This window comes from Sphaerodactylus townsendi, linkage group LG01, assembly GCF_021028975.2.
Source record: "Sphaerodactylus townsendi isolate TG3544 linkage group LG01, MPM_Stown_v2.3, whole genome shotgun sequence".
NCBI lineage: Eukaryota > Metazoa > Chordata > Lepidosauria > Squamata > Sphaerodactylidae > Sphaerodactylus > Sphaerodactylus townsendi.
Genome location: NC_059425.1, coordinates 102,683,851 through 102,828,029, shown reverse-complemented (window position 1 = coordinate 102,828,029; position 144,179 = coordinate 102,683,851). Strand labels below are relative to the sequence as shown.

The 144,179-nt window shown below is 41.2% G+C and overlaps 3 protein-coding genes across 5 annotated transcripts; all 3 read right to left on the bottom strand.

Moving 5' to 3' along the window:
• Positions 1 to 46,855: 46,855 nt before the first annotated feature.
• On the bottom strand, positions 46,856 to 92,703 carry EPM2A (EPM2A glucan phosphatase, laforin). 2 transcript variants are annotated; one of them, XM_048489233.1, is made up of 4 exons: positions 92,378 to 92,703; positions 70,017 to 70,191; positions 55,001 to 55,242; positions 46,856 to 47,765 (listed from the first exon to the last, which is right to left on the bottom strand). In XM_048489233.1, the coding sequence occupies exons 1-4, from the start codon at positions 92,640 to 92,642 to the stop codon at positions 47,491 to 47,493; spliced, it is 957 nt and encodes a 318-aa protein (XP_048345190.1). In that variant the 5' UTR covers positions 92,643 to 92,703; the 3' UTR covers positions 46,856 to 47,490. The 2 variants fall into 2 exon arrangements, with proteins under 2 accessions (XP_048345190.1, XP_048345199.1); XM_048489242.1 differs by lacking the exon at positions 92,378 to 92,703 and adding an exon at positions 92,222 to 92,285.
• Positions 92,704 to 95,016: 2,313 nt separating this feature from the next.
• On the bottom strand, positions 95,017 to 117,972 carry FBXO30 (F-box protein 30). Its single transcript, XM_048489219.1, is given in 8 exon segments — positions 95,017 to 97,699; positions 98,713 to 99,582; positions 99,585 to 99,866; positions 99,868 to 100,772; positions 102,858 to 102,970; positions 103,669 to 103,773; positions 109,907 to 110,008; positions 117,746 to 117,972. Coding segments are annotated over 4 exon segments (2,244 nt in total). The 5' UTR covers positions 100,756 to 100,772; positions 102,858 to 102,970; positions 103,669 to 103,773; positions 109,907 to 110,008; positions 117,746 to 117,972; the 3' UTR covers positions 95,017 to 97,495.
• Positions 117,973 to 121,226: 3,254 nt separating this feature from the next.
• On the bottom strand, positions 121,227 to 142,625 carry LOC125438885 (pancreatic secretory granule membrane major glycoprotein GP2-like). Of its 2 annotated transcripts, XM_048507537.1 has the most exons (10): positions 142,530 to 142,625; positions 142,059 to 142,222; positions 134,434 to 134,522; positions 133,138 to 133,242; positions 131,638 to 131,798; positions 129,971 to 130,106; positions 127,303 to 127,397; positions 125,598 to 125,766; positions 122,814 to 122,934; positions 121,227 to 121,891 (listed from the first exon to the last, which is right to left on the bottom strand). In XM_048507537.1, exons 2-10 carry the CDS (start codon positions 142,138 to 142,140, stop codon positions 121,719 to 121,721), a joined length of 1,131 nt encoding a protein of 376 aa, XP_048363494.1. In that variant the 5' UTR covers positions 142,141 to 142,222; positions 142,530 to 142,625; the 3' UTR covers positions 121,227 to 121,718. The 2 variants fall into 2 exon arrangements, with proteins under 2 accessions (XP_048363494.1, XP_048363502.1); XM_048507545.1 differs by lacking the exons at positions 122,814 to 122,934; positions 142,530 to 142,625 and having other exon boundaries at positions 121,734 to 121,891; positions 142,059 to 142,331.
• Positions 142,626 to 144,179: the final 1,554 nt, after the last annotated feature.

Genomic DNA, 144,179 nt, shown 5'->3' with positions numbered 1-144,179 from the left:
AAGGCAGAAGGGTGCATTCCAGCAGAAAAACAGTCAGATTTTCCACAACATTCCTTGACTCCCCAGTATTTGTAGATTTCACCATTCACAGTGATCCTGGGAACAGAGAAGAAACAAGAATTCTTGCTGAAGCAAACAAGCAGATCTGTGTAAGAGACTACAATGAAAGCACATACATGCAAAGGAAGATATAAAATGTTACTCCAGACATAAATCCACTCTGAAAAGACAAATGGGAATAATCTGAAGAGTTCATCTGAGAATAGTAGGGGACTGTTCAGGAATTTTTTGTGGAGAATAGTGTAGGGGAACACCTTTGAAAGTCAGGAAGCATATTTCTACAAGTACTGCACTATTTCTTACTGTTTTCCTTGTTGTTGTTGTTGTTGTTGTTGTTGTTATTTATATTTATAAACCGCCCTCCCCCGAAGGGCTCAGGGCGGCGAACAAATAGATAGAGCACAAATAAAATCAAATTTTTAAATAGTTATTAAATATGGCTCTATATGTTAAAATCGACCCCCATTAAAATGCAGCATTCCTTTTCCCCATTCTCCCCTCGTTTCCTGATATATTTTTTTGTCTGCGATTTTCCATTCTCTGTGATAACTGTGTCTTCTGCTACATAAATATTTGCTAACTTCCCCCCTTAGTTGATGACACCATTATGGAATTAGCGCACATGCAGCATATAGTGTACCAGTGCAGCCTGATACTAAGGACTATTATGCACATGCTTCTGACTGATAGTTTCCCAGTACTAAGCCTTTAATATAAGAAACAATATTGACAATCATTTTACCTGCAGAAATGTAATATAGACTTAACAACATGAAACAAATACTTTAATTTTTAAAATACAAACATTCAGGAGTGTAGGGGGAGAAAATGGTGCCCAAGGCAAAATGGCACCTGGGCACTGCCCCCCTTACCTTTTTTGTTGGCTGAAAGCAGCTTTCTGCCGACTGAAAACAGGCCTGGCTGGTGGAGAGGGGCCAGGCCTGTCAGGGTGGGGTGAGGGGGGAAAGGGGCGGGAGATGATTTTCTGCACCCCCCCGTCCCCTTACAGCTACGCCTCTGCAAACATTGTATTGATGTATCTGGACAAAGGCCATGACAGACAAGCAGATCTTTTCACAAACCTGAAAAAGTCACAGATTGCTGAAAAACAAATGAAATATCTTTTTTTTTAAAAAAAAACCCAAACACATCTCAAATAATGAAAGCCTACTGCATTAAGAAGCAAATGTCTTTGGAGGCTATTGCTAGGAAACTACAAAAGTATTGCCATTGTTTAAGCCTGGGTTTCTGTCAGTAAAAGGCATGGTCCTTTCCAGAGCTGTTTTAGCCTTTGAGAGAAAACTCATTGAGGCCAGGCCTGCCAGCAACCACCGGACTACTTATTACCACCCAACTTGCATGAAATCCAGGCTTAGCTGCCTGCTACTGCTCAACATCAGTCACCAAGCAAAAGCCTGTGGTGTAGTGGTTAAAGTTAATGTCCTAGATCTGGAAGACCCAGATTTAAATTCCCATTGTGCCATGGTGTTCACTCTGTGACCTTGAGAAAGTTACACTGTCAGCATACCTCTCTCAGGATTATAGCAAGGATAAAGTGGAGAAGAGGAGAATGTGAGCTGCTTTGGGTGCTCTGAAGGAAGTAGGCTATAAATGAAGTAAATAAATAATAAATATAGATGATGGGGGACACATAAAAGATTGTTTGGTGTATGAGAAAGATAAAAGGATGCAGGGGAAAGTGAAAATATGGGGGCTGACAGGAGGAGAAAAAAGAGGAAATAGTGTACAGAGGGAAAGTGAGCTACCTCCTCACAAGTCCTTGTGAATTTCCCACTGTACAACTTTGCCTGACTTGGCGGCCAGTGCCACACAACAGTGCCTTCCTCAGCCCAGCAATTAGACACATAAAACATTCCCAGGGAGAATTAGCCAGAGGAAGTAAAAAAGAGAAAACTGAATACAGAAGAGTACTTAAAGGTAGGTTGGCTGTTGGGTGGGAAGGAGAGAAGGAAGGAGGAAGAGAAGAAAGATTATACAGCCTTCCAGAAAAGGAAAAAAGGATGTTGTAGGGGAGGGGAAATGAGATGTCCTCCATATCTCCTTGTGGATCCTTCATTTGTATTTACATATTTTGGTTGTCAAGACTAGAGCATCTTTTCAAGGTGCATACAAGTGGAACACGAGGACAAATTCATGTTCTTCATGGTAATTTCTGAACATGAGTTCATTTCAGCCATAATAATTGGGCTGCTTTGCTTCTGCAGATAGCAGATGCCCTTTACATATTGTCCTCTAGAACACTGGATTATGCACCTAATCTTGATTCCTTCATAATTTATTAAACACAATTTATTTCACCTCTGAATATTCAAACGTTATTTCAAGGTTATTTTTTACTTCTGTCTAATTTGTCTGCCCTTTTCACTCCACTTACAGCAATATTTCCTAGAAACCTCGGTATCAACTTGACAAACTCAACAATTCTAATACCCCACCAATTGATTTAGTAGGGTGCCATGTCATGTTTCAGTACATTGTGGCAGTCACATCATGTGAAATTACTCTGAGTGTGTAGTGCTTTGGTCATTAAACTTGTTTGCATCCATATTACATTGTAACTCACTTTTTTAAAGTCAGGATTTCAAAACCACCATAGGATGACAACTAGATTGCTGGCTGAAGGGGAAAAGGCCTTCCTGTCTAAAGGCCATTTTTAGATCGTGGTTTACTGAGTATCATGTCAGAGTCACTTCATCAACTGCATCTTTACATTTTCTAAGTGGGCTATTCCCATGGCTTTAATGTGTTTGCACAGATCCATGTGATTCTCAGTACCTGTTCTTTTACCCCCATTTTTTTGCTCCTACATGATTTCAATATACACTGGTGCTAAAACCAGACTATTCCAATGCAAGCTTCATCTCCAGAGAGTCCCCATGTCTGAAACTTTCTGACTCTTTTTGTCCTTTTCCAATGCAGCTTGAAAAGGACTGAGCCTACATATATACATTGTCAACCCCGGAGCTAAAAGTGAGATTTTGAAGTTAAATTCTAAGCATAATGCACTGAGAAACATACCAGAGCCAGAGCAGAGTGTCATTGGCCTCTAATATTCTCAGACCCTTGGAGCAAACTGGTGAGATCATATTTACTGAGGTGTTCAAAAATGGTCATGATGACTACAACAGAGTAGTTGTAGAAAATAGTAATTGTTACAGCAATATATATCATTGTCCCTACAAAAAAGGATATGGAGCAAGGGCAGCATAGTACAGCCTGATTTCATCAGACCTTGGATGCTAAGCAGTACTTGGAAGAGAAACCACCAAGGAAGACTCAGCAGAGAAGGCAATGGCAAACCACCTCTGAACGTCTCTTGCCTTGAAACCCCTTGATGGAGTCGCAGTAAGTCAGCTGCAACTTGGTAGCATTTCAAACACACACACACACAAACACATACACGAGGAGAGAACGGACAATTCTTACTAACTCTAAATTACGTTCTAAATTCTTTTTCCTTCCTTTAAAAAATAGATGTAGTAATAACATAATGAAGAAAAACAGACATAGAGTTAGGCTTATATTTGGCACTCAGAATAAGTCTCATTCAGATGTTTTATTCTGAGGATACTCCAGAATTTCTATAGTAGAACATTTTAGCTGATAGTGCTACAGTATGTGCCTGATCTTGCCTAACTACATTTTCTAAGTATGAGAGGTTCCATTTTACTTTCCTAGTTTCTCTATTCATAACTTTCTGAAGCAGAAATTTGCATTCTTACTTGGGATAATGATTTTTTTCCTTTTACATTTTGAGTAAGAGTTCCAGACATTCTGTGTAAGATAGAAAATACATTTTCCACACTAGATATTCTTCATTCAGTGATCTGGCTAGATTTAGAAAAATAGCTGGCCCCTTCCGCACACGCAAAATAATGCGTTTTCAAACCACTTTCACAACTGTTTGCAAGTGGATTTTGCCATTCCACACAGCTTCAAAGAGCACTGAAAGCAATTTGAAAGTGCATTATTCTGCATGTGCGGAATGAGCCGCTGTGAAGAAGATACTCAGTGGTTGGACATTTACTTTGCATGTACAAGGCTGCAGTTGTAGCTTCAATTCTTGATATTTCTTTTAAAGAATAATGGGCTAAGAAAGGTTAGAAAAAGGGCTCTGAAGAGCCACAGCTAGTCAAAGTAGAAATTACTGGGCCACTGTATTAGTCCAATTCACCATAACAGAGTTCCTTATATCTTTACTATACCCTATACCTTACTATGATAGATGGATAGCCTCCAAAAAGTATATTTCAGCCTGTTGATAGCAGATTGTCCAAGGTACATAGCATTAGTTCCTGCATATACCATGGCACCCAAAGGTTTATTTCCACAATAATTTGGAAGATAACAGATGGACATCCAACTTCAAGAGCTACAAATGCTGGCAGGTTCAGCTTGTGCTCACCCCATCACTGTCTATCAGAAAGGTAGTATTCTCTGCACAGCAGAAATGACTTTTCTAGCTTGTGAGAGGCACATACATTTTGTCAAGGAACATGATTTATTTCAGTGCTAATGCCTTTAGTGTAGACCAAAATCTTTAGCTAAGAATGCTGGCAGCTGCTGTGTGGACACAACTTTAATCTGCACTGTGAAGAAATCTCTTTTGTGTGTTTCTCAGTGTCTCTGTCTCATTCAAAACTAGATCTGCTCACTCATTGTGATTCCATGGTATTAAAGCTGAGAAATTCATTATTCTCAGCATACATTCGGTGACTGTTTTATTTATACAGCATGCACCTCCTCATAATCCATCCTGGCTCTCCTTGAAGTATAAGAGTCAAATGGAAGGCTTCAAAATAAATATCAAAAGTCAGTAGCACATAACATTGATGAGGAATGCAAATAGCATACTGCAAACAAGTCAAGCTTGACTCTGTCCTCGTTCATACTTTCCTTGAGCTCTTCAACTTTTTGCTGAGATTTTACATGAAAGCAACTCATGTTTGCTCAGGGTCCACACAATGGCACTGAAAACAAACCACAGTGCCCCAGATTAAATGCTAGAAGTAGAAAGGGAAAATTATGGTCCCAAGCAGATGCCAGAGCTGACTTTTACTAGCATCACGGGGCTTCATCTGAAGATACCTTTCTTGCTCTTTCTTTTTACTGTCTGTCAGTGGTCTTGACTGGATGCCATCTTAGCAGCCAAAATAAATAGAAAACTGTTGGAGCAAAATGCTTTCTCAAGGGGGAAATGACATCATCCAAATGTTCCTTATATCACACTCTAGTATAAAGTAGCATTACGGCAACAATCCAGCACACAGTGAACTCTATTTATGTCCCATTAATCACTGTGAAAATTAATCTCACTTTACAATGCACTGGATTTTCCCCAATATCCTCTTCTTTTTTTGCTGATTTTTTCCATTCTTCTTAGTGAGTTGAAAATGTTAAAAAGCAGCAGCAGCACTAGTAGTAGAATAACTTCACCTTTTGTGCTTTTTGATCATGTACTTATGGTCAATTTGATCATGTACAATGGTCAATTAATAGCTTTCTGTTCAAAAGATAGCTAACAATCAATCATTCATAAAATAATAATAATACAATAGCCAAAGCAGACTTATTGTTAAAGGGCAAGCAATTCCATTCAGAAGTCTCTTGAAATACAGTAATTCTCCAATAAACACCAGAAGCCCTGCCAGTTATATCTTCCAAGAGGTGCAGCATCATGGTTTAGGGTACTGTTTTTTGGACTTCTGCCACCAAGCTTCCTTCACCTGGAACAGTTTCCTTGTTGCTTTGATTTGCCAGTTTGCCTCTTTCAAAAACCTCCTGAACCCCACCTAACGATCTGATTTTCCTTTGTTTATCATTGTTTATTTATCACATAAAATGCATAGTGTACAATCAAGCTCTATGTTACAGTCACATTTGCTTTGATCCCTCAGATAAGGACTTTCACATTGTCACTTGAACTGGACCCAGGTGTGGGGGGCGGGAATTCACTTTTTTCTGGATTCCCAGATGGATAAATAAGGGAACATTCCACAAGGCCAGGCCCAAGAGCGAAGTCAGTATACTTGAAGTCAGTCAGATATTTTTTGGGCAGGGGAGCGTTAAAAGGTTCCCCTCCAATGAACGGAGGGGTCTTTTAGGGCAATATGGAGAGATGCAGACTTGGAGATATGCAGGTCCAGTACCGCTTAAGGCCTCCAAGGTTAATACCAATACTTTGAAAATAATCCAGAACTTGATCTGCAACCAGTGCAGCTCTATTAAGATCGGTGTTATGTGGTTTCGACTGGCTGCCCCAGCAAGCAGCCTAGTAGCTGCATTCTAAACAAGTTTAAGTATCCAGATCAGAAACAAAAATAGGCCAGTGTAAAGCGACTTACCGTCGTCATTCTCAAAGTGACCATTGCATGGTCACTTATAGCAGTGTGATTGATTGCTAGAGAATGAATACTTCATTTAGTTTGAATTAGTTGACTTACAGTGACTTACACAGAAATTTTATCTGGATTAAAACCCCTCTATAAATTTCTAATAACCTGAATAGATTGTTCTTAAAGTGTTGCATCATTTGTGTGTAAAGTATAGCCACATCACAGCTGACTTATGGAAACCCCAAAGGGTTTTCAAGGTAAATGATTGTTTGCCATTGCCTTCCTCTGCAAAGTCTTCCTTGGTAGTCTCCTGCTTAGCTGCCAAATTCTGATGAGATCAGGCTATACTATACCTTTCTATACTATACCAAGATCTGTCAGGTCTGGCTCCCGCCTTGCCTAGCATTGGCTGGCCAGCGCCAAGGTCACACCTGACCTTGCACCTCTTTCCTACCCATCCCATCCTTAATTGCGTTGTTATGTTGTGTTCTGTTGTTCTGTTCACTTGTTTTGTCACAGGCTGTTTCCGCACGGGCAATTAATGGCGGCCTGGAGACGGTAAAAACGCCGTCTCCAGGCCGCCATTCGCACAGGGGGCGCAGCTGCATCGCAGCTGGGCTCCCTCAAGGCCACTTCGCCTGTCGTGAGGTCTGGCGTTTCCCAGAGCTTGGAAGCGCTTTGGGGAACGCCGGGCCGCTGCTGAGCTAACGGCACGCTTCGCAACGCCTCTCCACCCGGTATTTGTTTCTCTGTCTCCGGTTTCGGCCGCCGAGGCCTGGGGACATTGCTCCCATGCCCTGCGCCGCTGGAGCAGGCCGTTAGGGCCAGGGCTGGGGCATGTCCCCAGGCCTTTACGCCACGCCGGAGGCCCGGGACATGCTCGTTGAGTTGGCCGGGCGCCTGCGCTCTGCCGCGCCAGCTGCCCAGTTAGCGTTTCCAGGGACCGCCTGTGCGGACGGGGTCTCTAGCGTCAGCCGGGTCGGGCGTCAGAAACGCCGACCTTCGCCACGCTTCCGCCTTCATGCGGAAACGGCCACAATGTTTTGGCTGTGTCAGCATGGGGCTGGATCCTTTTCATGGAAAATGGGCTTGCACAACCCTTTTTCTCAGCTTTGGAGATCCCCTAAAGGGATTTGGGGATAAAGACTTGGAGGGGACATGCTCAGCTCACGGGCTATCACAATTTCCTCACTGCAAGTGGTATAAGGAACCACATAGTGGCCTACACCCTTATAGAATCCCATACACTGCCATCCCAGAGATCTACTCCAGCAGGGGGCTTAGCAGGGGCGTAACAAGGCAGCCCTGGGCAAACTGTAGCCCTGGGCAAAACCTGAGTTGGATGCCCCCCCCCATGGGTGGCCACTCCACCACGACCAATTTTTTTTGCACCAGGTCATTGGTGCCTGCAGGGGGTGAATTTTAGACATATCAGCACCAAAATTTCAGCATATCATCAGGAGACTGTCCTTATGCTACTCCCCAAGTTTGGTGAGGTTTGGTTCAAGGAGTCCAAAGTTATGGACTCCCAAAGAAGGTGCCCCTATCCCCCATTGTTTCCAATGGGAGCTAATAAGAGAGGGGGGCTACAGTTTTGGCCCCCCTGAACCAAACTGCACCAAACCTGGGGGGTATCATCAGGGCAGTCTCCTGATGAGACCCTGAAAGTTTTGAGACTGTGCCTTCAGAATAATGTCCTACCACTGCTCGTAACTCCTCATGGGATAGCAATACAGTAGGTAACTCAATCAGAACAAAGATTCTTGGGCAAATTCTCTGGGATGTTCCTGCAGGGGGCGCATTTTGATGTACTGGCACCAAAATGTCAGGGTATCATCTGGAACTGTCCCCATGGTACTCTCCAGTTTGTGTGCAGTTTGGTTTAGGGGGTCCAAAGTTATGGGACTCCTAGCAAGTACCCCATCCCACACTTCTTTTAAGCTAAGGCGAGATGGGGCTACCCTTTGAGGGTTGTCCATAACTTTGCACCTCTGAACCAAACTGCACCAAACCCTTGGGGTGCTTACCATGACAGTCTCCAGATGATACCGTGAAATTTTGGTGATGATATCAGCCCAAGAATGCCCTCCCCCGCAAGAACATCCCAGAAATTCTGCCCAAGAATTCCTTTGTTCTGCATTGGAATTCCTTTTCTGCATTGCTGTCAATGGGGGGGTTGTAAGTGGGGGAGCACATTTTTGAAGGCACAGTCTGAAAATCCTTTCAGGGTCTCATCAGAAAGACTGTCCTTATCGATTCCCCCCCCCAAGTTTGGTGCAGTTTGGTTCAGGGGAGCCAAAGTTATGGACCCTCAAAACTGTAGCCCCCATCTCCTATTAGCTCCCATTGGAAACAATGGGGGATAGGGGCACCCCCTTTGGGAGTCCATAACTTTGAACTCCCTGAACCAAACCTCACCAAACTTGGGGGGCAGCATAAGGACAGTCTCCTGATGATACGCTGAAATTTTGGTGCTGCCAGCCTAAAAACTGCACCCCCTGCAGGCCAAAAATGGAAAACCACTAAAAATACCCCAAAACGAACCCAGCATTTTGATGCCCCCCACAAGGTGATGCCCTGGGCAGCTGCCCACCTTGCCCAATGGGTATTACGCCAGTGGGGCTTAGGGTAGCCACTTAGTAGATCAGTTGGCAGGCAAGTCAGTTAATGCCTGGCTCTGTTGCCCTTATGCTGCACCAAGGCTTTGTGACCTGTTTCACTTCATCAATGTATCAACTATCTTTCTGCTTATGGTGTGTGTGTGGGGGGGGGGGGGGGGTTGGGGTTTCAGAATCTTCCTGCTCACCTTCAATGCTGGTTTCACAAAAAACAACAACATTCAGTTAACAAAGGGACACCAATATTCTCAGTGAATTCTATAATTACAGCTGTCCATCTTCTTAAACCTTTAGCCACATTAGTAATACTAGACCAGGAAAGACACAACTCCATAACATGTACCCATCACTGTAAACTCACTGAAACAGGTTGGATTGCAAACAGTCATGAAATTGGTCCATCAGTAACATAAAAACTGAGGAATGCAAATACAGCATGTCAGATCCATGGTGTTTGGACACATGTCTGGGTAATCAGTTTCTTGTTAAAGCTTGACACATCTCTAATGCAGAAGATGGCTTATCTTGTTAAGCAATTAAGGTAGGTTAATTGATTTGATTTGCTAAACTGTTAACTTTGCATAAGATTTGAAATGAGCAGCAGAACTGATTGTCAGTCCAGCTTTTGTGCCTCATCAACTGTTCCACACAATTGGCATCTGTCTAATGAATTTCTTCCCAATATGCAGTGAGGTATATACTAACCTGCTGTCAGTAGTCAGGACCATCCTACTTATTTAAGAGAGCATGCTAACAAAAGAAAAGGTCTAAAGAAGGCATGACCCTATGAAAAGTTGTTTGCTATCTTGATTTCATGTCCAAGGGGAAGTAGCTTTAAAAGGGGCTTGGACAGATTTATGGAGGAGAAGTCGATCTATGGCTACCAATCTTGATCCTCCTTGATCTGAGATTGCAAATGCCTTAACAGACCAGGTGCTCAGGAGCAGCAGCAGCAGAAGGCCAGTGCTGGACTAGATGGATTCTGGTCTGATCCACCAGGCTCTTTCTTATGTTCTTATGTTCTTAAGTATAACAGCAAACTATGAAAGGCAATAAACAGTTATAGGGTGGTAAGGGGAGCTCACCAATATATAAGGTTTGTTACATACAAAAGCCTTTAATTAAGTTCTAATTGAAAATATTTTTTATTGCTACCTACAGATCTTTCATTTCCAACCACTAAACCTTTGTTAGGAAACTGTGACAGACCCCCCCCCCCCCCCTGCAAACACGCCTTCCAATATTACCCAGGCAGGGAAACCACTCACTGATCAGGCTTGTCAGATTTCCCTCCTCCCACCCCCCCACCTTTTCTACTTTAGGACTAAGCTGCTTCTAATATGATAATATTTAGTCATAAGAAGCACTTTCCCTCAGCCCTGTTAAACTTCCCAGAAGGAGTCTCTTATTTTAAAACCTTTCTTGGCAAACCCCTTATAAGGCACAAATAATAATATTGAGACAGATAAGCAGAATAAAAGATTTATTTAACAGAGAGAGGAGATGGGAATGGGAGATAAATAACTTGGATGAAGGAATAGAGGAAAAACAGAAATATATATTTACAACAGAGATCTTGGGCAGAGAATTAGCAGTTTTTGTTTTCAGGGACAGGCTTGAATAAGTTTGTTCAGTTTCAGTAAACTTAGATGGTAAATTCAGATGTTATGAAGAGGTACAGTTTCTTAGTTCTCAGTTTGCTTAGATGGTACTCTGGCTAATGGATATCAACACTGGGTTCTATCAGGCTTGGTACATTTACTTCAGTACCCTCACTCAGCCCTCACAGATACAAACCCAAAATAAACATAAAACACTCTCTTGATGAAAATACAAGCAAAATCCAACACTACCAATCAACTGGTCCTAGGGGTTCTTCTCCTTAGATTCCTCTTACTGGTTATGTACCTGCCCCTCAACCTGGGCCTTCAGTAACCTAACCACTAGTTTTCCTAGTGGGGTAGGCCAAAATCACACTGACTGCCACTACTTTCCTCAGATTTGTTACATTAAGAGCTTAGATAAGGCAGATAGCTTTTCAGGAACTTCACAATCCAAAAAGCCTCTCCAGTTGTTCTCCACAGGGAGATATCCTCCTTTCCCTCTTGGTGACATCAAGATACTTCACTCAATCAGATTGCAGTGTTGCCCCAGCCAATCAGGTGGCTTCCCTGTTCCTAAGCCTCTATAAACAGGTTTTCCAGATAAAATAGGAATCCATTTCCATCAGTTCTGTCAGCATGGCCAATTGGCCATGCTGGTAGAGGCTGATGGGAATTGTAGTTCCTGAACATCTGGAGAGCCGCAGGTTCCCTACCCCTGCTCTATGTCTTACTCAGAGTATAAAAAATAATGGCTCTTGACAGACCTGCATTTCTAAAATACACACTTCTCTCTGCAGTCCATCACAGCAACACCTATATCAAGAAATCTATGGGTCAAAAATGCAGTAAATACTTGCTTTCTAGTTGTCTCCATGCTTTTTTATCACATCTGAAAGGAAATGTTCATATTTTTCCTTGTGGAGAAAGAAGTAAACTGTTCCCTTAATGGAAGATGTGTGTTTCACAATAAGTGATCAGAAAGATGCTCCAAAAAATTCCATTTCGACATAGAAATAAAGATGGCACTTAAGCTTACATGATATTTCCTAGTAAATACTGTCCCCTTGTTCAATGGTATTCAAGTAGATGATTAATAAGTAGAATTTCTTCTTCTGGTGTGTCATTTAACTTAGGCCCCTTCCACACATGCAGAATAATGCACTTTCAATCTACTTTCACAATTGTTTGCATGTGGATTTTGCTATTTCACACAACTGCAAAGTACATTGAAAGTGGATTGAAAGTGCATTATTCTGCATGTGTGGAAGGGGCCTTAGTAGAGAACAAGAACAGAATCGTGGTTAAAGTACTAAATTTAAATTAGGATTTGTTGGGTTCAGATCCCTATTCCATCATGAAAAACAGAGTGGAAAAGCTGTTGTTTCTCAGCCTTACACAGGGCTAATTTGAGGATGAAACTGAAATAAAACATGGCTGCCCTTACCTGTAACTTTTGTTCATCGAGTAGATTCCTGTGCAGTCACATGTAGGTTCCACATGTACATAACTCCAGGTCATTTATGGGAAGTAGACTTTTCCTTTGTTACCAGTTGCCACTATCCCCAACAGTCCAGTACCCCAACCCATTAGTGATGCATTAGTGGAAAGAGTTACCCTAAGAAGGGCAATGTCAAAGATGATGTAAAAGGTACTGGATGTCAGAGAGTGAAACATTCAGAACTTCTTTATTCGCAGGAATTGTTCAAATTTCTCAGATCTAGAATGGGTCTGATCTCCCCTGCCCTCAATTTTGTTGACAAGAAAATATCTGGAATAAAAGCTTATGTTCTTTTTTTTCACAGGCAGTTATTCTGTGGATTTACATTTTTTTAGGAGCCTATTTATTTCTGTCAGCAGCTGGTCTGAAGATGTTGGGGGCTTGGGCACTGGGGAAATATTGCATGGTGGAGTGACTCTCTTTGGCACAGCCTTCTGAAACAATGTAAGGGACCCAAATATCCTGAGTTATATCTTGCCAAATGAGGGGGCACTGTGATTCTGTCTTCATGGGGAAAGACTCTTGACAACAGGTGTGTGACTGTCAAAAATTTACTTGATGATTGGGTAGGTTTTGGTGACTGCACTTAGTTTCCCGCTCTTTGGAATGAAATCTCCTCCTTGACTGAGGGTGAGGGGGACAATATATGATCTGTGGCTGAAAATGCTGGCAATCCCTGCCCAGTGGGAGATTTGGTAATGTCTAAAGGGTGGTCTTTATGCATGTTGGCTAGATAGAGTCATATTTAAGGTTTTCACTATAAATTAATTTTTTAATATTTGCAGTAAGGCCTCATCAATCTAAGTACTAAATAGATAGGTTCTCTGTCCAGGCTTCACTGGGCAAGCAGGTTGAGCATAGCCAGAAAAAATGGCTGGAAAAATTGCAGTGGCAATATTCCTAGCAGAATAATCTGCCATCTGCTTGGCAAAAGATATTTGCTGTCTTGAAAGTTTAGTGTCCTCCAGCTAAAAAGGCTTAGCCAACTTATGGTGATCATCTGGAATGAGGCTCAGGTAAAGAACCACTTATTCTCAATGGAAAAGTTGGTATTGGATTGTGATGGCCTGATAATTGATTATCTTCAACCCACAGTAAAAAGCAACATGGATTTTGCACCCTGTACCATCCAGCTTGTGCCCCCCTTTATGAATAGTGGCCAAGTGCTTTATTTTCCCTTGAATGGCCGCAACTATAAGGGTAATAGATGTGAGATAGGTAAACAGAAAGTCTCCCTGCCTTGTTCTATAGAATTTTTTTAATCATTTAACTTGTAAGATGGCACAGAAGCTGGCCTGAGTCAAGGATCTAAGTGCATAACCCCTCCCCTTTCCTCCCCTCCCTTGCATGCCACCCCTCCCTCCCCTTCCCCTCCCTCTGCTAGGGTGGGTGGGCCAGGTCCAGATGCTGGCCCGCTCCCCTTCCCTCCCCTCCCTTGCATGCCACCCCTCCCTCCACTAGGGTGGGTGGGCCAGGTCCAGATGCTGGGCCCCCTCCTGCTCCTCCCTTGCATGCCACCCCTTCCCTCCCCCTCCCTCCACTAGGGTGGGTGGGCCATGTCCAGATGCCTGGCCCCCTCCCCTCCCCTCCCTTCCCTTGCATGCCACCCCTCCCTCCCTCCCCTCCCTTGCATGCCACCCCTCCCTCCCTTCCCCCTCCCTCCGCTGGTGACAATGGCTGGTGACAGAGCACAAGAAACTTCTATCTTTACTGAATAAGCCATTCATAGCAGTTGTTCCTCTTAAAGGCAGAGCACAGAATTCACCCCATCTTGTTGTCTGATGGCGGTTTGAGTGCCCTGTCTAGGTGGGAACATAGTAAGGCTCTTAATTCAGATAAACAGTCCAGTATGGTTTTGTGGCAGGCAGATGATTGGGATCACAACCCAAAAAAAGCAAACAGAGGTTCTTTTGGGGTTCCATGCCACTTGGATCCATTAAAAATGGGACAATGTGAGTGATAGAGGTCACATTGAAAGTGGTCAGGGTAGACTTTGGCCATTACTTAAATATCATAGTGAGGATAGAATTAGTCAGATTGTGAACCAGAATTTTGATAGAATGAGCTCATGGATGAATGGGACTTACAAGGTGAGTCAAAGGTTCACTGCTGGGATGACTTCAAGTTTAGTTTGGAAAATGGCCCTAGAATTGCAGCTATGGTGTCAAACTCAAATTCTCCCTGAGACATGGAGAGAGCAGATCTTGGAGAACACCTAGAAGAAGAAAGTGTCTGTTTTGGACACTATGGTATCCTGACTTTATCCTTGAGATCTCTGGAATCAAGGATAACTAAGCACTCCATTTTGGGACTTTACCTGAATGAGGGCTGGTGAGTCTATGGGAGAGGAACCCAGAAAAGGCTTTTCCCCATAAAGCAGTTTTTAAGCAGGATGCTGTATCAAGTCTCATTTAGGGACATTTTGCTCTTTCCTAAGATACATAAAGGCAGAGGGAGTAGTCATCCAGCTGAATAATTACTGCCTCATAGGCTGTGCAATTTCAAAGTAATGCTTTTGGGGCCACATTAAAGTTAGAAAGGCTACCAGCTGTCTTGCACAGAAAGAGAAAGGTCTTCAAAAGCTGAAAAGAAGGTGGTAAATGAAAACCTGTCTCTCTTTTCCTGACACAAAAAACAACAGAGCTTGCAAAAACACAGCCTCTCTCAACACCATCAAACCAAGAATAGAAGGACAAGCACTCCTCCCCAACCCACGTTGAAAAAGTGCAAGACACTGCCATGCAGACAGGAAGATAGAGCACATAATGGGTTTCTAGAGTTTTCCAAAAAGCTTCTCAATACTCTGAGGCTCGTCTCTGCATGTGTGGAATCCCTGAGGAGCTACACAGCTTCCAAGATGACGCACTTCAGATATGGTATTCTCAGCCCCCACAGTGAAAATGTGTTAAATAAGTAAATGTCCACTTGTTTATTTGCTTCCCCGTTAACTGATCAGAGAACATCACAGCATTTCTTGTCTTGATCAAGTAGCCTCTTTCTTTCTGGAAGTACTCTTTTTTTTCTTTATATCTCTAGAAGGGAAGGGGATGGAGACTTTTTAAAAAATGAAAGCTGGGAATTCAGAGTACCTACTTAACCTATCATTATAACAGTCTATCAATATATCTACATTATATTGCCTTTAAAAATAATAAAAATATGAACCCACTAGTCTTCAGGGTGGAAATGAGGAGGAGTGGTTTGATGATGATGACAGTCAAATCATTGAAAAGTGTATTGTGGAAGGCATTGAAAATTGGGCGGGAAGTGAGTTGGAGTGGGCAGGACAAAGAAAACATACAGAAATATTATGCACGAGGAAAAAGATTACTCAAAATCAGTTTCCAGAAAAAGACTGAATTAAAAATGGTCTCAAAAGAAATGACAAAACCTTGGGGAAAACAGTAATAAAGAACATAAAGTTTAAACTAAAGGCACAAAAATGCATGCAGAAATCAGGAGATAAACCAAAGCAGTACAGGGGTCAGAACCAATGAGGAAAAACCCATATGGAAAAGCCCTCAACTCTGTGCCTGAAACTTGTTAATGTTTCCTGAAAAGGGAAGGGACAAGGAAAAGAGAGGCAGATCCCAGATTAGCAGAACAGGCCTTGGCTAATTATGCTATACAGTGCAGCTGTACAGCTATACAGTCCATGATCCACATTTACTGCTTTGGGTATTATTGTGGAGTTCCCTGCCTGGCCCTTGCTTGGAATGTGCAGTCTAGACTGAACTTCTGCAATGGATCTTCACCTGGACTACAAACTGGTTGATTATTAATACTAGCTACTTTTCTTTTTATCCTGGGTGGAGGTGGGGGTAGTTATGAAGGGGCCACATTTGTGTTTTCCTGGGTGGTGGAAGTGAAAAATGATTGCTGTTGAGTAAGCTGGCTAAATGCAACTTCTTCAGGATGTCATAAAATTCAAGCTCTTTGTCCAATTCACTTGGGGAATTGTTAGCAGGGACTGGGGACAACCAATAAATTTGCCTTTGCAAAACACAGAGGCCGAGTAGGGACATAGGAGGAGAGATGGTATAAGGTATAAGGGCCCGAGGCCACAAAGGGCCTTAAGGATCAAAGCCTAGACCTTGAGGGTGATCCAGTATTCCACTGGGAGACTGCAGTTGGTGCAGCACAGGGGAGATGCGATCCCTAATAGAGCCTCCTGTGAGAAGCCGTGCTGGACCAGTTTTAATTTTTGGGTCAGCCGCAAGGGTAGGCCCACATACAGTGATTTACGATAGTCTAATCTGGAGGTGACTGTGGCATGGATCATCGTGGCCAGATCAGCTTGAGAGAGACAGAGAGCCAGCCGCTAAGCCTTGCAAAGATGGAAGAAAGCCACCTGGGCTGTACAGGCCACCTTTGTCTTCATAGAAAGAGATGAATCCAGGTAGACCCCCAAGCTCAGGGCTAAGGAGGTTGGTGTTAGAGTGACCCCCTCCAGCACCAGCGACTGGAAACCCCCAGCTCCCCCTTCATGACCCAACCACAGAATCTCCATCTTAAATGGATTTAGTTTTAACCTGCTCTGTTTCAACCAACCAGCAGCCACCTCCAAACAGAGCTGCAGAGTGGAAGGAGCAGCAACCGGCCTCCATCAACAGAATGAGCTGAATGTCACCAGCATATTCATGACAGATTAGCCCAAAACTCCGCACCAGCTGAGCAAGGGGTTGCATATAGATGTCAAATAATAATGGGGACAACAGGGCCCCCTGAGGAACACCACAATGTAGTGGGGCCCTCTGGGAAACCCTATCCCCATGCCATACTTGCTAACTCCTATCCTGGAGAAACAAGGCAATCCATCATAAGACTATGCCCCGCACCTCAGAAATGGCCAGGTGGTGGGTCAAAAGATCATGGTCAATCACATCAAATACTGAAGTAAGATCTAATAGTACCAGCAGCGCCAATCCTGCATGTGGAGTGTATCTGTGACAGCAGTGAGGACGGTCTCTGTCCCATGCCCAGCACGGAAGCCGGACTGGAAGGGATCAAGTGCTGATGTGTCTTCCAGAAAGCCCTGAAGCTGCTCCAGCACCACTCCCTCAACTACCTTTCCCAGAAACAAAAAGTGTGAGATGGGGTGGTAATTGGCCAGATCACTAGGATCTAAGGAAGGTCTTTTTCAAGAGTGGGCGGACCACCCCCTCCTTCAATCCACCTGGGAACACTCCTTGCTCAACAGAGCGATTGATGATACTCAACAGGTGGGGGTTGCAGTTCCTCCTGGCAAGTTCAAATTAGCCAGGAGGGGCAGGGTGCAGGGCACACACATGCCCTAGGCACAGTTCCCCCTCACTCCGGCCCTGCTTATCAAGGGTGCCAGTGGGCTCAGGATGCTGTAGAGCACTCAGGAAACCAATAGTCTCAAACCAAACCAATTCAGGAAACCATAAGTCTCTATGGGTGAGCATAAATCAACCCGGCACCTAGACAGGGTTGGCGCAGAAAGTCCATCTGAACTTTTAGGTCATAATGGTTGGACCATGGCAGTCTGTCCACAGAGGATATGACTTGAAGTACTAAGCTTGCTCCATCTTCGTCTAATTCTAATTTTATTTTTAAAACTCAATTTGTTCTAGTTTCTTCTTAAGTACAGCTGATGAAGTAGTTTTTTGCTTGAGGGAATTTTCATCTAATAAACCAATTAGCTTGCAGCATATTTTGTGTTCTAATTGTAACAAGAACTCTGAATGAAAGTAATTTATGTTTACTGCTCCTGACATATCTAAACATGCCTAATTATGTTTTTGATTACATATCTGATGCTTGTGGCTAATAAGGAATAGAGAGAAAGCAATAAAAAAACAGGGTTGGGTAAAAGTATGAAGAATATTTCATTATTTAAAGAGGCATCTGAGTGTTCTTTCCTTGGCAGGTGAACTTGGTCTCTTCTATTTATGAGCCTTACTTCCCCCCCGCCCCTTTTCTCTTCAGATTAACAAAAAAAAGGCATATTTTCTGATTCAAGATATTTAATTTTGAAAAATGCCTGTGGTTGAATTGTTTTTGTTTGCTTGATGTCATGCTTATACATCATGTAACTTACTTTTCAGAACTAGCTAACCTTAGGGATAAGTCTCTGGTTAGCCTTCTGTTGTACTACTGCAACATAATTACTGGTTTAGATACCCTAGAATGATAGAAATGCTGAGTTGGAAGAGACCACAAGGGTGACCCAATCCAACCCCCAGCCATGCAGGAATACACAATCAAAGCACTCCTCACAGATGGCCATTCAGCCTCTGTTTGAAAACCTAATAAAAAAAGGGAGACTCCATCACCCTCTGTGGCTGGTAGACTACAAGGACATCTTGATTTAGGGAACGCCTAAACAAAACACTAACAAATCCTGAGATATTAATCCACAAATCCCAACCCTGGTAGCTGCCACCAGCCCCTTGATCTATCCAATAGCCAGAAGCCAAGATGCAAGCTTCTAACCTTTCTGGGATTACAGTTAAGAAAGTCACCCCTGCAAGGTAGAACACTTGCTGAGTGAGTTTCACAAAACAATTAACCTGGTATGAAGACAAAAATACCACCAAATATGATTAAAGGAATTGTGTAAGAACATAACTGAGAAAACAAAAGCCAGTGAGGATTAAATAATAAAACCTAAACCAGAAAGGGACTAACTACACAGTAAAATAACATTGGTTCAAAAGCAAGATTCAAGAAGTAAGAAGTTTCTATTTCCAGCTGTGCCATTTCTTTGCTAAAGTGATCCTTGCTACAGTGATCCTCCAGACTGGATTACTTAACTCACTCTCTGCAGGGTGGTCCTTGATCCTGATCTGGAAGCTCCAGCTGTTCCAAAATGCAGCCTTGAGGGTCCTAACTGGGACACCATGGGGGGCCCGTATTTGACTGGTGCTCTATGAGCTGCATTGGCTCTAGGTGAAGTACTGGATCTGTTTCAAGATTCTAGTTCTAACATTTAAAGCCCCTAAAAGTCTGGTATCAGCATATCTGTGAGACCGTCTCTCCCAATACATATCCCAGAGACCTTTATGCTCCTTCAATTACAACCTGCAGGTGGTCTCTGGCCCAAAAAGTATCTGGCTGTCCTCAACTACAGCCAGGGCCTTTTTAGTCTGGCTCCAGTTTGGTGGAATGCTCTGTCAAATGAGATCAGGGCCCTGAGGGATTTATCTAATTTCGCGGAGCCTACAAGACAGAGTTATTCCACCAGGCCTATAGTTGAGGGCAGCAACAGGGAGTAATAGATCCATCTTGTCTGGCCTCCCTTTTCCCCCTCCCCTTTTTCCTTCATCATTTATCAAATCAGGAGGGGAGGTTAAGTTCCTAGTGCTTATATATTTTTTCTTACATCATTTATTTTATATTATTATTTTTATCTACATTTCATGTAATTGTGTTATATAACTATGTTGTGAGCTGCTCCGAACCGACTTCAGTGGAAGAGAGTGGGGTATTAAATCAAATTATTATGTAGTTTCTGAAAGGCCACTCTGTCGAGAGCAAAGTCCCAAGACACCATGCTATAAGGCCCTAAGAACATACTTATCAAGGTCCAAAAATTATATTATGGAATCATCACCAAGGTACCAAGATGCACACTTTGCCAGGCTGAAAATCCCAACCTTATGATCAGAGGATTTGAGATGTGGGACCCAGAGGAGCAGAGGACCTACTGACCAACCAAGTCAATGCCTGGTGATCTCAGAGAACCATACATCTTAGTTGCTAACCAGGTGACCTAAAGGATCAGAGTGAGATAGCAAGGTAGCATTTATCTGCAGTCATAAACCTTCCCCTTACCCATGATGATAGCAATAATTTCAGCACCTTAATTAATTGGAATGTGGCATTGCCATTCTGTAGCCTTGGCAACCTAAGGAGTTAAGCTTGAAACTGTGTTTCACTCCCAGCACCTGCTTCCTTATCTCAGTTTCAAAAGGTCACGGCTTTGCTACATTGCAAGCTCACTGCACAGTTAAATTCCACTCTTTATTATTTTTATAGAGTCCTTAAAGCCTTAATCAAAGTTTGAAAGTACCGGAAACTGTATTGTGGAACAGTTACACACACACACACACACACACACACACACACACACACACACACACACACACACACACACACACACACACACACACACACACACACACACGGAATATGATCCTCCCTATTTGTGGTACTACTGATATAACCAGTACTATCATATATCTGGTTTTGACCCAATCTGCAGCATCCTGGATCTTTCATGACCTGTGTTTAAACAACTGAATTTCTAACATAGAAAACTAAGCTCAGTGAATGTTTCAGTGCGTTTTCTGTTTCCCTGTGCTTGGTATAATTACTAATAAGAAAAAGTCTTTATGGACTCCAATGTGCTTGTTCCTCCTGGGAAAGGGTAGTGATAATCAAGAGAGCATGCATTCTATTTGGCCCCTTTGAAAAACCATGTAAGCAGATTTCATTAGATAATTTGCTCTTTTTTTGTGGCAACATTTTGAGAGTTTCAGTATGGTTTTTAAATTTTGTGAGTATATTCCCTCTAAAACTTTCAATTTGTGGAATTTATTCTTTATAACATATAGTCAATTTAACCTCAGCTGTGCAGGCCACCATGCCCACACTCCAGGAAGCAAAACTAGGTTTAAAAATATCATTTTCCATTTCTTTCTTCATATCCGATTTGCTCTCCTATAATTCATAACTCAGCAAGTATTCTTGAAGCTCTCTAATGCCATTCTGTGCTCTCTGCTTTCTTTCACCTTTGCCAGTTGTGTCCATGTGACCTTCCTCACTGTTTGAAGGTGATTAATTCATTTGTTCTACCTCAGTTAGCTGCATGCCTCTTTTCTCCCAGTTTCCCTTATAAAATTGTTCTCCCCTCATTTCTACTTGTCTCTCTTAATTTAGGGTATGACCCTCTTACCAAAAATCACCATTTTTTTTACTGAACTGGTTCTCAATTTTTGAGAAGGTATTAAAATGGAAGGCACAAGAGAATACAATATTCAAAACTGGATGTGTACAATGGTAATCATACGTATTCAGCTGGTGAATAATTGCTGAAAAGCTGACTTTTTTCTTTTTTGTTTCTTTCTTTTTTGCAATTTGAAATATTATTTTAATACATACATAAACAAAAATATATACAAAAATGTACAAAAACAAAAAGCTTGCTTTTGGGACAGGTCTATTCAGAAGTCCATTTATTTAATGGGGCTTACTGTCTGGAAAATATTCTTAGGGCTGCAGCCAGTATGTTAGTACAGTTGCCTATTTTGTTAGTACAGTTAGTACAGCTGCCTATTTGGCATTTGTAGAATCTCTTTGAAAAGTTATATGGAATCAATAAAATTAGGTTCAAATTCTGCACTCAGAATGGTTATGCAATCCTGAAACAGATGTACATTTGAGTATAAGATAATAAATATTTTAAAAATATTTCAATTTTTTAATAGAAAAGAGCACTGAAAATTTAAATCAGTTTCAGTAAGGTGTTTTAATAGAATGCTTATATGTTACAATCCTTATACTTCTATGGGCCCTTGTAGCTCTATTTTACATGGTTGGCACACACTAGAACATTAATTGAGAAAGAATTATAACAATTTCAAAATTTATGGTGAAAATTTCCAATGGAAAAAAATGAATGTTCTTGTCATTGCGTCAGTGTATCTAGTTTTGTATAATTTTGCATAGACAAGATTTACCTCATGCTTGCTGCCCTATGTCCATTGTGCTAGTGTAACCCCTACATAGGAATGGAATGACCCAGGAACAGGTACAGCCTCTAGATATAGAAGGTGCTGAATGTGCAGAAAGCAGAAGAAGCAAGGCTATCTGGCTGGGAGCTTGAAATTTAATTAAAGGTTCTTAACACCTTGTTTAAGTTCTGCGTTTGTTGAGTGGGAGTTCTCTTGGGACCAGTGACATAGGTATAGATTTTTTATGGGGGTTTGGGGGGGCACACACCCACCCACCCCTGTGGGCATGGCCATGCCTTCCCAAGCCCCGTCCCCGGCCTCAGTGCTTATAAAAGCAGCTCTGCGAGGCCAGGGATGGCAGACTCCCCTGCTCCGCCCCACCCCCACTGCCTGGGCTCCCAGCTGGCATCTACCAGTCCCTTGTGCTTTTCCCTCCGGGCAGAGGTGTAGCTACAGAAAATGGAGCCCAGTGTAAAATCTGAGTCCCCCCGCATTGGCGGCTACTGTGATACTGGAATCCACCCCCAAACAGCATCACTTTCAATGGTGTTTAAACTAGGGAGCCCAGATTCTTCTTTTAAATCCACCTTAAAGGGAGAATCTGGGGTCCCCAGTTAAAACAACATTGAAAGTGATGCTGTTTTGAAGTGGATTCTCCCCCACCCTGAAACAGCACCACTTTCAATGCTTAAACTGGGGACCTTAGATTCTCCCTTTAAATCCATGCCGAAGGGTGTAGATTTAAAAGCAGAATCTGGAAAAATTTGGGGGTGCCTGCTGTCAGGGGTGCAATTGTTAAGGTAGTAGCACCAAACTTTCAGGGTATCTTTAGGAGACTCTCCTAATGATACCACCCAGGTTTGGTGAAGTTTGGTTCAGGGGATCCAAAGTTATGGACCCTCAAAGGTTTAGTCCCCATCTCCTATTAGCTCCCATTGGAAACAATGGGGATGGGGCATCCCCTTTGGGAGTCTGTAACTTTGGACCCCCTGAACCAAACCTGGGTGGTATCATTAGGACAGTCTCCCAACAAATCCCTTAAATTTCGGTGCTGCTAGCCTAAAAGCTGCACCCCCTACAGGCCAAAAACCAAAACACCACTAAAAACACAAAAAAAACACAACCTGGGGGTGGCGCTTCGGACATGTAATGGGGGCTCTGAACCCAAGAACCCCCACTTACCTACACCCTTACTTGGGACCTTCATCTTTTGAGGCCAGGGCCCCAAGAGTTCACCTGAAGACTTCTTGAGCTACCTACAAAAGAGAAAAAATGCACTTTGGGTTGGCAAGCTGTAAAAAGTTGAATAAGATTGTAATTTTGCTGTATTACTTCTATGTTAATATGTGTTACAATAAATGAAAAGAAAAAAGAAAGTTTGTTTTAAATTGTTATGCAAGTTCTGCCTCACAGAACCCACAAGCTGGGGTTACACTAGCACAAAAGGTCAGTCAGCTGTGCCCTTTCTTCGGCAGTTTGAGCAATTCCACCATCTCCATGCAACGCTACCCCTCAATCATTAGGTTTTGTGACAACCTACAGCACACCACTGTTAAGGCCCATTGATTTCAATGTCAGTTTTAGGCATGAGGTTCAGTTAATGGACCATCTTCTTATGGATCCAATCTAGAGTCTGCTTGTTTCTCAGCAGTGTTTAGAAGGGGATGATGGTGGTGGAATGGAAAAACCACTGCAAACCTGTAACATTGCAATGTGCTAGACTTAAGACTTCAGTACAGATAACCTGCTACCAGCCTCAGCAACATGCACAAGACACCGCTTATGCCTGTTCAGGTTTCCCATAAGTCTGCACCACTAAATGTTCAGTGTTTCTGCCCCTTTTTAAATTTGCAGTCATTAGTCACAAGCATCCTTTCTGTACCTAAGAGTGCCATCCCAAGCAGAGTCTCACCCTTCAGAATTCATTGAAGCCAATCAGCTCAGAATGGTGTAACTCAAGGACATAGGTAAGGGGGCGGTTCTTGGGTTCAAAAAGCTGCTTTTATAAGCACTGAGGCCGGGGTGGGGTTTGGGGAGGCATGGCCACACCCACAGGGGCGGGTGGGGGTGTGGCCCCCCTGAACCCCCCATAAAAAATCTATACCTATGTAACGACCCAAAGGACCCCAAGAATATTATTTATATATATTTCTGCTTTAAAATCATATTGGCAAAAGCTAGTTGCCAAAAGCACTCCTATGGGTTGTAGGTAGCAGCATGTCAAAAGGTCAAAACTACTTTAACAAAAGCTAAGATCATGAGTTACTCCAGCATAACTTGGAGGTCTCATTTGAGTCACTAGAATGCTTGATTACCTCACCTTGCAAAGATACTGTTAACAAAGAATATGGATCAGATACTGTCATTTCTATCTCTTCTGGTTCAAGTCATGAACAGATAGTTGCTTCTCTGCACCTGCTTTTCCCATTGTTATGAATTCTTCCTAAAGCACCCACCTTTCCCGGTCTAATGTCTCAGCCCAAAATCAGAGTTACTTTGCATAAAGCCATTCTGTGCTTCCTGACTGCATCTAGGGACCACTGACTCCCATTGTCCCAAGGTGTAGAACAATAGAAGAGTCAGACACTCATTCTCAGTACCCCCAAGCTCCAGCATGGGAAATTCCAGAGAATTTAGAAAAAAGGAAAACTCACTAGCTCCCTACTTCTTCCTGGGCAAAAGAGTATAAAAAGATCAGTTCACCCCAACACATGTGCTCTTTTGCCACATGTGCCCTTGCTGTGGTGTTGAGACATGGATTCATTCCCATTGTCTCCTGTGCTGGCATGGGAATCCTGCCTTCTACTTCTACCCTCCTAAGAATCAGGGTAAAGTATTTCCTGAAAACCCTCCATTTCTATCTCCAATCTATATTTTAACACTCATATCTTAGGAACTTGGAATGTATGTGCCCTTGTGTCTTTACCAAGTGTGTGTATCTTTAAACAAATTTATATAAAGTATTTAAATTAATTTGGACTCTTGTTTCTGCAGGAATATCCATTGCTAGAATTCCCTTCCCCGTGAGACACAGTCTAAAAGATCCCTCTCTCGGGCCCCTCTCACAACGTGAGCTGCTCATTCCCTTGCTACTTTTAAAATCCCATGTGTGCTGTTTACACTTTTAGCAGCTGGTGGAGAATCCCTTTAATAAAACCCTCCCCTGTTAAGGCCGTAACAGTTTGGTGGAGAAGTGCTGGGGCAGGACCTGCTTTTCCAGCTTTGCTGGTGGGCAGACGTAGGGAAGTTTCTGGCATTGGAATTCTGCAAGAGCTTGATGAATCCGTGGTGTGCGCCTAGAGATCTGAAAAGGGGAATTTTGGGTGGTTTTTCCCTTCATCTCCTGATCTGCCTCTATCAAGACGCTTCACATTGGCCACTAGCTCCGCAGTGAGCCAGTCTCAGGCTGCAAGTGGGTGAGGTTAAGGTCGAACCTGGCAACTTGCCATGGGAGGAAGAAAATCATACCTTAGTCTAGGGGGATTGCGCGTGGCAGGGACAATCATACTGTTAAGGACCCTCAGTGTTGCTAAAGCTAGCTTGTTCCCTTCCTTGAGATAGGATCCATAGTGCTTGTTTATTCGGTGGTTGCCTGTAATTCCACCAAAGGCTTAAGTACGCATTAGAGAGAGGCAACCTGCAGCCGGCCCTAACTATAGCTCTTGTGCGCTCTAAGTCTGAGAAATACGTTTATTAATCATTGTGGCCTTTAAGAGAAAGGCACCAGCACTGTCTAGTTGTTCTAAGTCCTAGAAATCCGCTTATTTTAATAGATTCGCTTTGTTGTCTTAAAGAGGCCCCAGTGAGTCTCCTTGTCCTTAAAAAAATACTCAGTTTAAAAGTTCCCCTGGTTGTAGCTTGTAAAAGGCAGCCCCAGCATTTGCCCAGTTTCTAGTGTTTTGGCTGTGGTCAGCTAACCAAGGCACCACGTTGTGTTCTGTTCTTTTCAAGGCTGTGGTCTTAGCTAAGACTCCATCCATTTTGTGTTTTAAAGTGTTCTCTGAGCTGTCTGTCCATAAGAGACATACAGGCAGTCCTTTTGTTTTGTGCTGGGCCTGTTCCTCCAGGAAGGAGCATTCTTACCTAGATTTGTGCTCACAGCTGCCCGTCTCGCAAAGACACCCAGCCTGCTTTGCCCATTAAAGTGACATCAGCAATTCCTCCCAGCCCAAGGGAAGCTTTGGAGGACTACTTTGTGGATATTTTATGACGTTCTCTGCAACTTAGTGCCAGCAGTAGCTGCCAGCCCTTGAAAGAGACCCACAATAGGGAAAAAAATCATTCCCATTAGAAAGTTTATTCTTCAAGGTTTCCTTTGCACAAGCATCTACATTTTAGAGCACAGATCCTTGATTGTGTGGCTAAGCATCAAGGGGTGTCACTGATTGCAGTAACTCAGGCAACAGGACATTCTGGTAGTGAATCCCTCTCTACATGAAGAGGCAGTTTTTTCACTTCCTATCTGTGGAGTCCATCTAGAAGGTAACTCTTCTAAAATAAGGGAGGTGGACCTTAAAGCCACCTGTGCTATTGGCCTGCATAAAGGACGCCTTCAAATAAAGAGCAACAGTCCTATTTTCTTTGTTTATACAGGGCTCTCTTAAAATAAAGAGCTAAGCCCTTCCCTGCAGCAGGCATAATATCACAGTTTGTGTAGGGAAGAAAAAGTTACTTGCAGAAAAACAAAACAAAAAAACCTTTCTCTGTCACAATGTCTGCAACCAAAGACCTTCTTAAAGAGGAGCTGCGCTTTGGCACCAAAGCCCATAAATGGATTTCACCTAACAGGGACCTGACCTCATGTGCAGAGATGCATCTGGATTGCCCTGACCACTCAAGAACTTTTCTTGGAGTAATTTGGCACTGGTCTTATGTAAAGCCAAGAAATGGGACGGTCAAACAAGGCAGCCACCGGAGTTTGGGGTTTATTCAATGCTCTTCATGCTGCAAACGACCAATTTAGACAGGCCTGCCACACTATTAAAACAATGCAGGCAGACCATGAAAGAGAGCTCACTGCCCTTAGAGAGGCCCGAGACACTGAGATTAAAACCCTTAATAATACCCATGAGAAAGTGCTCTCCGTCTTCAGGGAGACAAAAGATACAGAGATTCAGATCCTTAATAAAGATCATGACCAGAAAATCAAGGAAAAAGATGGGGAAATTGAAATTCTTAAAAAGGAGCATGGCAAGGAGATTCAAACTCAAGCCCAGGAAATAGCAGGCCTTAACAGAGATAACCTGACCCTCCTTATTACCTCCCGAACCCACCAGACAACTGCAGATGAGTTAAGAGAGACCCGGCAGCTTCTAAACAAACGTGACCAGGAGATCTCCAATCTCACTGGACAATTGAACGACAATTCAACTAAGAGTCTGGGTTTCATGGCTAAGGAAAATAGAACTAAGATACAGGAGGTTGACCATCTTGCCTTGCCTCCAGGAGATTGCCATCTTAAAAGCAACAATTTCATATGCAGAAAGCCACAGGCTTCTATCCACCTCAAGGCTCCTTTAACTCTTTTCTTGATTATGAGTCCCTCACTAGAACCTGAGTTCCTGAGGGATGCCATGGCAACTCCCCGCTCTTAATCCTGAATGGAAGGAAGCAGTTCCTTGAACCCTGTCAGAGTTAGGTGGTGGCAGAAACCACTGGTCCTAGGAATACTGTGGTGCTTAAGGGAAGTTTTTGAGGATCCCTTGTCAGAATCTGAAGTACAAGCTGTTGGCTGGGTGAGGCTAGACCCTCTGAATCAGACCACAGGCATTTCCTGATTCTTCAAGTTTTCCCTGAATTACCCCTCAGCTACTGGCCACTGGATGTCTACCTTGCCAGTTGTAGTCTCGGACTGCATTAAAGGACCTGAGATTCATGCCATTAATGATCAGCCTCTCATTAGTCAGGACCTGGAGAATCTCTCTCCATAGTGCAATGGGCCAGGTTAGTGGCACTCTACATTTGGCATGATCAGCACCCTAGAGTGGTCTCTCTACATTTTGGAAACGCAGGCTCCAGGCTAAAGCCCACTGGCCCATGGTGCCTCGCAAACAATTCCTTTGCTGTAATTGCACAACGGTCCCATCCACTCTGCACCCGTGTGTATGATTATAATCAGGATGATTCTTAAGAGAGCCATATGTTGGCTCTAAATGCTCAAACCAAGATAGCTCTTGGTCCTGGCCGGATCCCACCAGGCTTCCCCTGGTTGGAATTTTTTTATGAACTTCTCTCATAGGCTGGACTGCTGACATCTTAAGGGACCTAGGTTCCCTCCATGCTAAACTCTTCCAAAAGAGCAGCTAATTCGATCCACAGAGTTTCCATTCAGGCAGTCACGCATATAAATAATGGCCCTCATTCCACTTATAGGCAAGGTGATGTGCAACGAATTATAGAGACCCTGAAATTATTGGGACAGAAACCTAGATCGCTGAAACTCCCTTTACTGCTCCTCCTCCACACCCGGCTCCCCGCCAGCTGCAATGCCCCTTTAGAGCTCCAGTGCCCTACCAGTCACTGGTCTAAGCAAGCTCCTGCTCAGTCCGGGCCCCAGAGGCTGGGGTGCTTTCTGAGGTCGGGATTTGGGGTGACCTCAAAGGCCTAGGGTTACTGTTATTGTCTCTAGTTTGACCAGGTCCCCACGGACACCTTTTAGCCACTCTTGTAATGCCATGCTAGTGCCCACCTCAGCACCCTCTCTGTGCCAATGTCTCAAACCCATCTCAGCTGTCACTGTTCCCTGCTAAATCCAAACCCTGATCGCATAGGGATGCCTAGGTTCCAAAAGGCTCCAGCAGGAAACCACCAGTAAGAGAGTCAAAATTAAGGCAGGACAGGAACCCAAAGAGAACACTGCCACTTTAAATCCAAACTCTTCCTATCTGGGATACACCCCACTGCCAAGGCAATAGCCAGCAGAACAAGAGGGTGAACCCAATAAAAAGATTTCTAAGGCAACTCAAACCTCTTAATAAGTTCCCAGACTCCTTTGAGAGAGTATGGGAAAGTTGGCAAAATAGAATTGTGAAACTGGAGTGTCTTGTTAGAAGACGGACCAAAATCCATGATTTGCAAAAGTGCATTAAGAAACAGGATTCAAAACTCAAAAGGCTCAACAAAAGCAATCTGAAGCTTGGAGAAAAATTAGAAGCTTGTCTCAAAGACAAAACGCAAATCCAGAGTGAACTTGCTCAAATGAAAGCTAATTTGCAAAGTGCAGAAATTAAAATACATGTCCTAGAAGAGAGCAACAGGAAAAATAATGAAGCCAGTATAATGAGCCACTCCCAAATCCCTCCTTCCTCACAAGGAGATGAGAGGATGCTTTGCGTTTCAGTTTTCCCACAGCACAGACTGAAAAATGTCTTAACTCTAAACATGTGCAAAGTCTCTGGTCTCAGGACTTCAGATAGCCCTCCCAAACAGAGAACAATTGGCTTCAGTTTCCCAATGTTTAAACCAAAGAGGCCATAGCCTCTGAGAGTGTGCAGAGTTCTGCAGTCAGGACCCAGTTAGGGGAACAATTGGCTGCAGCAGCCCCTGCAGAAACGGACTCCTAGAAATAACAAACGGAGCAGAATAGCTGCTCAAAAGAACCTTCAACTTTTGCTATAAATGATCTAGCACTAAGACAAGCCATTGTAATTCTTTTGTTAATGTTGGAAGCAAGAGAGAGAATCTGGAAATGTGTTTGCATCTTTGAAATTGGTACCCTTGGACTTCTAGGCCTCCCAAAGTGGAGCCTCCAGTTTCAGAAGCAGTCATTCTGAGGAAACCACAGGCAGGTCCTCCAAACTGCCTTGTGAAGAGCCAGCAGAGCCTAACATTAGCAAACAGAAGGTGGACCACACTCAAGTGACAAGAGATTACAAGGCTCACCCACCGATTGACTAAGTTTGTATAAGATAAAGTGATTAACCTTTTTTTCCCCAACTGTAGTAAGATGAGAAGAGCTTCAGCCCCAACTTTGGAAACCAGGGGAGAGAATCTAATTCCAACTTTTCCTTTATTCAGGTGTGTGTATTAAATAAAAATGATCCTGTTTGGTAGCCCCACCCTTCTAGGAACGAGGGGGGGGAAACTCTAACCTACCGTCTTTCCTTTATTTAGGTATGCAGGTTAAGTAAAACATGATCTATGTTGCATGTTTCATATCTTTGCTGTAATGACAGCTCAAAAGATGGAGAAGTTATTTTAGGTGGTGAAAAGTATTGTGGATAGTTTGCACTCAATTGTGGTTGTTTTAAAACCTTTCTTTACATTTATCCCAAATGGTTTGTTTTGGACAATGATGAATAAATTCAGTTGATTCTGTATTGAAGGTGTGTTTGATTCTGCTGAGACTGCAGCTCATAATAAGTTAATTCACAGAAATACAGAGGAAAAAAAAAAATTGATTTGGAAATCGAAACACGGAAAAAATGAAATTTACTGGTGCTTTTGGATCTATGGAATGGCCACCCATAGCCCAAACCCATGGCTGGAATTAAGAATCTGGAAAGTTTTTTGCTTGAAAAGACAGTTGAATGGTGATAGGAATGGAAAAATTGAGTCAAAAACACAAACCAGCAAATGGCAATAGTGCCATGCCTGTTCTATGTTCTGTTGTGTTCTAAAAAAACAAAAAACAAACTCCTAATGTGTTCTTTTTTGTGGAGAGATTTTTCATTTGCCTTTGTGCTATGTTTTTGCCTTTACTCATTTAATTTTAAGCTTTTATTTTCTTTTTTAACCCTCTTAATGGATAGCAAGTGGCCTTTACAGGAAAGCCTACTATTTTAAGAATATTCCTGCAATTTGTTTTCACTTTTGCTTTTGTCTTATATTTTATTGCAGTATTTTGCAATCCAGTCAATGGTGTGCCTAAGTCTGGTCCACTTTGTTTCCAAGTCTTTCTCCTCTCTCTTTTGTGTTTTGAGGAAGGAGAACTCATTTTCCCAATCAGTCTCCTTTGGTTTTATTTGTCTCCTCTCATTTTTTTTTTTTTTTTTAGAATGGAGCCTGCCTCATGACTCTTCAACCCAATGTACCTCTCAGTTTTCAGCCTCTTACAATCATGTGTGTTGTTATAGCTCTGCAGCCCCCCTTGCCCAGTACAGTCCCTGCTCCACTTTATCCCTTTGCCCCCACTCTGCTGGGTGAACCGCTTCTTACCTTTCATTTTCTGTTTCCCGGCTGTGCCATTGTTTTATAGTTACTGGAGAAAAGCCTCCACTTCAGTGCGTTCTCCTTCTCATAAGGACAAGAGATTTAGATCTTGCATCTCCATTTTATATTTTTATATTTTATATAGTTGTTTTTATAATTTTGTCATTCAGCATGCATCAGATATGCAGCATATAATTTTTGCAACCATCTACCTCCTTTCAAAGACCTTTTTTTGAATAATAGTGTGATTAGGATTTATATATTGCTCTAAATATTTTTCATGGTGCCTTCACAAGATGCCTTCATGCTTTTTTTGTTAGTTTCTTTCCGATCTGTCCATATCTTAATTTCAGACAATATTTAAATTTTTATTTAGTCTTCAAAATTAAAGATGCATGCCCACAATTCTTACAAGCCAGCCCATAGATGGTAGGCTCAGACCTCTTGGTGCTCTACTTTCAACACTGACCTGAGAACTGAGATCCTGACACTAGAACTGATGTTGGCTGGAATTTTTACTTAATGTTGCTTTATTAAACACGCCTTGGCACCCTCCACCAAAGTGTTTGTTGTTTGTTCCAGCTGACTGCTATTGCCTTGCTCAGCAGTCCCTATTGCTGCTCTTGGTTTCCAAGATGACTGTCACTACCACAGTCTCATTCACCTGTAGGTGTGCCCTACAAAGAACTTTTTTATTACAAAATTGGTGCTAAAAAGAACTTTCAGTAAACTTTGCCATCCATGACATTGGTTCCTTTGGTGCCTGCTTCTAATAAAATGTGATTCATTTTGTTGATGTATTAAACAACTGTTGCATTGTGCTATAGAATGTATTTTGTATCTGCATATTACCTTTGGTAAGTGTTTATTGTTTACTTGAATTTATGTAAATCCAGTCCAAGAATTTCAATTGCATTCTACAGTTCCAATAAGCTTTCTTCTATATCTCTTTCTCCCCTTTCCCTTCCAAAAAAAAGCCTTTGATCCCTCTTATTTGTTGCTTATTATGCTGTGGTAAGCGCTATAGGAATTTAGTTAAGTTCTCCATTGATTATTTTAGCATACTATATGCTTTGTGCTTATTGCTACTTCATGTTAAAGCAGCGGCAAGGATTCATCCCTGGATTCAATTCCTAGGTCTCTAGGGGATGTGATTCCTGATAGTGTAGGAAGCCCACTGGAGTATTAACCCCCCTACTCCTCCCTTCCTCTTGTTTGTTTGTTTAGAAAAACTCCTTGCACTCCGGGCCTCCACGGTTTTCTTGCTGGGGAATCTGTCAACGCACCCAAAGGGACCCTGCAAGAATATTATTTATATATATTTCTGCTTTAAAATCATATTGGCAAAAAGCTAGTTGCCAAAAAAGCACTTCTAAGTGGGTTGTAGGTAGCATGTCAAAAGGGTCAAAACTACTCTTTAACAAAGTTAAGATCATGAGTTACTCCAGCATAACTCTGAGGCCCCTCATTTGAGTCAACTAGAATGCTTGATTACCTCTACCTTGCAAAAGATACTGTTAACAAAGAATATGGATCAGATACTGTCATTTCCCCCTATCTCTTCTTGGAAACCGCCTAATCAACAGATGGTTGCTTCTCTGCATCTCCTCCTCTCCCATTGTTATGAATTTTCCTAAAGCACTCCACCCTTTCCCTGGTCTAATGTCTCAGCCCAAAAATCAGAGCTACTTTTGCATGACAGCCAATTCTGGTAAGCCTCCTGACTTAATCTAGGACCAATTGACTCCCATTATCCCAAGGTGTAGGTGAACAATAGAAGAGCTGGATTAATTACTCTCAGTGCACCCCTAAGCTTTTTTTCCAGCATGGGAAATTCCAGAGAATTTCTAGAAAAAAAAGGGAAACTCACTCAGTTCCCCGCCTCTCTTCCTGGGCAAAAGAGTATAAAAGATCAGTTCACCCCAACACATGTGCTCTTTGCCACATGTGCTCTTGCTGTGGTGTTGAGACATGGATCTGGCCCTTCATTGGGTTCCTGTGCTGGCATGGAATCCCTGCCTTCTAATTTCTACCCTCCTAAGAATCATAGGGTAAAGTATTTCCCTTGAAACCCTCCATTTCTATCTCCAATCTATATTTCTAACACCTTTCTATATCTTAGAACTTGAAATGTATGTGCCCTTGTGTCTTACTGGGTGTGTGTATCTTTAAACAAATTTATATAAAGCATTTAAATTCAATTTGGACTCTTGCTTCTCTGTGGAATATCCATTGCTAGAATTCCTTCCCCGTAGACACAGTCTAAAAGATCCCCTCTCGGCCCCTCTCTCTGCCAACGTGAGCGTTCATTCCCCTTTGCTACTTTTAAAATCCTATGTGTGCTGTTTACACTTTTAGCAGCTGGTGGAGAATCCCTTTAATAAAATCCTTACCCCTGTTAAGGCCGTAACACCTATGTCACTGGTGTAACTACTTATAGTGGTGCTGCAAATCTCTTACTTAGTTGGGCAGCCCCATCCAAACCTGGAGGCAGCAAGCTTCAATACTGATGCAGTGCCCTCCTGCCATCTCCAGAGGGGCTTTTTGGAAATGCGTGGGGCACAGAAAACCCCTGGATCTCCCTACCTCCAAAAAGCTCATAGGACTGAATGAATGTACACTGCTGAAAGGCAGGTGTATGTTTGAGCGCAGGTGCACCATGCTATATGGGAGCAATCATTCAATTGTTTATTTACAGTCATAGATCAAATGCCAACAATTAATTAAATAAGACTTAAAATTGTGAATTAAAAATTTACACAATCTTTAAACAATAATAGAATCTTCTATATAAATTACCAATTTATTAAAACTATTAACCAAGCAACTGCATATGAGATCTGAATTAAATTATCTTGTTTACGATGTTTAACACTGTAAGCACAAAATAATGCTACTTGCTTGGATATATAATTATCAGTGTCCTCTAACAGTTCTTCTAAATAAGTTTCATGGGAACAAAAATTTATTAATAAGAGGTTGAATAATCTTTGTTCATATTTCATTATGAAAAGGATATTGAAAAAAAATATGACTCATAGTTTCGACCTCTCCCAAAGAGCGTGCACATCATCTTTCAGCTAGGGGTATTCTCCCATATCAACCATTCACCACTGCTGAAGGTAATGCTGCACACCTAACCAAAGTAAAAGCCCTTCTAAAAGGCTGAGCATCTAAATTTACTAAATAAGATGCTAGAGACATAATGTATCTCTTTGTCTCAGGGCTCTGGAAATCCAGGGCTTTAATTAAATCTCTGTTTAATAAGGCTTTTTGCTTGTATCACACTTATTGACCTAAGATTATTAGTTGACAGTCCCATTTTTGTTAGTCCAAGTTGTACTATATTCATCCATCTAGCCTGAAAAGAATTTTGTGCAATTTATCCTAACAGACCCTCAGCATTAGGTTAGATTCTAAGCCATTGGTAGGCTGAAAGTAAAAGAATTTTTCCTCCATTCTCTTTATGCCCGTTTTCAGGCATGGATTGCATTGGAAATCCCGGGCAGCTTCTGAAGGATTGCTCTGAGAAATTTAGACTGAAATCTTTCTAGGAGGGATAAGGATGAATTAGATATACCAGAGTAAGTACCATAAATACCATATAACAATTGTGCCAATATTTTAAAGTTATATAGTTTTAACGCAACAGGTATGTATTGACCCCCTTTAGTGTAAAAGAAATCTTAATGCCACCTGTGACGTCCTTTCAGCACATTCTATTACAGCTGTACAGTGTGCTGTATTTGCTCCAGAAGCCTGGAACACTACCCCTAAATATTGGAATTTGGTAACCTGTTCAATCTTGTTACCATTTACCCTCCACTTTCTGATTTTTGTGTGACTACCAAAAGCCATTATTTTGGTTTTATTAACATTAATTACAAGATGTTCTCTTTTACCCATAGGGTGCCAACTAAATTTGGCTGCACCCCAGAAATGCCCCAGTCCACCCCCACCCATGTTGGTGTCCAAGTGGGACACCAGTGCAGCCCTGCTGCAGCCCAAACTTCCAGGTTCTGTGGTGGTGAGCGACTGGCTGCTGACGTGTCTGGCCCTCTGCCTGGGTAAGTTTCCTGGCAAGGAGAACATGCTGGTGCCAGGGTGTGCTGCTCCTACTAGTCATCCCCCCCACACACATATCTTTGGATGGGGCTGCAAATGAAGTAAAGCTCTGGACTGTTTCTCATCATGTTGAGATCTGTTTACAAAGCTGTGTCCACCTGTGGCTACTAAAACTGCTTTATATGGCTGCCTATGTTTTGAGTGTCACTATGAAAGTTCTGAATAAATAAGTTCTGCCTAGAGTTATGAACAGTGTTATTCTGTTCGACAAATACTCTAATATTAACACAGTTTCGGGTTGGGTTGCCATGTTAGTCTGCAGTAGCAGAATAAATTTGTGTCCGGTAGTATCAACAAATCTTCCAGATATTTTAAAGATATCTAACGAAGTGAGCTTTGATTCAAAAACTTATACACTGGAAAATTTTGTCAGTTTTTAAGGTGCTACTGAACTCAAATTTTGTTATTCTTAAAATAACGTTAAACCAACAATATAAGTTTTTTTTCGTACTGGCTCAACATGCAATGGTAATTATTGCTTTTAGTAATGCCTTTTCGAATGACTCAACTCAGCTCTTACATTGTTTGCCACATGACCTTTGCTCAATTTTGCTAACATTAAAATGGGCTAATGGGCTAATTCACACTTGAGAAGTTTTTGCTACCAAAAAAAGCATTACCACCTTTATGCAAGGTTTTCAAGAGAAGCTATACAGATACATTATTTAAAGAAAATACTTCATTTGTTTATTCCAGTAACACACTGTTTATGCATTATAATGTCTAATAATCCAATTAGTAAAATAACATGTTTCAAATTAGGTTTTTAATAGATGAGTACCAGGTCTGGGTTTAGTGTATAAGTATGAAACAGGAAAAAATTGAACACTTTGAGACCACCTCATTATGTGGCCTAATGGAGGATGCTATTTATTATTGACATTTTCCTTTCTATCTAATTTCATTTGATTGGCAGTCCCCCCCCCCACTCTGCCTCTAGCAGTGCATTAAAATAGTATTTCCATGAGGCTTGTTACATAAAGCAGGAATCTCACGTTAGTTTATTGTCGAAGGCTTTCACGGCTGGATTCAACTGGTTGTGGTGGGTTTTCCGGGCTGTGTGGCCGTGGCCTGGTGGATCTTGTTCACCTGCATCTGTGGCTGGCATCTTCAGAGGTATATCACAGAGGGAAGTCCGTAAGACCACGGCCACACAGCCTGGAAAACCCACCACAACCACTCACATTAGTTTATTATTTATTAGCATTCTCCATTTCCCCCTTTTGAATAGCTCAAGATGGTGTGAAAAATCATAAAAGCGACACCTTAAAGACTAATAACATTTATTTCAACTGCTTTCATGAATCACTGTTCACTTCATATTCACTTCATATTTTTAGCAATAAGTTTTTATTTCAATATTCACAAAATACAATGCATAAATAGATACAGAATATTTACATTATAACTAAAGGCACTTCTAGCTACTGCATTGTTTAAAAATAAACACATGTTAAAACAAGCAATTAAATAAACTAGAAAAAGAAATGATAACAGTAAAAATAAAGAAAATAAAAATAAAGGGAAGATACATAGTAGTAGTAGAAATAATATTAAAAGAAACAAAACAATAAAAATAATAAAAAGAAAAAAAACAAATGCAAAAGTATATACCATATACAGTTACATGATTATATTCAGGTTTTCCTTTTATATAAGTTATTCAGTTTCTCCATTCCTCCCTAAAATCAGAGTCCAATTTATAATCTATATAACTTGAAAGCTTGGCTGTTCTAACAATATTTATAACTATATGTTGCCATTATGTTATTGATGGAGTTTTCTTGACTCTCCAATATTTAGCTCAAAGTATCCCAGCTGTTGTTGACAAATATCTAAACAGTGTAGTCTTATATTCATATTTTTATCAATAATCCCTAAAAGATATATCGCCGTTTTTTCTCAAATCTCCAATTTAGTATTATCAATATTTCTTTATATATGATTTTCCAACATTTCTTAGCTTTAACCCAGCTCCACTATTTATGGGAAAAGGTACCCAGATGTTTCCCACCTTTCCAGCAAAGTCCTGGAGATTTTTTTATTTTTGCAATCTTTTGAAGTGTATAATACCAATGAAAAAATAGTGGTTTTCTCTTATATAAAAACTCTTAGAGTTTTTCAGGTCTTTATTTCATATTCCATAACCCACCCTGAGCCTCACAGGAATAGGGCAGGTTATAAATCCTATATCTATCTATATATACATTTTTCCAAGTTTCCAAATTGATATTATAGCCCACATCCATAGCCCAAGTTATCATATATTCTTTAACATACTCATTTTCAACCTCTAAAGTTAAAGGTAAGTCATACATCTTTTTAATCAAATGGTCCTTTTGTTTCAATAATTTTTCTTCAAGACTATCTAATTCTTTAATTTTTAAAAATTTATTTTTATCAGAGTCCCAACAATCTTTTAGTAGATGAATAAAGCCACCAATTAATATTCCAACTGATCCAATTTAGTTCTTCTTGAGCCTTCAATTTATATTTACGTTTTCCTTCTATTTCCTCCTTAATAACTGTATCCAAATATCTCAACCAGTTCTTACTTGGGTTGTGCCTACTTAATAGAGCTTCACGTTGAGAGACCCATATTTTATCTTAGTGTCATATTTTATTTTTATACCTTGAATGTTCTGATCTCTTGTACTGCTCTCATTTAAAGATTTGAGAGCTGTTATAAACAATAAGGGTAAAATGGGGCAGCCCATTTTATTTTATTAGAAATTTTATTGGAAATTTATTAGATATTAACAATTAACCTGGCCCATTGTTCTGTATATATATGTTTAATCGAAGAGTTAATTTGTCACCAAATTTCCATCCATCCAAATCTCCAAGAGAAAGTCCCAGCTGAGTTTATCAAAAGCTTTTTCCATATTGATAAATAATAATGCTAGCTGTCTATTAGGGGACTGCTCAAATAGTTCTAAAATATCAAATATTATTCTGACATATTTAATCTACCTTCCAGGGAGAAATCCAGACTGGTCCTCATGAATATATTTATTAAGAATTACTTCGAGTCTATTAGTCAAAATTCCTGTGAAAATTTTGAAATCAGAATTCAATAACGAGGTCAGTCTAAAGTTAGAAAACTCCAGAAGCTCTTTGTCTAATTTAGAAATTAAGGTTATCCTTGCATCCTTCTAGGATTCCAGGATTTCTCAAAGATCAATCTCATTAAACAACATTTAAAAAGTTCATAAAATAAATTGGTTACACCATCAGGCCCAGTGCTCTACTATCTTTTAATCCCCTAATTATTCCCTAATTACCTGAGCTATTTCCTCTTTAGTTATTGTTGCATTTAAATCTTTTATATCATGTTCATTTACACTAACAACTGGGTACTTCTCAAATAATTGATTCTAAGCTGAGTGACCTATATTTTTCTCTTCACACAAGTTTGAAAAGAATTTCAGAAATTCAGTTTTAATTTCTTCAGGATAATTAAGGATTTCTTTCTCGGTTTTAATATTAGTTATCCAACTTCATCTTTGTTTTAATCTAGTTTTCTGGGCCAGCCATTATTTTGGCTTATTTTCATACTCAAAAAACTTCTGCTGTGTTCTAATTAATTGTTTGCCTAACTCTTCAGACCATTTAGTTTTATATTGTTGTTTCACAAAATATAACTGCCTTGTTATTAGGTTCTTCCACCAACTTTTTCCCCCAGTGTAACAATTTCACTACTTCTCATCATATTTCTTACAGTTTTCTTTTTTTAATTCTACTACTATGAGAAATAAAATACCTTTGATATGAGCCTTAAATGCATCCCAATTTTCATATTCAAATCCTCAGTCTTATTAATCTCAAAATATTTTATCTTAATATTACAATCATTAATTACTGAATCATTCAATAGAAAAGATTCATTCAGTCTCCATCTGTATTCAGATTGTCCTGTCTTGGTTTTTAGTGCCATCATTATTGGTCTTTGATCAGAGACAAAGCTCAAAAGTATAATTAACACCATTAACATAAAGTACACCACCACATTTTTTACCAACATTTCTTCCTGAAATAAATTCTAATCCAAAATTTCTTTCTTAAAATATTTAACACCTCTTGTGTTCTAATTTCCACATTTGATGATGGAGGAACTTCCGGGTGAGAGGAAAACAGCAAATGTGGTATTTTTCTCCACGTTCTGTTATCATCTTAGCCTGTATTGCCCAGAGCACTAGATGGTTTCTAATTTGAGCTTGACAACTTTGAAACTGTTTCCTCTTCTTCAGAGTGCTATTTCACCCTAGGAAAGATAAAGACTTTAATTTGCTGAGTATTCTGGAATGGCTAATTGGTTGCTATCACCTTACCTGAATTGGGAGTAGCCCTCAGCACAGTAGTAGCAGCCTTAAATTATCCAATTTTTGGAAATTCCTAATCACTCTAAGATTTTATACTTTTAACTTTCTACATGTTTTAAAAACTCTTGAAGTAGTATTATTTTAAACCATTCAGCTGTACTAATTTAATTTTGGCTACATCCGATACGGAATCATTGCCTATATTGGATCACCTTAAGAGTTTTATACTGCAATTGGAAAGCTTCACTTATTATATTTAATAAAGATAATGGGGGCAAAGAAACAATGCCAGTCATTGCCAAACACTTATAATACCTCAAAGCAGAATGATATGTATTTCTTGTAAACAACAAATATGCACCTTCTTTTTTTTTAGATAACGTTTTTCCTTCTTTTATTTTGACCATTTAAACCATTAATAATCCATGACAAACACTAAGGCTCATTCCGCGCATGCAGAATAATGCACTTTCAATTACCGCCCAGTCAGCCTGACATCAACACCAGGGAAGTTTCTGGAGCAGATAATAAAACAGATGGTCTGCCAGGACTTATAAGGGAATACTGCCAGACTAATCTTTTTTTGATAGAGTGAAAAGCTTGGTAGATGAAGGAAATAGCATACCTTGATGTTAGTAAAGCTTTTGACAAGGTGCCTCATAATATTCTCGCAAGTAAGCTAGTGAAATGTGGAATAGACAATGCTACTATTAGATGGATTTCTAATTGGTTGACTGACTGAACTCAAAGGGCTTATCTTCATCCTGGAGGGAAGTGACTAGTGGGGTGCCACAGGATTTTGTCCTGGGCCCAGTGCTATTCAATATTTTTTATCAACGACATGGATGATGGAATAGAAGGCATGCTAATCAAATTTGCAGATGACACCAAAATAGGAGGGGTAGGTAATACCCCAGAGGACAGAGTCAGAATTCAAAATGACCTGGATAGATTAGAGAGCTGGGCCAAAACAAACAAAATGAATTTCAACCGAGATAAATATAAGATACTACACTTAGGCAGAAAAAAATGAAAAGCTCAGATATAAGATGGGTGACACCTGGCTTGAAAACACTACATGCGAAAGGGATCTGGGAGTCTTAGTAGACCACAAACTGAACATGACTCATAAGAACATAAGAAAGAGCCTGCTGGATGAGACCAGAGTCCATCTAGTCCAGCACTCTGCTATTTGCAGTGGCCTTTGGGAGCTCACATGCAGGATGTGAAAGCAATGGCCTTCTGCTGCTGCTGCTGCTCCCAAGCACCTGGTCTGCTAAGGCATTTGCAATCTCAGATCAAGGAGGATTAAGATTGGTAGCCATAGACTGACTTCTCCTCCATAAATCTGTCCTTTTAAAGCTATCCAGGTTAGTGGCCATCACCACCTCCTGTGGCAGCATATTTCAAACACCAATCACACGTTGCGTGAAGAAATGTTACCTTTTATTAGTCCTAATTCTCTCCCCGCCCCCGCCCCCAGCATTTTCAATGTATGCCCCCTGGTTTTAGTATTCTGAGAAAGAGAGAAAAAATTATCTCTGTCGACATTTTCTACCCCATGCATAATTTTATAGACTTCAACCATATTCCCCTTCAGATGTCTCCTTTTCAAACTAAAGAGTTCCAAATGCTGCAGCCTCTCCTCATAAGGAAGGTGCTCCAGTCCCTCAATTATCCTCGTTGCCCTTCTCTGCACTTTTTCTATCTTTTTGATATCCTTTTTGAGATGTGGTGACCAGAACTGAACACAGTACTCCAAGTGCGGTTGCACCACTGCTTTATTTAAGGGCATGACTCTTGATGGTCTCCAGCCTTCCAATGTACATTCCTCTCACATTCCGTGTTTCAATGATATAACGATCTTTGCAGCTCAGGTAACCCTTTTGGTCACGGACCACATCAGCAATTGGGGTCCTATAAGGGTTTCTCCCATTTATGTCATCCTTGTCCTGAGTACTTTGGGTCCTCCTTCACTCTTCCCCAGTTGCATGGTTGATGCTGTTCAACCTGGGGGGGCCTACTGTTGAGCACCATATTTGAAGCATGTTGAATCTGATCCATAGAGTTTCATGGTGAAGGTTTTGTGGGGTAGGTCACCAGGTCTTTCCCCAACCCATAGTTCTTAGCCACATGACCGCCACAGTTGGAATGTCATATGTTGCCACCCACCTGGCACTTTGAGCCAACTATGGGAGGGTGGGTTTTTTTTAAAGTGGTAGACAGTATTACACATCAAGAGACCAATTTAAGAAGAGTTAGATAGAGTAAGATGGGTTAATAAAAGTAATGTAGAGCAGGTATAAATGTCTAAATAATATAAAATGGTTTGTAATACTATAGAGGCACATAACTGTTAGAAGAAAAAATGCATGTAGAAATGTATTGTCGAAGGCTTTCACGGCCGGAATCACTTGGGTGCTGTGTGGTTTCCGGGCTGTATGGCCGTGTTCTAGCAGCATTCTCTCCTGACGTTTCGCCTGCATCTGTGGCTGGCATCTTCAGACGATCCTCTGAAGATGCCAGCCACAGATGCAGGCGAAATGTCAGGAGAGAATGCTGCTAGAACACAGCCATACAGCCCGGAAACCACACAGCACCCATGTAGAAATGGTTAGAATATGGTTAACAATAAAAGCTTTTTTTTTGTTTGATTGGTTCATCCTTAATTTTTATATAAACCAGCATTTCATTATTCAAATACTAAGACTTTTGGAATGTATTTTATTAAATTCCAGATAAATTGGGGCATGATCAGCATATATAAAGTTTCCAATTTGAACAGTATTTGTTCTGTTTATCAGTGGATTTGAGATAAGAAATCAGTTCTAGACTACAATTTATGAGCAGATGAGAAAAATGTATAATCCCTTTCTAAAGGATGATGGTATCTCCATATATCTATCAACTGAAATGGGGGGGGGGGGTTGAGGTAAGAACCGTAAAGCAATATTTTTAATCTTAACTCCTATCCAAAATTGGGTTCATTTCAGCATTAAAATTTCTCACTAACAACAAATCACCTTCTGAGAAAGAGAAGAGACTTCATGTAGATCATCCAAAAAGGTTTCTTTGTTTTTATTTGGTGCGTATATATTCCCAAGGGTGACTTCCCCCCAAGAAACTGTCCTTTAATTAAAATAAATCTACTGTCCTTATCACATAGATTTTGACTAATCTTAACAGTTGAATTTTTAACATAGATAACGACACTTTTTGATTTTTGTTTTGAAGAGGCAACATATAATTTGCCTAAAGTTGATTCCTCAGAATGAGAATGGTTATCTAGAATATGTGTTTCTTGTAAAAAGATCTGATCTGCTTTTTCTTTAGCAAGTTTGTGGAAAAATGTACAACGTTTATAGGGTTCATTAAGTCCATTAACATTTAGTGACATGATCTTACTGGAACCTGCCTTATGATTTCTTATAATGAATGCCACTATTGATGACTTATAGAGTTCTTTTCTAGCTCTTTTTATCTTCAAGAAAGATACAAGAGTTAGTAGAAGTGTATATTAATACATTAGGTTCTAATGGAAGTTTTGGGTCATCTTTTATCAACAACCTGTCTCCTTTCACATTGTTATTTTCTGTGAAGTGCCATGCTTTTTAGTGGGTCTTCAAGATAGACTGTTTTCGATCAGCTTTTCTTTGTTATAAACACATTTTTGGGATTTCAGTGCTGTAGTTTGATCATTTGGGGTTTTTTTCTAACCTTTCTATAACTGCCAATTGTTCAGCATAGAGTAGCTTAGCAAATAAGGGGATGGGTTTTAATAAAATGATTAACAGGGATGCCCATTGGAAACAATAGGAGATGCCAGAAGCTCCGTTGGATACCATGGGAGCCCAGAATGCCAAGTGACTTGCATAGGCTCCATTGAAATACACTACAGCACACAAATGATGGCCTCCATTCATCTGCCCTGTCTACCCATGTTCCGCAGTGGCCAGAATCATTAAGGAAGGGCATGGGGGTGGTGCACAATAGTGAAAATGGCAGAATGTAGTGACACAGCAGACTTCTTCCTGAATACTGAATCAGGGACAACACATTCACAATGGTGCTATAAGAATGACTTCCATGACCTGTCCATGAAACCAGTATCCAGAACCTCAGGTGTGGTTTCTGTCACTGAATGTGAACTACATGATCACTACCAAACACATGATCAGAGGGTCCACCTTGGCAGTAACTACTCAGCTGAATCTAGTCTCTTCCTTCAATTCTTTGGTGAAGACCACAACTTTTCTATGGATACAGCTCACATAGTCAGCTGCAAATCTCTGGGAAGTGACTTAGTGATGAGAACTGTATACACAAATGCTGAGCTAGCCAGAACAAGTGGTTACCTAGACTGAAGAAGTTTCTTGGTTACCACTGTTCAGGATCTCAAATTTAATTTCGGTGAAACACTTTGATGATGATTACACACTGGTGTTCTGCCCCTCAGTGAGGACATGGTTCCTGCAGGGTTGAGATTCTTGTGCAGACACCATTAAGGTTGCCTCCCTGGAGATCCTGGCTGCCCTGTAATTTGCAAGACAAAGGGAAACAGTGAGGTTTCCCTCTTGCTGCGGGGTTTCCCTCCTTCTGAATTACTGCAGTCAAAAGGCAAGGTGAAGGTTTCCTGTTTTGTTTCTTTAAAGGTAATACTGATATTACTTATATTGATATTGTTGAGGCAGCTCTTCATTACTCTTGAATTTTTAGGGAAAAACCTGCCATGGATCCCTGACAGGAATGGGTAACACTGCCCTCCTCCCCAGCAGGGATACATGGCTGGTTTCTTCTTAAAAATGCAAAAGCAATTGATGTTGATGTAAACAACATTGATGCTACCTTTGCAAGGTAATATCTTGTGTTTTGAGTGGGGGCAGGCAGCCACAAGCTTGATCATGGCTGAGCAGCTGACAATGGAGCTCCTCACATTTAAACAGGGAAACACAAGGAGACCCCACCACAAAGGGACCTCAGGGCTAGGAGCACTGTAGAAAGTGCTCCAAACATAATGGGCCGGAGTCAAGAGAATGAGGTTTTAGCTTTCCCAGTTTTAATAAAACAACATGAAACATCACATTAATTACATTTTTAAAGGACACATCCTCAGCATCCCACATCATATGCAATATTGCAAATATGCAATATGATAAATATGCTACAAATATGAAATATTTAGAAACTATTGTCAATATTAAAGTTAATTTATTTTCTTATTTTCTGCCTTTTTCTGTCAGTATCTCTGTCTCAGAATTTGTCTTTCAATTATCTTTTTCTCGTGTCCTTCTACACTCTCTTTGGCCGTTTCCGCATGGGCGGAAAATGACGGCCTGGAGACGTTAAAAACGCCGTCTCCAGGCTGCCATTCGCACGGGCGGCGCAGCTGCAGCGCAGCGGTGCCGCCCCCGCGCCGCCCAGCTGGCCCGCAGCCGGCGTATTCCGAGAACGCTAAGAAGCATTCTTTTCGGAATACGCCGCCGTGAAGCCGCTGCCGAGCCAACGGCAGCGGCTTCACGGTGCCTCCCCGACCCGGCACTCACCTTGTCCCTGGGCCTCCGGTACTGTCGCTGATATTTGGGGAAAGACCCCCTGCCCTGCGCCGCTCGAGCAGGCGCGCAGGGCCAGGGGGGGCGTGTCCCCAGGCCTCGGCGACACGCCGGAGGCCCAGGGACAAGCCGGGTCATGCGGGCGCCGGCGCTTCGTGGCGCTGGCTGCCCGCCTCTTCCCGGGACCGTCCGTGCGGACGGTCCCAGCATCTTCGGGTGGGCGCGAGAAGTGCTGACCCAGCCGTTTCCGCTGCCATGCGGAAACGGCCTTTGTCATTTGGAGCTTCCCGTAGCAATTATCTATATCTCCTTTGGAATATATGCTTCTTGCTTATGGGAACACAGTCATACTTTGATTTAGAAAATGCTATCCATATGAAGAAAGAGGTTTCTACATGTAGACTTACCCTATCAAGAGCACAAAAGATTTCTTGAGAAGAAAGGATTAAGGTGCTGCCTGTCACCCAAATAGAGGCTTGGAGGCTTCTCCTTATCATATGTGTAGCCAAAAGGTGACTCAGCACTCACACAATGCCAATAGGGCAGGCTCAGCAATTAACTGTCTGTTATTGATGTACAACTTCATCCTATAAAGTGAAACAGTTCCCTACCCTAGAGAGTTTACAATTAAAAACTAGCTAATAAAAAATTGAAATTTCAATATACACAACAAGAATCACAACTGAAAATCCCATACTTAAAATACACACATTAAAATCAATTTAGCAGCTAGTTTTAAAATTTATATTTAAAATCTAAATCATTACACATGTTGTAAGATAAGGATTTAGTCATGCATCACAAAAAATGAACCAATGCAATGAGAGTATTACACAACTTTAATGTTTCTTCATTCCACTCCATGAGTCCCCTTTGAAATTACCAAATTGTTCTACCTGTGTGAAAAACCATGAACACTTACTGATGTGTAATAGCTTCCTCTGTGGGTTTTTTTTCTACCTTTCTATCTCTTTTCTCTTACACACCCCATACTTGTCATTTTCAGTATACTACTGTATGAAATTGTTTGGGGTGTCTGTGTGTAGTAAGTTAGGAAGAGTTTCATCCTGATCCAGCAAGAGAATTCATAGGCTGTTTTTGCATGGTCAAAATATTCTGGGGTGAGCATGGAAAATATCCCAGTTCAGCTGGGAATTCTGCACAGCTCCCGGAGCTGCACAGGGTCTGTCCCAGTGTTGCCCCACAATATTTACTTTAAGAACATAAGAACTAGCCTGCTGGATCAGACCAGAGTCCATCTAGTCCAGCACTCTGCTACTCGCAGTGGCCCACCAGGTGCCTTTTGGAGCTCACGTGCAGGATGTGAAAGCAATGGCCTTCTGCTCCTGCTGCTCCTGAGCACCTGGTCTGTTAAGGCATTTGTAATCTGAGATCAACTTTAGCCTGGGATTTTCAAAAATCGCCAGTTTGGAGGTTCTTTTAAAAAATCCTGGTGTGAGCCTGCTTGTGCCTGCTACCTTGCAAAAACCAATCAGGAGCAGGACTGGTTTATTTTTCTTGCCCAACCACCTTATCTCCCCACCTGATGTCTATTCAAGCTGCCACTCAAAAACAGCAGCCAATCAGAACAATCACTTGGTATATTTTCCTCAGTAAAAGCTTTATTTTAAATTAATTAGCAGATCTATTCATTAGTTTCTTTCCCTGACATCAAAATCTTACCTTAAACCATTAAAAACACAGATCAATTTCTTTCATACCCACAGCACATACACAAAAACACCAACCGGGAGCAGACCAAGTGTATTTTTCCTGCCCAGCCGCCTGATCTCTCCGCCTGACATCCATTCAAGCTGCCATTCAAAAACAACAGCCAATCAGAACACGGGACACTGGGCATGCTCAGTCAAGCCTCCAAAGTAAATACAGAAGTCCAGCTCATGCGGAGCAAACTGGAGCATTTCCTACTGGTCCTAACTCTGCACCTGGGCAGAAGTGGGGAGCTGTGCATAGGCAGAAACCAGGATTAAAAGCCCAAGTATATATGATCCAGTTCAACCCCGATGTAATTGTGCCATGCAAAAAAGGCCATAATTCCCTAGGTGGAAGAGGACCAGAGTGTCCACATATGTAGTGTGCTTACTACTGCTGGGGGCTGCGTATGGAAAATGCAGTTTTAAAAAACTGAAATAGTGCTTCAGCAACTGTTTGCGAGGAAAAGGATAGGGTGGATTTAGTTTCCCATGGTTGCCCTCTCTACCATCCTGCTTAGCAATAATTATTGCTTTTCAACAGAACTGCTCACTCACTCATAGCCCTGGCTCTGCCTGCATGCACAGTTGAATTAAAGTCCTTATGCTTAAATTGTTTCAGGAAAACTAAAAATGTAAAGCATGCATTCAGAGGGCGTATCATGCTTCTTATTCTTATGAGTAATAACAATCTATTCTTTTCTTCAGGCACTCATGCCATTTTGAGAGCCATGTCACTGATTTGTCAAATGCTTGGGTTTGACAGCAGCTCTACTGATTTCCTCTTTTTTTCTGTTAAGGCTTGCATGAAGAATGAAGAGATCCAAATTTCTGAAAGAAATCCTCCTCAGCAGACATGAGAGCTTCTTCGTCAATGTAGATGGCTGCTCTTCGGGAAGCCACAAAATACTGCACTTTCCTCAAATTCCATCCCAGCACATATTTTAACCAGCCACAAACTGCAGCTGTGGACCTGCCAACACCTGCATTGCAATGAACGTAGACAGTGTGCCCGTTCTCCAGCAACCCATGGAGGAGACAGACAGCCTGAGGCAACATCTGTACTCTACCTATGAATAAAAACAGAACTGTCAAATACATGCCAAAAAACCCTAGTAAGCTTTGTCAATATTATATCTTTAACTTCACTGAGCTATGTAAACATAGATTCAGATCAAGCTATATATAGTTCACATTTTCATTGGTTTAACACCCCCCCCCCCACACACACACACACATACACTTTTCATCTTGTGACTTGCACTAAGGGACTGCATTATAATGACAAGCCAAGGATTTGCAGAAGAGCCAGTTTCTGGGTTTTCAAACTGCAGCCTTTTCTAGGAATCTTGCCCTAGGCAATATAATAGGCTGAGTCCTAGGATATCAGTGTACAACTTTGTTTGCTAGACTGAGCAACAACTCAACAATTCTTTAAAGTGACACATTATTTTTTTCAAGCAGTTTTGTACCCCCATATTTGTGTTTCTACCTATGACACCCATTTAATATCCTCTTTTTGATGTTCCACTATGACAATTAACATGTGTCCCATCCTGTATATATAAAGGAATGACCCAATGTAGAAACCATGTGTTCAATAACCATTCAAACAAACCAGTCCTAAATGGATTGTACTTTATGGTGACTACAAAGCAAATACATGTTGGAGAGATTAAGAGTTACCTCATTTCTGCATTTTTACCAGCCATTCTTAATCTGAAAGCAGTGGTTTTCAAACACTTCAGGACAATAGGACTTGCTCCAGAAAAATAAAGTGTACCACTGTTAGCATTCTTTCTACTATTGCTCCTTAAAGAGTTCAAGGACTGGAAGAAGAAGAGTTTGGATTTATATCCCCTCTTTCTCTCCTGTAGGAGACTCAAAGGGGCTTACAATCTCCTTGCCCTTCCCCCCTCACAACAAACACCCTGTGAGGTAGGTGGGGCTGAGAGAGCTCCGAGAAGCTGTGACTAGCCCAAGGTCACCTAGCTGGTGTGTGTGGGAGTGTACAGGCTAATCTGAATTCCCCAGATAAGCCTCCACAGCTCAGGTGGCAGAGCTGGGAATCAAACTCGGTTCCTCCAGATTAGATACACGAGCTCTTAACCTCCTACGCCACTGCTGCTCCTTTTTTTGCCATTAAATTTCAGCTGACTTATTGCAACCTCATACAGATTTCAGGGCAAGAGATATTCAGAGGCAGTATGCCCTTGACTGCCTCTGCGTAGCAGCCCTACACTTCCTATGAGATTTCTCATCTGAGTACTAACCAGAGCTGACCCTGCTCAGCAGATGAGATGAGTCTAGCCTGGGCTATTGTACATCATACATATTATATGGAGGGTCTGGAAGGAGCTCATGTATATGAGTACTTCCACACTTGGAGTGAAACATCTACAGCTGTTCACAACATTATTTGCCTCAATAAATTGAATCAAGTGATGAGTGACCTTAGCATATACTGCCCCAGGTATATCAACAGTAGATAGATAGGCAGGTTGGGCCAGATGCCTACACAAACTTTTTCTTTAAAGGTTTGTTATTCTTTTATTCATAGAGGTAAAAACCCTTTCATTTGCAGTTTATATCTGAAGCCACTTAAATGCCTTCCAACTTATTATAATTTTTAAAGACTTGAATAAGATTTCTGCCAACACAAACCCAAAAGTTTCATTTAGTTTAGTATAATTGGTAAAAAAACCAATCTACTGATGTTTTTCAAGACAACTTTTCTTGCAAAGAATGTTAAATATATGCTGATTGGAGACAATTTAGACAAATGTACTAAAAATTCCACTGATGATATAAAAATATAAATCATTGCTTAAAGACCTCCTGCAAATATAGTGCTTGTTACCAGTCCAATTATATATCAGATGCTCTTTTAAGTTTAATATTTTTGCTTACTTCCTACCAAACAAGTCAGCTTCACCATGAAATATGACTGCCTGAAGTAAGCGATTGGCCAAAATTATGGAAGAGAGAAAGAGAAAATGCATAACATTGCAATGCTGTTGTAGCACAGTGTTGAAGTGTAATTTGAATACTGTTTGATATCTAAATGACTTTCACTTCATACACTATGTAGCTGCTTCTATTAAAATGGCTACATTAACTGGGATGTCAAAGGTCACAGACTGTTAATAATTTTTGTTGCATCTTCAAATTTACAAAGTGCTGTGCAGTTCTTATCATATGTATCCTGATAACAACACTGTAAGGAGGGATAGATTCAAATAGTAATTTGGCCAAAGCCTCCTCAAGAACATAGATTTAAAATGAGGTATGGTGACAGACACAACTTTTATAAAGGTGGATTCTGGACAGCATATTTATAACAGGTTGCAGTTGTTATTGTCAGAACCTGCTTTTGATGGGAACTGGGGCAACTATGTAGCCTGCTCTATGTCTGATCTGATTTATGTACCTACTGACTGATATGTAAAAGGGGTCTGTTGCTTGTTTTCCTCTATTTCGCCTTTGATGTTTATTGCTTGATAACAAATGTAGATAACCAGGCGAGTCCCTGAGAAACATCCAACCCTCGGTCAACAGGATATGTCCGTTGTACCACAGGGGGGAGGTTTTGCAGGTGGCATAACTTTCTCCCTTCTGTGTCCTTGAGACGCCTAGGCTCCTAAACAATCCTTTTCACACTTTCGTTGGTTCGGGGATAAAACAGCCTAGGAAAGCCAGGACTCCAGAACTGGCTTTCTCAAGCTAGGAATTACTGCCTTACTGCCTACAATAAATGCTTCTGATCAACCATCAAGAGTCTGTTTATTGGCTTAAGGACTGAGATCTAACAGTTATAAAGGAACCCGTTATCTTTTTTTCCGGTTTGCATGTGTGCCCTTCACCCATTCAGGCAGTGATTTGAGCCCATGGAAACAATTTGGGTTGCTTTTGTGCCTTCACATGGAGACTTTTCTCTCTCTTTTAATTTCTGTAACACATGCATAGCAGCACAGGCATACAGAAATGAATCCTCACAGCTGTGCTAATTGTCCCACAATCTAATCAGCTGCACCTGCGTGGCTGCGCATGTGCAACACAAAAAAGAAAAGAAGAAAAAGGGACCACCCTGCAGTGACTGGGCAATAATGAATGTGTTGCTGTAGATCTATAGGGTGGTTATACTAGCTGCCACGGAGAAAATGTGGTGGAGGGACTTTGTGCACTGTTGGAAACTTTGAGAATCTGCCCACAATGTGCTGAGCAACCTGAGTGCACAGAATGGTGGTGAATGGATGGATTCTCCCTGACATAGTGGATGGCGAGGAACTTAAAGTGAATGGGTGGAAGGGAGGGAAATAAAGATTCTCATGCCTATTGTGTTCGTGCAGGAGCGCCTCCAACCCAGGATTATGCAAAAGGATCACTGGTTTAGCGATTTTTGAAAATCCTGGGTTGAAGAGAATAAACTAGGCCAAACTCATTTTGGGAATGAGACCTGTGCAAAGCCCCCTCCCCCCCACCCCCACCCCCTTTTTTAACATTCTGCAGATGCTATATTTGGCCTGTGTTGAATCCACCAAATTGACGACAACAGCTCAGAAGCAAACTTAACAGCTCAAGCTCAATAAAAATAAAAGCCACTCAAATTTGTTAGAGGAGGAATTTTGAATACCTCAAGGTAGGGCTAGAAGTTTTTCTGGAAATGTAACTAATTTCCAGTCTACAGAATTCACTTCCCATGGAGGAAATGGTTGTTTCAGAAGTTGGTCTAGGTTTATGCTTTCTTTCCCCGCTCCCTCTGGTATGAGAGGGTGAAGGCTCAGGGTTGGAAGAGCCCAGAGAAAGCGCTAAACCCCTTTCCTCCAGTAGGGAGTCCATATCCTCCCTCATAGTGGCCATTTTCTTGCTTCATGCCTCTTTGACGGGCTTAGCTGCAGCGCAGGAAATGGCTGCTGCTGTCTGGCCCACAGAAGCTTGAGCAGCCCCCTCAGGGGATGTGCTGACTTGGGCCATATTTCCATGGCCATTAGGGATGCCCCAGGTTCATCCCCAGAGAGGAAGCATTCCTCAGAGCTGCAATTGGTCATCGTCAGCTTCATGCCTTTTGGAAAGCCTGCCAGCTAGTGCTCCTTGGCTGCAGCCAAGATCGAGCTGAAAAAGTGCCACTAAGGCCAAATTCTAGCCTGGTGTAGATACTAAAGTCTGCTGGTTGAGAGCTAAATAGAGGAAAGTATAGTCAAATAGAAAAAAAGATAAAAGAGAGCAAAGGAAAGTCAATAATCAGGATAGTAGGCAGAAAGAAACAGAGAGGAAGAGGTATGACCCACCAGAAACAAGAAGCTGAAGTTTCACAACCTGTCTCTCTGGGAAGGTGGAATCACTGCTCTGTATTGACACCACATACACCTGCTGAGTTCCCTCCCCTTCTCAAACTCTGTCATCTCCAATCACTACCCCCAGTTCTCTAGGAATTTTCAACCCACAGCTGGCAATGCTAAACTGGAGGCATTAACAGCTGGCATCACCTGGAACAGCTTATTTTACATCTGTTTTTTGTTCTAAAGCTTTCAATGGTAAATCAAACTACTCTATTTTAGTATTTTACTGATAATTATTCACAATTTTTTAATCTTATGGATAATATCATTACAGTTTATCTCATTAATAGTTGCTTTGGAAATTATATCACCTGAAAAACAGAATATAATAAATAAATTCAAATAAATAAATATACTACATGAGATCAGCATTTATTGAGCGAAGTGATATATGGGAATATGTCTTCCAAAGTATGAGATGGAACTTCCTAAGAAAGCAGGCACAGCAGATGAAGTGCTGCCCATAATAAAACAAAGATGTATTAATCAATTATAGTTTTATCTCAAGAGACAGTCACAGACCATGAGGAACTAGACTTCTGTAGGATTCTTTCAAGCATGAGGAAACAAGAAGATCCAGCCTAGCCTATATTGCCAGTTTCTTACAGTAAGGTGGGAGGAGTCAAGAGTGTAATCTCAGAAACAAAGTAAGATGACTCTTGCCTCGTTTAGCAAATACCCAAGCTACTTCAGCCACTGTGGTGAACAGTCCACTCTTAAGAAAATTATCCTGACACTAAGCCTCATCAAATAGGCCTGAGCACAATTCTGAGTAGACCTGCTCAGGATTGCTCTCCAAGGCAGATAAATTGTGCTGCATAAAAATATAAAAAACAAATAATATAAATCAGAAAATGAGATTAAAGTAATAGTGAAAGTTGTTAATTTTTAGAAAAATCTTGCAGTTATGAGTAACAATTAATTTAATGTATATTTTTAAATTTCCTCAACATGCACAAAAACCATATATACTTTCACACTACTATTACATTAATACAAAACAAAAATATGAAATACAAAAGAAAACACTTCAAAAAATCAAAACACAGCTCTTAGAAGCGTGGAAGGCAGGCAGCGGCTATGCCCATTATGGGCGAAGACATTGTGACACCAGCATGGCGTCATGATGTCATCAAGAGGGGCTGGCTGAGAGCCTTTATAAGGCTTCACGCGGCCCTGGGCCCCTTCTTTTCATGTGTGGCGGCAATAAGTTTCCCACCTACCTCTCCCCCTTGGACAATGCTAATGCATGTGTTCGCTGTCATAGCCAGGTCGGCGGGTTGCGCATGGGATCTGATCTGATAGTGAGGGGAGCTGGGGAGCCACCCTCTTTGGTGGTAACTCCTTCAGAGGTTTGGGGTGGACCAAGCCATGAGTCAGGAACACCTAGGTGAGAGCTACTGAGGCTTGTGCCCCTTAGCAGTAAAACAGTTCTTCAGCAAGAGGCCATCCGCCCAACTGAGTTCCACTATTACTGTGCTATGCAAAACAGATCTCCAGCTAGAGGCCTTCTGCCCAGCTGAGTTCCACAAGTGCTGAGCAAGGTTAACAGTTTCACTGGGGGGGACAGCATTTGGGCTGCCCAGTGTACAGATCAGATCCTATGCTGCACCTCATGCTTCTTTTCATCCTTTGTCAATAAAACAGTTTGACTATGGCCAGAATTTTTACCCCACAGACAAGAGCATTGTCTCATTATTGTGGTTTGGGGACTCTGAGTAGTACCGATCTTGCCCTCAAGTGGCAAACAGGGAGTTTTGGTGGCTCTGAGCATCAGTTGGGTTTTTATTAGGCTTTTAGTTAGGGTTTGGAGTAGGCTTGTGGAGGGGAGTTGTTTCAGTTAGCCATATAAACATCCTGATAAGGACCCAATGTTCTTAACTTGCATGTGCAGGTTCTGTAGACAGGAGTTTGTTGTGTGAAAAAAGCAACTTTGAGACTGGAAAGGATCCTGTCTTTTATGGAAATCGGTTCCAGTGAAACCTGTTAAACTGAGGCAGCCTTTCTGGTGTAAGTGGAATCAAACTGCCCTTCAGGTTTATTTACATTAACTGAAGTTCAGATATCAAATGGTTACTTTTTGTTTGGAAAAAACTGTAACCTATGGAAGTGAAGCTGATCTTCTAAGCATTTCCACAAAAAATCCTTAGCATGTTTAATACTTTATTTTCTGTTAAATAAACATTTCTGTTAAATAAACATTCTCTAGTCAAATATTGATGAAAAACTGATTTCTAATTACCTCATAAATAGACTTGGTCTAGCAGGTTTCCAAATAAGAGATCCTTTAATTAAAGCTTGTGTGCCCCTTTTTACCTAATGTGAACTATTGGGATATAAAGAATCCACAGAAGAGATGGAGGATTAAACATTCCCCAGTGCAGTGGACAGTTGCCTCAGTCCCCCCTCCCCCCATACCCATTACTTTTCTCATCTATTTTTTCTTTACTCAAAATTGTCCCAAAGGTGTAACTTTGGTGAGGGTAACACTGTAAGTTAAGTACAGTTAATTATTTAAATTACTTTTGATAAAAGAGATGGAGTAAGACTCATCAGTTTTTATTTCAGGCTTTTAATATATTTTAATTAAGATTAGTAGTAATTGATGGGTTTTACTTTTAGAAAACAAGCCAGGTTCACTATAACCATGTTTGAAAATGAAGAAGTGAATGTTCAAATGTGGTATAACAGGATATGAGGAGAACTAAAAGCAAATGCAAGGAACAAGCAAACAGACTAGCCATGATTCACAGAGATGCAGAGCAAGCCAAAAGGTAATAAATGCAGGATCAAGGCATAGCCAAGGAGCAAAACATCTCGTATATGGCTTATTAATCTCTGAACTATTTGCATGGGGATAACAGTAACATGAATGTTATAGCCAATTATTCACATGATGCAGATATATTCTTGACAGATTTTTGTTTCTCCAGCATATTTTGCTGATAGTACAATCTAAGCATTACCTTCTGTACTCATGTCTGGAGTTGGCATCCAGACATAAGCAAGGCCTTCTTCTTTGTACAACTTCATGAGAACTTCTGGGGTCATAGGTTCTGGATAGCGGTTACACCCCCAAGAATTCTGAACAATATCCCATTCAGTCTGGAAGTTCATTATAGCTGTAATCCCCAACTCATGTTTTAGCTTCACAGTCACATGCTCCACTTGACGAGGGCAACTTCCCAGCCATAGATTTGGCAAAATTCTGTCAGGGATAAATATGTTAAAATACTGCATATAACAAGAAGCATAGCTATGGCTGCAATAGCAGCATACATTACTGAACAGGCTGTACATACTTGTGGTAATCCATTTTTACTTAGTTAATACAGTGCTCTCATCTTGGTAATCTTGTTGTGGCAGTCATGGGGATGATAACCTACTGTTCCAGCAGAAAAAAATGTGAGTAAACACATGCAAAGAGCATAAGGTGACACTGACAGACAACCAAAGGGAACCCGGGGTGGGGGGAGGGATTTGACAGAGGCCTCCTGGTTACACCACGTATACATTGGTTCATTAAAACCAACTGGTCCATTGGTTGTTAAAAGTTATCATAAGCAGCAAGGAAACAACTGTTCAGACTTCCATAGACGTAAATAAGCCTGCTAAAATAATTTGTTCCCTCTCACTATTATCTTGATAGTAACTTGATGTTTTTTACTAGAACACTTCAGAAAATCAACACAGATATGATAAACAACAGTTTTTCATTATATTCTTTATTTTTCTTTCCAAAAAATCAAGAAATCTAGCTGTCAAGAAAATAATATCCCTTTCTGACTACACCCGCTATATTTTGAAGTTAGCTGTTTAGTCACACTGGATATCTCTCTATTCCAGAAAGCACTAATTACAATTGGGGATGTTGTTAAAAAAATGTTAGAAGACTAAACCTTTCCAGACCAGTTAGTTAGGGTCCACCTGGCCCTGCTGCTATGACATTAGTGCCTCAGGTGCACATAAAAACCTGTCAGGAGTGGAGAATGGAAGAGAACTAAAGGTCATAACAGACCAGATGTTGGGAGAACCATGATCAGACCTTTGCATCATCTAATAAATTTCAACCAAGTGGTGCTACAAAGACACAGAGTTTAATTATTTAATGCAGAGAGAACTTAACCAATATATGGTTTCTCCTACTGAATTGAACTCACTCTGGCTGCTATTAAGTTCCAGTATCTCATTTGCTTTGACCCTAACAGGTGCTTTCATCTTCAAAAAAGCAATTGCCTTTGTTGTTTTCCTCTCCTGCATTCTAAGTCAGGTAGCTCTCATATACATTTTTTCCTTATATCTATCAAATGTAGAATCCAACTCTAAATTAGCTCCAAATCTAAAGGGAAATTGAGATGTACAAAATGAAAGCATACCGTGTTTCCCCAAAAAGATGTGTTGGGGCTTATTTTCAGGGGATGTCTTATTTTTTCCATGATTTTGTGCCCCCCTCGTGACCAGATCAGCTGCGTTGGGGAATCTGTAACTAGGGTTTATTTTTGGATTACAGTTTATATTTCAAGCATCCTCCAAAATCCCGAAAAATCATGCTAGGATTTATTTTCGGGCTAGGTCTTATTTTTGGGGAAACAGGGTACATATCATAGCAAGTCTATATGCCATTAAAGGTATTCAAAATCAAATCATAGCAAGTCAAGAAAATAGAGAGCAGTGAACAATACTATTGCTGGACCTCATTCAGCCCTAAAATATTGGCTACCAGTTGTGATCAACATCTTTTTGGCCACTGGTTGAAAACAGGAGCTTGCCAGAAAGGCTGAATAGCAAGGCAGCTCTCAACAGTATCAGTTCAGTCTTGGATACCCATAGGAATTTCTGCAAAAAGATTCCCACTGATGACAGGACATTCTCAAGAAAGTGCCTCAGAACAAATTCTTCCAAATCGGATCAGGCATACTTTCTCTCTCCATGACACTGGATGTGGAACAATTTGTAGAGAAAGGGACATCCTTTTTTCTCAATCATGACTGGAGTTTGGGGAGTTGGTAACATTCTGAAACTGGCGCCAACACAAAATTCTGCTAAATCAAATTCACAATTCACTTTTGCCTGTCCGTAGCCTTTTAATCATTTAATGATGTCAAAGCATGAATGCTTGGATGATTCCCTTCCCAACTTTGCCCACTCTTAATTAAATTCGACAGTTCACTTTGGAAACAGCTGAAGCTACAAATTCTTTTATTTAATCAATACTTATTTGAATCATCATCTTACCCACAGAGATATTGTGGATCCAAAGCTGTAAAAGATCACTGCTGTTGTGACACTCTACAATTGCCACTTTGAAGCCTTAAAAAAATTATCAGGTTCATAAAATTCTTTCTAGTCCCATGAGCAACTCATCTCTATCCAGACGGCTTGTAAAAGCAGCTCTGTGTAAGCAGACTTTAAGTGGTGCATTTAACTTGCTTATCTATAATGAGACACTATTTGGCCAACACCTATGGTCAAGGCTAAATACTTGTCAAAACTAAGCTGCTTTGCAGAAGAAATGGGCAAGAAAGCCATTCACCAGTATTAACTTTGTTTACATTGCTGATTTTGTTTAGATGAAAGCCAATGCACTTTTAGCAGCAATGAATTCTTCCTTTACTATCTACTTAATTAGCCCTAAGTTTTCAGGAACTACAGATCTTTTTCTGCATGGCCAACAAAACATTCTGATTCACTCTCTTGAACTCACTTTGAATTTTACTTGGCAAGCATGCTTCCAGGGTGTCTTAGAAATGTTCACATGGTAAGTACAACTGATCAGGTCTCTTGTAGTTGGGCATGCCTATGTCCATTGATTTCAATACTTACAGGCAATTTTGCCTTCCTGACATTCATAGTTGATTTTTATAGTGTATGGTGCTCAGTGAGAATGCTATCATGCACTGCAAGGCAGAGGCATATCTAGGGAAAATGTAGCCCGGTGCAAAATCTGAGTCCCCCCTCCATATGGGTGGCCACCCTCCCCCCACCAAACAACTTTTTTTGCACCAGGTCTTGAAGTCAGTGTATGGACCCAGGGGGAAGGAGGAGGGGTGTGTGGAGCAATTTTCCGCCCCCAACATGACTAAATGGCTGCAGCCCAGGGACATTTGACCCCATATGTCCCCCTGGGAAGTGCATCCCTGCTCCAAGGGTCCTGTGCAATGTCAGGGCTTCTTGTAGGGTGATAAAAAAGGATTTGGTTGGTCCTTTTGCAATAAAATGGTTGGGTCAACACATCTGTGCAGACCGTGAGGTGTAATGCTTATCTAATTGATGAGGGAAAATGCAGATACTTGCGAGTAGAATGATCTGCTCACTTCAAATTATATTTTAGTCTGCAGATTTTATGCAAACTTTATGCAAAAACAGCAACAAAAAGAACGGGATTGATGAATGAAAAACGTATATGTTACAAAAACAGCACTCCTGAAAAAACTATGAATGCTATTCATGATTTTGATCAAGTTCAGGGTGAATAGAATTCAGTATTCTTACTACTGAAACCACACAGTATAAGACAATTCTACTGCAGGGTTTTTAAATTAGTGGAATTAATTAGGCTACAATACATGCTCATTTCCCCCTCTTTTTACTTGGTGGCACCATGACGGAAAGTAATTAAGCACTGGCAAATTTTCTTCTTAGATGCAATTTAATCTACTTATCTGAAATATTCACATGGGAACTTACCTGGCAACAAAAGCGAGACACCTGTTTTTGTGATCACTGAACAGTGCAAATATTGAACACTATGCAATAATTTTAAAACAGTGCTTTGCAACATGCAAAAGTCCAGTTTAGTCATCCACAATGTGAGAAGTCTATAAAGATTCCTTCTCAATTTGGCAATTTAAGAGAAGAAAATAAAAGACCAAGAATCAAAAGATAATCAAGATATACTGGTATACATATATCAAAATTTAAAAGTATTTGAAGACTCTGTGTTTACTGACTTCAAAGAGACAATGTATTTAAAAATGCCAACTAAAAGTATGACACAGGAAATATTTAATGTATGTATTTATTTGATTTTTATTCCACTGTCCCTGTTGTCACAGTCTCAGAGCAGTTTTGAACACAGGCGTACAATAAATATACACATATATAAAATACTATAAATACTATAAAATACACTATGACCATGGTGCCTAAGAACAATTTTAGCAAGGAATGGGCTAGTCATCTTAGTACAATCATTTGGATCCAATCAATCAGAAAAAAAAGAACAACGGAAAGAAAGGGAGGCCAGCTAAAATGCAATAAGCACTACCCTGTCCTCAACTGTAGGCATAGAGGGACAGTCCCAACTTACTGGCCCTGGTGTGGTAAGTCCCACAGGTCCCTGGACCCATTAGACAGGGTGTTCCACCAGACAGGAGATAGAGCCTAAAAAGCTCTGGCTCTAGTTGAGGACAGACAGGGACCATAAATAAGTTGTTATTGGACAACTGTGATGCTCTTTGGGGGATGGTGTATTGGGAGAGGTGGTCTCATAAAAATGAAGGTCCCAGACTGTTTAGGGCTTTGAAGGTTACAACCAAAATCTTGAACCTGATTCGGTACTACACCTGGAGCCAGTGCAGCTGATAGAGCATGGACAGATGTGGGCTCTCCACTGTGATCCAATCAGGACCCAGGCAGCTGAATTTTGCACCAGATGGAGTTTCTGGAGCAGACTGAAAGTCAGCCCAGCATGGAGCAAATTTACAGTAGTCTAGCCGGAAAGGACTGTTGTATGAATCACTGTAGCTAGTTCAGGGCAGGACAAGTAGGGTATTAATTGTTTAACCTGGCATAGGTGAAACAAAACTCATGTAGACACATTCATGACCTGGGCCTCCATAGAAAGGGAGACATCCAGGATCATGCCCAGACTCCTGATGGAGACCTTAGGTGTCAGTTGCACTCCATCCAGGGCTGGAAGCTGGCACTCTCCCCCTCCCCCTCCCTGAACCAGCAACAAGAACCAGCAACAAAATCTTCACTGGATTTGATTTCCTGACTCTGCTTCATCCATCCCACCATGACCTCCAGATAACTGGCCAATATATCTGGGGTGGCACGTGGCTGGTTATTCACTAACAGATACAGCTGAGTGTCATCAGCATATTAGTGACAGCCCAGCCCAAACTTCTGGACCAGCAGGGCAAGAGGGCACATTTAGATGTTAAATGTCATCAGGGAGAGGACTGTTCCCTGTGGGATCCCACACTTCCGCTCCCCTAATGCTACCCTCTGTCCTTCTACAAGCTCGGGCAGAGCTCCAGGATGGTTTCAGTGCTTCGAGTTGAGCCCAAGGAGCAGACATACACAAATGGAGAACTGTATTCAGAAAGTCTATTTCAGTCCATTTGTCAGGTGTTCCAAAAGCAGTCATCATGCAACCAGGGGCAAGTTGAATAGCAAGATCTCACAGGTCTGGTCTGAGGATCAGGATTTCATGAAGATCAGTCAGAAAAGTACAAGCATGACAATGGGGAATTCACACTGTTGCAGCCACAATTTGCCTGCTGATCTGGCATTATTTTGTAGCTGACTGGGCAGACTAGCTCTCATCCTGTGATGATTCACTGCTTTCAAATAAGCATTGTTTCTACATGAGTCTGGCACTGTGTCTTTTAATTTGCAATTCATTCCTGAGAACACTGTTGGCATCGTTTCTGCAGGTGAGTCTGGAGGACTAAGGGCCTCCTTCAGCTGGCGCCCAATGGGGTGACAGGAACAGCCTGCAAAGCTGAAAAGCTTCTGTCAAAACTTCCTCCTGCTCCTTAGCCTCTCCTGTTCAGGTTTCTGGCAGAGCTGCTACCTTCCTAACCAGATCTTTCTCTGATGCATCTCCACTTTCCTGGAACTGACTCATGACAGTCTCCAATAGTTGCCTCTAGAGATCATCTATGAAAGCAACCAAAGTCATTTCCATCCTGTGGCCAGGACGAAAGTCAGAGTGGAATGTGTCCAGCACTGATGCATCCTCTAGGAAGCTGATCAGCTGCCACTCTCTCAACTACCATTCCCAGAAATGAGAAGCTGGGCAGTAGTTGCTTGGATCCAAAGGGTCCACTGTCTCCTTCAGCCCCTCCTCTCTCCAGAAAGACCCTGGGACTCAGGGATAGATTTATAATGTCCTTCAGGAGTGCCCTGTACATTGCCACTACTGGCTTTTCACCAGCCATAACTGGCATAGATGTATTTTGTAGGCCTCACCACCACCAGCCTGAATCTGTTTTGACAAAAGAATATATGGTTCTCATCTTTCAAGTGCTGATAAAAGCAACATTGGCATTATTATAGCCCAGTGGTGATGAACAGGGTGACAAGATGTCCTTGTAAGTTACTCAGAAGGGCTTGAGTGTGAATTCTAACATCCGTCTTCCTGACATCTTTAACAGCAGCTTTGTTATGTTAACCCTTTTCTTTGAGCATCTTTACAGCAGGGGCCAGATATCCTGGTAACTGGCTCATGGTCAACTCAGCCATCCATCCATTCCTTGGTCAGTAAACGAGTACCTAGCTCATAGCTAGGGGGTAAAGAATAGCCAGGGAAATCAATGGCAAACTACCCCACAAAAATGGATTGCCTATGAAATCACTGCTTGCAGTGGTACCCCAGGGTCGGATACGACTGAAGGGGAAACTTTACCTTTTACCTTACAGCAGGGGCCCAAGGTACTGCTAGTTGGATGAAAACCAGTTCACCTATTTGACAAGGGAATAGCTTTAAAACTTAGACATTATTGTTTAAGGCTAATACTTTTACCCATGAGCATTTTGGCCAAAAGGAAAAATTTTTTTTTGCTTTTTGCATGCATAGCAGAATACAAAGGATGTTTACAAGAGAAGGGGCTATAGTTTATTCTGAGAAAAGCAGAAATCCACATTCTTGAAAGAAAAAAGAGTGCATTTGCAGTTGTCACCATTCTCAAAAGATGACACCAAAATACTGACACTAGAGGTGCTTTCACTTTCTGAAGTAGGATGGATGGGCAAAGAATCAGGGCCTTCCTGTTATGGGGAACTGATTACGGAACATCCTTTTTTACATATCTATGGTGAGCACTGAGGCTGCATTTTGTTGATTTATCCTATTGAGTGGAGTGCACTTTGCAGCATAGCTTTATACTAATGTGTAGCAGCACATCTTGATGTTGAACTTTTTGTGGTAAAGGTTAATTTAACCTTTATTGTAATGAAATATGTATCATTATGGCCCCTTTTCTTGGGCTTAATTTTAATGTGAGAAAATGCAAACTTCTTCACATTTTTATCTGTTAAAATATAATCTTGTTAAAATATTTTGGGGGAAGAATATGGAATGAGACACGTCCTGGTTTTCAAGTTCTCAATGTTCAAGTTGTTTTTTTTTTACCAATAAAAAAGAAAATGAAATGCGTATTTCAGGCAGGTTGGCAAACTGACAGAGCTCAGTTTTGATCATAGTTCACAGAGGATTTGAAAAATATTCTTAACTGTTATATGAGTTATATATCTGCCCCCCTGAGTATCACAATAAATCTCCCACTGCATGCCTTTAAAGTTGGGAATGGGAGTTTTTTTTTAAAATGAGCCTCTTAAATGTGCTTTCTACAAACACTGCTGCAATTCAACTGCTTGGGATTTTTTTTATTCTGTAAAAACAAGAAGTCTCTTGGGAAAAGATAGTAATAATTCTGTAATGTCTGTTTACTTCAGAAACAATACAGTGTTGTTCTAGGGACTTATAAGAAACCTAAACTCTAAGTTTGGTTTCTGGTAAACTACATGCAGCTTTACCTGCTAAAATATAAAAGCTTAAATAAATCCTGGTCAATATACAGGCCAAAGACATAATATAATCTCAACTGAAGATTTTGTTGCCCACCAGAATCTGAACGTCTTTGCATGATGATCAATCGACTGCATATGAGGTGCTTGAGAAGACATTCTACTGTGAGCTCACTGGTCTTGTGGTCCAGAATTAATGATAAAGAGCCATCAAAGAGAATGTTGTTCTATATCTGAGTTCATTCTGTTTCAGCATTCCTAGAAACAGCGTGAAAGCTGTTAATGAAATCTGTGGTTCCCCATCAATCACAGGTGCTACCCTGTTTCCCCGAATATAAGCCATCCCCTGAAAATAAGACGTAGTAGAGATTTTGCTGAAGTGCGAAATATAAGGCATCCCCCGGAAGTAAGACGTAGCAAAGTTTTTGTTTGGAAGCATGCCCGACGAACAGAACACAGAAAAATAAGACATCCCTGAAAATAAGACATAGCGCATCTTTGGGAGCAAAAATTAATATAAGACACTGTCTTATTTTCGGGGAAACACGGTAAGTAGCTCAACAAAGCACTGCTGTTAAGGTTGCTGCTGATTATGGTAGTGAGTGGGCCTTCTGCTTTGTGGGAGCAATGACAATAGATGCCTATCTAGGGTTCCTTGATCTGGTGATAGGGATGCTTGGAGGTTGACTTTTCACTGGTTGTAAAGTGGGTGGCATAGTAGTAAAAACCAATTAGGGGTTCAGGGGTTCTTGATACTCTTGCCTATAGTCCAGCCTTAGGGATGTAGTCCATTCTAAGAGTAAACCTGCAGTAGCAGTCCCTGGAGTGGGATGGGCAGAATTCATTGTTGGTATAGAGAGTAGTGGCTTGGTGAATAACAACTTGGTGGATTACATTGTGGAGTTGGATGGTGTTGAGACAAAGAATGGTAATGATGAGACTGACACGATAGCAAGCAAAGCTATGGAGAGTATGAACAACTTTGCACTTACTTATGTTGTTCATATAGTGGCCTTCTATGCAGGCACATATGGGTCTTCACAGGGACAGGCCGGCCATAAAGAAGATTGATCAGCTTTTGAAAGAACCTACTAGAAGCTCTCCCAAGTGTTCTCTCCCTCTCCCACTGGATAGGAAGACGGAATTTTTCCCACCCAAATGTCACCTGAATAGAAGATGGAGAGAATGCTCCCCGCAGTTAACCTTGGAGTCACTGCAGAGGCACAACATTCATCCAGAGATGAAATATTTCAGCAGGGAAGGTGGGAGGATGTGTGTGCCTGCACAGAAGACAAATCCATGAACAACAATTACAGGTAAGTTGAATGTTGTTCTACCTATTTGTGGTCTTCTGTGAGGACCCTCATGGGATAGCAGCAAGCAAGCACTACTGAGAATGGAGGGATGTGAAATCTGGCACTCCGGAGAAACTGAATGACCAAATTTATGTTTTATTCACTGTTTCAACAGAATGGTGATTGCAGGACTGCTTTCCCAAGGACAGCTTCACATCAGAAGGCCATGCCAATAGTGTAATACTTCACCAAGGTAGAAGCAGAAGCCCATGTAGCAGCCTTGCAGATGTCCCCAAAATCCACTCTGGCTAGGAATGCAGCAGAGGCAGCTTGTGCTCATGTGGAATGTGCTTGAACCTGAATGGAGCAATCTACCTGGAACTGAGTGGGGGGGGGGGGGGGGATGAAAGAGACGTACATTGTACAAGTTTTCCAATTTTTTTAAGAAGAGCCCAAGACCATATTATGTTTCTCCCAGTTCTTAATAGGAAGGGAGGGCGGTAAATTTCTCTGAGGCAGAGCTCACCAAAGAAGCTTTAGAAATTTCAGAAGTAGAGGCAGCAGGAGCCAAAGAGAGTTCATACAGGGCCACTTTTAGCCAAAATGTTCAGAAAAACCTTCGCCATGGGCAATGCCACAGGATCGCTAGAAGAATGGTGTAATACATCCTCAATAGGATCATTTGAGGTCTCATCAGAAGCCAGAACAGACTAATGAAGAGGATTCCCCATGCAAATGAGCTACTCAGTATACAGGACTAGATGATCAGATGGGGATACCCCCATAGGGTGTCCAAAGTCTTCATCTGGGAATGATCCCGAAACATCATCCCTCATAATATCAGAAGACGAATTCCCCAAGTGGTGTCTGAATGACAGTTAGAAGGATTGCAGGAATTAGAGCAACGCCGCTCACACTTAAATTGGCGTCTATCGTTCAAGTCCTGGGTCACAGCATCAATCACAGCACAGAGAAGTTAAGCATCGATGGGACCTTAATGCTGTACTGTCTCCATTATGCCAAGAAGAAGCATGGGGACTCCATGATGCCAAGTGGTCATCTCAGTGCCAAGAAACAGATCAGCACTGACATCAATTGCCCAAATCCTTATGATACCATTTTGAAGAACAATATCTCTCCTCTATCAATGAAGACCTTGACCATAAAGGAGAAGTGTGGAATTTGTACCATTGCTTTCACATACTGCATGTGAGCTCCCAAAGGCACCTGGTGGGCCTCTGCAAGTAGCAGAGAGCTGGACTAGATGGACTCTGGTCTGATCCAGCTGGCTTGTTCTTATGTTCTTATGTACTTTTTTGGGCCCCACAAGCAGCAAGGATCCCAGCTGAACTGCATTCCCACAACTTGGAGAACTCATGGCATTGTGCTGGGTTCTCCTTTGCTGGTTCCTTAGCTATCGATGCTGAGGTTTCCACCAACGCTGAAGCTCCCTGAGGTGAATCTACAGTGACAATGACTACATCCTCATCTATTGATCAGCATGGAACGGCTCTTGGTTGATACTTCCAGTTCCAACTGAGTAGAGAGCACAGCTGCACCAATGCTTTTCAACCACTCCAGGTCCAGCTGCACAATGTCTGAGTACTTAACAGGTGACTTGCTGTAGCGATGACTAATGGTCAAGTCACAAGAGCTGATGCACCCAGAAGACAAGCAGGATTCTTGCCAATTGCCAATGACACAGCACTGAGAGGTTGATCTCAACTGGCCTGGAGAACTCAATGATGATCGTCAAAACTGGGATGATGAAGATGCCTCAAAAGAATCTTGTGACACAGCAATATCTGGCTGGTAGCATGTACAGACTCTTGCTACTCACAGCACCTCACACTGCCAGCAGGCTGGAACCAATTTGGGCACTGATGCAAAGGGATCACAGGTCTCTGTAGAGCCCAAATGGGCAGATGGGGGGCAGGGATATAACTTATAAAAAAGATGTAACTGGAAGAAGATGTTCTTAGCAGCCACACCAACTTACTTTTCCAATAATAAGCAGGTTGTAAAGTGAACTCCCAAATTCTATAAGAATTGCCAAAGATAATTTTATTCCATCTGTGGCAAGCAGAACAGTCACTCCAGCTGGTTGAGCAGCATTATTTGTATCTGCGGTGGATTCTCACCTCAGATACTTAACCATAAGATACCCGTGTTGAAACACTGAAAGAAATCCCCAGACGCTTAAATAAAATAATATAGAGCTTTGAGTAATCCACGCAGTGATGACAACCAACCCAATCTTTGTTTGGATGGGGGGAATTTTTGTCACATATTTATTTCAGTGATATGTTATCAGTCACTTTGGGATCTTAGGAGGAAATTCTCCTAAATAAAATAAATCCTATGTGTCCTTACTTCAGAACAAGTCCATATGGATGATTTTAAAAATATTCAAAAACTTGACTGCCATGTAACTTCTAAGGTCCATAGAATCAAGCTCAGATTACCCACAAGTAGTTTTGAGACTACACCCTAATAACATAAATATTTATGGTCACATTATTTTATATAAATCTATACTACTGTTGTCATTTATAGCACAATCCTATGCAAAGTTACTCTAGAGCAGGGGTAGGGAACCTGCGGCTCTCCAGATGTTCAGGAACTACAATTCCCATCAGCCCCTACCAGCATGGCCAATTGGCCATGCTGGAGAGTTCCTGAACATCTGGAGAGCCACAGGTTCCCTACCCCTGCTCTAGACCCTTGACTTCAGTATGCTTTGACTGGGATGACTCAACAAAGGACTGCATTGTTAGTTACTTATTTGGGTCATTTAATTGATAAATGACATACTGAATGTTTAACTTTCCTGAGTCATTAGGAGGGTCAGCACTATTCAGTCTGAAATCAATGGCAAAATTTCCACCAGCTTTCAAAAGCCCAGGAAAATACCCATTAGCATGCATTAAAAGCAACCTAAGTCTTGTACCCCTGTTTTAAATGAGAGCCTGTATCCAGAGTCTCTTTAAAACGTATAATACAATCAATGCCTTTTGCTCTGTAGCTCATTATTTTTGTGCCTTGTTACTGATGCCATTGCTATTGAACTCCTATAGCCAAAAAGAGAAAAAAAGAGCTTCAGAATTTAGTTCCAAAATGAGAAATCCCAGTAGGTACCATAGCTCTGTTCTTAATTAATTATTTATCCACAGGGCATCATTTTAAGTTTCTGCTCAAATGGCACAGTTCACTGAATTCCAGCTAAAAGTCATCCATTTCCTCACCACATTTCATGCTGTAATTCAGCAATAAAAAAACCACTCCAGGGTGACACTTAGCACACAGGTTATTTTTCTCTAAACAGCTGAAAGTGTTTTTTTTTTCATTTTTCATATTCAAATCAAACAAAAAGACAGTTTTTCTTCCAGAGGTTCATGTTGTATGATTCAGTGCTGACTTTAATTTTATTAACGATCAGTGAGAACATTAATAGCCTTCAAAATAATCTGACTCCATGGATTTTGTAGATGCAAAGCAAAGAGGCACACCAGAAACTGAAGTAGAAACTGCTGTACCACAAAAATCTTCTACCATAAAAATGTTTCACATAACCTACTTTCCAAAGAGATAAAATCCAATGTCTTTTGAGCACAAGACTCTTTATAAGGTAAGAAATAAAGCAATCTTGAAAACTACTTATAACAGTCTCCAAGGTGGCATTCCCATTCAAGTTTAGCATCCATTTCCAAAGTCTGAGGCACTGAAATACCACTGCACACATTCACATATGAATGTCTGGCAATCAGATCTACATCAGGACCATGTTGTCAAGACTATTTAGGGATGCTGCCATTGATTCTTTGGAACTGAAAACATTGGATTGAAAAAGAAGAAGAAGAAGAAGAAGAAGAAGAAGAAGAAGAAGGAGGAGGAGGAGGAGGAGGAGGAGGAGGAGGAGGAGGAGGAGGAGGAAATATTTTCTGTAAGGAGAATCAAAGAGGCTTACAAGTTCCTTTCCCTTCCCCCTCACAACAAATACCCTGTGAGGTAGGTGGGGCTGAGAGAGCGCCAAAGAACTGTGACTAGCCCAAGGTCACCTAGCTGGCATGTGTTGGAGTGCACAAACTAACCTGGTTCACCAGGTAAGCCTCCACAGCTCAAGGGGCAGAGTGGGGAATCAAACCCAGTTCTCCAGATTAGAGTGAACCTGCTCTTAACCACTACACAACACTGGATTGAGAGCATAAGTGGAATCTGGTGAATCACACAACAGTTATCTACTGGCTGCATCTGAGTTCAGACTACCATCTACTGATTCCTTTGCTATTTTAAATAATTACTAGTTTCTATTCTTCATTTGATAAAGTATTTTTTGTGTGAAACACAAAACCTCTGATTTAGCAACACAGATTTCCATGCAGAAGTATTGTTCACATGGCAAGTGAGAATATGCACCTGCACCACAATGCTCATCCAGTTCCCCTTAACCTGGCTTCTTGTGCCTAGTAGGGCATATGGGAATGGCCAATTTGCTGTTCTGTGTAATTAGAACTAGACTGGGATTATAAAGTTATGTAGCTGGGAAAGTTATATATATACATTGCTGTGACTTTTACACAGACTTGAAATAAACCAAGCCTATCAAAAAGGTCACATTTCATTAAATCTTAATTTGAGTCTTCTCTTTTACCAAGTGTTAGCTCCTTAATACAAAGTGGCAAATCTGTCTTTTCTGCTTCCTTTCAAAATCCACAACTGTACATACACCAGTGGTTTCTCCTTCATACATGAGAATTGTCATGCAAAATAAGGAGTATGATATTCCTTCTGCTTTATTATATAACTTTTGCTAGGCATTAGTTACAACTCAATCAAATTTTACAGAGAAGAATATTTAAAGAGCAAGTTTTGGCATATGGTGAACTCACAGCTCCACCTAGTTTGTTTTATGTTAGTCATCCTCAGTTACTAAAGATGCCAGGAAGCATTTTGTACCTGCATTATTACAACTTCTTGGCCTAATTTATATAAAAAAAACAACTTTGGCTCATCTAAGAGTAATATCCTCCTGGCATTGTACCAGCCTTCCAATCTGATATTTACGGCTGCCCAGCTTGCTGAATATGACTCTGGGTTCTACTTCTACTGACAGCTTGTGACTTGGATCATTCCTGTCTGATAGCAGGTTCCTTATCTCATCTCATTTGTTTTTTACATTTACCTGGCATTTGTAATTACCTATATCAGTCAACATATTGAACTGCATTTTATAAAGGTTTTATAAAATGCCATTCAAAATCTTGTTGACCAGACATAATATATGTATTATATACTAGAAAGCATGGACTCCCGTTTGATATTCAAATAAAGCAAACAGCATTCACTGTTAAAATTAACAAACCACATAATGTCAGAGGTTTATAGAGTTTCATAAGTAAACTATCTGAGCAGATTTTCATACTGACAGATTCCTAACTATTGACCTGTCTAGTAAGTAAATTTGTTTAATTCTTCATATAAGCATTCAAAAACTGTCTTCTAAGAAGAGTTTTGGATTTATATCCCTTCTTTCTCTCTTATAGGAGACTAAGATCACTAGAAATACAGATGTGTACCTGTTAACTCCTTACATTATATAAAATGTAAGTTCCTGGTCTTTATAACTGCAGCCATGTTGTGAAAGTATGTCTCTAAGGTGCTGCTAGCTGTGTGTGACCATAAGGAAGCTTATTGTGCCATCAGCTAAGTGCAGAACAAGTTCTTTATGTGCCCAGCTAGAGATGAAGAGCTATGCCTTCAATCCTAGGCACAATAGTTAGGGAGTAAGTTCTATGGAAGTAAACTTATTTTGAGTAATATGCTCAATATATCATGCTGTTAATTCCCTTCTATCTTCTTCCTCAAATACCCCCCCCGCCCCCCCAAAAATCCTAAAATAATTAGTACTTCATTCTGTATGTATTTTTACCTGGAGTAGTGAATAGCTTGATGTCCAGCTATATTAAAATAAAAGTCAGTTGTATGTTTCATCTCATCAGTATGTCCAGAAACTTCAATCCAGTGCCCTATTGGAAGGCAGTAAACTCCATCAACCAAGTTGCTTGGATTATAAACACTGCATCGATCATGGTGAGGTCCATTGCCTGAAAAAAATAACACACAAAATTCCAATATAATTTATGTGCATGAAACCAAAGTGTTTAAAAAATATAGGGAGGGAGGGGTTTAGGGAGGGGCAGAACCACAGTTTATACTCCAAAGCAACAATTTTCTCCAATTCTAAGAGATCTTCAGATCCCACCTAGAAGTTTAAGTAAATGCCATGTTGCACCAAAATATATAAAGGTGCATTAACACCTAACTAATATAGTCACTTAAATAACTCTTCCTCTTTATTTTTACAGATAATAACTCAAGATAATCCAGCTAAGTAGACTGTATTGATATTTCTCAATAAACACAATTAACAACATGTTCTCTGATTTTGTCTCATTAACAAAACTATTATCATATGCAGTAGAAGCCTCTTACAAACCCTGATCTTCTGCTGTGAACATGTCCAACAAAATATATATATATTCTCAATGTATATAATTAGGACGATATAACTTCTGGATAGGTTGTTATTTCAGATCACCTTCTTCAAGCCCAATTCCTGAAAGTAATGTTTCAAAACCAGGTCCCTTATGTAAAACTCAATGGTATGTAAACTAATTTCTCAAAACACTTACTCTAATGAGCTTTCTGAAAGTGCATAAATATGCTAGACTTCCAAAGGTTTCCCAGGAAATATACTGGATATTTTGTCTAAAATAATAATAAATGAGCTTAATTTTATATATAAGCCATTAATAAAACACATACTGAAAATACTTGCTTGGAGAGACTTAGAATGTAGGTCAACAAAGAAAGGTAAATCAGTGATATGCCTCACTGTAGACGATGAAAGTGCTGGAGAGTGTTGCATATACATTGATATTTAATGAGACAAGATCAGAGAACATCCTGGCCATTTCCGCACGGCCTGTTTATGGCGCCCTGGGAACGGTAAAAACGCCGTTCCCAGGGAGCCATTCGCACAGGCGGCGCTGCTGCTAAGCAGCAGCACCAACCTGGCGTCGCTCTCCTCCCCAGGACGGCGTCATGCCGCTTCTGAAAAAACAACCCTTTAAAGGGTTGTTTTTCCAAGAACAGCTTGTTCTCGGGCGGCTGGGTACAACAGCAACGGGCCGAACATGTTGCCGCTCGATCATGACCATTGCTGGAAGCCCGCTTCACGCTGTCCCTCCTCGACCTGGAGGTCGGAGGGCAGCGCATGGGCTTCGACGGCCAAAGGCAGGTCGCATCGGGACAAGGTGAGCTCTGACGGGAGGGGAAGAGGCAGCTCCATCGCGAGCCACCTGCCGCCTGCCTGCTCTCCAGAGGTCAATGCTTGCATTAGCGGCCTTCCGCCTCCACGCCGCAGAATTCTTGCCAGGCGTTGGATAGTACCAAAATGCAGAAACGGCCCCTGTTAATTTTGTTTATTGGATTATCTTGAGTTGGATTATCTTGAGTTATTATCTGTAAAATAAAGAAAGAGTAAGAGTTATTTTAGTGACTATATGTTAAAGGCTTACAGGTATTAATACACCTTTACGCGTTTCGGGACAGTGTGGTATTTATTCAACCTTTCAGGTGCACCTACCAATTTTTTGATGGTTGATTCCCACCTAAAAGTTGGCAACCCTACCATCAGAGTTAATTATCATATGTCAGCACCATCCAGGGAAGCTTGCCGTAACAAAAAAATATTCAGGTATGTGAGGATTAAAAATGGAGAAACTCTGACAGAAGTCAGAGAGAAAGCAGAAAGGCCCAAAGCCTATTTTCCTTCAGTTTTTTCCCCTGAAAACAAGCGTATGTGGAGATGATAGTAGGCAAGGCATGGCATTTAGACTGCCAGTTCACATGGACAGAGAGATTGTTGACAGGTTCCTGGCTGAACTGGATAAGTACAGATTCTCTGGGCCAGATGGTATCCCAGAGTGTTCAAAGAACTTTCTAGAGGGCTTGCAGAGCCTTTGCCCATCATTTTCAAGATCTCTTGAAGTATGGGAGATGTGCCACAAGGCTGGGGGAAAGCGAACGTTATCCCAATTTTCAAAAAAAGGGAGGAGGAATGACCCAGGAAACTACAGGCTAGTCTGTTCCGGGGAAGATATTAAACAATTTTTAAAGGGATTAATTTGCAAGCATCTGGACAACTTGGGGATCTGGGGAAACCAGCACAGATTTGTCCCCAATAGGTTCTGCCAGATCAACCTTGTTTCCTTCTTTAATTCAGTGACAAGTTTATTGGATCGAGGGATTGCTGTTGATGGTTTTTACATGGATTTCAGTAAACCTTTTGACAGGTTTCCCCATCATATTCTGATGGGTAAACTGGAGCACTGTGAACTGGAGTCCAGGATAGTTAGGTAGATAGGGAACTGTTTGGAGAACCACATCTGAATGGAGGGAAATACCAGTAGGGATGCCACAGGGCCAAGTTCTGGACCTCGTACTTTTCAATATTTTTTATAAATGATCTGGATGAGGAAGTGGAGGGACTACTCATGAAATTTACAGATGACACCAAATTGGGAGCAGCAGCAAACACACCAGAAGACAGAGAGAGAAATCAACAAGATCTGAATGCACTGGAAAATTGAGTGATATGAACAAGATGCAATTCAACAATAACTGCAAAGTTCTACTTCTAGGTAACAAAAATGGGAAACACACATACTGAATGTGGAATACATTTCTAGGTAATAGTGTGTGTGAACCAGATCTTGGGGTATGGGTGGACCATAAGCTAAACATGAGCAGCCCATGTGATGCAGCTGTAAAAAAATGGCTAATGTAATCTTGAAGTGTCAACAGAGGCATAATATCCACATTGCAAGATGTCATAGTCCCACTGTTCACTGCATTAATCAGGCCACACCTGGAATACTGTGTGCAGTTATGGAGGCCTCACTTCAAAAAGGACGTGAAGAATCCCTCAAAGGATGTGAAGAATGGAGCAGGTGGAGAATGACAAGGAGGATGATTGAGGGACTGGAGCACCTTCCTTGTGAGGAGAGGCTGCAGCATTTTGGACTCTTTAGTTTGGAGAGAAGACATCTGAGGGGGTATATGATTGAAGTCTATAAAATTATGCATGGGGTAGAAAATGGCGACAGAGAGAATTCTCTTTCTCACCATACTAAAACCAGGGGGCATACATTGAAACTGCTGGGGGGAAGAATTAGGACTAATAAAAGGAACCATTTCTTCACGCAATGTGTGATTGATGTTTGGAATATGCTGCCATAGGAGGTGGTGATGGCCACTAACCTGGATAGCTTTAAAAGGGGCTTGGACAGATTTATGGAGGAGAAGTCGATCTATGACTATCAATCTTGATCTTCCTTGATCTGAGATTGCAAATGCCTTAGCAGACTAGGTGCTCGGGAGCAACAGCAGCAGAAGGCCATTGATTTCACATCCTGCATGTGAGCTCCCAAAGGTATCTGGTGGGCCACTGCAAGTAGCAGAATCCTGGACTAGATGGACTGACCAAGCAGACTCTTTCTTGTGTTCTTTCTTATGTTCTTGTGACCATCGGGACCCTACGAGGAAAGGGCAAGGGACTTGGGAATGTTCAATCTAGAGAAGAAGAGGTTGAGGGGAGATGTTCTGGGCCAATCCCTGGAGAGTGGTGAGTCTTAGGGGATGAGCAGAGCCTAGTAGGCTGAAACCAGGTTGCGAACTAACAAGGGCTGGGCTTGGAGCAGCCAGGACCCTACAGGCTCTACAGGCAGGTCAGGATTCAGAACCCAAAGTGCCTCCAGAAGCAGGCTGTGCATCCAGCCCTGCTCCAGCTGCAGAGACTCATGTGCCTAGCTTACCTGAGCCCACATGGCAACAGAGGCAGCAACACAGGGAGGCTTTGCAAGTTAAACAAAGAAGCATGTGCCTGCTACCTCCTAGTAGGCACCTTCTGCAGCAGAGGGAAGCAGAGTCTTCACAGTATGAAGCCTAACATGCTAGAAGACCCTATATTTGTTAGGATTTGCAAGTGTCTGTCACAATCCTGACAACAAGGGGTTAACTGTGTGCATGTTAATTAGCTAGTGAGGTCAGTGTCTTGCTATCTATTCATTGATTAGTCATTGGGCAGTTAATCCGACATTGTAGGTCAGAGGTTATAAAGTTAACTATGTTTCTTTGTTTCACAGTGCACCAGCACACGAGTTTTTCTTTTGTACCTGTAAGGTGGATTCACCTTAAGAGGTGAACGCCTAGGCCACATGTGGGCTCACATGTGCCTAAGTTCTGTAACTAAGTTTGTGCTAGAATAGTAAGGATTTGTGATGTATATGCCATGTATACCCTACCCTGATTTAGTTAAGTAAAGTTTCTTTTTATAATCACAGCAAAAGTCTCCTGGTCTTTCCTCTCACTCTGCTTATTACCCAAATAGGGAAACAATTCCCCAACAATATTAAGCAGGTTCACAGAGCATACCAGCCAGGATGCAACAAAGCATGTGACTTCTGCAGTGCTTTTTTGACTTGTTGATTCTGTGCATTCTGACCCTCAGACAGGACTTTTGACAGAAATTGCTTGATGGACTCCCAGACTAGACTCAGCTCCCTGCTGTAACTTGATACCTAGTAGCCCAAGTTGGGACCGGAGACATCATGGATCTCTTTAAGTATTTGAAGGGCTGTAACTTAGAGGAGGGCAAGGATCCATTCCTGTTGGCAACAGAGGATAGTGCTCACAATAATGGATTTAAATTATGGGAAGAAAGGTATTGTCTGGATATTAGGGAAAACATTTTTGTACTGAGAGTAGTTCAACAGTGGAATTGGCTGCTTGAGGAGGTGGTGAGCTCCCCCTCACTGGCAAACTTCAAGCAGTGACTGGATGAACATTTGTCAGGGGTGCTCTCTAGGCTGATCCTGCATTGACCAGGGGGTTGGATTAAACAGACTTTCAACCCTTTTAACTCTATGATTCTATCCAACAACAAGAAATACTGAAACCCATTCAAATAATTAAATTTGCTGAAATTCATACCTAATTGTGTCTTGAGAGTATATACATAGATGCAAAAGAAAAGATGTTCTCTTTAACTTTCTTCAGAATTCCTTCATCAGAAAACCAACCAGCACATTCAAAACCCTTTATTACCTGTGCAGGATGTTGCTATACCACTATCTTCTAAATATCTTTTGGCATGTACAATATTTTCCAAGATGTTCTTCAAAGTCTATCATCCTAGGTTACAGATCTGGTAAGAGCTCATGAAAAGATAAGTGCCATTTTATGTTCTAAGTGAAATGACCTAAACCTCAAGACCACTCTGCACTAATTTTTCACTGGATATTTCAACACTGTAAACAGGTATAATTTATCAGTAGAGTCTTTTCCTATTTCAGGATGTAACAGTGCCATCTGCTGCATGAAAAAAAAGTGTGCCAGTATTTTGGCACAGATCACTTTCAAAATTTATTGAATGAATTTGCTAACTCTGACATCAAATTTAAAAAGCTAAACACAGCCTTTCACAACATGTAAACATGTTGCTGATGAAAGAGTTCACTACATTTGAAGAGAGATGTAATGTAGTGGAAGAGCATGATCCTACCAGCCAGCCACATTTATAAAAAGAAATTTGAATAAATATCAAGAGTGGAGCAAAGGCTCTGTCCCATAATCGTGCACTCAAGGCTAAATCTCACCAATTTATTCCTGAGAATGTTTGTTCGGAATTACAGCTTCATTATATTGAAATCCTATACAAAAATTTCAGATCTCAAGGAAATATCCTGCGTCAGATATCACAGCTCAGACCATAGCCCTTATGGTGGTGATTCCTTGATTATAGAAATCCTGTTTTTACTCCACCCTTGCCTCATTGCCAAAGGTTTGTCTGTGCTCTTGCTTCCCTACTTTTAGGAAACTAGTAAGAAGTTCCTTTTCTTGTGGCCTTACAATGTTTTCAAAAAATGTAACGATATTTCGGTTTATCATATAATTCTATTTATTTTATGTATTTACAAAATTTGTATCCCGCCTTTCTGCCCTTACAAGGGCCATTGACTAACAATTTAAAACATATTCATTTTAAAACAATTAAAGTCAACCCCAACACACATAATGAAAACAATAAAAAACAGAGTTGAAATATATATGAAACATAAAAGTATTGTTAGGGAGGTATCATTAAGGGAGTGCCAAATGAAATAAAAAAAGTGTCCAGGTACTGGCAGAAGATGGCAACAGAAGGGTACAAATCTCCCTGGGGAGAGAGTTCCAGAACTTCGGTGGCATGACCAAGAAAGCCCTCTCCCGAGTTACCACCTGTTTAATCTCAAAAATTGGTAACATCTGAAGCATGGCCTCTGAAGATAACCATAGAGGTCAGGCACTGATTCATAAGGGAGTAGGTGGCCCTTCAGGTACTGGTCTCCAACTGTGTATGGCTTTGGAAGTCAATACTTGAACCTTTAATTGTGCCCATAAACAAATTGGGAGCCAGTGTAGATGGGCCAAGACTAGAGTGATATGGTCGTTTCGATACACTCCAGTCAACGTACTGGCTGCAGCATTCCTTAACAATTGAAGTTTTCAAAAACTTCTCAAGCAGCAGACCGACTTAGAGCAACTTTTCATAACTTGTCTAGATGTAACCAGGGCATGCACCACAGCAGCCAGATCTTTTTTTGTCAGGAAAGGGAAAGGCTGCAGCACATTAACCAATAGAAGTTCATTAACCAATCGAAGCAGCTCATTAACCAACCGCCTGACCACAGCTGCCACCTGCAATTCTAGCTGTAAACAGTTGTTCTGTAACTGGTTGTGGTGGGTTTTCTGGGCTGTGTGGCTGTGGTCTGGTGGATCTTTTCCTAACGTTTCGCCTGCATCTGTGGCTGGCATCTTCAGAGGTGTATCACAGAAGGAAGTCTGTTACACACTGTGTCCAGTCAAAAGGGAATGTTTAGTGGGGTATATATTGTCCATGCCCCAGGGTGGGATACCAATCAGTAAGTGTTTGGGTGGTTGATAGTATTGTATTGCGGGTGGGGTTTATCAGTCCAGGAAGTGATTCACATTTTCATGCCCTGCAGCAGCAGTATTGGTGAATGCAAATCCTGTGTTTGGATGGAGTCCATTGTTCATGAATTTAGCATGCCCTTGGGGTTTGTTTTTGGTGTTTTTAAGTACTGGTAGCCAAGCTTTGTTAATTCTCAGAGTCTCTTCTTTCCTGTTGAAGTTGTCTTGGTGTTTGTGAATTTCACTGGCCTCCCTGTGCAGTCTGACTTAGTAACCTTCTGAATTGTCCAGAATTTCAGTATTTTCAAATAAAATGTTACATCCAATTTTGTTTAAGACATGTTCTGCAACTGTAGATTTTTCAGGATGGTTAAGCCAACAGTGTCTTTCATGCTCCTTAATACGAGTCTGGATGCTGCTTTTTGTGGTTCCTATGTAGACCTTTCCACTGATGCAGGGTATACGATAGACTCCTGCAGAAGTGAGGGGGTCTCTCTTGTCCTTTGCTGAGAGTAGCATCTGCTGTATTTTTCTGGTAGGTTTGAAGATGGTTTGTAGGTTATGTTTCTTCATCAGTTTCCCTATTTGATCAGTGATTCCATTGATGTACGGTAGAAATATTTTTCCTGTGGTGGGCTGTTTCTCCTCAATCCTCAGGGGTTCTCTTGGTCTTAAAGCTCTTCTGATTTCCGTTGTGGAGTAGCCATTAGCCTGAAGAGCCCATTCTAGATGATTGATTTCATCAGGGAGGTGGTGAGGTTCATAAATTTGTTTTGCCCGATCTGTCAGAGTTTTGATTATACCCCTTTTCTGTTGTGGATGGTGGTTGGAGTTTTTATGTAGATACTGGTCTGTATGAGTTGGTTTTCTGTATACTGTGTGGCCCAGTTGATGGTTGGGTCTGCGAAAGACCAAGACATCTAAGAAAGGCAGTTTTCCTTCTTTTTCAGCTTCCATGGTAAATTGCATGTTTGGGTGGATGCTGTTAAAGTGGTCCAGAAAATTCAGCAGTTCCTCCTCGCCATGACTCGATTGTAAAAGTGTCATCTACAAATTGGAACCAAGTTGCAGGTTTCCTGGGTGCTGTTTTGAGGGCTTGTTTCTCAAAATGTTCCATGCAAAAATTGGCTACCACCAAGCTGAGGGAGCTTCCCATGGCTACCCCATCTGTCTGCTCATAGTAATCATTGTCCCATTGGAAGTAGCTGGTTGTTAGGCAGTGTTGAATTTTGCCAGTTCATATGTGGGGGAACCAATTGCACTCACAATAGGTCTGAGTGGAATGGAGTCCTTGTGGATTTTTGGGAGTCCATATAACCGGGGTGGAAGAGCTTCTGACTTACAGAGTCAATGGCATGTGTCTGGTTGAATGGTGGAGTTCTTAATCAATGTGGTGGTTTGGCGAGTGATTTTCTTGGTTGAGTCTTGTTTTAGTTTTTTGTATGTTGTAGGAGCCAGGAGTTCTCTGATATTTTTCTTTATATTGTTCAGGTTTTTTTTTATTACGGAGGCATTTCCCTTGTCTGCTTGAAGTATGATGATTTCTGGATCTGAGCTTAATGGAATTTCTTTCCTTTCGTGTAATACTGCTGGAGGGAAGTTTTGCTTTTTGTAATATCCTTGATGTTTCTCCTCTTAGTTCCTCTGATTCCTCTTCTGGAAGATGTCAGAGGGCTGATTCTACAGTAGCAATGATGTCTTCCATGGGAACTCTGGTGTGAGTGACAGCAAAATTGCCTCCCTTGGCCACGGCCACACAACCCGGAAAACCCACCACAACCAGTTGAATCCAGCTGTGAAAGCCTTTGACAATAAGTTGTTCTGTAATTTCATTGAAATTGACTTTATCACCTTTTATATATTTGTTTTTAAAAACAGATTAAACTACATAAAATTAATACTGTGTTCACAGGTTGCTGACCAAAAAGAACTGTTGAATATACAAATGGACAATCCACAAGGACTTGTGGGGAGCATCTCATTTTTCTCTCCCTTTTCCTTCCCCTTTTCCTTCCCTGAACTCCCCCATAGTCTCTTCCTTTTTCCTGTTTCCTTCTTTCCTCCCACTCAATAGCCAACCAACTTTAATCTGTTCCCTGTCAACTTCCCCCCTCGAGCAACCTCTACCTAGGAAAACTATCATCCAGTTGTGTGGTGCCAGCCACAGGGCCATGCTTACTTGCAAGATAGAGAACCCACAAGAACATGGGCACCTCACTTTCTCTTCTCTTGTCAACTCCAATATCCTCTCCTCTTTTTCTGCTTTCTCCATCTTAGCCATCTACCAACCTGCTTTTTACCCCCACCCCATTTTCAGTTGCAAGTAACCAGGTCTAGGTAAATTGTGCAAGTCAGGTAATAGACAATAACATCCCCATCCAAAGTCCTCGCTGATAGGATGCGGTATCACAGTGCCCTGCCACCTTCAAGAGTGCTTGCCAGAAGCACAGGAAACAAAAAATGCAACATTCCCCTCCCCCGCCGCTGTAGGAAAGTCCTCCATAGGACATATACCATGAGGCCACAGTGCCATGCTCCTGGCTGTAAACCCTGTGTGAAAGCCAACTAACACCCATGAGAATACCCCAGCCTGTTCCCCCATGCTGGCATCTAATCAGAATGCCAGTGCTGAGGAATGGGTGGCCACTGGCGCATCTGCCTCCTCCACCAAGTAAGTGCCCTGGGGAGGGCAAACGTGTTGGCGCAAGGTTGCATTGCTCCTTCAAGCCCTCTCCCCACCCCAGATAGGAATGTTCATTGGTGGTTGCTGCCAGATCTGGCCCAATGAGTCCTCTCTAAAAGGGCAAAAAAAAACCTTGGAAAAGGCCCTGCCCCCATACCCTGTCTTTTATTGACAGAAATAGAGCTTTGAAAGCTAGCAATGCTGTGGTGGTTACTGAGGCCGTCTGTTTCTTAAAGCTACAGGTGCTACTTTTATCGTTGGGGTGGGTTCACCCATCAATTTTTTTTTAAAGATTTCAGATTTTTTGGCAACTGGGGTGTTTTTTGGGGTTGTCTTTTTTAAAAAAATAACATAGTAACAGCAATATAAAAGCAGTTAAACAAAAAAATAGGAACGAAGAATGAAGCTTAACTTAATTGCAATTCAAATATAGACAGCTACACAGCTGTACAAATAGTGTTCTATAAGGGCATAAGCTGGATAATAACAGATATTATCTGGTGTATAGTCACTGTGATTGTTATTTTCTAAATGTTTGCTTACAACATTATGAAACTTAGCAAGTTAAAAACTTATTTTGTCCCCAGTGCACTTATCACAATATATCACAATACTGCTGCCTGCACCTATTAATCTCTCTCTCTCTCTCCATATATATATATATAACATTTCTACTATGTACATTTCATTTCATTGATTCTCTCTCTCTCTACATAAATATATATATATATATAACATTCCGCTGTGTATTTTTCATTTCATTGCTTCTTTTACATTTAACAATAATATGAGAAGTATGCTTTCCATTTATCTTGAAATTCTTGATTGGGTTTTTTATTGACCAAGCTTGCTATTTTGCCATTGTTGTTTAAAGGTCTGTTGTGTCTGTTCACAGCTCCAGTCTCTGAATTTAAGTATGCACAAATTTGGCCACGCTGAAAATTAGATATACTGATTAAGATAAACTCTGCCTGACCTGGATGGCTCAGGCTAGCCTGATCTTATTAGAACTTGAAAGCTAAGCAGGGTCAGCCTTACTTAGTATCTGGTGAAGAGATCATCAAAGAAGTCCAGGATTGCTAAGAAGAGGCAGGCAAACCAACTCTGAACATCTATTGCCTTGAAAATCTTACATGGTTTCCATAAATTGGCTGCAACTTAATGGCACTTTCCACCACCCCAGTTAACTCTACTTCAAAATTCTGCCTGTAATTCTTCTTTCTAATTAAACCCTATCTACTCTTATAGTGGTTAAGAGCAATGCACTCTAATCTGGAGAACCAGATTTGATTGCCCACTGCTCCACAAAAAGTGTGTCGTGTGCATTTGGTCAGTCACAGTTCTCTCAGAACTCTCTCAGCCCATGTAGAGGCAGGCAATGGCAAACCAATTCCAAATGTCTTTTGCCTTGAAAATCCTAAGGAATTACCAAAAGTCAGCTGTGGCTTGATGGCACTTTCCACAACACCATTTGAGATGTTGTGGAAGTGGCTAAGAAGATGAGCGATGAGTGAAAAATTCTGGGTTCAAATGTCAGCACAGCCATTAATTCTCTGAGTAACCTAAGAGCCAAATTACACATTACGCCGATCCCATTTTAGAGACAAATTCAACCATTTCAAAACGACATAATGCTTATCAAGTTAAGAACAAGAGATCTTGAGTTTCCAGTCCATCTTTTCAAGTGCCAAAACTGCACTCCCATGAGAATTTCAAGGGAAAAAGAACTATCACTGGAAAGTCATATCAATGTATTTCACAGTTTACTCACACATGACATTGAGATTACTATGGAAGAACTATGATTTACTATTCAGTTTATAGCTTTTAGCAACACTCATTTAAAAATATAGATAATGCCCAGTGCCAGAAACCTGGGGTGTTACGGTAAATCTTTAACATTTCAGTTTCTCTATATTCTTCCTCACTCATAGCTAGAGTTTAACAAATAAATTAATCAAACATTCTACTCACACAAGGGCACCCAATTTCCTGCTGGCTGCCAGACCAGATCTGGCAATCATCACCACACACTTTTACACTTGCTAAAAAAAATACATCAAATATGCACAAAAATTGCCCTAGGGCTACATCAAAAATAAAGAGTTTATTTGTAAAACATAAATCAAATTACAAACATATTTCTCTCCAATCTTGATTTCTTTTGTTCTCCTATTTGCAGAAATGTTGCTTTAAGATGGCTTTTTAATGCAATCTTGTAACATGAAATCAAACATAACTATGATTCTTGACAAATGTATTTTCTTTTATGTACACTGAGAGCATATGCACCGGAGACAAATTCCTTGTGTGTCCAATCACACTTGGCCAATAAAGATTCTATTCTATTCTATTCTATTCTATATAGCACCAATAACACATTTTTTAGATTCTCCATGTAGGGTTTTCGTTTGAAGAAGGAAGATGCACAGGTGCGTTTCTAAACAGATCCCAGTTAACACATGGCTTGAATGTTCTATGATGAGATATACAGAAAGCAAACGTGATTATTTTAGAAAGGACAAAGGAATATTTATTATTTGGGGCTGGCTTCTGAACTGGAATATTTTCTATACCTATGTTGATTAAAAAAACTTTTCCATGCAATTTGCTTGCATATCAACTTACACAAGAACAAAGCAATCCAATAAGTCCGCCTTACAAATCAATCTTTGTGAACAGCATTCCTTTTAAAGCCCTCAGGACTGCACAGATGGCTCCTGGCATGATATGTAAGAAAGATGATCAAACTGACATATCAAAAAGCCATTGGCTTTATTGCAAAGCAGATTAAAACAAAGATCTCTGAGCAATGTTCAGCTCATATGGGAGAGAAGAACAAACAAGAATACAAAAAGTATGTAAGAAATGATCAGAAGGGAAAAGTAATCCAAACTAGCCAAGGATCAGCAATGGCAAGAAAAACATAAGCGCCACTAGGAAGGGAGAAGAGAGGAAACATCAAAAAAGATGAACTTTAAGACTGCAAGACTCCATTGCACAGAGACCTGTATTACAAATTGTCTAATCAGTATAACTTGCAAGCCTTCCACTAACCCTTATTTCTTTATTTGTTTTTCTATTCCTTCTTCCTTCCCCCAGTTAAGTTTTGAGGATGAAGGAGCTTCTAACAGCCAGCCACAGAGAGCAACAGCAACCATGGCGATGTTGTTAAAAGATCCAGAAACCAGAAAGCTGAAGACATTACTTATCACATGCACTCTTTATTGAATTAAAAGGGTTTTTTAGGGCAATAGCAGACTTCCTCATTTCACAGATCTGAAATTGTATGCACAAATTGGTGCTGCGTGGCCTATTCCAGTAGATGGAACACTGCAATGGCCCATAAAGATCCATGAAGGTTCCACTTGCTGGACTGAAGCTGCATGTGCCCCGCCAGTCATGCCAACCACCAGTTTATTGGTGTGCGTGTGTTTGTGTGCACTGAATAAAGGCCACTTCAGTTCTCCCTCCCACCCCCACCAAAATGAATGGTGTTCTGAGTGCAGGCATAAGAGTACTGCCATTTTCAAAATAGCCTCATGTTTATAAAAAAAATTATGGGACATCTCTTAAGGTTGAAATAGGAGTTGATGAAAAGCCCAGAAATATAAACAAATACATAAAATCCCTTTTAAAAGTATAGCGACAAGAGGCAAAAGTACAAAAAAACCAGCAATCCGGTTTGTAGATCTGTGCTGTATCAGCTGGAGGCAGCACAGGAAAGGCAGTGCTGCATCTCCTCCAAAAGGGTATTTGCATGGCGAAGCAGGAAGGGAAATTTGAAATCCCTCCCACTGCCCAGATCGCCCCACTGGCCACAATGGCTCATGAAGCATCAAACTGCAAGATGTCCAAGAGCCAGGGAGCTGGCGTTCCTGCACTGGAATGCCAAAGGAAGCTGATTAATAATGGCTCCACCCCCAGGACCACCACTCCAAGCCTTTGCCCCATGCTGGCATCTGCTCAGAATGTCACCGCAGCTCCGTGGTGCCCTGGACTTCCGCATTTCAGCACCATGGGGCAGAGGGGTGGCCAGCTGGTGGTGTGTTTGCCTACTCTGCTGGCGGGGCTGCCCCTTATGTGGTGGAGGGGTCAAACTCATTGGCATGGCCCTTTACCATTTCTTTTCCAGATTCAATCTCCCTCCTCTGGATTGGGCTGTAAATGTGGATTGGGACAGCATATTTCCCCTAAAAGTGGTGGCTTCTTTAACCATTGTACAATGGAGTTCACATGGTAGTGAACAAGCAATTTCCTCCCCCCCCCCCATATATATACTATTATAATATAAAAATTAGGAGTTCTTGTCCTTGATGACAGAAATCTGTCACCAATATTCTAGATCTATGTTCCAACAGTGTTACTGAATTCACAAAGGTTTTGTTTTTGACTTCAAAAGGTATTTCTGATCAGGGCCATCAAAAATAGTTACAACCAGAAGTGACATCACCATGTGGCCAGCGTTGCTAGCCTAAGGCTCTGTTTTTCTTCCAGTAAATCCCCCCACTGGTTGCCAGAGGATACTTGGCAATCTTATTAGGATCACATTGTGACAAATCACCTTGAACGACATTATCATTTCCAAAACTAAGGACATAAGAACATAAGAACATAAGAACAAGCCAGCTGGATCAGACCAAAGTCCATCTAGTCCAGCTCTCTGCTATTCGCAGTGGCCCACCAGGTGCCTTTGGGAGCTCACATGTAGGATGTGAACGCAATGGCCTTCTGCGGCTGTAGCTCCCGATCACCTGGTCTGTTAAGGCATTTGCAATCTCAGATCAAGGAGGATCAAGATTGGTAGCCATAAATCGACTTCTCCTCCATAAATCTGTCCAAGCCCCTTTTAAAGCTATCCAGGTTAGTGGCCATCACCACCTCCTGTGGCAGCATATTCCAAACACCAATCACACATTGCGTGAAGAAGTGTTTCCTTTTATTAGTCCTAATTCTTCCCCCCAGCATTTTCAATCAATGTATGTCCCCTGGTTCTAGTATTGTGAGAAAGAGAGAAAAATTTCTCTCTGTCAACATTTTCTACCCCATGCATAATTTTGTAGACTTCAATCATATCCCCCTCAGCCGCCTCCTCTCCAAACTAAAGAGTCCCAAACGCTGCAGCCTCTCCTCATAGGGAAGGTGCTCCAGTCCCTCAATCATCCTTGTTGCCCTTCTCTGCACTTTTTTTCTATCTCCTCAATATCCTTTTTGAGATGCGGCGACCAGAACTGGACACAGTACTCCAAGTGCGGTCGCACCACTGCTTTATATAAGGGCATGACAATCTTTGCAGTTTTATTCTCAATTCCTTTCCTAATTATCCCCAGCATAGAGTTTGCCTTTTTTACAGCTGCCATGCATTGAGTTGACATTCCCATGGAACTATCAACTAAGACGCCCAAATCCCTTTCCTGGTCTGTGACTGATAGCACTGACCCCTGTAGCGTGTATGTGAAGTTTGGATTTTTTGCCCCTATGTGCATCACTTTACATTTTGCTACATTGAACTGCATTTGCCATTTCTGAGCCCACTCACCTAATTTATCAAGGTCCGCTTGGAGCTCTTCGCAATCCTTTGCGGTTCTCACCACCCTACATAATTTGGTATCATCTGCAAACTTGGCCACCACGCTACCCACCCCTACTTCCAGGTCATTTATGAATAGGTTAAAGAGCACTGGTCCCAAAACGGATCCTTGGGAAGTTGACAGAAGTTGACAAAACGGATCCTTGGGAAGTTGACAGAAGTTTCCTACTAGTATACACAGTCTATAAAAACATACTCAGTCCTCCAGGTTGTGGATTAAAAATAGGTAATAGCTCATACACTCCCACCCTATTTGGTTTTCCTTTCAATTCCCTTTTGATTGCAAACTTTCCTTTTCTATTACATCGGCACTGACAAAAAATAGTTAGCCTTCTATCTCCAAACCAGAACTGGAAACCAATGAGAACTTGGTTTCCAGTTCTGCTTTGGAAAGGAAATGGTAACCAGATATTACCAATTTGGACGTCATAGAACTATGGTGACAATGGTCAAGAATGCCTCTTTGTCTGTCTGTAATGATAGCAGGAATGAAAGTATACCATGGGCAGGTACAAGAAACCTGTAAAACAAATTTTCCATTGGTGGCTGGGATTAAGGTGGGACTGGGATGCAGGTAGACAGGGATTTTAATTTCACTGTCATTATCTTGTTTTTTACATAATGTATTTTTTAACATTTTATTTAAAATATTCATATCCTGCCTTTCAAAGCTAACACCATTTTCAAAAATTAAAAGGGGTTATGCAAAATAAGAGGCAAGAACGATGTACCAAGTGGCTGACCAATCAGATAAAAATTTAATAATGTAAGTATAACTTCTGCTTGTGGGTTCTGTGGAGCAGATTTACTTTTCCTTAACATATGACACTTATCAAAAATTAACATTTAACATAACACTTCAAGGTTCTGTTCAAGTTTCATTCCAAGTCCTTCTTATTACAGTCTGATAATGCCAAGTCCATTTCTTCCTGCTGGTGGGTGGCTCATGAAGACTCCAGAGGCTTGGTGAACTGAAGTTGAGATGATGAACGTCCCCAAAAGAACTCTCACCAATTACCCTGAAACAATAAATTCTAACCTTTACAATATAGCAGAAATAAACAACTCCCTTCCCACTAGTTCCCAACAACATTGCAGTTACCTTAAACAAGGTGTTAAGAGCTTATAAACAAATCAATCAAGGTTCCAGCCTGGTAGCCTTGCTTCATCCAACCTCATGCGTTGTTGCAGCCTCTTGCTGCTTTCAGTTTCCACCCATTCTGAACATAGGGGTTACACGGGACCTTGATAAATGAAGTCACACAGCATATTCCAAAGTCAGAGGCAGATTCCGCATGAGCCACTCCCCGCAGAGCTCTGCAGGGAGAGAAGGTAAGTGTGGGGGGAAATGGAGGTGCTGAAAAGCGGCGCCTTCAACCTGAATGCATGATGCCAGCAGGGAAACACTGTTTCCCAAAAACAGCATTTCTGCCCGGGGGGGGAAGCACGGCACTGCCTCGTTGTGAAGGTGGCAGCCGTGTGAACAGCGTTCCAGGGACAGTGTTTTTACCATCCCTGGAACGCTGTTTTTGGCCCCTGCGAATTCGCCTCAGTGCTACCACACAATAGGCCCAATCACCAAGATCATCCATCTTCTTTCCAAATGTGGAGGAACAAAACAAAGATCTTAACATAAATTTATCTTTAAAATACTGTACCTACTTTGATTCTTTAGTACTAGGGGCAGTCCACCTAGTAGATAGCTCCAAGCAGGGGGGCAGCAGGGGCAGCAAGCAGCACCAGAAGGGGTGCCCCTGGCCACAGTGCCACCAATGGGAACATGTTTACCTGGCCTTCTTTTCCCATCCCCATCGACATGAAGAAGGGAGGAAGGAAAATTAACCAGTATCCAACTCTGCTGCCACTAATACTAACTCTACCCACTGTTTTCATAGCAGGGCTGTGCCAACTTTGCTGCCCAAGTTTGTGTGTGCCCTACTGAATCATGGTGGCTCGGGGAATGTTCAAGATGGTGGGGAGCTTGGCATGCCTTTGTTGCCCCAAAAAGGAGAGAGGGAAGATCAGACAGCTGCTAGTTGTGTTGCTGCCTCTAGGCTCCACACTCACCTGGCTAACAGTGTGGTGTGCCTTTTCTCCTAGCTAAATCTGTGTGCGCTTGGCTGAAGCATGGTGGCACATAGGACTCTCAAATGGGTGAGGAGTTAGCTGAGAATTTCTGGCCCACAAGTCACTTCTATTAGCACTGCCATTAATACATGGATGCAAAACCTCCAAGAAGAAATTACCTTTCAACAATGGGAGGCATTATATTGAATTTACGACATGTCAAATGTTAAAAGAGAACTGGTACAAAATGTTGTACAGATGGTTTATGATTCCCAAAGACATTAAGCAAATGAGCAAAAATAGTTGCTGGAAATGTCAAGAAGAAGTTAGATCTTTCTTTCACATGTGGTAGACTTGTAAAATAATTGAAAAGTATTGGGTAGAGTTTTATGCGAAAATGCAAAAAAAATTAAGACAAAATTCCCTTTTTCTCCTAAAATAATCTTGCTTGGTATTCTCTCTGAGAACTTACAAAAAAACTTTAATGAATTATATTGGTATATAGGCTAATGGCTGCCAGAGTGTTAACAGCACCTAGCTGGAAGACGGAGAGTTGCCCAAATATGGAAACTTGGGAGGATAAAGTAAGGGTATGCTACAATGGCGAAACTGACAAACTTTGTAAACAGAAAGTCAAAATCTGAGTTTGATCAGAAGTGGGAAGCATTTTTTTCAGTATTAGGCTGAATCAATAACATAAATATGTTAATAGTTCAGGTTATAAGTATTTGTTAAATTGATACATATCAATAGGTGCTAATGAAATAATTGAAGAACAGAATGCTAGATGGGGTAAAAGAAGGTAGTTGTGTTTAATTTTATGGTTAGGTATTTTTCTGTTTCTGTTTTATTTTACTTGTTTTTCTATTTACCATCTTCTTCTGTATAACTATTTTGAGAAAATCAGTAAAAATTATTTTAAAAAAATATACAGAATGATAAATGTACTATTTGTAAGAAACATGAATGGAAATTACAGAATTCATTAAAAGAAGAACTATTATATCCATCAAAAATGCAAATTGAAATTACAACAGTTTTGAAGTTTTATAGCAACATATTTTGCCAGAAATGCTCACAGTCAGAGCCTTAATCTTCTTTATAAGGAAAGATGGATTGCTATCTAAATCCTGAGCACCAGACTGGCAGTGATACTCAACACCAGATTTATCTGCATATTCCCTGTAAGCAGTTATAATTTACTATATTCCAAACCCAATCCAGAACAGCATCTGAATATTAAAATCAACACTATTTCAAAAGCAGTAAATGTAAATAAATGTATAAACAAACAAAATGAGATCAGGCTAAAAAGATTCTTTACATCAATTAACATCAGAACAATAATAAGGACTCGCAAACTCTCCACCTCATCCCTCCTTTCCTTCTATGCCTCCCTTCTTTTCTTTGATTGCTTCCTTGTCTCGCAGCTTCTTCTCAGTACTACTTTTTCTTCCCTTGGTATATTACTGACACCCTTGCTTCTGTTTTTCTTCCCTTTGTCTCCTTACCTCAGACCCTATCCCTTTCAGTTCTGTCCCATACTTCTATATTCTTTTCCTATGAACTAGAGCAGGGGTCCGCAACCTGTGGCTCCGAAGCCGCATGCAGCTCTTTCAGCCTTATACTGCAGCTCCACATGGCCTGGAGGTCGGAGGGTAGTGTGGCATGTCCCTCCAGCCCTCCAGAGCAGCGCTGGAAGGAAAGGTGAATGGAGGGCCGAACCGGAGGTGGCTCTGTGCGTGAAGGTGCTGCTTTTCGTGTCCCCTCCCCTCCCCTCTCCTTCCAGCATTGCTCTGGAGGGACGAGCCCTGGAGGTCAGAGGGTAGCGTGGGCATGTCCCTCCAGAGCAGCCGCCATCCCCCCTGCCATCCCTGCAGCCACCATCCCCCCTTTGCCCCACAGAGCAGACAGCTGCCTGCTCCATCGGGCAGAGGGGTTTTTTCTGCCTGCCTCCTCTGCCTTCTGCAGTGCGAGATGTGGCAGCACCAGGCAGGCTGGAGCCACCATCCCCCCTCTGCCCCACGGAGCCACTGCCTCCCGCAGCGCGAGAGGTGGTGGCACTGGGCAGGCTGTGGCCGCCATCCCCCCCTCTGCCCCACGGAGCAGGCGGCTGCCTGCTCCGTAGGGCAGAGGGGGTTTCCCTGCCCGGCGCATCTGCCTCCCAGGGCTGGAAGGAAAGGTGAGTGGAGGGGCCAAACTGGAGTGGAGCCGCCTCTCCAGCTCAGTAGATCTTCAGGGCCATGGAAAATGGGTTCAAATGGCTCTTTGGGTGGTAAAGGTTGCTGACCCCTGAACTAGAGGGTAGGGAATTGACAAAAAAACCCTGTAGATGTTTCTCAGTGACTTCAGATGCTTCCCTGAATATGGAGTTTTCCTGTAAGGACATGTGAGAAACGGTGGCTTGGATCTGGAAATCTATCAAAAATCTGTCCACATTTGGAAAACATAAACAGTCTGATATACAGCAATTTCTATTAATTCTAATGTTTTCATGAAGAAACATGCAAACCAAGAAAGCAAATTGCCATGTGTATACAACATCTAACCCACAGGTAGGGTTGCCAACCTCCAAATGGTGGCTGGAGATCTCCTATGATTACAATTGATCTCCAGAGATCATAGACAGAGGTCAGTTCCCCTGGAAAAAATGGCTGCTTTGGAAGATGGACTCTATGGCATTCTACTCCATTGAAGCCCTTCCCCAAATCCCGCCTTTCTAAGGGTGTACCCCCAAGATCTCCAGGTATTTCCCAACCCAGATCAGCCAACCCTACTCACTGGCAGCATGTGGTTCAAAGCCCAAATATTTGACTAAATTTCCATGGGCAGCTATCCCTCATTGTAGTCTAACCCAGCACCGGACTGGCAAGCACTTGCAAGGCCATTGGCTCCCCCATCTGGACATAGGTTTCTTTTATGCCAGGCACACTGTGAATCTCACCATGTTGTTGTTACGATAAAATGCAGCATGACAGACCCATGCACCTGAGCTACTCAGAGATTGACAGACAGAATGCTCACAGTATGTGTAATATCCAGATCTGTTCAGCAAGTAATGATCCCTTTGCTGTCAAAATGAAGAACTTGCATAAACCAATTGTAAGCAGTTCTTAAACCATCTTGAATCTCAAGCTCAGTTCATGTCAAGGGACTCTCATATGACTGTTTAATTGTTGCATTCAATATTGATATGGCATTACATCATTATATATCACTGCAAAATGTTAATTTCCGGCACAAATGTATTGTGTAATTATACACACATGGGAAAAAATGGTTCTGTGACAGATTTTTGGTTGATTTCTGTTCTGTCCTATCAAGATTTCCTTGCATCTGAAAGTGTATAAAGGCCTAATATTTTTTCACTTATTAAAAGGAATGAAAACAACAAAATTAAAATAGGTAAAATTTACTTTTTAGCATCAACAACAAAAACACTGAATAGATTGCAGTAAAAGTTGATTAAGCTTTCATGGTGCTACTCTATATAAGAAAAACAGAGTTTTTGCTTGTACTCAAGTAATATAGTGCCATCTTGTGGGAATAATAAGCTTAAAAAGACTGAAGATTCTGATTTAAAAACCTTTTGAGTAAGTCTGGAGGAATGATATATGAGGAAGAATAAACGTTTTTAGAAGTTAGCAAATAGGAAGAAATGGCAATTATGACTCACTAAAAACACAACAGGCTCACGGTAAACAACATAGGTTTTGAAGGCTCCAGGGCCAAATTAGGTGTGCTGCCCAGAATTTATTCACTTGAGTTCCAAACAAAAGTATCTGCAATTAAAATCAATGAATACATAATATCAGTAATGTTCCTAAAAATAAACAATCTATATGATTATTACTGTGTCTGTCCCTGTAGTGAAATGAGAGTGTGGGGTGGGGGAGGAGACCTGGCTGCCCCCCACCCCCTGCCGCCCCCTTTTCTCTCGTCTGTTTGGACTGGGATAAGCTCTCCAGTCCAAACGGGGGAAGGAAAGGCAGAGGAGCCTGGCTGCCCCCCCCCCCCACCTGCCGCCCTTTTCTCTCGCCTGTTTGGACTGGGATAAGGTCTCCAGTCCAAACGGGAGAAAAAGAGAACAGAGGGCTCCCTGGCTGCCCCACACACACACCTGCCGCCCTTTTCTCTTGCCTGTTTGGACAGGGATAAGCTCTCCAGTTCAAACGGGGAAGGAAAGGCAGAGGAGCCTGGCTGCCCCCCCCCCACCTGCCGTCCTTTAATTTACTGAGAGCTTTAGCAGACTGTATTTCTATTATACCATATACTTAATTGGAAAGCAGTCACAGTATTTATTTCTAAGTAGAAGTGCAATATGGGATTTTAATTGGATTGTGAATTTATGTTGGAAGCTGTCCTGAGACTGAAGGAACGGTTGGCAATGCACACAAATTGAACAACAACAACAACAACAACAACAACAACAACAACAACAGGTAAAATACTATAAAGTCATTGCACTACAAACTGGCTTGCAGCTGTGCTAAACCAGACCTGTGGTATGGCAGGCTGCCTTCCCCTATTGTCTGTCCCACCTTCCCCCACAACAGAAATTTCTGGCCATGAGACTGCGCAATAAAACTTTTCTATTGCACAGAAAGAATGCCTAGTTAGTCAAGATTTGGAAGCTGAAGGAGTGCTCAGTAGGTGACGTTCTGGATATTGTATGGCAAGGCAACATATTTGTGGTTATATAACGTATATGTTTTACTACCGTGTTAGCTTACTAACTGCTCCTCCCCTTTATCCTTACTGCGCATGGCAGTAGCTGTCACGTCCCCTACAGGGCTAGTGGACAGGACAGAGGAGGGGCAGGTGGCTTCACACGCTCTAGCCTCAGATTCTAGCCTCAGATGCGCGCCATTCAGAAAGACGAGTCGGGCGGCGCCTGTCCTGATTGGGCCGTTACCTTCCCAGACTGTCTCCCCCGTCTCGTGCCGCCTGAGGAACTTGTACCAGAACGTGCACGCGGCCTCTTCTTCGGGAAGGGCCACCTCCGTGAGCCACAGCACCGGTTCTTGAGCAGGCAGAGGAGCTAGTGGCCGCGCCGGCTTCATGGTCAAGGCGTGCTGAGGGTCCCAGTGACCCAGCTCCGGGCGCGAGCCTGACAGACATAGCGCCGTGCCGCCTTCTGCCAGCCTGGCGGGCAAAATTACCCCGAAACGGAACAGCATGGGAGAGGCCTGGCCCTTTAAGAACCCTCCGGACTAGCAGTCTAGAGAAGTTGTGCCTTGATTCACTCTCTCCGCCGCTAGAGGGCGGAAGATAGAGCGGAGTTGCGCAATGTCACTTGCGTAGGTCCGTGGCGCCGCCCGACCAAGGATCATGTGACAGCAAAGTGTGCTTTTTAGCCAGGCGGATGCGGAAGGGTGATAAAGAGTGCATGCTTCAAGGGCTTTTAAAGGGTCTCTTGCTTAGTGTCCCTTCTTTCAAGGATATGCAACTATTATTTATGTGATATTCCAGGCACTTTTCGACATTGCTTACTAATGGGAGTACAAGTTATCTTTTGAGGCATTATACAGATTAACAAAAATCTGTTCTAGTATATGAACTTTTGTGACTTCTTATGCCATGAATTCCTATGCAGAGTAATACAGCTAACCAATACTTTCGCTTTTTCCTGATTTTATGTTATATCGGTAAAAAGTTTAGGTTTGATAGGGAAGTATTGTCTATAGTCCCCTCCCACTGAATTTATGCCTTCAAAATTTCTAGAAATTTTACATCTTCCTACATTTTGGGTTTGGCCTCCAACGTGACAGCAGGGCACACCAGAACTGCTTAAGACTTATGAGAAACATCTGAGGTCTGAACAATAAAATATTAAGCTAGAATGTGGTGCCGTTTTCGCTCGCCTGTTTGGACCGGGATAAGCTCTCCAGTCCAAACGGGAGAGAAGAGGAAGAGCAGAAGGAGCACCTGGCTGCGCCCCACCTGCCGCCCTTTTTTCTCTCTCCTTGCCTGTTTGGACTGGGATAAACTCTCCAGTCCAAAGAGCTAAGGAAAGAAGAGCAGAGAACCTAATGCTTGCACCTCTCGCCTGTTTGGACTGGGATAAAACTCTCACAGTGTCCAAAACGGGGAGAAGAGCAGAAGGGAGCCTGGCTGCCCCCCCCCCCCCCTTTCTCTCGCCTGTTTGGACTGGGATAAACTCTCCCCGGCGAATCCAGAACAGGGAAAGAGGAATGAGGAGAAGGTAGAGAGCCTGGCTGCCCCCTTCTCTCTCACGCCTGTTTGGACTGGGATAAGGTCTCCAGTCCAAACTGAGCGGAAAAAAAAGACAGAAGTGCCTAGCTGCCCCACCACCACCACCTGCTGCCTTGCTTACTTCTCTCGCCTGTTTGGACTGGGATAAGCTCTCCAGTCCAAACGAGCAGGGAGAACAGAGAACCCTGACTGCCGCCCTTTTCTCTCGCCTGTTTGGACTGGGATAAGCTCTCCAGTCCAAACGGGAAGAGCAGAGAAAAGAAAGGCAAGGAATTGCTTGCCGCCCCCTTTTCTCTCGCCTGTTTGGACTGGGATAAGCTCTCCAGTCCAAACGGGGGAAAGAGAGCAGGAAGAGAACCTGGCTGTCCCACCCACCTTTTCTCTCGCCTGGTTTGGACTGGGATAAGCTCTCTCCAGTCCAAATGGGGGGAAAAGGAAAGCACAGAAGGAACCTGGCTGCCCCCCCCCCCCACCTGCCGCCCTTTTCTCTCGCCTGTTTGGACTGGGGATAAAGGTCTCCAGTCCAAACAGGGGGGGGAAAAGAAATTTCAGAGGCCTCTAACCAACTTGCCACTACTCTCATACCTGTTTGGACTGGGAATGAAGCTCTCTCCAGTCCAAACGGGGAAAAAGAGCAAGAGAATTAGCTCCCCCACCTGCCGCCCTTTTCTCTCGCCTGTTTCGACTGGGATAAGCTCTTTATGCCTTCAAAATTTCTAGAAATTTTACATCTTCCTACATTTTGGGTTTGGCCTCCAACGTGACATCAGGGCACACCAGCACTGCTTAAGACTTATGAGAAACATCTGAGGTCTGAACAATAAAATATTACGCTAGAATGACTGTCAGTCAAATGGTCATATTTCATCACAATTCTACAACATAAATACAGGAACAATATAATTCAGCCTTTCAGCAGACTTCCAAGTCAAGTGTATTAAGAGATCGGACATTCTACGTTATAGAAATCATATTGGATAGTGATAGTTCACCTCCTTAAATATTAGGCTGCCTTATACTGAATCAGAACATTGGTCCATCAAGGTCAGTACATCATCTCAGACTGGCAGTGGCTTTCCAGGGTCTCAGGCAGACCTCTTTGACATAATCTATTTGCTACCTGGTCTCCTTAATTGGAAATGCCAGGGATTAAACCTAGGCCCTTCTCCACATCAAGCAGATGCATTACCATTAAGTTACAGCCCCCTTCTATGTGTGTGTTCACCCCTTAAATATCTTTATGCCAGCCTAGTACATACTGGCAAAAAAAATGTAATTTCAACACCAGATAGATCATTCTTGTGATCAAGATAGGAAAAAAATCAGGCAAGCACAAAATAAGAGGGAAATGGCATATTTGTTTAATTTGGATATTATCAGACAATAAAAAATGGTATTAGCTGAAAACTTTTCAAAAGAAGTGTCATGTTGGTAAGAAAAGGCTATGCAGCAGGAACCAAGCACAAAGACAAACTTCACATACAGATAAAATGTAAGGAATAATTACAAGGGAACAAAAATGTAGTGACAATCTATATCCCACTGATGTTTTTCGTAAAAACTGCATAGCAGTATGAAATACTGGTATCCTAGATTTGTATTGTATTCCTGCACATAAAATTATATAAAACAAGATTTTTTGAACAACATTAATGTTTTTAATAGCTCTGGATTTTAAAGGCTTAACATAGTATCTAGATTCGAAAATAAAAGTGCATGTAACGTCAAGAACAAATTATTCAAAACAGTTATTGCAACAAAACTGAACTAGTTATTAATCACAGGTTCAGCTGTTCAACTTTCTAGCCTGAGCCTCAGCAGTACTCAGTAGTCACTCAAAAGACCAAGACCTTTTTTTTAACCGAAGGCATTTTTTTTACCCACTAATAAGGAAAAAAGTAAGAATACCAAATACACACAAATAAGGTATTTAATGCATGAACAGGATACAGAAAACAGCTTTTAAACCCTATTGAGTGAATAGTTTGGGCTATTTCAGACAGATCTTTTTAGAAGACGGAGAGGCAACTAACATCACAGATGCACTGCTGAAGACAAACACTTCCTAAGCCTTGGTTAGTCACACCAACAAAAGACAATTCAGTGTGTTATCAAGGCTTCTTTCTTCTCCCAACTATGACAATTACAAATGACACTCAACTATCAACTGAAGACCAGATTCTGCAGGGCTGAAGAATTTTTTTCCCTCTGGGCCCTTCAAATGAGACAGGCAGCTCTGTGAGAACAGTTAACTGATCCCAACATCCAGGCATTCCAGAAAATACGTGAAGGAAGTATTCAAACTCCAGGTGGTCTCAATATATGGCACAAGAGAATGAGGCTTAATATTTTTAAAGGTATCAGCCCAAGTTATGAATAAAGTAGTATTTCCCAGTCTAGAATTGTATATTTTGAAGATGTGAACCTTTGATCAAGTATATACTAAAATGACTTCATTACAAATGTAGCCATTTCTGTAATAAACCTTTTCAATACTTTTCCTTTTTAAAAATGGAATACCCTATTTATAGATACAAACTTGGTCTGTTTTCAGCCTGTGGCATACAGTTACCAAGTGCAAATCCCCCCACCCCCTCCAGTAATATCAAGTCTGAAAGCCCCCAAGTTACACTAATAAAGGCATTCTCATAATTACAGTAAACATTAAACACAGTGTCCCCAATGGAAGACTATGGAAAAATATGAAATTCTGAAATGGATGAACATACATTTAGGATATGTTTTATGCAACAAATGGGTTTTCATCTTATAAAGATGGCATACCAGCACCTCTCTTCTAAACACATTTGTTTGGAAAGAAGATCCAATGGTTTCAATGGAGCTTACTTAAGTATGCTCAGAATCAGAGTCCTATAGAATTGAAATAGTCTTGAAGTCATGTATTGTATCTGTAGGCATATTAATAAGATGCTCTCTCAATATCATGGATCATAAGTCAATTGCAAGGTTTATTAATCTAAAATTATAAATCCTGTGTTTCTGAATTACAGGAAGCCAAGGGAATTTTGTTCACATTCACCTCATCCATTAACAGGAGAAAGTTTACTCAATTGCCAGTGTAGGTGTAAATATATAACAAACCAATTTTTCCTCATAAGGCTGTTAGCAATAGTAACCTATATCGACCATCAAGAAGAAATGTTATTTAGAAAAATTTCTGCTGCAAATCAGTTCCATTAAAATCAGATGGAGTCTTTATCATTGAATTCAGCAGTTTGAGGATTATGTCCCCTATTCATTTGCAGTAAGCACTGAAAGCACATGTCCTATATCACCTCAACTAGATACTAATTTGAGCTGAGCCAGGGTATCTTGAGAGGCCACAGCATTATTTAAAAAGATACACACAGCATTTAATCTTTTAAATGTCTTATATCTGCATATTTTTAATCTGCAGTGACCAAATATACAAGTTGTCTGATCAGATTCCTGTCTCTACACAATTCAAGTTCCTGTCTGAAAATGTGCATATCTCTAAAAGTCTGAAATCAATAAAAAGAAATGGGCACCATTAAGTCAGAAAAAAATCCCTACAGAAAAATCTGTAAATTATATAAGTTATATAAAACTACCCTGTCCAGCTTGGTTCCATATGTTTGTTCAAAACCCATTAGAGAGGCCAGAATTTCATTCATTCCTAACATGCTGTAGTATATAAAAAATAAATGCCACTTCAAAACATTATGTACATAATGACAGAGTAGATTTCTCTAGAAATCTTTAGTAAATAAAGTGTCACAATGTTACAGAGGTTACATCAGGTGCTTGAGCATGTGCAATTGGAGTAACTTCATATTTAAAGTACAGGTTTCAGGACAGAGCGCAGCGAACGCCCTTCTTTCGTAAGCTCTCTTGTGACACACATACAGGGCAATGGCACAGCCTCTTCTCGTCTTTCTACAGCATTATAACTACATTTCTTCAAATGGTCAGCCATGCTTACAATGTCAGCAAATCTCCATTCATTTACGGTACAAAAGGCTGTGCTGAAGCGCCACACCTAGAAAATAAAAATAATATTATTAAAGACTAGAGATGTGCACCAATTTTATAGTATTTTTCAGATACAGGTTTAATAGACCAGAAAATTTTCAGAAAATCCAAAAAATACTGAATTCCAATAAAGATATGGGGGGTGGGGTGTAAGCTTTCTTTGAATATCCAAACATTTTCAGGTCGATTAAATCCTATGGGAAATCTCTGCAGAGCTCTTGGCAGGGTTTTGATCTAAAGCCCCAACATTTGCAATGTAGATGCAGACAAAACCAGTATTTTTGGAGCCTTAAAGCAGCAATCACTAGAGCCAACTGGCCATGCTGGCAGGGGCTGATGGGAATTGTAGTCCATAACATCTGGAGTGCCAAAGGTTCGCCACCACTGCATTAGAGGGACTACCTCTGCATCAGATGAACAAGGACACAAATGGAACAAGGCTCAGGACCAAAGCCCAGTCTATAGTTAGAACTTATATCTTCAGATAAGAAATACACATATTAGGCATTGCACCTGTAAGCCTCTATGAAAAATGTGAAGACCAATGTATATGGCTCAGAGTAGAAGGCAAGACGGAGAATTGAGACAAGGAGGTGAGAGTAAAGCTAAGCACAGTAGTAATCACCTGCCATACATGGCAGAATTAAGAATGTTTAGGGGGTTTGCTTTTTTATGTATTTTTTCATCCGATAAGCATTATTCTCTGAATAAGAGTTGCGAAGTTGTTATACTACCTGCAAGCTCCTCTATAAGCCTGTATATCTCAAGGAGAGGAAAAGAAGAAAATCATAGATGCTTCAGCTAGACCAGGGGTAGGGGAGACCTCATAGGCTCTCCAGATGTTCAAGGAACTTCCACAATTCCCATCGGCCTCTGTCCAGCATGGCCAGGTGGCCTTGGTGAGGCAGTGAGTATGATTCTGTTATCAGCATAGGCTCATTCCTGAGTATTGTAAACTCAACTCATGTTAATTCCAGTAGAGGTAATGGCAATTCCTGCCACCTAAGCATCAATACAAACCTTTTCTTTTATTTGCCATGAAGAACTTCCATCTGGATACTTTCTTTTTTCCCAAAGTAGTATGACCATTCCACGTGCCTGCAGTAAGCTTCCACATACATCCCTCATTAATCGTGACACTTGTGAGAGTTGACATAAACTAAATCCATCAAGAAATCCTGCAATGTGTTGTAGAACCTCAAAAGGAAGACTACTCAGATGGTCACTACGCAGTCCTAAGCAACACCTCTTATCAGGCTCTGTCAGCACAGTAGATATGCAAGGTTGAACCCCAAATGACCTAAGATGTCGGTCATGAATGATCTTTGCCCCCTGTGTTGAAGGACAAAATCTGCGCTGAGAATATGTACATCCATAGTAAGCCAAAGGACATCTCTGTTCCATCCAACCATTGAGGCCAGCATGAATATCACCATGCACATTCTTGAAGTGTGAAGAAAACTCATTTCGTCTAAACAGTTGTCCACAAACAAATGTAAACATTGAGCGCTTTGTTTGGTATCTAGCTACACATTCTAGTACCAAGTCTAGTCCAAGTGTCTGGAAAGGGCTTGGATTTGAAAGCTGCGGATTGGCATGATCACATGCAGAAGCTGAAGCAATTTCCCCAACCATTGTATTTGTGGCCAAGATTGCAGATGGGAGAGAAAATGTCTGTGTTCCAAAATCAACACGATACCCATCAACAACACGGCTATCAGATATTCCCCTACCACCAGGAGAATCTCCCAGACAAAACAGCAAAGCTGCTGTGATTAAGTCTATACCCTGAAGACCCATAGGATCTTCAGTTATTTCCAAATCTGATGTATCCACTGCCTTGTCATCCTTTGGCGCAGTGAAATAATGATTTGTGAGAAAATTGTAAGAAATGGGTGAGGAATTAAAGAAAATACATCTATGCTTCTGAGCCTGTCTTGTTCTATTTGTCTCTGTAATATGTCTTCTTCACTACAGCCACGTGGTACATAAACATGATTAATACTACCATTAGGCAAACTATGCAGATGTATTTCTTCCTTAAGTTGTGTTGCTACAGAAGTGGGGGCACAAGAACTTGATGCTTCATCACAAGAATTACATACACCATTTGTTACATCAGATTGCCCTGAATTAGACATTCCTAGTTCTTCATTCTGTTGCAGCATGAACAGAAGACTGTGGAAGGTTATACAGGGGGCTGCATTATATACAAGGTTCTGTGCTGTGCATGGAATCATAAAAGTCACTAGAGCCATTTTGTTCCACTTGCACATTGTGACTCAAGACATCCAAGTGAATGCCACCAGCTGCTCCCATGTTATTTTCATCTGGACAGTCGTGCTCTGTCATTTTATGTTGTACAGTTCTATTACAATTTTGTGCTTTAATATGGCAATCTTCACTTGCTTCACATGGTGAAATGCCGAGCTTTGAACTTAACATGCTAATGTCTCTAGTGGCTGTGTTCAGGATATCTAATGCTGTAGCTAAACTCTTGGTTGTTTCCACAGTAGCTTGATAAAGTGCACCATATGACTCTTCATCTACTGGCATCAAGCCATTTGGAAGGGTGACATCTGGGGCACTCACATCAGAAGTCTGTTCTTTTGATTTTGATACCTGATCAGCTGTTTTTGATGTCATAGTGGCTACTTTGAGGGATTCCAGGAGCATTCGCTGGTCTTGAAGGGCAAGAGCCATGTCCAACTGTTCGACTTCATCAACATCCTTACTCAGACTTTCATAAGATTTACGATCTGCATAACTAACTGGCCATCTATTCCACTCCATAGTACAACATACCACACTTGCAGGGCAAATTTCTAGGTGTTCAGCAATTTTGTTTCTGGCTACAGTGAATGGACAACCTGAGCCACTGTTCAGACAAGGCACTCTTTCAAGTGGACATAAAAGGCGGTGTTCTTCAGCTTTGCATGAATGAAACATGGCTCCACAGACCATAGGGCAACCAATTAAATCACAGGAAATGCCATTCTCTGGTCTGGTCATACAACGCCGACTGACACAGTTGACACAATGTAGATGCTGGTGCTCCTCCATGATGGGAAAGTTCAATTCTAGGGAGTGTGATAAAGACAGAAGTGTGTCAGTATTTTTTTTTAACTCTTGGGGAAATTGGGGGAGGGGGGTTGATAGGATAAAAAAAATCAAACACTATCCACATGTACAATTACAAAGCAGGAAGTTGAATACCACATATAAAACCCAACATTTCAGTGATAACTTGACTCTTATGAGTCAGACTTAGTTGCACCACCTCCAGCATAACATGCATCATAAACAACAAGCAGTATGAAACAGCAATAGAAACTAGCATTATTCTATGGGTCCTGAGACCAGCCATACAACAGCATCATAGACCCTGACTGCTGTGCCTAGACTTCAACTTGAGCCAGGAAAGGGACTGCACTTTTTAGCATATGCCTAAGGGTGACTCTTAACAGTAACCCCAAGCTGTAAAACAGGCTGCTTCTGAAATTCCAGTGACACTTAGTCCCAAAAGTGAATTTTGCAGTCTGTCATTATTTACAATTGCCATAAGGTGATAATCAGTAGAAGCAGGGCTTGCTCCAAGTTTTTGTGGATCCTTAATGAGACTGTCATGCTTAAATATTACCATAGCCTGCTTGGGCCATGCTTGTCTAACCTTTCTCTTCTTCAATACCATTCCTTCCTCCTTTAGCAATGTCTCTAAATTATTTAACATGTCATATTTAGACATGAGTAAAACAGAGACACACAATATACAAATGACTTGTTCCCTATCCAAAATATTGTGCATAAAAGTTTAATTCATGAATTAAATCTATCTGCAGCCAGATCTCTCAATCCTGGAAAGAAAGTGAGAAAATTGGGTAAAATTCCTTCAGGACTGTGGTCAGTACTGTGAACATGTTTCTGTGACTGAGCCTCTACTTAATACAATGGCACTTGTTTTCCAGTAAGTACCAATTGGTGTTATGAAACTTAATTCAGAACATCTGCCTCGTGCCTGTCAAGGTGAAAAGTTAGGGGGAATTTAGCATTCTTTTGGATAGTCTGCATAAATTGAACAATAAAAATCTTGCATTAATCTCTAATTTGGTTTTGACAGATCAAATATGGTGTAGCCCTGAGTTTATCTATGCAGATACAACAGTGACTACCCACTCAGCAGCACTTCCCATCTACCATCTAAATCCTGAGACCTCCTTCAGGCATGTGTACAGGCTTATACATGCCACCTCACTCTTCTCTCCATCCCTATAAACAGAGTCCTTGTTCTGTATTAGAGGTTGCTGTTAAAACATTACATTATAAGGAAGTTAATAAAAATGCCAAGCTACCAAGAGAAGGAAACAAGACAACTCAGAAGGCCCCAGCTGTATACAAAGATTACAGGGCAAATCTGCATGGACCCTCAGAAAATCAAAGTCAAATTTAGCTAAATTTGTCTGCATGAAGTCTCAAAGATAACTAAGATTTAAACATATTTTTAAAACTCTTATTCTTAGAACAGGGAAGCAAAAAGCAGCAATCGAGAAGAATTCATTACACCTTTTCTACTTTACAAAATATGAAAGGATATATCCCATGAAGCGTTTTCCAAATACAGAAGTATTTCCACCCACGGAACACAACCTTCTCACCTCTTTCCTCCTAGTGCAGCCCCAAATCCCTCCTGCCACCCACTGCTCCTGGGGAACACAGGATCCTAAAAACAACATGAAGGCCATTTCAGAATGTATTAGGGACAGGAGTAATGCTCTGTGTGCAAAAGTTCTTGTGTTCATAGAAAGGCTCAATGGCATCCCCCCCAAAGTTTTGGCACAAGGCAAATTCATTGAATGGGGTCAACCCATAACTGACATAAAAATCTACCATTAGTAACTATCTGTGAAATAACGCAGTATTAGCATCCAGCCTGATCCACTCACCTAGTTTATGTCTCTGACTGCAAGAGAACAGCCCAACAAGATAGCTGCAGAATGAATAAAGTAACTCAAGCCAGCTGCTGATACAATACAGAGAAGAAGGCCCAAACCATAAATAAATAAAAGACACCCACAAAAAAGTACCATCATATATACATCAGAAATACTTTCCACAGTTAAGACTTTATATCTTCAGATAAACCAAACCTTGCCCAGATACATACGTACCAGAAAACTTGCTCTCCCAAGGCTTCCTTTAGACCATGTATGATTACTGAACAACTGAAGAAAAGGATGACAATCACTTCACAATCACCACCAGATCAAGGAACGGAGTCTTCCTGGAAGAGTCACATACAGCATAATATAGACATTCTAGTTCACTATTACATCCCTAGGACTAGTTAAATATGCCATATTTCAACACTTGGTACCCAAATGAAAATACACATACACCAACTATACTACACAGATCAAGATTAGTTTCACATGCCTTCCTATCTTCAAATTAAAATTGTAAAACAATGTACACAAAATTGTTGGCCAACTATACATATAATAGCAAGCCTACAAATACTCTAACCAAAGTTAGAACTTGTGAGTTTCTCAGACACGTTGGTACAAAATGGGGGGGGGGGGGGTTCAGCCTCTCCTTTTGGCCAATTCCCAAGATTTCTGTATCAAAAATAATCTCTGCTTTAACATTTTTACAATGTTGGATAACTAATCTCAACATTAACCTCACTTTAAGATAATTTCTCCCAAAAGGACAGTTTTTTAAAAATTAATATTGACACAGTGCACCAAATGTTCAAAACATTTCTCTGAAACATTACTGCAATTGTCCTTTTAAGATAAACCATTATTACAATTTTATATTGCAGAGGGGTGACTGAGAAAACATGTGTCTAAAGGCACCTACCCAATATGTATGCACTCAAGTTCATTCTGTTGCTTCAATAGGCAGCCAAATTGGGTTACAGAAGCAGCATGGAGGTATTTAGTACAATTTCAGATGTAACAGGAAAAAATAACTCACCAGATCAAGAACTTCTAATGCTGAACAAAGCGAGTGAGCCTCTTTTTGGTACAGCCTCCATTCTTAGAATATGCAGAGGAGGGGGACAATCCCACTGACAGAATACTGGTAAGAGAGATAATCAAATAAAAGCACTAAGCAAAGCTCAAAATATGCAAGAAGCTGAAAGATATCTGAATCTCCCCTTCCTTTGTCTGGTTGTTACTATGCCCATAAGAAGATGGCAATAAATGTTAATAGAGTTTCTCAATCTGAAAATATGTTTTAAACAGAACATCAACATTTGGAGATGAATAGAGATATAAAGGTATAATTTCCAGAAAATTGGAAACCATGGAGGTAGGATGAACTTTTTAGGGATATTGAAATATATGTAATAAATATTAAACCTTTTTATTGCTAACAATATCAAATGAATCATTTACAACTCAGCTAGTGTATAAAATTATAATATTTTGAATATTTATGGAATTTCAGACAATAATGAGTTGAGGTGCAATTATCATCAGAGTTACACACTTCTAAGTACACTGAAGTCAATGGGATTAGAAGAATGCAACTGTTTAAGAGTATACTGTTAGTTTTCTGCACTAATTTTGCCTTTTCGGCCATGGCCCTTGCCTGCTGGATATGGCTGAAGAGTTTCAGCTGCTCTATTACATCCACCAGTTACCTGACAGAGCCCTCCCCATTCTAAATGACCCCTTCAGTCCTTCTCCCTGCTTACTTTGTAGATGGTCTATTAGTTTGAAGAGTCAGTTCTACTGGAAGCTTACGAGACCATTTTATTATTGTTTATTATTTTATAAAGTTAATCTATTTTAACTGTTCCTTGTTATAAACGTATATATGACTTCTTGTTATCTGTCCCGAGCCCCACTGAGGGGGGTGGGGAATAAATCTGAATAAACAAATAATATACACTAATATTTAAAGAGCTTCAGGCTGGGAAACATTGCACGTCTTTTGTATTGTCAAAGACTTTCATGGTGGTTGGAAGATGTCTGTCTTATACATGGACGATATGGTATTGATTTCCTTAAGACATAATGGCTTAAAAACAATGTTGTACAAACCTGGTAATTTCTCTAAAGGTGAGGCACTTAGGGCCAGGGATCACGAACATATAGGAATTTGATGAGCACAGTGCTCTGAGGGGTATATAAGAAGATGTGGTTCCAAAGATACAATGGTCTCAGTCTGTTCAGAGTTTTAAGGTTAAAACAAACATCTTGAACTTGATCCTGAATTCAATCTGGAGCTAGTGCAGTTGACCAAGCACCAGTGTTGTATGGGGTCTACACTGGGTCCCCGTTAGGACCCGCACTACCACATTCTGGACCAGTTGTATCCAGAGCAGACTCAGCAGGAGCCCTGCAAAGAACAAACTACAGTAGTCAAGTCTAGAGGTGACCATTGCATGGATCATTATGGCTAGGTTGGTATGGGTCAGATAAGGGTCAATTGCTGAGCTTGTTGAAGGTAGAAGAATGCCGACTTGATTGTCTGCATGACCTGAGCCTCTAAAGAGAGGGAGGCATCCGGAATCACTCCTAAATTCCTGATGAAGACAGATGGCTACAGCTGAACTCAATCTAGATTGGGAAACTGAACTCCCCAATCTAAGCCCCCTTCAGACCCAACCACAGGGGTCAGAATCTAAGCCCACAGGACCGTGTCTTCACTGGGTTCAATCTCAAATGGCTGTATTTTAACCACTTCACCACAGCCTTCAGGTACCTAGCCAACTTTCCAGGATAGTATCTGGCTGGCCACCTACCAACAAATATAGTTGGGTATCATCAAAGTTCTGATGTCAACCCAGCACAAAACTTCTGACTATCTGGCCAAGGGTGTGTGTGGAGAAATTGCCTTTGTCACTTTAATTCTATTCTGTTTGAGCTGGGAGTTACACCCCAGCTGCAAGTATTTTTTTTCTTGTTAGGACTTTAACGACCTTCCTTAAGCATTATGCCTGGTGGTAACAATGTCTTTGCACTCTGCTGACTTTGTAAATTTGTGTGAGAGTTTGATTGGTTCGTTTATGCTAGCACAGCAATAATTTTGTATAATTGCTTTCAATGCTCTCACTCTAGATCTACCTTCCTTTTCATTCTGTTTCTATTGCCTGTTACTCTGTACTGCCTGAGCGTATCTTTGTTTTTTGCATGTTATCATAGTTGTTTTGAATAACTTAAACTCTGCCAGACCAGCTTGGTTCACAATATTTTCTGTTTTGATCTTTGCTTGCAGTTTCATGCTATGCTACCGTTGTTTATGGTTGATTATTCCTTCCTATTATTTTGTTTATTGAGAAGTTGCAGCTCTCAATAAACCCCAAAAATATTTTATTTAAAATTTCTGCCTCTGAGTTTTTGTTGTGCATTTTAAAATCCTAACCCACATTTTGAGAAGTGGTACGTCACCACTTTCTCCACAGGGTGCATAAAGATTTTTAAAAGCATTGGAGAAAGAACTGCCCCTTGTGAAATTCCACATACCAAGGCATGGGCATTGAACTCCTATCCCACCCTCTATCCCTGGCCTTGGAGAAATGAGGTCGGCCATTGAAGGACTGTCCCACAAAATCAAACACTGGTGAATCAATGGGTCAACAACTCATGATCAGCTATGTCAAATGCTGCAGAGAGATCAAACAAAACTAGCAACACAGACCCAAAGCAGCGCAGAATAATGAGGCAGAACGGAATGGATCTGGAGGGAGAGCAACAGAACATGAAAGAGCACAATAAAGAGAAACATGAAAACAGAACAAGCGACAAGAATGAATGAAGTATGAGACACTGGTTTATGACGGAGAAAAAGCGTCTGAGGGCACAGGGCATCCTTGCCTCAGCTACACCATCCTAAAATAAAAATCAGTGCAGAGGCAGAAAGAATATGGAGGCCATCTTCATCTTGAACTCAAAAACACTCACCCTCCAAGAAGCAGAGGTGGGAGATCCCTTGAGGCATTAAAATGCTTTCTAAACCTATAGTGTTCTCTCAGGAATTCAAGGTGGGCAGTGGTTCTAAACTAACAACAAATAATTTTTGGTGATAATATATAAATACTATGGAAAAGTATATTGTTTGCAACTCTGTCAAAGGATAACGTAAGTTGGTATTTAAAGAAAATTGTGATGAAATCCAAGAAAAGGAAAATGCAATCTGTATTCACTCTTGAGAAGTCTCTATTTTCCTTTATTTGCAGTGGTGGCGAACCTATGGCACTCCAGATGTTCATGGACTACAATTGCTGGCAAGGGCTGATGGGAATTGTAGTCCATGAACATCTGGAGTGCCATAGGTTCGCCACCACAGTCATATAGTATGACTGTTATGTTATTTTTTAAATTTTCATATTTCGGGGGCACCTTTGCACCCCTTTCTGTGATTTCTTGTTTGACTATGAATTAAAGTGCTATCTACAGCTCTTTACAAGCAAAGTTTTCAAGAGATTTCAAGATGGATTTCAAGAAATCTTTTCTGCCAGATGCCAACACCGGTTGCTTAGCCTGATGAACGCGGAGTTTCAAACCTCAACAGCTGACTCTCAGAAAATGTATAATATTAAAAAAATTATTTTTCTGACTACATGATTCTTTTGCATCATGTATAAAAATGTAAAAAAGTTTTACAAAAAGTCTCTGTTTTTTTAAAATAGATTAATTTTTCAAAACTTGATATAAGTCTGCAACTTCTTAAAACTGAATTCTTAGGAAATTATGAAAGATTGGTTTTCTGTGTAAAAAAATAGCCTTGTAGAAAACATTTGTCACATCACATTATTATTGTGCTATGTGATGTGACAAATGTTTTCTAAAATTCGGCGGCTTCCTGGCGAAAAAATAATCTTTCATATTCAAAAATCGGATTTTACAAAGTTACAGGCAATAATTTACAAAGAAAAATTAAATTGGCAACGTAAATATACACAAAAAATTAAATAAATACATTTTAAAATTAGATAGTAGTTAACAGTGCAAGCAAAAAAAAGTTTGATTTAAAACTGAACAAAGTCCTTATCCAAACTCAGAGCAGCTATGTCTCTTACTATTTTATAAAATAAGCAATATAATATGCATGAGTCCCAAAAGTGCATGTCTGACTGTTGCAGACAGGTGGTGGTTTAAACTAATGCTGGAAAGTGTTTTTTCCTTCCCGTATTTTTGTTATTTAGGGGATTTTCTGCATTAATCTGCTCTTTGTCCTATATAGTTGTCCTGCCCCACCTCTATTGCATAAAAAATAAAGAATCTCAGTTTAGAAATAAGGGTTGGTAATACTGATCAGTAGAGCATTCTCTATTAAATGAAAAGTAAATTGATGGTGAACGTTTGTGTTCTTTTGTAGCTAGAATTATATATATATATATATATAAAAATAAAGAGCCAGTCGCAGAGATAAGGTACCAACAAGGATCAACTTGATTTTACCCGAGCTCTCACCCTTAAGCCATAATACATTGCCAATTTAGATCAATCCATACTGCTCAACTACGACTGCATATGAGGAACAATATATATTAACTTGGTTAATTAGGGTTGTTACATTGCAATCTGTGACATGACAATGGAAAACACAAGCTGGAGTACTGTATATTTACAAAATAACATTTCATTCTTCACCAGAGTATTTCATAAATAAATGTTGCTCTTCACTTAGCCACACTCACTAATGCAGTGAAGCTTGATTCTTTTCACTGTGTTTAAGGTAACTGGAAATCAATGCACATGATCTCACCAATGAACCAACCTCAAAAGAACAGCTGTTCATTTTTGATTAGGCAATGTCAGCAGATAGATTCAGTTCATTTGAGATGTTTAAGTAAGTATGCTTGCCTGTTACCAACCAAGAAACCTAAAAATACACACAGTTCTGCTGTAATGTCCACTACTCTCCAAAGGTGTAGATCACCTGATGTTATTGTACATACTACTGTCAGCTGACTAGAACTGTCAAAATGTGCTTGGAAATTCTGTCACAACTGTAGCAAACAGACCAGTGACCAATGTTTGTACAAACAACTATGATCATAATAATGACTTGAAATAGAAAGTTCTTAGTATTCCAAGGGTAATTCAAATCCTTCTTTGCCCTCCTCTTGTGTACCCAGCTACTATAGCTACACTTTTAAACTCTAAACAGTGATTTATAACTCCTCCCCAAAAGATTTTTTTTTAATTTGATACATTTAACTCTCTGTTTATTTAAGGTCAGTGGTGGTTTTTTTTCCTATTCACTGGTGAAGGCTCCAGGCAGCAGGAAGGAGCAGAGCATGGAAGAGGATCACTGCCTTAGAGCTGTTGCACCTTTACTCTTTAAACACTACTTGTTTGGAAATAGTTTAATCCCCCAAAAGGCAAAGTAAAAATCTTTTTGTAAAATGTGGCACTTTACAGATCAACAGATAAAGATATTGTGTAATAATGGATTTTTTTTAAAAAAAGAATGTTATGCCATTCAAGCCTTGATTTGACTTTTGTTGAGAATGCTAGATTTTTTTAAAAAAATCATCTTTGATCATGGTTCTATCTCTTTAACAACAGGAATCTTTCCTTTGAATCCTTGATTATATAAGAATAATTGAGATTAAAAGCACCATTCACATATGTATATACTTTTTGGATTTCTAGAACAAGGACCAAACATATTGTGACTTTATACTTCACTGAACAAGTGATACTAGACAAACTTCCACATAACAAAAATGTTATACACAGAAAATCAGAAGTTCTACACTCACTGCCCTCAGCCTTAATCAGAAAGGCAAGCTAGACACAAATTAAATAAATAAAAACTGTTAATGCTTAACTATTAAATATGTAACCAAGGAAAAATACTGCTGCAGCAATATAAAAGTTACATTTATATGAAATGAATTAGAATGTTTCACAGACAAGCAGTAAGATTGCATACAGATGACCTACTGCTATATAAGATGGGTTAAATATATTAGGCAAAGAAGCACATAAACAAATGAAATTATTGTGGTTATGTCAGGCAAAACAAAAATGTTTTTACAGACAAGGGAGACAGATGAATTTCCCTGGGGAAGAGTTCCAAAGTTTTAGGCAATCTCTACTACTATCTTGACACAAATTCTAAACGAGAAGTATTCATGAGCTTATTACCACCTGCTACAATCACTCACATCATACAACGTATTATTATAGGACAACCACATAAAAAACAAGTAAGCTTAAAATGTGGCTCAGATACAGAAATACTCTACCTGATGAAACGGTAACACAGGGAAGTCAAGCAGACAGGCAGATAATCTTATGTGTAAGGCACTTCTGCTCTTAAATTTATTCGCTCCTCAACTGTAACAGATCTGCAAAGACAGAAAAGTGTGAAAAGGGATAAACATGATCATGGCTGGAATTCCAGTCAAACATTTAAGAAATCCCACAGTAAAGAATTTTCACACGTAAATGGCAGTCTTTGTTATCACATCAGGACATCATCCAACGCCAATGGCAGTACCTACAGCTCTTGGTCTTCAGCCCCATGGGACTTAGGCTCAAGACACACCCTTCATTTAACAGAAGTCACCCTATGCCAGGTCTCTCTGGAGATATTTCCAGATGTATTTATTAGGAAAAAGTATACACACTGCCTTTCCATAACTCTGGCCAAGATTGCTGACAAAGAAGAACAACCAAACAAACCATACAAACCCTAGTCTACCCAAAGCATAGAAACAGCACAAAACACTTTGAAGCAAGAAATTCTCCTCATAAACCAACCTTCAAGCTAGACAGAGCCTGAACAAGCACAAAGGATGTGAGGCGGAATGCAATGCGACATCTGTCACCATTGATAGCCAGAAGTTGAATTCATTTGATCTGGCTGGCTGGTGGCGGTGTCCCCTACCTCCCTCACAGCTCCATGTCGTCCCTCCCAAGAAACTCTTGGCCTTTCGATTGGAAGAAGAGACGTATCCCAGATAGAAGAGGTATTTTGGATTCTTGGGTCAAGAGTTATCCGATAGCTGCGCTCCCCTGCTAGAACCTCCAAACAAGCCCAAACAACAAACTTTAAAATACCTTAGGGAGGATCCTTAACTGGCAGACTGGACCATATGAGATTAGTGAAAGTACAAAGCAAATGTAAGGAGTCATGATTAAATGCATAGGACTAGTACAAATTCCATGATATTTACTATGAAAGTCTGATCGGGCAGAGCATTCTTGAAAGGATGGGACTCAAGTCTTCCAGAATAATGTCATTTTTGTCAACAGCATAATTACTTATGTTCCTGGCTAGCATTCTAATATATATATAAATATATATATATATATTGTAATCTTGGCCGAGCTTTACTTGCCAAACAACACTCCTCCACTAGCAACTGTCTTATTATCTCTGAATGTGACTAGTTTTGCACATTATTTTATACCCAGATGATTTTGAACACCTTCATGACCACCAACTTTATGCTAAACAACAGTGCTTCTTTATTAAAGACCAGTAGGGGGAGAATCTACACTGCCAATTTAATTCCTATCACTATTCTCCGTATTCTCCGAGGTAACTGTTTATATAGCTTAACTTTTCAGGACAATAAAGATTCTTTCCACAGATCTATCCAACAGTATGAGGCTGTGAAAGTGCTTATTTGTATGTGATGCATTGCATTGTTTATCCAGACTGTCCCTGGCAAAGAACATGCTAAACATGCAAAATGTTTGAGATTTCATGCATGACAACAGAGCAAGAAGGCATATCTGATAAGGATCCTGAAAGTGTTGCTGTTGATCATCTACTGACTTTTCAACCTAATAAGGTAGTCCCTGGCCAGAAACTGATATGAAACCCCAAACAAGAACTCTGAATTCATGCAGCTAAGTATGCTGTTAGCCCTAATATGACAGCAAATATGCTTCCCTTGCTTACTACAATTGTGTTTACTATTTCCAACTTTTTCCTCCTATCTCTCAAGTGGTCAAATTGAAGATACATGTGCTATATAGCATAAAGGTTCAGGAGTTCACAGCTCTTTCTGAAACACTGGATATGTTTTCTCAATTTTGCTTATCACAAATGTCAGCATTTATAGTTTTAAATTTCATAAATAAGCCAAACAGCATAGTTTGATATCCAAAGTTACAAAAATTCAGTAATCTTAAAGCAGTTATGTAAATTTATATTTTATAAAATATAATACAGATTTCAATTTTCACAAAATGTATCCCCCCCCCCCCCCCATGGGGGAGGACTCCTGCCCATGGCTTCAAAATCTGTAGAAAGTTTACATCTTTAGGAACATTTGCCTGGGAGTCAGCATCCTGAAACACAGGAAAACCTCAGAATAATCATACACAGCACTTCACCATGCACCACAGCCCCAATCGAACATGAGCGGAACTAATCCACACTTGATCATTAGCTAATAGTATATATAGCTTATCACTAGTAGTCTGTAAATAAAAGATGTAATTCTTACCTATAGTTTTTTAAGCAGTAACGAATAAACAACAGTAAACACATCATATATTCGAGCCTAATACAAAGAACAGTATTCTACCCATCACTGCCTTGTGTTTGTAGTAGATTATGACTTATAGGTGGAGCCCGGAAGATGGATGGAGGGGTAAAGAGTCAGGGTGCTTCCAAGGAAACATGACTAAAAATTGGAGGGGGAGAAATCTTATGAAAACAGAAAGGGTTGAAGTGAAATATACCTTTTCAAAAATACACCTTTTCACAAAAAGAAATAATGTTCAGGATGGTATAAAATGTGTTTTGTCTTTTAAAATGCCCTTGTTATTTAAACATCTGAAGTGACTAAACATTGCGAATGCTTTGCCTTCAAGTCATAAGTGCCTTATGGTGACCCTGTAGGGTTTTAGGGCAACAGACATTCAGAGGTGGTTTGTCATTGCATAGCTCCACATCACACCCCTGGTATTCCTTGGAGGTCTCCCATCCAAATACTTGCCATGGTTAAGACTGAAAGTGTGTGACTGGCCAAAGGTGACCCAGCAAGTTTCTCTAGCAAAGTGAAGAAGAAGAGTTGGATTTATATTCCCCCCTTTCTCATCTCTAAGGAGATTCAAAGGGGCTGACAATCTCCTTTCCCTCCCCCCCCCCCCACAACAAGCCCCCTGTGAGGTAGGTGGGGCTGAAAGAGCTCAGAAGAACTGTGACTAGCCCAACATCACCCAGCTGGTGTGTGTTGGAGTGAACAGGCAAATCTGAATTCCCTAGATAAGCCTCCACAGTGCAAGTGGAAGAGCAGGGAATCAAATCCGGTTCCTGCAGATTAGAGTGCACCTGATATTAATCACTACACCACTGCTGCTCTCAATTCTCAGAGGGCTAAACTGGCATACCCTTGTCCAAAATCTCACCACCACTCAGCTACTCATGCCTACGTGGGGATTCATACCTGGGTTTTCTAGATCTAGCCCAACACTTCAACCACTATGCCATGCTGGCTCTTGACTAAATGTTCAAGTAATTTAATTATGAAATATTTCTCTATAGAGCACATACTGATAAGTTTTCAAAGAAAACCTTTTTGTTCTATATTTGACACAATTCAGTCCAAGAACCAGGGATAAAATTACAATGCATCCATGTCAATGAATTCAGAGTAGAAATATAGGACAGAAATTTAGTTATAATATAGAACTGGAGTGAGAGTAAGATTGAACATCTGACCCAGTCATTAAAAACAGGTTTTGGTAAAATGCTATCAAATATGTTTAAAGTATTAATGTTATTTAGAAAAAAAATTAATAATCAATTGGTTGTATACTTTGCTAATTACAAAAATAACTAATCCAAAACAACTACATTTATACTTTAATAAATCATTACATTTATTATTTTCAGTCATGTTAAAGAGAGTTTCTATATATCAGCACTGAACAGTTCTTTTCTTTGGCTTCTATCCTGGGACAGCAGGGTCAGCCATAGCCTTTTAAATAAATGATGTTAATGATAAAATGAGGGAACCTGCCACTGATTCTCTTCATTTACTGGTCCAAACAGTTGGTAAACCAACGTCTGGCTTAGGCTGTTATTTTTCACTATGAATGAATTGTTTCCAGCTGTCAAGTATACAAAACCATTTAAGTTTGGTCTTGTGCAGAAAAGTTGAAAGGGCAGGGGGAGGATACCTTTGCAACCAGCCTGTGAAACTGAAAAGTGGGATGCTGCTTGCGTGACTGGGGGTCAAACTCTTAAACAGACTGGGCCACAGCTTTAGACAGTCTGGTCCAGGGGTCTGCAACCTGCAGCTCTCCAGATGTTCACGGACTACAAATCCCCTCAGCCCCTGCCAGCATGGCCAATTGTCCATGCTGGCAGGGGCTGATGGGAATTGTAGTCCATGAACATCTGGCGAGCCGCAGGTTGCAGACCCCTGGCTGGTCAATCATCTGTTCAGTAAGCAAGAGAATTTACTCCAGACACTAAACAACCTTCCCTTCCCCAGTTTCACATCTCCAGATTTTTAATATTAAGTATTAGATAATAACTGTCAAATAATAAATTTAATATTGTTCTCAAAGTCTAGTAATATATATACAATGTAATTTCTGAAAGAGGTAGAAAAGTCAACACACATTCCATAAATCATTAATAGTACACAAAAATAAAGTATCCCCAAAGTTGCTCAACCACAACTGTTTGGGGGGAAAATATACATTATAATTTGCCTAGTTACAACATCTACTAGTACACTGTATGATTACTCCTTAAAAAGTGCTTCAGAAGGTAGCCATGTTGGTCTGCAGTAGAAGAGCAAGACTGGAGTGCAGCAGCATCTTAGAGACAAGATTACCAGGGTATAAGCTTTTAGGAGTCAAAGCTCTAACAAAAGAACTGCAGACTCTCTAAAGCAATGATGGCGAACCTTTCAGAGACCGAGTGCCGGAGCGGAGCAAGAGAAAACTGCGTCCGGGGCACGTGTGCGCCCTGCACCCCTGCCACGCCCCTGTCTGCCCCCGCCCTGCCCTGCAAAGTCCCGAAACACCTCCATCATACCCCTGGAATGCCTTTGCCATGCCCTCGCAGGGGCACGCACCCAGTGCATTGCGCACCCCTCGCCCCCTTGACACTATGCCACTGCCGAGGGCGATGGTGCGGGTGCCCACAAAGAGGGCTCTGAGTGCTACCTCTGGCACCCGTGCCATAGGTTCGCCACCAATACTGTAAAGCTTACATTCTGAAAATCTCCTTGGTCAAATCTACTTTAAAAAGTAGAAGCAAAGATTAACAAAAGGGTAGCAAAAATGTGGTTCAAAAATATTGGATAGAGGGTACACTTCTGGGTAGCAGTGCATGTGATCAAGATCTGGGGGCATGAGTGGACTGTAAGTTAAATATAAGCAGTCAGTGTGATGCAATGACAAAAAAGGCTAATGCGATTTTAGTGTGTATCAATAAAGGCATAACATCCTAATGACAAGATTTCAAAGTCCCGCTGTACACCTCATTGATCAGGCCACACCTGGAGTATTGTGCACAGTTCTGGAGGCCTTGTTTTAAAAAGAATGGGACAGAATGAACCAGGTACAGAGAAGAGTGATGAGGATGATCTGGGGCCTGGAGGACTAACCCTTTGACAAAAGGCTGAGGGACTACAGAATGTTCATTCTGGAGAAGAGGAGGTGGGGGGGGGGGACATGATTGCTCTCTTCAAGTTATTTGAAGGGTTGTTATTTAGGAGGGCTGGGAGCTGTTCCTGTTGACAGCAGAGAATAGGACTCACAATAATGGGTTTAAATCACAGGCAAAAAGTTACCAGCTGGATATTAGGGAAAAGAATTTACAGTAAGAGTTGCCCAACAGTGAAATTGGCTACTTAGGGAGATAATGAGCTCCTCTCACCTGGCAGCCTTTAAGCAACAGCTGGATAAATTCTTGTAAGGGATGCTTTAGGTTGAGTCTGCACTGAGTAGGAAATTGAAATAGGTGACCTATATGGCACCTTTAACTCTATGATTTGGAATCCAGAAGTTCATTCAGAGAATAGAAGTTATCACGCAAACCTTTTTAAGGACTGCTGGCAATCTTGACTCAGGCTCATTCCGCACACGCAAAATAATGCACTTTCAAGCTGCTTTCACAACTGTTTTTGCCATTCCGCACAGCTTCAAAGAGCCCTGAAAGCAGCTTGAAAGTGCATTATTCTGCGTGTGCGGAATGAGCCTCAGCTAAAACAAGTTCCCACACACACTCTATCAGGAAACATTACAAACTATTTTTATATTACAATTGTTCAAGATTTCCAGACTTTAAAAAAAAACTATTTTCTAGCATCATACATTCTACCTATATTTATTCACCAATGAAGTGTTATTATCTGAAGACTGCACTGTGACAGAAGATTGCAACCTGCGGCCCAATTCAGATGGAAAAGCCAAATGTAGGCTTAGAGGTGGCAGGGGCCTGTGCCAACATGTTTGCCCACCCTATCAGAGTAAGCGGTATCTACACTGGCAGAGAGAGCAAACATGCTGGCAGGTGGGTCCCACACAACTCTGCAGCACCCAAAACCAGAAGGGAATGCCGCTCCAAAGCTACATTGGTGTCGCAGAGAATGCAGCGCAGCAGGAGTTAGGCTAGGCTAGGGCTATTCCTGGAGGTGGAGTCGAGGCTTACTGCCTTCCTCCTGCTGACTTGCGCCACTGGAAAGAGTGGAGTAAGTCTTTTTGTTCAATGGGGCTTTTGGGCAGCAGGAGGCTTCTGAATTTTGACTCTTTTCTGCACTGCCCGAAACCCCATTGGAGGCAGTCCAGTGCTGCCTTTGCCACACCAGTCTCAGCCACCGCAGAGCTCCCTCACATCTGGATTGGGCTGTAAAAATGGAAGAGGATTTCTTTCAAAAAACTTGCAATGTCTTTACATGTGCTTCTCAACTAATGATGTTAATTGCAAACGTCTGTTGTAACAGACCACTCTTAAATTTCACAGTTCACTCATTTTACAAAAATTATATTTGCGTATTCCAATCTTGCTTTTAGCTTTAACGTATTTTGCTTTCAGTTAACAAACTTTTTAAAGTTCATCCTTTTGAAAGGCTCAACGAGGAGTGTTTTCCTATTCGACATGTAAGCAGAACATATTTGAATAAGAAATTGTTCAGGAAAGCAGTTCTACTTTCCACAGAGCACTGGTCTCTCTATCGCAACAGAGCAAAGCAGCTCTCTGTTCCCTCCCCTCGTTTTAGCTGAGGAGCAAAACTGCCTCCTTTTAAGGCTCGTGCTTCCCTTCATAGGATACCTCTTATTGGAGCAACTAACTAAGGCAAAAACTTCAGTTCTGTGTTTTTAATTTTTTGGCATACACCCAGAAGAACGCTGAAAGTCCCCACTGTGAACTCCAAACATCCCCCCCTCTCTCTAGAAAAGGATTTTAAACACCTTGCCGGGATGGGGGTGATTGGTAGGTGAGCTTGCCACGAGATGACTTGCAACTGTTATTTGGCCACCAGGCACAAGGGGCATGCTGCTGACCACTGAGAGCCGGCCGCGGGTGTGTTCGCGCGGCTCCACATATGACTGCAGCGAAAATGCTAATCAATCCGCACCGGGCTGAAGAAAGAGGCGGCCCCTTCCTCCCCATCCGTACTACAGCCATTGTTTCTCGCGGACACCAAAAGCAAAGGGAGAAGAGGAAGGGACTGCGGAAAGCCTCCACTGCTGCATGCCTTCCAAGTTGCTTCCCTTCCCCTTTTCCTACATAACACAGCTTATGTAGGGAAACCCACGCAAATGTCTCAAGAAAGTAGCCGCGACACCCTCCAGGGCAGCGTCCTAAAGAAGCGCTCCAGCTGTCAGCCACGCCACTAAGTCCCTCCCGGGGAAACCTCGTTCAGCTCCCACGGGCTTCCGCAGTCCTGAAGACCAGAACCTCGGCTCAGTCTAACCCAGACCAGGCCCATCCCCCGCCGGGACCGGGGGTGAGAAGGGGAATCCCCAACCCCAGGCTGTGGCTGATGCCGCCGCCATTTGTTTACCCCTCGGCCGGCAGGGAGCAGCAGCGTCGGGAGCGCAAAGCTCCTGCCAGGGAAGCCCTCGGCCCCCTTCCCGCTTTTCCCTCCCCGGAGACTCACCCGCTCGCGCGCGTGGAAGAGCTCGGTGGGAGGAAGACGAGACAAGCGGCCCGCCCCTCCGAGACGTTCTTAGGATTCGATCCGGTTCCGGTGAGGTGGAAGACTGCAAGTGCTGGCTCACAACGTCGCTTTCCGGCTCCCTCGCGCCCTCTTCCATGCAGCGGGGCAGTTGAGGGAGGAGTGTCGTAAAAGAAGGGGGGAGGCGCTGCAGGAGGCGCTGTTGTCGCTGCGACGGGGCGAGTCGTGAGCGTCTATGACGCAAGGACAGAAAAAGAAAAGGAAAAGAGAACTGGCTGCAAGGGGGTCGGTCGAGACTGTCCCAAAGCAGAAAGCGGGGGCGTCTTTTTAACCCCTGTTTGGCCGTGACGTTATTTGGCTAGGATATTTATTATTGGCCTCATTCTCCAAAAATGTTCGAAGTTAACTAGTTAACATTGATACAATCAGCATGGAACATATGAAAACACTTTGAGTTGTGTTACTCTTCTGGAATAATAATATTTACTGTTCTGTGTTTGTTAGTTTGATAAATTACTACATGGCTTTTGTTTGGAGATTTTGTTCTGGACTCGTGTAGCCGTAGAATCCTCGCGCCCCACCCAAGTGAAATATGTATCAGGATGGGACTGCATAGGAGTTTTATTATGAGATTGTTCTGCATACCTGCTTGGCCAACTTTAGAGACCATTGTTAATACATTATAACTACGCTGAAGGGTGAACAAGAAAATAAACTGTATCATTTGTTCTGGCTGTCTTGCTGCTTGCTACATGTGTCTTGGGGAAATGGCTGTGGCTTTGTATTGAGAAGAGAGTTTGCTGAGAGAAATGACTGCCTAGGGCAGAAAATTCATAATTCTTCATAAGCCTAGGACAGAATTGTCAACCAAGGCATCAGGCCATTTGTCAGAAAGAGTCAAACCTGGTATACTTCACCGCTACATCATTTTAAAATATGAACAACTTTTGTAAACATGAAGCTTTTGACAAGATTATCCATAAGAAGCCTTCTGTAGGCGTGCACTCTTGTGTGCCTATCCATTCTCTTCTTCCTCATCCGCTGTATAGAGGGAGACAGAAGGGGGCCGCTACTACTGTTCTTTGTGGCACCCAGGCACTGACATACCTGCCCAACTGAATGACCAAGAGCAGAAATGACATCACAGACCAACAGAGGCCACTTCATTTTGTCTCTTATCTTGAGCTTCATTGCCAGGTCATAGATGGTTACAAATATTTTATACAATGTTTGTTTCTATATCTCTACCCTATGTTAGTAGCCAGCGTTGTGTAGTGGTTAACAGCAGCAGACTCTACTCTGGAAAACCAGGTTTGCTCCCTATTCCTTCACGTGAGCCTGCTGAGTGACCTTGAGCCAGTCACACTCCTCAGAACTTTTAGCCCACATGAAGTCAGACAAGTCTCTTGCCTTGAAAACCCTACAGCAGGGGTGTCAAACACGCAGCCCAGAGGCCAAATCCGTCCCCTTGATAGGGATTATTAGGCCTGTGAGCCATTGAAGGCAACCCCTCTGATCCTGATCTGGCCTGGCAAGTCAACCCACCCACCCCACTTCTGATCTGGCCTGGTGATCCCACTGAGGGCTTGCCAGTCTAGGTACACACTCCACCCTGCTATGGGCTCACCAGTCCAGGAACCCACCCATCTCCTGATCTGGCCTAGTGAGCTTGCTGCAGGCTGGTCAGTCCAGGCACCCATGCCTCTGTTCCCAATCTGACCTGACAGGCCACACCCCCATGCCAATTTGGGCTAGCAAGCCTGCTGTGGGCTACCAGCTGCTGCAGTCATACCCCCCCACACACACACACACACATACACATGCCAACCATATCCCCCAGTACTGATCTGAGCTGTTGAGACTGCTGCGGGCTCATCAGTCAAGGCAGTCATCAACCCTAACCTGGTACTGGACTGTCAAGTCCACTGCAGGCTGAACAGTCAAGGTAGCCTCTCCCCTTCTAGTGCTGATCTGGGATGGTGAGCCTGTTGTGGGCTCTAGCCAATGCAGCCATCCCTCTCACCATGCTAATCTGGGCTGTTGAGCCTACTGGGGGCTTGCCAGCCAATGCAACTACCGCCACCACACCAGGCCTGGCATTTCCAAGTCACATTTATGTCATATCGATCCTTCGTAACAAATTAGTTCAGCACCCCTTCCCTACAGGGTTGCTGTTGGTATTAGCAGAGTAAATAATCTATCAGAGATGCAAGTGTGTTGTTTAGTAGAACTTTACTGGATAACAAATGAACTAAATATAAGAACAGCAAACTCTATGCAAGAGCTCAGTCTGGGTCTCTGTGCAGTCTATCCATGTTTGTGTGTCTCTCTTTCAACTTTTGCTGGAAGAAAAAGCAGAGAGATGTTTCCAGAAGCTCATGTGATTCTGAGCTTGTGACTTCAACAGTTAACTCTTGCTTGATTAAATGTAAGCAGGCACTTTTAAAATCCTAACAGTTGCCCGAAGTCAGCTGTGACTTCATGACAGTTTGTACACACACTATATATATTGATTTGATAACAAATATAATAGATTAAATGATGCACAATTTGCTTGTTTTTCATAGTGCCCAGCAAGAAGTAATACTGACTCACAAACACTTATACTAGAATAAATGTCAACTTTTAAAATGCCACTGTATTTCTATTTTACCTGAGAATCTGCCACCTGAAGTAGGTCGGACTCAACCCGAATCCAATGGTAGGCTTGCCCCCATACTCTCTAGCTACTCAGAGGCTCTTTTCTTTATTCCATATTTTCTAAGGGTCTGTGGATGAACCAGGGTCAGAGGACTCTGAGGCTGGAAGATACAATATATTCTTTCACTGGTTTTGTTTGACAGGCAAATTGTATAATGATGCTAGTGGAGCCTAAGGAAACAACCAGTTTAAATGACAGTGAATGCTATCCTGGGCACTATATCTGCTGGAGTTCCTGTTTCTCTATGCATCTACTTTTCATATATCCAATTTGATTTCTTCCTGTTATTATGACAGTTAGTGTAGTCATTAACAATATGATCTTAAGAACACTTTTCTGGGAGCAAGTTCCACAGATCAGACCTAAGTTAGATTCTGAGATCTGCATAGTCATATCTAGAACCTATAAACATTAGTTCACAAACATGAGAGATTGTTAGTTTAGGCACCTGGCACCTAGTTTCAAATTTTCCAAAAGGATGCACATTACAGAGTTCAGCATAGCTACCTAAAATGGCACCCAGAGCAAGCACAATGTCTCACCCCACCCCTGGGCTGGTCACATGGGCATGTCACATGGGGACATTGCCAGGCCACACTCTCCCTTGCAACTGCGCCCTGCCCCTGAACTCCACAGTTGAATGCTGAACTGGCCAGTGTTTATCTGGGCTTGCCCGGCCTCAAATTCCATGTGGAATTCAGAAGCAGACTGGCCTGCTCAATGCTTTTTTATTCAGAATATAAAGAATTAGGAACTAATATATTTGAAATTAATCTTTATTTACAAACATAAAGCACATACCAAACTCTGAGTATTACAGATTCCAGTGGTCTCTGAAAATTTTTTTAATTCTGAAAGATTGTAATATAGGGTCCTGCTTTTCTGTTGCAGAAATTTGCAAATTATACATTTATGTGTGTGATGATGACGATAAAAAATCATCCATTGCGTTGCATATGGTATTCATTCTCAGAAATACACTTTCCTAGCAAAAGTGCACTCAGCAAAATATACAAATGTTGCATTGTAACATGTTTTCTATGCTTCTCAAGAAAATGAACAACATTTTTAATTGCCTACAAAACCTCTGATGATAGTTTCAAATTCCTTCCTATGTGTGTTATACTTGTAATTTGACAGAAGAAATAGTACTAATGTAGGATTTTGAGATGTATAAAAATTACAAACATATAATAAATGCTAATCCACAATATAACCATTGCTGCAATTCTGATATTCTTGGATAACAGTTTGTCATGATGGTACTTCAGAGATATGAAAACGGGACATGGTCAGCTGTGCTTGCATAGCAGGGTATGTCCTTCTTGACTGAAACAAAAGGTTTCCAAACACTACAGTTATCACCAGAACTGCTATTAGAGCTCCTCCAAGGACCAACATTTCTATTGGCAGAAATCTTCCTTCACCTAAAAGAAAGCACAATCATTACCAAAGAAGCAAATTTCACCAATTTAAAAAATCAGTATCAAATTTGAAATATATCTGCATTAAAAAATCAGTATCAGTATCAAATTTGGAATATATCTGCATCAGTTGTAAACAGAGCATCAGCATTAGATGACACTGATTCTACAAATATTATGTGAACAAAGTTACTTGTGTGTTCCTGCATGGCAGGTTATTGAATTGAATATGGGCTCTTCTAACTCTAATATTATTCTATCCTTTCTTAGCCCTGATAATTCATTGCATTGACTAAAAAATCATGGAGACTGAACATGGGAACTTGTGCTGGTAAAACATATACTTCTTCAGTGAACTATGAACCTAGCCCTTAAGCAAGTAATACTGGGAATAAGGGTGAATCCACCTCACATTCTATTATGCTGGGAATAAGGGTGGATCCACCTCACATTCTGATGCCTAACATTTTCAATCAATGATCAGAAAGTGGTGTTTCACAGTGCATAACTGTATTGCATAGAATCAATTTTTGCATAGATGCAAATCCTACTGAAGCTACAAGGAGTTTGCCACATAACATCTGGTGGATGCCATTCTTCTCCTATAAATATTAATATTGGATCAAGTAGACAAAAATATGCCTAATAGTTCAGCAAAGCCATACTACTAGAAACAAAGAAACATTTTAAATTAAAGTTTTTGGTTAGAATAAATATCGTATAGATTGTTCTAAGGTCTCAAAGTATGTCTTGAGACATGAACATAACCATTGTGGCTAAAAGCAAAATTGTGTGTGATGTTTCTTATATCTAAAGCTGAATCTCTTGACATAATGATTGTGTTGTGTGTACTGTAAAGGAGAACCGCTACTGTATAAATGAATTAAGAATTATATTTTATAATATGCATTTGTTAACCACTTACTTATATCAGACTCTTCATTATCTATCAGTTTTCGGTTTATAGGACCATAGGACACCATGTGATTAGAAAAAGCTATGGCTTCCCTTTTATTTCTGACCAGACTATCATTGTTGGTGCAATTCTACAAAAAATGCAAACGTGCCAATGTTACTCTTGAAAAAAAAAAACTACAGCAGAAATTCTAGGAAAGCAGTAAAATATCTCTTGGGTGGATTCCACATGGGCCAAAAACATGCGTGTGAAAACGGTGTAAACCCTTTAATACCATTTTAAACCATTTTACACCATTTTCACATCACTATTTTTGACCCATGTGGAATCCACCTTGGTTAAGTAAAAGAACAGTTCTGTGCTAGTAAAGTTTTTCAGTCCCAGCGGCAAGCAGCCACATATGCATATGTACACATATTAATGCTCAGTCATGTACTCTTGCTGCACACCGTATTGGAACATCAGAATGGGACATCCATCATTGTATTGTAATCTGTCCACCCACCAAAAAGGGGCAGTAACTGGAAGAAGGGAGGGAGAGTGTAGGCCTAATGTTACTCCACTGGATGGAAGGAATTAAATGTAGTAGAAGAGTGTTTCCTTCTTTTATCGCAGAGATCTCCAATTTTTTTTGAACCAGACACATTTGTAATTCTGACCACCTGGTAGGTGCCAAGAAAAGTGTCAGTGCATTCCATGGCACCTACAGGCACCAGACTGGGGACCCCTGCTTTATGCAATATAGTAACATGAGATTCATATTGTCCACTATTTTATGTATCTCCACAGAGTGAACACAAATAGTGAATCTTATGCTAAACGACCAAGAACTGAAGGATATCTTGCTCTAGTTTGTTCCATTGTGTGGTTCTGCAGTGTGTGAGAAGAATCAGTAAATACTGTTGCCCCCTCTCCTCAGGTAAAAGTGCTCTTAAGCTTTCAGAACTGTGTGGTTGGATCAGGGGCATACCTACAGGAAATGGTGCCCAGGGCAAGAACTGAAATTGCACCTCCTCTGAACTTGCCATCCAGCCCCCCCTCCCGCACCCGGCACTGAAATTGCTCCTGCCCCAAACTTGCCACACCCAGTGCTGAAATTGCCCCTGCCCCAAACTTGCCACCTGGCCCCCCCACACCCGGTGTCGACTCACCTCGAGCTGGTGAACTGGCTGCAGGGGCCAGCATGAGAGGGAGGGGAGAGAGCCAGCCAGCTCCACCAGAGCCCCAGGAAGCTGGCAAAGAGCCACCAGAGAGCTGTAGGGGCAACACAGACCACTGCAGCGTAGGGTCGACAATGGACCCAGCCGGGAGGCTGGCAGAATGCCGCAGGTGTGGGAGGCGATTTTGCGCCCCCCCCCCATGTGATTAAATTGGTTGCACCCGGGGACATGTGAACCCACATGTCCCTCTGGCAGGTACACCACTGGGTTGGATACAAGCTACTGTTTGGGAAGCACCATGCAAAGTAAAGTTTTCAGCCTATGCTGTGATTTTGAATTCAAAGAAATGCTGCTTGTTATATGAGCCAAATACTTGGAGACTCACAACCATTATTAATTACATTGGGTTGTTCCATATGACATCTGGATTTTGATTTTGTAACACTGTCCTCCTAAAATGTCACAATGATTTCTGATTTCATCTGCCCTTGCTCAGTATTTTAATATGGTGACCTCTTAGAAATAATGCTCAGGAAACAAATCCATATATGGAGCCATGCCACTGCTTTGCAGTTTCGGCGGGGTAGAGGCATCTATTTTCTAAAACAGTTCTGAACAATTCTGTTGTTTATCCTATAGTCATACACCTAAAAATTCACAATTCAAGTGCAAAGACTGTTTAAAGGAACAGCGTTTAGAAGCATGATTTACAACATTTGTTAGATAGCCTTGTTTCAATTGCCTTGGTAATTTGTTATTTGATTGCCAGTAAAGGTCACCCAGTTAAACTGCCACCAGAATTGAGTACTGATGTTAAATTATGTGCTTTAGAGCGTCTGATTCAGTATGCGCTTGTAGTCTATCCTCTAACACATAGTTCCTGCTATTCTTCTATATCCATCCTCAACCAATTCTTCACATAATTTCAAAAACTTTCAAATCAGAAAGAAAGTCAGAACAGTGTCTGCCTGCCAGACTGTACCTCTTCTTTGGCAAGCAGAAACTCCTCCTTCTTTGGCAAACATACTTTTTCCCTATTCCAGCTAGGCATCCTTGTGCCAAGAACCCTGCCAATCTTCCTTGATCTTTTATAACCTCTGGTAGAACTCACTGGTCAGGGGAAAGGCAGATGGATCACATGACGTGGGAGAAATGTTCCAACTTATGGATTAATTAATTTTTTAATCTTCTTCTACCAGAAATGCCCTGTTTTGATTTTCCTACTCTCTCGTGCAAATCAATCTTATTATTCTCATTTGTAACACATTTCTTTGTTCTGCCACTAATGTTTTCTGCACAGTATACAGATTTTTCAGTGTTATTTCTGCATTAATACATTAGCATCATACATATTCTGTGCTTACACTCAATGCACATGAAGTATAAGAAAGATTTCTCACTGTTTAAGGAACTTTAAAATCCCTTTATTAAAGCCTTTGGCTTCACGAGTTGACCATTCACAGGCATCAAGGTGACCAAATTCATAGTAATAACAATAATGATAAATTGATGTACAGAAGAGCACAAATTAATTTGCTCCCCCAAATAGCCTCAGAATTCTTGTTTATTAAATTTGATATTTTATATTCATTGGATATTCAAACACCTAAAGAAACAGACAAAAAAAACTTACTGGTTTGCAAACAGATACTGTATTGTGGCAAATCTGAACTGTACAGTGTAGGAAAACATGATTGAAAGAGACTCCAACAAACTTGAACATCTGGATCCTAAACATTGCTTCTTCAGCTTCTCCATTCATTACTACTGACAAGGTTTCATCTTTTACAATTTGTGGGCAGCTGTGCAGTAAAACAAAACACGTAGTTACATGAACATCTCTGCAAGCAGATGAGGACAAGAAAGGTGTCCCACTTACCAGGATTTTAATTTAGTTCATCATTGTACTTATTAGGGCTGACAGCCATCTCTGGTCATTGGAGGCAGCCATGTCACTGCCATGGGGGGGAGTAGTCTAGGGATGTACAACACATCAACATAAAATCTGACAGTTTGGGGGGTGAGGCTTATTGGAAAGGGGAAAGACTTATAGGAGTGTGTATTTGGGCCAAATACACGCCCCTATAAGTCTCACCCCCTTCCAATAAGCCCCACCCCCAAACTGTCAGATTTGATGTTGATGTGTTGTATGTCCCTAGACTACTGGGGAAACCAAAAGTGGCATAGGGTAGTTCTAGGAATTGCCAGAAACAATATGGTAAAATCATAGAGCTTCTGGTAATTCCTAGAGCTCTTCTATGTCACTTCTGGATTTTTCTGAGAAGTAATATACAAGCACACAGGAAGTTGCTGCTCCTCCATGTCTCCCAATGGCACAGCCTTGCAACCCAACTTTTTGTACAAAATAAAGTGGTTGAATAACTGTGCACTGAGACTGTGGAGTAAGCCTCTTTTTAATTGCACCAGTCCTTTGAGTATGATAAAGGATTCACTGCTCCCTCCCCACTCCCAAGGAGTTTACCATTGTGTGACAGCACTGGCTAGGAAAGAAAAGCAAAAAACAGAAAAGTCATATGTACTAAAGCACTGAGGGTTGTCAATGAAATAACAAAAGGTGGCGTCACTGGAGGCTACTTCACATATTATTTGTACATATAAAATATTTTATATATACACATGATTAACAGGTCAGGCCCACTATAGTGGGAGACTTCTGGATGCTTACTATTCCCTGCCAGTATTTCCAAGGATAGCAAGAGAAAAATGGGAGCAATGAGGAATCATGCCAGTGTGTAATATTTTCAGTGGAAGTGATGTCATTACATCAGAGGCAACATTCCAGGATTCATCCGAAACGCTATCGTTTTTTTTACCAGAAGTGACATCTTCATATTGATGCAACATGGTGCACCTGACCCCATCCCTCAATTCTTCCCAGGTGAAATTCTGGGCTATTACTATCATTCTTTACAATTTACAATAATGTAGGAATTTGGGATTCCAACAATGCAATCCTATGTAGAGATACCCATGTCTCTTAAAGTCAATTGGCTATCAACTGTCATTAGGATGTAAAGTCTGATATCAGTTTGAATAATATTCAAGGTGTGAATGACAAAAACTCAGAGTTGTGCAGGGTCACCAGTGATACACACACGTTGCTCTTAAAGCACAATAAATTTATATTAGCTGGAGATAATTCTCTCCCCACCTTATAATTTTTTTAAAGGAAAGGAATATTTGTATTGCAAAATACAGTTATACAGAAGCTGACAATTCTAATTAATTTTATATAGAAACTTGTATATCATTGTAAACAAAAACCAGCTAATTTATTTTCAAAATAGTTCATCTAATTTACATTGGGAGACACCAACCTCTCTTTAATAAAGAAATACTGAATAGCCTGAACAGGATTTTTTGTTGGGGTAGACCAGCAGTTTTCAAGTCTAATTATTAAATTACCTGGAACCTGTCAGACACAAAAAGAGAAAAAGCATAATAAGAATGAATGTATGTATGTATGTATGTATGTATGTATGTATGTATGTATGCATGCATGCATGCATGCATTCATGTACGTGCCTGACACAACTCAGATAAATTGAAAATGACAACACTGATAACCACCAATCTCAAGACTCAAAATTACTGCACAAATAACTATAGTATTTAAATGTCCATTAAATTCCCTGGAGGCCTGTTAGCATTGTCTGTCATTTCTAGTTCAGTCCTAAGATACTCTACCCTTGCAAAAGAGTTGCTTTGTCACAAAGCCTCAAAATATAATAAAGCACAAACAGACAGAAATTATTGTGTCTGGGTGTACTATTTATCCTGTTGAATTTTAGTAAGACAGTGCTATTACCATTTTAAAAAATCCTTTAAAAACATTGAATTCTCCACTGCAGGTAAGATTTGAATTATTAACATATTCAGAATACTCTGGTAAAAGAAGCACACCAATTTTTACAGTGGTTCTTCCATATTGTGAACTGTGCATAGAGAGCATTTTTCTCTGAGGCTGGAACTGGATACTATGGAGAATTGGGGTCTGCCACCAAAAATAGCAGCCCTGCATCTGTCCCCCATAATTAAGAGTTTAAAGGTGAGAGTGCTGGACTAAGATCTGAGAGACCTCGGTTTGAATACCCACTCTGCCATGAAGGCTTGCTGGGTAAACCTGGACCACTATATATTTTCACACTAACTTACCTCATAGGATTGTTGTGGAGATAAAATGGAGGAGAGGAGAATGATGTAAAATGCTTTGAATTCCCATTGCCGAGAAAGGTAGGGTATAACTGACATAAAAATGCTAAACAAGCAAATAATAATACAAAACATGTGACAATGTCATTATGCACAATGTTTTCCAACTTTCACTCCATTTCATTGGTTGCCACTTCCAAGGTCAGGGAAAACCAAAAGCAAGATGGTGTTATGTTGTACATTTTATAATACTACAGGTCACCTGGCAGAGAGGGAGGAGGAGACATGGAACTGATGTCTTCAGCAGCAGGCATGAATATTGGTTTCCACAGAGTTTTTAGAGAACAGTGCTAGAGCACCCCTTGTGATACTGGAAGTGACATCATCATACTGCTTATGCAGATCACCATCCTCAGCCCCACCCTCATGAAACTCATGCCGGTGACCGGTGGGGACCTGACAACTTTATTTCACTATCTACTCTACACTAACCAACTATTCTAAATCTGGATCAAATTCTAATTTAGAATCATTTATTTGCATATATTGATTTATATCCTGCTTTCCTCCCCATTTCAGACTCAAAGTGAGTTTTAGCATATCATTTTCCCCTCCTCTGTTTTCTCACAATAGCCCTGTGAGGTCAGGCTGAGGGTTTGTGATGGCCCAAGATCACTCAACAAGCTTCCATAATAAAAGTGGTGTTTCAAGCCTGAGTTGCTGAGGGTTTAGTCCACTGCTCTATCCACTAGACTACACTGACTTTTCTTTACAGAGTCCAAGTTTTGACAGGAAGAAACCAAAATGGCTGCATTTGTTTATTGCAAGTAATTGAAGTTTGTTTCAAACAAGGATTTTCTCATTTCTCTGCATGAGGAAGATGGGGCAGGGAGGAGGAGGAGGAAACGGAGGAAGGATATTTACACACATGGTCAGCAACAAGCTGAGTTTGTGCACGGCCTGGGTTAATGTTAGGCCGTTTCCGCAAGGCCCTTAAATGGCGCCCTGGGGCCGGGATAAACGCCGTCCCCAGGGAGCCATTCGCACAGGCAGCGCTCCCCCTCCCCCAGGGCGGCCTCAGGCCGCCCTGAAAAACAACCCTTTAAAGGGTTGTTTTTCCCCAGGCAGCATGTTCCCGGCGGCGCGGTGCGAACAGCACCGCCGGGAACACGCTGTTTCCCCTCCCCGTCCCACTCACCTTGTCCCCGTCGTCAGCTTGCTGGCCGTCGAAGCCTCGCCCACGCTGTCCTCCGACCCCTGGAGGTCGGAGGGCAGCGTGGGCAGGGCTTCGACGGCCAGCAAGCCGACGACGGGGACAAGGTGAGTGGGACGGGGAAGAGGCGGCTCCATGCGGAGCCGCCTGCCGCCTGCCGGCCTCTCCAGAGGCCGTCCGCATGCTTGCATGCGAACGGCCTCCGCCTCCACGCCGGCAGAATTCTTGCCGGCGTGGAGGCGCCTCAGCGGCCGTGCGGAAACGGCAGTTGTTACAAGCGATATCGAAATGCAGCCTGGGCATTCTGTGTCAGGGGCAGGGGCCTTTATTGATTGATCTGAAGTGTATTGATTGGAAAACAGGAAAATAACGGGAGAAGGTTAAAGGAGATACTGGAAAACTATCTGATACTGAAAATGGAATTGGAACTGCATTCTCCAGTCTTGTTTTACAGTCTAACAGTGGCTCTGCAGACAAGTGATCTTGCTCATTCCACAAAGCTCATATGAAACTATTTCTGACATGAAATTATCCGTTTTTAAAATGAACCTGTTTAGTTTCTGCTTTCTCTGTACCATCTTAGTTCCCAAATTTATCAGGGAAACAGTGACTCCAGGTACCATTTTAACTTTGACAAATACGTTGTCCTCTAGAGTCAAAAAGGGAATTGTAGTCCACATATCTTCAAAATGTGGGTCTTTGTACAATATCATGGACACAGAAAAGTTTCCATCTTCAGTGTTTAGTGTAATGGTCCTGTTGAACAAATATGCATAGATTCACAGCTTCAATTAATGGGGAAAAATGAAAGCATACAATTTTTCTCGTGATTTCAAACAAAACAAACAATCAAACATTAACAAAAGTGTGTGTTAGACTTCAACGGTAAAACATAAACTGGTGCATAAACTGGTACAGTCAGTTCAATTAATGCTTAAGCTGTGGCATACTTAAGAGCACAAAAATAATTCTGTTGGATCATACAGTCTAGCATCCTGTTTTTCATTAGAGATTGTGGCAGGAGACCTCCTGCTGGCACCCCTTGTTAGTCGCCTCCATTCCTCTGAGTGGTGGCAGGAGCCAGAAGAATTAAAAAATGAAAGCTAGCATTATGTACAGCAAGACACCACTTCTGGAAAAAAGCTGAATGCAATGTAAGAACATTCTAAGAATTGTCAGAAACTCTATGGTTTTACCACAGTTTCCAGCAATTCCTAGACTGACAGGGTGTCACTTCAGGCTTTCTCTAGAAGTGATGTCACAGTACATACGATGCCAAAACTTCCCTCATGACCCTGCTCCTCAAGCTCCTGCCAGTTGCAAGGCACAACCCAGCAGTGCTGTTTTACACAGTGGCTAACCAGTTACCATGGAGAGCAAACAAACAGGGCACAGCAACCAAAGTCTTTCCTTGATGTTGCCCTCTTACATTGATATTCAGGGATTGCTGCATTTGTAGGTGGAGGTTTCTTTCAGTTACCATGGTTAGTAACCATTGATGAATATATCTAATCCCCCTTTAAAGCCAATATTCCGGCAGTGCCATTTTAAGAGCACTTTCCTAGGAGTAAGCCTCATTGAATAAAATGGAACTTACTTTCAAGTACAGATGTTAAGGACTGCCCCCTAAAGCCATTAAATAAATATTCAGTGTCAGCTATATATTACAATACTGGCATTGCAGAAATAGGATACACTTGTATTGTAGTCCAATAGTTAATTGAAAATGATTCAGAACCATTTACAAGTAATTCTATTGTCTAATGTAGTAATTTATGCAGATTCCCCTTTCCTTCTCTGACTCCCTCAACTTGTTCCTCAGGGTTCCAATCTACCAGGGCCTCATCTACAAGGAGCATCATTTTGTGGAGACTTGTAGGCTGAAGTGGAAGGAAGGAAGCAGGAAAGTGCTGTTCCACTGCTGGAAATTTTTGTCTAGCTCCAACTCCTGGTGACCTGACAATATGGCATTTTAAGTGAGACTTCAGGTTTTTTTCTAACGTCATCTGCATCTGAAACAGCTTCATCACAAGCAACAATCTGTGAGTGAAACTTTTCAGCTGGAAAGGTTTCACACTGAATTTTTGTCTCTGAGGGAGAACACAGAATCAGGGGAAACAGTGAGGCAAGACCTGCTTTCTTTAAATGTTTCCCCTTTAACTAAGTCTGTAGCTTGTGTGGCTCTTCCAGTGCAATGATGTTTCCAGCTTTGTTCAGCTGCTGCTTTACAATGATGTTATTCCAAGCATGTGATCAGCACTGAGGGATGTTGTTTGAAATAGCTTACCTGATATCAACACTAATCTTATTTTCTCCATTAGGCTGCTGTACCATGTAACTAATAGGATATCGGCAGGCAAATGTAATGTTGATAAAAGTTCTTGTGATTATATCGGAGAAGTTGTTCTGTATTGTGTTGATGAAAATGATGTGAGTGCTATCTGATTCCTGCAAAATCAAAATCCCCAGTGAGTTCCAAGTTCTGGGGAGACAGCTAAATAACATGTTTTGCTAAAGTTCCTAGCAAAGCCAGACAGCTTTTGTGGAGCACATGGGCCTATTGAGTCAAGCCCTGGACCCAGCACGATTCCTAATCTACTCTTCCTTCCATTTTTGTTGCCAGTGACTGCTGAAGAATTTGGATTTACCCATATCACATATGTGATGTGATACACACATGCTGGGTAAGAGCAGTTCTGACTGGAGGCAGAAGTTCTGCAGGCCTTCATAGTGAGCTGCCAAATCTGGTTCAGGCAATTTCTGATATGATGCCTGGAGACATTGGAGTTTAGGGAAGGAAGGTGATACCATAGGCCCTGCCCTTTGAACCTGCCATTTTCCTCAGGAAAAATGGTCTGTAGATCAATTGTAATTCTGGGAAACTCTTCCTTGAGGCTGGTAATCTTACTCAGCAGGCTGATTCTGGTGTTTGTCTGGTGTTTGACTGAAAAACTTATCAGGTAGTCAACTCCCACTGATCCCCTGCTTCAGCCTCTAGCCTTCCTTATTGAAGCAGCAGGAGCAAAACTGGGAAAGGGCAGAACTGAATGGAACTCTAGCATCTTTAATTCCCGGGGGTTTTACCGTAAAGTTTTGGGGAACTGCTAGAGCGTTGCACAACACCACAATATCACTTTCCCCAATCTCTATCCCTCAAACATTCCCAGCCGTGAACGGCTCCTGGCTATTAACCCCACTCACAAAGGAAATTTAGATGACATGTTCCCAGAAGCAATCTCCTACATAACTCTGAGATATGCACCGACTGAAACAAAACCTGTCAGCAGTGGCCAATAATGGTATGAATATACTGTGTGGTACCCTATGTCACTTTTGCTTCTAAATCATAGAACTGTGGAGTTGGAAGAGGTCACACAGGCCATCTAATCCAACCCGCACTCAATGAACAAACAGCCTAAAGCATCCAGCCTATGAAGACTGACAGAGAAGGGGAGCTCACCACCTCCCCAGATAGACAAGTCCGCTGCTGAACTAGTCATGCTATAGTTTTTCCCCTAATGTCCAGCTAGTACCTTTCCATCCCTAATTCATACCCATTTGTAGAATTATGTAGTGCAGAGCTTTAAGATGTTTACATATACAATAGAATCTACAAATATGAGCTTTTTGAATTTCATAGACATTCTGAATGTTTCAATGATGTCTATGATTCACATTAAGAATTAGAGACAATCATAAAGTTCTTTAAAACCAGTCCCTTCTTACACTAAATAAACAGCATCCAAGAGGAAAAATATGGTATTAAGATAAATCGGCTGTGTATTACCATTCTTGTTCCACAATCTGTGAAATTGGTTTTAATGCTGAACACATATAGGTTTCCTACTTCAGTGCCATGGCATTCTGGGTCATTAAGGTGCAAATCAGAGATCTAGAAAGAGAAGTAATCACTTTTTATTTTAAAATTACATGTTTGTATGTGTTAAGTGCTGTCATAGGTGGCATCATCATATCATATTTATAACTGCTATACTGAATAAATACAACTTGGCTCTAAAACCTGATATGTCACTTAGAGATGTTGCATAATTATATGCTAGTGAAGCCTCCTTTTCCTGGCAGGGGTTATGGAATGAGGATCCTCCACACACACCCAGTATTTCACATTTCACTCTATTATTTTGAAGGAGGGAATTCTCTTATTTCTACAGCATTAAATAAGTATGTCCCTTGTCCAGTTTACATAACCAGTTTACAATTCACACAACTAGTTATCAAGTGATAATTTTATGTGCCATTTTGCTTCAGGTTTACAGATACAAGCACATTTTGTGATAATGGAAATTGCTATTTGTAAAAATCCAGTCGGGTGATTTGGCTTAGTTGCAGCAAACTACTACACAGAAAAATCCCCGGCATCAACATCCTACCAACATCCTACCAAAAGCCACGTCCTCTAAATTTCAACTTAAAGAATTGATGCTTGAAGCTTTGAAGGGGGAACTAGCACTTCCCTAATTATTTATTTTGGCCTATAAATGATGTGGCTTTATCTGAAATATATCAGGTCACGTTTTATAATCATGTGGTTGGCAGTAGCCGAGCAGTTACAGCATAATGAAGCCGTAGGTCTACAGATCAGAGCCAGAAAACTGGCATTCTGTAAATGTTTCTCTAAAAGTAGAAGAAAAGTAGAAATACAAAAACTGGAAGGAACTTCAAAGGTCATCTAGTCCAGCCCCCTGCATAACTCAGGAAAATCACTGCTACTTTCATCCTTCAGTGAGCCCTGCTTTGTGCTCAGAGGAAGGCAAAAAACTTCCCAGGACCAATCTGGCCTGGAGGAAAATTCCTTCCTGACCCCAAACAAGAGTATGCTTGCTAATCTCATCGATATTTAAACTGTGAGGAAATTAAACAATTGAACTTTTGTGTTAAACTGTACCCACAGAAAGCTAATGGCAAGGAAGAGTTTGATCATAAATAATGTTCTGTTATGTATACTGAGTTTGCTGATTGAAGTTTCTGACTATGACAGGAAAGTGTGCAGTATCCAAAATAAAAACCAAAAAAAGTTCAGATTCTAATGTTTTATTAAAAATCATTAAGTCACAGTACTTACTAATATTGGAGGGTTCTTTGATAAAAAGAAAGTACTTGGGATTTCCACTTCAATTAAGTCCTTGGTGCAGATGATGGTTTCATTGATTTCTAAGTATTAAAATTGCTACACGTTAAAGGGAGAGTTACTAAATGTTTAATTTTGCATCCATTGTACACAGGGGCGTACCTAGGCGAACTTGAGCCCTGGGCAAAACCTGAGTTTGATGCCCCCCCCATGGGTGGCCACCCTCCCCCACCATGACCAAACAATGATTTTTTTCCACCAGGTCGTTTCAAAGTCACCATCACATTATAGAACATCCCCCAACTCACAAATCTGAACATAGCAATGGGCCATGCCACACAGCCGAAATAATATTTGGAAAACATTTTCAAAATGTTTTCAAAATGTTTTATTACTGCTATGAAAACATTTTATGGTGTTGTATCCAGTCCCCCCAATTGGGGGAAACAGCATCACTTTCAATGTTATTTAAACTGGGGGGGCCCAGATTCTCCCTTTAAGGTGGATTTAAATCTGGGCTCCCTAGTTTAAACAAGTGATTCTGGAATCCACCCCCAAACAGCATCATTTTAAATGGTGTTTAAACTGGGGACCTCAGATTCTCCCTTTAAATCCATGCCGAAGGGGGTAGATTTGATAACAACAACAACAACAACAACAACAACAACAACAACCTTTATTAGGCACTGAGAGAATAAAAGAAAGAAAGAAAACAAGCATTGGTGGGAAGGGAGTGAATTTAAAAAGAGAATCTGGGGAAATTTAGGGGGTGCCTGTTGTCAGGGGTGCAATTATTAAGATAGCAGCACCAAAATTTCAGAGTATCTTCGTGAAACCCTACTGATGATACCACTCAGATTTGGTGAAGTCTGGTTCAGGGGGTCCAAAGTTATGATCCCTCAAAGGTGTAGCCCCCATCTCCTATTAGCTCCCATTGGAAACAATGGGGGATGGGGGCACTCCCTTTGGGAGTCCATAACTTTGGACTCCCTAAACCAAACCTCACCAAACCTGGGTGATATCATCAGGAGAGTCTCCCAAAAAATCCCTGAAATTTTGGTGTTGCTAGCCTAAAATCTGCACCCCCTGCAGGCCAAAAACGGAAAAACACTGAAAATACAAAATCCCTCACAAACCTGCAATTTTGTCGCCCACCACAAGGTGGCGCCCAGGGCAGCTGCCCACTTTGCCCAATGGGAGGTACGCCTCTGATTGTACATTAATGTGCACCCTGATGAATTTCCAACAAAAGTGAATCAGTGTTACTGATATAATACATTCTAAAATACTAGTTGATTAAACTTCTGAAAATCCCATGGCTTAATGTCTAACCTGCAAAAGCATATTGGGGTAATCTCCATGCCCCAATACTGGCTACATGCTGTGAAGGCGTTATTTACCCCACATGTGAGTTTTTCAGTGTCTGGGTTCTTTCCTAATGTGACAGAAAGCCCAAATCAAATACATTGCCTGTGATCCAGAGTCCACATGTCCGTGAGGTTCCATGCCTATGTGCTCAATAGGCAGTTTCTTAAGTAACTGTAAGATAACCAGACTATACTGAGCTGGGACCATTATCAGTCAAGGCCCATTGACACAGTAAATCATTTATATTCTAGGAAAGAGATTTCTTAATTAAAACCTGATCTTATGATAAAGTTGAGGCAGTTGACCCAAAAACCAAAACACCTTGTACTTTAATATCATTCTCATTAATCCACATTGGGAAAAAATGGAACATTTCTTCTCAGTTAGTTCACTTCCAATTTTGGGATTTGAAATTTTTGTACATGCCCTGTTCTTGTACTGCATACTAAAGATTAAGGGGAAGGTACACCCACAATGATGATAAGAGAAAATTTGTACCCACCAGGCTGAAGACTAAAAAATCACAAGAAATTTTATAGCATCATAGCAGTGTTGAAAAATTATTTCAAAGCAATTTTGTACAATACAGGTAATAGGAACACAGTAATTATTTTTTCTTTTTAAACACAATAACAGCAACAGCTAGCCAGAATCTAGATAATTACACCAATTCCAAAACATGTCTTATCATTCTCTGTAGATTATATGTTAGAGCATTGAGGGAAAAAAATCCCTGTTCTTTGCTTGTAAGTATTTTCATGTTTTGGAATTGGTGTTCCCTGTATATAGTGATGTTTTGTGTAACATGTTTTTTTTTGTTTTACAGAACAGCCTTGAAGGTTTCACGAGGCTAGTAATTACCTAGATTCTGGCTAGCTGTTGCTGTTATTGTGTTAAAAAAGAAAAAAAATAATTACTGTGTTCCTATGTACCTGTATTGTACAAAATTGCTTTGAAATAATTTTTCAACATTGCTATGATGCTATAAAATTCCTTGTGATTTTTTAGTCTTCAGCCTGGTGGGTACAAATTTTCTCTTATCATCACTGTTCTTGTACTGAGCTTGAAGGGACTTCTGTTGACTTAAGCTTCTTGTACATGGTCTATTGCAATTGAAAAACAATGCCATCCTAAACAGGTATCTTCAGATTCTACTGAAGTTCCTTAAGCTTACTTTAAAGAAAGTGCCCTTAGGATGGCACTGGGGATCACTTATCTAATGGGTGTGGCTAGTGGGCCCATGCGATCTAGAACTATACCAATATTGTAAATAGTGAATGGCCTGGATTTCAGTTCAAGGTTGGCAAGCAGTTTGTCAGGGAAATCTTTACTATAAATGCATTTTAAGTATTCAGGACAGGATGAACTACATCCTAGGGTTCCTTTAAAGTAAGTAAACTTGCAGCTGTATTCTCTGAATGCCTATAACCTTTAAGAAATCCTGGAGGGCCAGAGAGATCCCATGAGACTGGAGATGGGAAACGTCACAGTCTTTAAAAAGGGAAGCAATCCAGGAACCTAGTGGCAGATCAGTTTGAGTCTGATTATGATACCAGATAAAATACTAGAACAGATTACAAAGAGGTCAATCTGTAAATTTCTTAAAACAACATTATTGGGAGCCACCATAGATTTCTCAAGATTCCTGCAATCCTGTCAGAGTAGCCTGATCTCTTTTTCTCCTTTGGGATAGTTTAGTAGATAAGTAAAAAGTTGTGGACATAATATAGCTTGATTTCAGCAAGGCTTATGTGAAAACTATAACATTTGCAAGGTTGACTGGAGATATTTTTAGTGCCTGATGCAGAAAATCCCAATCTAGTCCTTGCCTGGATCCTTATCATCTTGCTTATTTTTGCCTGTTCTTTTCAACCTACCTGAGTGAACTATTGCCCAGCCACATTGTTCTTGATTTTTTCAACTGTTTTCTTCTCTTTTCCATTGTAATCTGACATACCAGTGGCCACTTAGTTATTAGCCTTTTGACATTTGTTGTTGCTTTGATAACTGTAGCTTTACCCTGCCCAGTCAAACTAGTTTGTATCATTATATTAGGTTTAATACCAATCATATCCTGGTCAATTTGAGCAACCAAAAGGCACTAAGTTGCTTTGAAACTGAGCAGAGATGTTTTAGCTGGTTGATTCATGTTCTTATTTGAAGCGTTACACAATTCCATTGAAGATTCTTACATGTTACTTGTCTCCTGAAATGTCATAGGGGTTATATTGAGTTGATAAAATACTGTAATTTGCATTCAGGAAGGGATCATTAGCCTTTGGGTAGCTAAAACGGAGGATGAGCTGGAGTCATGCTTTTCATGACTCATGAATTGAAGGTCTCATCTTGGGTCTAATACAAACTGTCACATTTCTATCAGCTAGAAGCTGAGCTTTAGCAATGAGATCATAAAGTAAGTTGATTTATGAAACAGGAAAAATCAAACAAAAATATTTCCTTAGTGTATGGAATATTGAAAGTAATTTTGAACAATTATCTGTGTCACATGTTTCACATGATTTATACTTCTCATAGGCATCATAAGGAAAGTGGGCTCAAGCCCCAGGAGTAACTTCCCTGTGTCACATGAGGGGCACATTCAATCACAAGCCCTCCTCCTCACCCCAGGAGCAAGAAGCTGCAGCATTGCACTCCCTGCTGACTCCTCCTCCTATGTTGTGTCTCCCCTGCTGCTTCTGTATGCTTTAAAATTAAGCATATCTTACTATCAGCCAAGTGAGTGGTGCTGTGGCCAGGAAGAGACTGTGGGTTGGGACAGGCTGGGGGGGGGGGAGGGTCTCCTTTTCTGACCTTGATCCTCACCCCCACCCCCAGTCTCCCTCTGGGCATTGCTTGCCAGGAAGTAAAGTAAGCATAATTTTAAAGTATCACAGGGTTTTTTTCAGTGGCAGTGGGGTGGTGATGGGGAGGAGAAAAGTGGTCCATGTTCTCCCCTGCTGCCTTCCCTCCCTCCCTTCTTAACACAACTAGGTTTGCTTGGTGCCCTCCCTCCCTCCCCCCCCAGCTCCATTGCAGTGGAGTCCAGATGGGGGAAGGTGCAATTTCAATGTTTGCCCCAGGTGCCATTTCAGTGTTTGCAATTTCAGTGTTTGCCCCAGGAAAAGAAGCACCTTCTTTATAACTGCAGATCCTTCCATTCATTCTTCTTTCATTCCATGACTGTTTTTTTCTGCATAGCAGACATAAAACGTCCTGCAGATGTTTTTAAAAGATCATTTTGGGGTTTTTTTTCTGCACAGTGCAGACAAAAGAAGTGCTGCCAGTCAAAATGGTTCTTTTCTCCTACATTCCACCCATTGGAGCTCTTGTCAGTTTAATACGTGTGCTTCCTATTTTGTATGATGCTGCAGAGATTCTCCATGCTCCTGCCATTTGGTGAAGGTTTCCCACGGAGGTTCCTCTGCTTGCAGCTCATCCAATGGCCATCACACTGGAAAAAGTAGAATAATACAGTTTGTTTAGCCTGGCAATTCTGCACACATGTTGTTTTTTCCTTTTTTTGTTTTTGTTTTGAGAGAGCTGTCTCAGAAGCTATGACGACTCGAATATGCATATACTGCAGATTCTCATATTATGTCATCGTAGCTTTGCAGACAGCTCCCTCAGAAAACAACAACAACATGTGCACAGGATCACCAAGCCAAAAAAAATGTATTCATCTACTTTTTACAGTATCAGATGAGCTGCAAGCAGAGGAAACCTCCAGAAAATCATCAACAAATGGCAGGGGCAGGAGTCTCCTGAAGAGGGCAGAAAATGATGGGCGCAACTACAGCGAGAATGAAAATAAGAGCTGGGGAGGACAGGAGAAATTAAGCATCCCCTTACTTTTGTTCACACAGGCAAGCAGGAGACATCTTCAATCCGTCCTTCAGGAAAAAAGATAGCTAGGCTCATTCCGCACATGCAGAATAATGCACTTTCAAACTGCTTTCAGTGCTCTTTGAAGCTGTGCGGAATAGCAAAATCCACTTGCAAACAGTTGTGAAAGTGGTTTGAAAACGCATTATTTTGCATATGCGGAAGGGGCCTTTGTTAGCGATTTTTTAAAAACCCATGTGGAAAGAAAAAATGGCATGAACATGTTTTGGGGGAGAGAGCTGTGTCAACGTCTTCCTCAAAACACTTTTTATAATGTCTTCAAGATGGTATATTTCTGCTGCGTGGAAAAAAACACTGTATTTTTTACCCTTCCTCCAAAGCAGTGTGCATGGGTGGGACGATTCTATTTTCCTCTAATAGCAATCCTGCGAAGTAGTTAGACTAAAGGCAAGCTTTCCAGCAGAATGGCAGTTTGAACCTGGGTCTCCACAACCTCTGCACTATACAGGGCAATTGTAACTCTATATAAAGGTTAGTGATATGGGCACCCTGCCCTTTAATCACCTGGTCACCTCATTGCCTTTGCATAATTTAAGATATGTCCACACTTGCACTAACACCCCCAGCCAACCTGGACTCAATGTTTCCAAGTGGGAAAAAGTAGCCGCAAAGTAGAAGCAATATTGTAGCAGGAAGTAAAGGGTTTTTCGGGACACAAAAAGAGTTTTATATTCTACTGGATATAGATGCAATTGCTGTAAGTTCTCAGGTTTGATGTGTTGCATTTGTATTATAAATCATTCAGCACTCTGCAATTAATACATTAACTTTAACCATTTTTTTTCAGTAAGTCCTTTGGACTTCATTCTACATTTTGTAACTTAAACATCTATTGAATAGTTATAGTTCTTCATTTTTTATATTTATTTATTTTATTTATTGTTTAGTTTTCTATACCGCCCTATCCCCAAGGGGCTCTGGGCGGTGTACAACATAAAATCTACCACAATAAAACCAAACAAAGGGAGCAAAATTAACTACTTAAAGTAAACTACAATTTGCACAGGCTCCATCAGTTTTAAAATATAATAACTAAATACCTTTAAAACCAGTGGTTAACACAATTAGAAGGCGTCCAATGAGACCCATATTTAAAGTCCTCCCCAAGAGGGGGAAACAGCGGATCCCCTTAATATAAAATAAAATCGCCAAGCAATGCGGTAAAGCAATGCGGTAGTGTAAATACGTACATTATTCCTGGATTGATACCCAAAATAAGATTGAAACTCTCATTCCAGATACTTTAATTGGGGTTTTCTCAGAAATTCATTTCCAGCAGACATAGCAGAGGTGTGCAATAGATCAATATATAATACTTCCCTAAGTTCCCTCCAATATATTCCCTTGCCACTTAAAGTGGCAAAGACAATTGTTCAGGATAAAGAAAAAAGGATAAAGCTGATAGGGGCTGGAATTAGAGAGGGAAAAATGTTAAAGATTTAAAACAAAAATGTAGCCTCAGCAACTCAGTTCATCATAAATATGTAATAGATTTGATTTGTAAGTTACTTTCAGAGTCCGTGATAGGGTGTAAAGATACCAAATAAGTTCACAAATAAAACCTATTTGTCATATTTTTCTTCTGGTTTATTTGTGCTCTTCAAGATATCCGCTCAAAATCTGAACTGATTTTCAATTGGGAATGCTTTAATTAAAAACAGAAGCCACCACAATAATTTAGGTATATAAATCTCATATTATAATTGATAGTGAATTCCTTTGAGGGGATGTTAACTACCTAGATAAAAGCAATATTGTGGAAATAAACAGGCACTAATTTCAATAGCCAGGACTTTTACGCATGGTATTTTAACAAATCATTGTTTATTCTTTCTAGAACACCTTTCTAGAACAGCAACTAAGCTTGTGTGTGTAGTTCAAACCAAACATGTACCATAATGACTGCAAAACAATGTCATCATATTACCAGACCCATACAGATTGACCTAATTAAGCTTCCACAATTTTTTTCAAAAGGTCCCACTGAACACCAGAAAGCCAGTTTCAGATTTACAATTCAAACAAAGGTTAATGCATGGGTTTTTTTGGGGGGGACCTTAGTTCTAAAGTACATGAGGAACCCAACTGTTCCCAGTATTTGATACTTATAGCACGCCAGTACAAAATTCATTTTAAATATCACTGTTACCTTTTAATGTATCTTTAAAACCCTTACACATATATTTATCACAACCTGTAGAAATTTAAATGAACTATATTCCAAAGTTAACATTTTGATGTACTTGTCTATTTTTGCAGCAAAACAAAAGCAAATTTGGAACCAGACCAGTAATATTTTATAAAACATGGAAATACTTTCAGAGTAAATTTTTGCTGGGAGAACTCACCCTCCCCAGTCTTGGTCCCATTTGAAGAAATCAGCAGAGAAATTGCCAAGAGAGCAGAAAAGAGCATTCTGTAAGTTGCCATCAGACCTGGAGTTCTCTCAGACAGGAAACTCCCTGTGTACTGACTGTTTTTGACCTTCCAGAGGTTTGTGTCCTAGCTTGGACTGGAAAAGTTTGGATGAATGATTAGTATACAAGGTTCCCTCACAGCTTTTATTATGCAGTGTTTCTGAATCTTTTCACTGCAGTGAATGCTGCCTATTGCAAGAAAGAATGGTGTTCTGGGTCTAACAATAGGATTCCACAAAGCTAACCAGTGGAGACCATGATTACTCACACTAAACTCACTACTTATTTTAGAACCAGTTCCCCAAGAAGAAAACTCCTTTCTCCCCTCCCCTGACATTTTTGTCTTTTACTATAGCAGCCACTTAGCATGTTCTTTATGAGGGAGAGAAGCACTTCCCTTACCTCGTGCTATCTCTTTGGATTGGTCCCTTGGTGCTTTATATTCATCCATTCTGCTCTGCAGAGAGGCAGTAAATGATTTACAGTGCCTTCTTTTTTGTTCTTTTGAAAGAAAGAAAAAAAGAAAGAAAGAAAGAAACTCACCATAAAATATACTATTTTAAAATATTGCCATTATCGCTAAAGAAATATATTTTTTTTCAAAAAGTAAGAATATTAGGAAAGGAGATTCTTAAAATTGTATCATTTACTTTGAATGACATACATTCCAGCCTTTATTATTTCCAGGCAATGGCTCCACTCATTTATATGGAATGAATTTCACTGAAAAAGACACTGACTAGAGTAATCCATTAAAAACCTCCTAAACGTTTAATGGGCCCAATACAATGCAGGCATGTCCAGAGCTACTAAGCTGTTTTCCCACTGATCTAATAGTGGAATTGTACTTTAATTTCTTTTAAAGTCTTGTGTTAATACATTTGGGAGGTCAGGATTTCACCTTGAGTGAGATTGGAAGATATGACAGCAAGATCAATAAACTAAGATAGTCAAAACACTGGCCAGTGTCCAAAGACCAGTGAAAATATTGCTTTGAGCTCAAGGACAGTTTAGATTTGTTTTCCTGAAGAGGAGTCATTCCATGCCTCACAAGCCACTTCTGAAACTGCTGTCAAAAGAAATTTATTAAGTGTTAGGTATTACCTTGCTTTTCAACTTTAATGTTCTCTAAGTGATTAATAACATTTCAAAAATACTGTATTAACCATTAACCCTCCCCTGTTCCTGTAAATTAGCTCCGGGGGATGCCTATGAATGGCAACTGCTCAGATGCCAGATGCTGTAGTGCAGTGCTCTTCACCCAAGGGTTGCAGTGTTGGTATTATTGTTAATTTTGGCCCTTTCCGCACGGAGGCGGAAGGGCTTGGGTCGGTGTTTCTGACGCCGACCCGACAACGCTGGGACCGTCCGCATGGACGATCCCAGGAAGAACCGGGAAGACGGCGCCGCTGGGCGCCGTCGCCCGGTCAACTCACCTGCTCTCCGGCCCTCCGGTGCGTTGCCGGGGCCTGGGGACACGCCTCCCCTGCCCTGCGAACCTGCTTCCGTGTCGCAGAGCAGGGGGCGTGTCCCCAGGCCCCGGCGATGCGCCGGAGGGCCGGAGAGCAGGTGAGTGAAGGCAGGGAGTGGGGGGGGGGGGCTTCCAGCCGGCGTTTTCAGAAAAGTGCGCTTCCCAGCGCACTCTGAAAACGCCGGCTCAGCGCCGGGCGGGTGGCGCGAGGGCGGCGCGGCTGCAAAGCAGCTGCGCCCCCTGTGCGAATGGCGGCCTGGGGACAGCATTTTTGCTGTCCCCAGGCCGCCATATTCCACCCGTGCGGAAACGGCCTTTGTTTATACCCTGCCTTTTCTCCCAATAGGTAGTCAAAGCAGCTTACATCATTCTCTTCCCCTTCATTTTTACAGCAGCCATTTTTCTTAGGCTCATTCCACACATGCAGAATAATGCACTTTCGAACTGCTTTCAATGCTCTTTGAAGCTGTGCGGAATAGCAAAATCCACTTGCACACAGTTGTGAAAGTGGTTTGAAAATGCATTATTTTGCATGTGCGGAAGGGGCCTGAGAGTGTCATGCCTCCTGCCTGTCGAGTCGA

What these genes read in the sequence shown, in the direction of transcription:
- EPM2A (XM_048489233.1), bottom strand. Translation starts at nt 92,642, where the DNA reads ATGCTGTTCCGTTTCGGGGTAATTTTGCCCGCCAGGCTGGCAGAAGGC. An exon ending in GGGGGAGACAGTCTGGGAAG is followed by an intron (nt 70,192 to 92,377) that starts GTAACGGCCCAA and finishes TATTTTTTTCAG; the next exon opens with GCAATGGACCTCACCATGAT. An exon ending in TCCAGACATGAGTACAGAAG is followed by an intron (nt 47,766 to 55,000) that starts GTAATGCTTAGA and finishes TTTTATTCATAG; the next exon opens with GTAGAGTACAGATGTTGCCT.
- LOC125438885 (XM_048507537.1), bottom strand. Translation starts at nt 142,140, where the DNA reads ATGGCAACTTACAGAATGCTCTTTTCTGCTCTCTTGGCAATTTCTCTG. An exon ending in AAGATTAGTGTTGATATCAG is followed by an intron (nt 130,107 to 131,637) that starts GTAAGCTATTTC and finishes TTTGTTCAACAG; the next exon opens with GACCATTACACTAAACACTG. An exon ending in TATTTCTTTATTAAAGAGAG is followed by an intron (nt 125,767 to 127,302) that starts GTTGGTGTCTCC and finishes TTTACTGCACAG; the next exon opens with CTGCCCACAAATTGTAAAAG.